This window comes from Lynx rufus, unplaced genomic scaffold (assembly GCF_022079265.1).
Source record: "Lynx rufus isolate CCGP_SWC_20201006 ecotype Redwood Valley unplaced genomic scaffold, mLynRuf1.p SCAF_14, whole genome shotgun sequence".
Lineage (NCBI taxonomy): Eukaryota > Metazoa > Chordata > Mammalia > Carnivora > Felidae > Lynx > Lynx rufus.
This window is the reverse complement of record NW_025814828.1, coordinates 41,631,330-41,775,508: the sequence shown is the minus strand read 5'-3', so window position 1 is coordinate 41,775,508 and position 144,179 is coordinate 41,631,330. Positions and strand designations below refer to the sequence as shown.

Sequence of the window (144,179 nt, the reverse complement as noted above, 5' to 3'; positions counted from 1 at the left end):
TCATGTATCCACCACCACAGACATGAATGAAGTCTAATTTATAGATTTTTAATTTTTAATTAATTGAATTTAATTAATTAATTGAATTTAATTTTTAATTTATAGATTTTTAAAAGATGTTTATTTATTTTTGAGAGAGAGAGAGAGCAAGTGCAAGGAGGGGAGGGGCAGATAGAGAGAGAGAGAAAGACAGGGAGAGAATCCCAAGTAGGCTCCACACTGTCAGTGCACAGCCTGACCCGGGGCTCAAACTTATGAATTGTGAGACCATGACCTGAGCCAAAATCAAGAGTCAGCTGCTTAACTGACTGAGGCACCCAGGCACTCCCGATTTATTGATTTTTTTTAATGGATTGTACTTTTTCATGTCATATGTAAGAAATCTTTGCTAACCCAAGATCACAAGCTCTTCTTCCATCTTCCATGTTTTCTTCTAGAAGTTTTATATTTTTATGTTTTACATTTAGGTCTATGATACACTTTTTTGTGGTAAAATATATGTAACACAAAATTCATCTTTTTTTAACTGTTGGAAATTATGTAATTATTAGATAAAATTAACAGTAGTTTACAATTACATGTCACTTTACAGTTTACAAAGTTGTTAAATATACATTCAGTTTAATACCCTGAAATAAGGAAATTCAATTCTTTTGCCCTCCCATCTCCCATCCATGAAGGACAGAGCTAAGGAAAACTTGATCAGGAAAGGTCATATAAATGCATCAATCTGTATAGCACCACAAAGAGTAAAGGAGACAAAGGCAGGGCTTTGGAAGGGGCCACAGGGACGTAAAGGAGAAGACTAGAGTGTTAAATATGAAGAAAGGCCAGGGGTTGTAGGAAAATTAGGCAACAGAAATGGCAGGGTCACGTTCACTCAGAAAAGAACAGTGCACAGCATATGTCCCACATTCTAAAATAACATGAAAAGATCATAACTGAAGAGCTGGAGTTGAACTTTGTAGTTTCACAGAACACAAGTAGATGACCACCAACCGTGGCTTATGAATGAACTCAGAACTCAGGTTCAAAATGCATCTGGCTGCAACGGAGGGCCTCCTTGGCCCTTCAGAAACTTAACAAAGGTCATCTGAGGAGCTGCAATTTTACATAGTGGTGGCATCCTGAGAGCATCAATCAAGTATTAATATCTTACAATTGTGGAAAAGGAGTTTCCAAGCGGGGCCGAGCAATATCGATGGGAAGTCGATACCTGGGCCATCTCTTGGAGATTCCAGCTGAAAGAACTGCCAAGTGTCTCTCCAGAGAAAGCACTTGCCTGGGTACGACTCAGGGCCAGGCAGGAATTCACACTATGAAACCGGGTGGAGGAAGGCAGAGAAGTAGCCCACTGAGACCACGTTCCCATTATTCTCTAACATCACTTCTCTGTAGAGATTCCTCTGAACAGGGTCCAGGCATCCCCATTCCTCTCAAGTAAGGTGCACAGCCACATCCTCAAATGTCACAAACTCTTGGTACCTGGCTGGAGGAGCGTGGCTGCCTGGTCTCCTGGGCTTGTCTCATGGGGAAGAGCAGGCACCTGGGGAACAGGTGGAGCCCCGTCGAGCTCCTGTTCTATGTCAGTGCCCTGTGCGAACTGAGGCTCTGGGGACAGACCCTCAGACTGGCTCTCCAAAGACTGAAACTGGACAATTGGTGATCCTGCTGATTCCTGGGCTATTTCCTCCATCCTTGTTCTGGAGGACAATGGTCATCACCGAAAGGAGGGGCAGGCCAAGCAGCCATCCCGTCGCAGACACCCTCACTCTAGGGGCAGCCCCTCCAAAATTCATGCTTTATCCACTTTAAAATGTACAATTTGGTAGCATTTAGTATATTCACAATGTTCAGCAACCATCACCACTATCTAGTTCCAGAATATTCCATCACCCCAAAAGGAAACCAATCCATTAAGCAGTCACCTGTCATCCCACTCTCCTACCAGCCTCTGGCAACAACTACTACTGTCTGTCTCTACAGATTTGCCTATTCTGGGTATTTCCTTTAAATGGAAACATACAGGGGCACTTGGGTGGCTCAGTTGGTTAAGTGACTGACTCTTTTTTTTTTTTCAATATATGAAGTTTATTGTCAAATTGGTTTCCATACAACACCCAGTGCTCATCCCAAAAGGTGCCCCCTCAATACCCATCACCTACCCTCCGCTCCCTCCCACCCCCCATCAACCCTCAGTTTGTTCTCAGTTTTTAACAGTCTCTTATGCTTTGGCTCTCTCCCACTCTAACCTCTTTTTTTTCCCCTTCCCCTCCCCCATGGGTTTCTGTTAAGTTTCTCAGGATCCACATAAGAGGGAAACTATATGGTATCTGTCTTTCTCTGTATGGCTTATTTCAATTAGCATCACACTCTCCAGTTCCATCCATGTGGCTACAAAGGGCCATATTTCATTCTTTCTCATTGCCACATGGTACTCCATTGTGTATATAAACCACAATTTCTTTATCCATTCATCAGTTGATGGACATTTAGGCTCTTTCCATAATTTGGCTATTGTTGAGAGTGCTGCTATAAACATTGGGGTACAAGTGCCCCTATGCATCAGTTAAGTGACTGACTCTTAATCTCAGCTCAGGTCATGATCTCACAGTTTGTGAAACTGAGCCCTGCATTGGGCTCTGTGCTGGCAGCGTGGAGCTGGCCTGGGATTCTCTCTCTCTCCCTCTCTCTCTGCCTCTCCCCTGTTTGTGCTCTCTCTCTCTTTCTCAAAATAAATAAATTAAAATAAATGGAATCATACAATATGTGGCCTTTTGCATCTGGCTACTTTCACGTAGCATAATGTTTTCAAAGTTTATGTTGCAGCATGCAACCATGCTTCATTTGTTTTTATGGCTGTGTGAATATACCACATTTTCTTTATCCACTCATCAGCTGATAGACACTTGGGTTATTTCCACCTTTCAGCTATTGTGAATAGTGCCTTTATGAATATCTGTGTACGAGTTTTTATTTGAACACATGTTTTCAACTATTTAGGATATATACCTATAAGTAGAATCAATGAATCATATGGTAATTCTATGTTTAACTTATTGAGGAACTGCCAAACTATTCTCCATGGAGGTGGTTCAATTTTACATTCCCATAAGAAATGTGTGTAAGTTCCAATTTCTTCATATCCTTGCCAACATTTCGGAGTACATAACTTCTTTCAGAAAAAGAGGAGGGGACACTTCCCAACTCATTTTATTAGGCAAGCTTTATCCAAATACTACAGTTAGAAAAAGATATGACAGAAAAAGAAATCTGAAGACCAATATCTCTCATGAACATGACACGAAAGTCTTCATTAAAATATTAGCCATATATGAATATGTAAATATATTTTATATACTTACATTTATTAAAAGATATAGAAAACATACAGGAGATTTTATAAAGGAGATCACCCCCCCCACACACACACATATTTATATATCTTACACATCACAACAATGAGGGTTCATGCCAGGAATGCAAGGGTGTTTCAACATATGAAAATCAATCATTTTAATTCACCATATTAACAGACTATGTAAGTCATGCCATATAATTATCTCAGTAGATGCAAAGAAAGCAGTTTATGAAATTAAATATTTATTTATTATAAAAGTTCAAAGCAAGCTAGGAATATAGTGGAAATTCCTTAACTTAAATAGCATCTACACAAACCCTACATCATACTGAATGGTGAAATATTGCATGCTTTCTTCCTAAGATCAGAAAAAAGGCAAGGATGCCCTCTCTGACTATTCAACATTCTGCTGCAAGTCCTAGATAGTGCTGTCAGATAAGAAAAAGAAATAAGAGGCATTCATATTAGAAAGAAAGAAAGAAAACTCTATTTCCCAACATTGTTGTCCACACAGAAATAATTTAAAAATCTACAACTAGAACTAAGGAGTTTAGTAAAGTCTCAGGATATACTGTCAATATACGAAAGTCATTTATTTCCTATATACCAGTTATGAACAATAGGAATTTGAAATTTAAAAATATAACACATACAATATCACCACCAAACACAAAAATGAACTACTTAGGTAGATACCTAACAAAATTTGTATGGGATCTGTATACTGAAAGTAAAAAAAAAATCAATGAGAGAAATCAAACATCATCTAAATAAATGGGAAGAAGGACCATACTCAAAAAATTAAGATGACAATTCTCTTCAATTTGATCTATAGATACAAGGTAATCCCAGTCATATTCCAGCAAGCCTTTGTTTTTTAGATACAAACAAACTAATTCAAAAATTAATGTGGTAAAATAAAGGAGCAAGACTACAGAATGGGAGAAGATATTTACACATGACATATCTGATAAAGGGTTAGTATCCAAAATCTATAAAAAACTTATCAAAATCAACACCCAAAAACCAAATAATCCAGTGAAGTAATGGGCAGAAGACACGAATAGACACTTTTCCACAGAAGACATCCAGATGGCAACAGACACATGAAAAGATGTTCAACATCACTCATCATCAGAGAAATATAAATCAAAGTCATAATGAGATACCACCTCACACCTGTCAGAATAGCTAAAATTAAGAACACAAGAAACAACAGGTGTTGCGAGGATGCAGAGAAAAAGGAACACTTGTGCACTGCTGGTGGGAATGCAAACTGGTGCAGCCACTGTGGAAAACAGTATGGTGGCTCCTCAAAAAACTAAAAATAGAACTACCCTATAATCCATTACTCAGCCTTGTAAAGGAATGAAATATTGCCATTTGTAATGATGTGGATGGAGCTTGAGTATATTATGCTAAGTGAAATAAGTCAGGCAGAGAAAGACAAATGTCATATGATTTCACTCATACGTGGAAGTTAAGAAACAAAACAGATGAACATGTGTGAAGGGGAAAAAACGAGAGAGAAACAAACCATAAGAGACTCTTTATGATAGAGAATAAACTGAGGGTTGATGGAGGGATGTGGGTGGGGGATGGGCTAAATGGGTGATGGGTATTAAGGAAGGCACTTGTTGAGCACGGGGTGTTGTATGTAAGTGATGAGTCACTAACTTCTACTCCTGAAAACAATATTACACTATATGTTAACTAACTAGAATTTAAATAGAAATTTGAAAAAGAAAAAAAATAAAGGGGCAAGAATAGCCAAAACAATTCTGAAAGATAAAACAAAGTTGGAATATTTGCACTACTAAATTTCACGACTCACTGTAGAGACTCAGTTATCAAAACAGTGTAGTATTGACAAAGCATAAGAAGCATAGATTGATGGAACAGAATAGAGAATGGAGAACAATATAGAGAATCCTAAAATTGGCTCACACAAATGGAATCAACTGTTTTTCTTTCCTGTCAGAGAAAAAAGTATAAATAAACAAGAACAGGGAGAAGGCTAAAGGAACCGTTTGGTACTGGGTTTGAGTCAAAAATATCAGTATAAACTCTTGTTTATTTAAAGATATACACAGCTAAAGAAATAAAGATAAATATGTATGTGTACATGGGTTAGAATATCTGTATGTATTTCCTTGCTCTTTGACACTATTAGCAGTAATACACCAGTAGCAATGAACACAACTAATACCAAGGGTTTGGTTTCTAATGCCAATTTCCAGCAAAGGAACCAGATCTCATTGGAGAAATTAGTAGCTGACTCTAGATCTGGAATAGGGAAAATTCAAGATGACCCTGGACCATCCTATAGTTCTAGTAGATAAGGAAGTGCCCTCTTCTACAATAAAAGGATGGGGGCATGTCAGAGGGATGCAGGAACCAACTTCAAAGACCTAACAATGGCCAAATATGTAACAATTTGTGCCACATATTTAAAAAATGCAGTATTGGATTATAACACAAAGAATAAAATAAATGTCCATTAATTCATATTGCTATAAACAAATAACTGAATGAATAAGTAAATAAATACAAGATGGAAAGGGCAAATCTTTCTTACAGAAGAATCTCAATTAATAAATGCAGAAGCAATGAGGAAAACAGAAAATTACTATTAGAACAAGACAGTAGTATTGCCTAAGGTAAGATCCATTGATGAATGCTAAAATTACTGGGTAAAACTTTAAGGAGAAACAGGATATTTGCATAACCTCAAAGTAATTCCCTTGTGGTGGTTTTAAAATATGGCCATAAACTCTTTGCTATCTCTCTAACCAGAAAGTGGAGCTTAATCCCCCTTCTCCTTTAATATTGAGGACTTTGACTCATTTCTAATGAAGATTATGGAAAGATGAAAAATAATAACTTTATAACAGAGAAACTTGGGAGATACCACTATAACAAAGTAACCAAGGTTAATATCACCAGTAATAAGTCATGTTGATATCATCTGTTACCTGAAACAATGCAATGAGAAGGGCACATGATCTCTGTGATATCCATCCCTCAAACATATAACCTCATCTGTTCATGATAAAACAGACAAAAACTGAGAGACAATCTACAAGATACATGACTACTCTTCAAAAGTGTCAAGCTCATGGAAGACCAAGAAATACCAAGAGGCTGTCACAGACTGGAGGAGACTAAAGAAATGTGACATCTAAAAGGAATGTGATATCCTGGATTGGATTCTGAAACAGAAAAAGCTTAGTGTACAGTAAAGGATTAACCTTGTCCAAAGAAAGGTTTGGTCCTTTGCCCTGGCTTCTAGGAGGTAACTTCTAAGCCTTTGGAGTGTCTTGTTTGATTAAGAGAATCTGTTTACCTGAAGGCTTGAGCCATGCTGGACAGTCTACACTAACAGTATAATTTATGGTAGGGGCTTTGGGCCATGTGGTATCAGCACAGTCTCTGGAGGGCTAGAGATTATATATATTTATATATACATAAAAATATATACTTGCTAAAATTAATCAAAAGAAAAAATGGAGTGGCTATTATTGTATAATTTTTTTAAACCAGGATAGAATAATTTCATAATAAAATAAATGGAAAGATATATCCTGTTCATGGACCTGAAAACTCAATATTGTTAAAATGTCAATTATTTACAAATAGATCTATAGATTCAATTCAATCTCAATCAAAACTCAAACAGGCTATTTTATAGTTTTATAGTAACCAACAAACTGATTCTAAAATTCATATGGAATTTCAAAAGACCTACAATAGTCAAAACGACTGTAGAAAAGTTAAGTTGGAGGACTTATACCAACTGACTTCAGGAAGCTACAGTAAGCAGTAATGCTATAGTAATACAGAACCTACAGCAATACCAGTAGTGGTACTGGCATTAAGATGGACAAAGAGGAGTGCCTGGGTGGCTCAGTCGATTAAACGTCCGACTTCGGCTCAGATCAGCATCTCGCGGTTTGTGAGTTCGAGCCCCGCGTCGGGCTCTGTGCTGACAGCACGGAGCCTGGAGCCTGCTTCAGATTCTGTGTCTCCTTCTCTCTCTGCCCCTCCCCAACTTGTGCTCTGTCTCTCTATGTCTCTCAAAAAATAAATAAATGTAAAAAAAAATGGACAAAGAGAAAAACAGAACTGAAGTACTTTAAGAAATAATACTGCCAACTGATTTTTTACAAAGATGACAAGGCAATTCAGTGGAGCAAGAATAACTTTTTTCAACAAATGGTTCTAGAACAATTGAACAGCCATATGCAAAACAAAATGAACTTAGGAAGGAGGGAAGATGGCGGCGTAGGAGGACACTGGGCTCACCGCGCGTCCTGCAGATCACTTAGATTCCACCTACACCTGCCTAAATAACCCAGAAAACCACCAGAGGATTAGCAGAACAGAGTCACCGGACCCAAGTGCAGACGAGAGGCCCACGGAAGAGGGTAGGAAGGGCGGCGAGGCGGTGCACGCTCCACGGACTGGCGGGAGGGAGCCGGGGCGGAGGGGCGGCTCGCCGGCCAAGCAGAGCCCCCGAGCCCAGCTTGCAAAAGCGGAGGGGCCTGACGGACTGTGTTCCGACAGCAAGCGCGACTTAGCGTCTGGGAGGTCATAAGTTAACAGCTCTGCTCGGAAAGCGGGAAGGCTGCAGGACAACGGGAGGGAGAGTTGCTGAACCCCAAGACGACAGAGCTCAGTTTGGCGGGGAACAAAGGCGCTCGCCAGCGCCATCTCCCCCGCCCATCCCCCAGCCAAAATCCCAAAGGGAACCGGTTCCGGCCAGGGAAATTGCTCGCTCCGCGCAAACACCCAACTCTCTGCTTCTGCGGAGCCAAACCTCCGGCAGCGGATCTGACTCCCACCGGCTGCCACAGGGCCCCTCCTGAAGTGGATCACCTAAGGAGAAGCGAGCTAAGCCTGCCCCCCCTGCCGCCGTGCACCTTGCCTTCCCACCCCAGCTAATACGCCAGATCCCCAGCACCACAAGCCTGGCAGTGTGCAAGTAGCCCAGACGGGCCACGCCACCCCACAGTGAATCCCGCCCCTAGGAGAGGGGAAGAGAAGGCACACACCAGTCTGACTGTGACCCCAGCGGTGGGCTGGGGGCAGACATCAGGACTGACTGCGGCCCCGCCCACCAACTCCAGTTATACACCACAGCACAGGGGAAGTGCCCTGCAGGTCCTCACCACACCAGGGACTATCCAAAATGACCAAGCGGAAGAATTCCCCTCAGAAGAATCTCCAGGAAATAACAACAGCTAATGAGCTGATCAAAAAGGATTTAAATAATATAACAGAAAGTGAATTTAGAATAATAGTCATAAAATTAATCGCTGGGCTTGAAAACAGTATACAGGACAGCAGAGAATCTCTTGCTACAGAGATCAAGGGACTAAGGAACAGTCACGAGGAGCTGAAAAACGCTTTAAATGAAATGCAAAACAAAATGCAAACCACCACGGCTCGGATGGAAGAGGTAGAGGAGAGAATAGGTGAACTAGAAGATAAAGTTATGGAAAAAGAGGAAGCTGAGAAAAAGAGAGATAAAAAAATCCAGGAGTATGAGGGGAAAATTAGAGAACTAAGTGATACACTAAAAAGAAATAATCTACGCATAATTGGTATCCCAGAGGAGGAAGAGAGAGGGAAAGGTGCTGAAGGGGTACTTGAAGAAATTATAGCTGAGAACTTCCCTGAACTGGGGAAGGAAAAAGGCATTGAAATCCAAGAGGCACAGAGAACTCCCTTCAGACGTAACTTGAATCGATCTTCTGCACGACATATCATAGTGAAACTGGCAAAATACAAGGATAAAGAGAAAATTCTGAAAGCAGCAAGGGGTAAACGTGCCCTCACATATAAAGGGAGACCTATAAGACTCGTGACTGATCTCTCTTTTGAAACTTGGCAGGCCAGAAAGAATTGGCACGAGATTTTCAGTGTGCTAGACAGAAAAAATATGCAGCCGAGAATCCTTTATCCAGCAAGTCTGTCATTTAGAATAGAAGGAGAGATAAAGGTCTTCCCAAACAAACAAAAACTGAAGGAATTTGTCACCACTAAACCAGCCCTACAAGAGATCCTAAGGGGGACCCTGTGAGACAAAGTACCAGAGACATCACTACAAGCATAAAACATACAGACATCACAATGACTCTAAACCCGTATCTTTCTATAATAACACTGAATGTAAATGGATTAAATGCGCCAACCAAAAGACATAGGGTATCAGAATGGATAAAAAAACAAGACCCATCTATTTGCTGTCTACAAGAGACTCATTTTAGACCTGAGGACACCTTTAGATTCAGAGTGAGGGGATGGAGAACTATTTGTCATGCTACTGGAAGCCAAAAGAAAGCTGGAGTAGCCATACTTATATCAGACAAACTAGACTTTAAATTAAAGGCTGTAACAAGAGATGAAGAAGGACATTATATAATAGTTACAGGGTCTATCCATCAGGAAGAGCTAACAATTATAAATGTCTATGCGCCGAATACCGGAGCCCCCAAATATATAAAACAATTACTCATAAACATAAGCAACCTTATTGAGAAGAATGTGGTAATTGCTGGGGACTTTAACACCCCACTTACAGAAATGGATAGATCATCTAGACACACGGTCAATAAAGAAACAAGGGCCCTGAATGAGACATTGGATCAGATGGACTTGACAGATATATTTAGAACTCTGCATCCCAAAGCAACAGAATATACTTTCTTCTCGAGTGCACATGGAACATTCTCCAAGATAGATCATATACTGGGTCACAAAACAGCCCTTCATAAGTTTACAAGAATTGAAATCATACCATGCATACTTTCAGACCACAATGCTATGAAGCTTGAAATCAACCACAGGAAAAAGTCTGGAAAACCTCCAAAAGCATGGAGGTTAAAGAACACCCTACTCACGAATGAGTGGGTCAACCAGGCAATTAGAGAAGAAATCAAAAAATATATGGAAACAAACGAAAATGAAAATACAACAATCCAAACGCTTTGGGACGCAGCGAAGGCAGTCCTGAGAGGAAAATACATCGCAATCCAGGCCTATCTCAAGAAACAAGAAAAATCCCAAATACAAAATCTAACAGCACACCTAAAGGAAATAGAAGCAGAACAGCAAAGGCAGCCTAAACCCAGCAGAAGAAGAGAAATAATAAAGATCAGAGCAGAAATAAACAATATAGAATCTAAAAAAACTGTAGAGCAGATCAACGAAACCAAGAGTTGGTTTTTTGAAAAAATAAACAAAATTGACAAACCTCTAGCCAGGCTTCTCAAAAAGAAAAGGGAGATGACCCAAATAGATAAAATCATGAATGAAAATGGAATTATTACAACCAATCCCTCAGAGATACAAACAATTATCAGGGAATACTATGAAAAATTATATGCCAACAAATTGGACAACCTGGAAGAAATGGACAAATTCCTGAACACCCACACTCTTCCAAAACTCAATCAGGAGGAAATAGAAAGCTTGAACAGACCCATAACCAGCGAAGAAATTGAATCGGTTATCAAAAATCTCCCAACAAATAAGAGTCCAGGACCAGATGGCTTCCCAGGGGAGTTCTACCAGACGTTTAAAGCAGAGATAATACCTATCCTTCTCAAGCTATTCCAAGAAATAGAAAGGGAAGGAAAACTTCCAGACTCATTCTATGAAGCCAGTATTACTTTGATTCCTAAACCAGACAGAGACCCAGTAAAAAAAGAGAATTACAGGCCAATATCCCTGATGAATATGGATGCCAAAATTCTCAATAAGATACTAGCAAATCGAATTCAACAGCATATAAAAAGAATTATTCACCATGATCAAGTGGGATTCATTCCTGGGATGCAGGGCTGGTTCAACATTCGCAAATCAATCAACGTGATACATCACATTAACAAAAAAAAAGAGAAGAACCATATGATCCTGTCAATCGATGCAGAAAAGGCCTTTGACAAAATCCAGCACCCTTTCTTAATAAAAACCCTTGAGAAAGTCGGGATAGAAGGAACATACTTAAAGATCATCAAAGCCATTTATGAAAAGCCCACAGCTAACATCATCCTCAACGGGGAAAAACTGAGAGCTTTTTCCCTGAGATCAGGAACACGACAGGGATGCCCACTCTCACCGCTGTTGTTTAACATAGTGCTGGAAGTTCTAGCATCAGCAATCAGACAACAAAAGGAAATCAAAGGCATCAAAATTGGCAAAGATGAAGTCAAGCTTTCGCTTTTTGCAGATGACATGATATTATACATGGAAAATCCGATAGACTCCACCAAAAGTTTGCTAGAACTGATACATGAATTCAGCAAAGTTGCAGGATACAAAATCAATGTACAGAAATCAGTTGCATTCTTATACACTAACAATGAAGCAACAGAAAGACAAATAAAGAAACTGATCCCATTCACAATTGCACCAAGAAGCATAAAATACCTAGGAATCAATCTAACCAAAGATGTAAAGGATCTGTATGCTGAAAACTATAGAAAGCTTATGAAGGTAATTGAAGAAGATTTAAAGAAATGGAAAGACATTCCCTGCTCATGGATTGGAAAAATAAATATTGTCAAAATGTCAATACTACCCAAAGCTATCTACACATTCAATGCAATCCCAATCAAAATTGCACCAGCATTCTTCTCGAAACTAGAACAAGCAATCCTAAAATTCATATGGAACCACAAAAGGCCCCGAATAGCCAAAGGAATTTTGAAGAAGAAGACCAAAGCAGGAGGCATCACAATCCCAGACTTTAGCCTCTACTACAAAGCTGTAATCATCAAGACAGCGTGGTATTGGCACAAAAACAGACACACAGACCAATGGAATAGAATAGAAACCCCAGAACTAGACCCACAAACGTATGGCCAACTCATCTTTGACAAAACAGGAAAGAACATCCAATGGAAAAAAGACAGCCTCTTTAACAAATGGTGCTGGGAGAACTGGACAGCAACATGCAGAAGGTTGAAACTAGACCACTTTCTCACACCATTTACAAAAATAAACTCAAAATGGATAAAGGACCTAAATGTGAGACAGGAAACCATCAGAACCTTAGAGGAGAAAGCAGGAAAAGACCTCTCTGACCTCAGCCGTAGCAATCTCTTCCTCGACACATCCCCAAAGGCAAGGGAATTAAAAGCAAAAGTGAATTACTGGGACCTTATGAAGATAAAAAGCTTCTGCACAGCAAAGGAAACAACCAACAAAACTAAAAGGCAACCAACGGAATGGGCAAAGATATTTGCAAATGACATATCGGACAAAATCGATCTTCTGCACGACATATCATAGTGAAACTGGCAAAATACAAGGATAAAGAGAAAATTCTGAAAGCAGCAAGGGGTAAACGTGCCCTCACATATAAAGGGAGACCTATAAGACTCGTGACTGATCTCTCTTTTGAAACTTGGCAGGCCAGAAAGAATTGGCACGAGATTTTCAGTGTGCTAGACAGAAAAAATATGCAGCCGAGAATCCTTTATCCAGCAAGTCTGTCATTTAGAATAGAAGGAGAGATAAAGGTCTTCCCAAACAAACAAAAACTGAAGGAATTTGTCACCACTAAACCAGCCCTACAAGAGATCCTAAGGGGGACCCTGTGAGACAAAGTACCAGAGACATCACTACAAGCATAAAACATACAGACATCACAATGACTCTAAACCCGTATCTTTCTATAATAACACTGAATGTAAATGGATTAAATGCGCCAACCAAAAGACATAGGGTATCAGAATGGATAAAAAAACAAGACCCATCTATTTGCTGTCTACAAGAGACTCATTTTAGACCTGAGGACACCTTTAGATTCAGAGTGAGGGGATGGAGAACTATTTGTCATGCTACTGGAAGCCAAAAGAAAGCTGGAGTAGCCATACTTATATCAGACAAACTAGACTTTAAATTAAAGGCTGTAACAAGAGATGAAGAAGGACATTATATAATAGTTACAGGGTCTATCCATCAGGAAGAGCTAACAATTATAAATGTCTATGCGCCGAATACCGGAGCCCCCAAATATATAAAACAATTACTCATAAACATAAGCAACCTTATTGAGAAGAATGTGGTAATTGCTGGGGACTTTAACACCCCACTTACAGAAATGGATAGATCATCTAGACACACGGTCAATAAAGAAACAAGGGCCCTGAATGAGACATTGGATCAGATGGACTTGACAGATATATTTAGAACTCTGCATCCCAAAGCAACAGAATATACTTTCTTCTCGAGTGCACATGGAACATTCTCCAAGATAGATCATATACTGGGTCACAAAACAGCCCTTCATAAGTTTACAAGAATTGAAATCATACCATGCATACTTTCAGACCACAATGCTATGAAGCTTGAAATCAACCACAGGAAAAAGTCTGGAAAACCTCCAAAAGCATGGAGGTTAAAGAACACCCTACTCACGAATGAGTGGGTCAACCAGGCAATTAGAGAAGAAATCAAAAAATATATGGAAACAAACGAAAATGAAAATACAACAATCCAAACGCTTTGGGACGCAGCGAAGGCAGTCCTGAGAGGAAAATACATCGCAATCCAGGCCTATCTCAAGAAACAAGAAAAATCCCAAATACAAAATCTAACAGCACACCTAAAGGAAATAGAAGCAGAACAGCAAAGGCAGCCTAAACCCAGCAGAAGAAGAGAAATAATAAAGATCAGAGCAGAAATAAACAATATAGAATCTAAAAAAACTGTAGAGCAGATCAACGAAACCAAGAGTTGGTTTTTTGAAAAAATAAACAAAATTGACAAACCTCTAGCCAGGCTTCTCAAAAAGAAAAGGGAGATGACCCAAATAGATAAAATCATGAATGAAAATGGAATTATTACAACCAATCCCTCAGAGATACAAACAATTATCAGGGAATACTATGAAAAATTATATGCCAACAAATTGGACAACCTGGAAGAAATGGACAAATTCCTGAACACCCACACTCTTCCAAAACTCAATCAGGAGGAAATAGAAAGCTTGAACAGACCCATAACCAGCGAAGAAATTGAATCGGTTATCAAAAATCTCCCAACAAATAAGAGTCCAGGACCAGATGGCTTCCCAGGGGAGTTCTACCAGACGTTTAAAGCAGAGATAATACCTATCCTTCTCAAGCTATTCCAAGAAATAGAAAGGGAAGGAAAACTTCCAGACTCATTCTATGAAGCCAGTATTACTTTGATTCCTAAACCAGACAGAGACCCAGTAAAAAAAGAGAATTACAGGCCAATATCCCTGATGAATATGGATGCCAAAATTCTCAATAAGATACTAGCAAATCGAATTCAACAGCATATAAAAAGAATTATTCACCATGATCAAGTGGGATTCATTCCTGGGATGCAGGGCTGGTTCAACATTCGCAAATCAATCAACGTGATACATCACATTAACAAAAAAAAAGAGAAGAACCATATGATCCTGTCAATCGATGCAGAAAAGGCCTTTGACAAAATCCAGCACCCTTTCTTAATAAAAACCCTTGAGAAAGTCGGGATAGAAGGAACATACTTAAAGATCATCAAAGCCATTTATGAAAAGCCCACAGCTAACATCATCCTCAACGGGGAAAAACTGAGAGCTTTTTCCCTGAGATCAGGAACACGACAGGGATGCCCACTCTCACCGCTGTTGTTTAACATAGTGCTGGAAGTTCTAGCATCAGCAATCAGACAACAAAAGGAAATCAAAGGCATCAAAATTGGCAAAGATGAAGTCAAGCTTTCGCTTTTTGCAGATGACATGATATTATACATGGAAAATCCGATAGACTCCACCAAAAGTTTGCTAGAACTGATACATGAATTCAGCAAAGTTGCAGGATACAAAATCAATGTACAGAAATCAGTTGCATTCTTATACACTAACAATGAAGCAACAGAAAGACAAATAAAGAAACTGATCCCATTCACAATTGCACCAAGAAGCATAAAATACCTAGGAATCAATCTAACCAAAGATGTAAAGGATCTGTATGCTGAAAACTATAGAAAGCTTATGAAGGTAATTGAAGAAGATTTAAAGAAATGGAAAGACATTCCCTGCTCATGGATTGGAAAAATAAATATTGTCAAAATGTCAATACTACCCAAAGCTATCTACACATTCAATGCAATCCCAATCAAAATTGCACCAGCATTCTTCTCGAAACTAGAACAAGCAATCCTAAAATTCATATGGAACCACAAAAGGCCCCGAATAGCCAAAGGAATTTTGAAGAAGAAGACCAAAGCAGGAGGCATCACAATCCCAGACTTTAGCCTCTACTACAAAGCTGTAATCATCAAGACAGCGTGGTATTGGCACAAAAACAGACACACAGACCAATGGAATAGAATAGAAACCCCAGAACTAGACCCACAAACGTATGGCCAACTCATCTTTGACAAAACAGGAAAGAACATCCAATGGAAAAAAGACAGCCTCTTTAACAAATGGTGCTGGGAGAACTGGACAGCAACATGCAGAAGGTTGAAACTAGACCACTTTCTCACACCATTTACAAAAATAAACTCAAAATGGATAAAGGACCTAAATGTGAGACAGGAAACCATCAGAACCTTAGAGGAGAAAGCAGGAAAAGACCTCTCTGACCTCAGCCGTAGCAATCTCTTCCTCGACACATCCCCAAAGGCAAGGGAATTAAAAGCAAAAGTGAATTACTGGGACCTTATGAAGATAAAAAGCTTCTGCACAGCAAAGGAAACAACCAACAAAACTAAAAGGCAACCAACGGAATGGGCAAAGATATTTGCAAATGACATATCGGACAAAGGGCTAGTATCTAAAATCTATAAAGAGCTCACCAAACTCCACACCCGAAAAACAAATAACCCAGTGAAGAAATGGGCAGAAAACATGAATAGACACTTCTCTAAAGAAGACATCCAGATGGCCAACAGGCACATGAAAAGATGTTCAGCGTCGCTCCTTATCAGGGAAATACAAATCAAAACCACACTCAGGTATCACCTCACGCCAGTCAGAGTGGCCAAAATGAACAAATCAGGAGACTATAGATGCTGGAGAGGATGTGGAGAAACGGGAACCCTCTTGCACTGTTGGTGGGAATGCAAATTGGTGCAGCCGCTCTGGAAAGCAGTGTGGAGGTTCCTCAGAAAATTAAAAATAGACCTACCCTATGACCCAGCAATAGCACTGCTAGGAATTTATCCAAGGGATACAGGAGTACTGATGCATAGGGGCACTTGTACCCCAATGTTCATAGCAGCACTCTCAACAATAGCCAAATTATGGAAAGAGCCTAAATGTCCATCAACTGATGAATGGATAAAGAAATTGTGGTATATATACACAATGGAATACTATGTGGCAATGAGAAAAAATGAAATATGGCCTTTTGTAGCAACGTGGATGGAACTGGAGAGTGTGATGCTAAGTGAAATAAGCCATACAGAGAAAGACAGATACCATATGGTTTCACTCTTATGTGGATCCTGAGAAACTTAACAGGAACCCATGGGGGAGGGGAAGGAAAAAAAAAAAAGAGGTTAGAGTGGGAGAGAGCCAAAGCATAAGAGACTGTTAAAAAACTGAGAACAAACTGAGGGTTGATGGGGGTGGGAGGGAGGGGAGGGTGGGTGATGGGTATTGAGGAGGGCACCTTTTGGGATGAGCACTGGGTGTTGTATGGAAACCAATTTGTCAATAAATTTCATATATATATAAAAAAATATATATATACCTAACAAAGGACTTATTATCTAGGATACATAAAGGACTCTTACAATTCAATAATAAGACAAACAGCCCAATTTAAAAATGGGCGAAATATTTTCAGGGAAACATCAACCAAGATGATATATAAATGACAAGCACAAGATTCTCAACAGCATTAGTTATTAGGAGAGTGTACATTAAAACCACAGTGAGATACCACTTCACTCCCACTAAAATGGCTTAAATTAATAGGAATCATCATGCCCAATGAGGACAAAGATGTGAAGCAAATGAAACACTTATATACCACTGGAATACAAGATTGGTACACCACTTTGGAAAACAGTTTAGCAGTTTCTTAAAAAGTTAAATATACACTCACCATATGACCAAACCATTCATTCCCAGATATTTATACAAGATAAATGAAAGCTATGTCCACACAAAGACTTGCACATAAATGTTCATATCAGCTTTATTGTAATTTATTTGTAATTAGAAATAACACATGTTAATCAACACATGAATGGATAAACAAATTTGGTATATCTATACAATGAAATACCACTTAGCAATAAAAAGGAATGTATATAGATACATGTAACAACACAAATAAATCACAAAATAATTACGGTAAATGCAAGAAGCCAAACGAGTGCCTATTGTATGATTCCATTTATACAAAATTGTAGAAAATGCAACTAATCTATAATGACTAAAAACAGATCAGTGGTTGCCTGTGGATGGGGAAGGGTGTGGGGAGGGACAGTTGGATGACAAGGGACATGCTTGTCATTGTAATGATGGTTTTAAAGGTGCATGTATATGTCAAAACTCATCAAATTCTATTTACCATGTGCTAATTATACCTCAATAAAGCTGTAAAATATATTTGGGGGTCAATGGAAGAAATCTGAAAATAGGCTAGATATGAAGTATCATTGAATTAGGTTGATAATGATAATCCAGTTATGTGGGAGAATGTCCTTATTTTTAGGAAATGGATGCTCAAGTATTTATGAGTGTAATGCTATGTCTATAACTTACCATCAACTTTTCAGAAAAAAATTTACATATACATTGTTGAATCTAGGTGAAAGTTATGTGTGTTCACTGTACTGTTCTTTCAGTATTTCTATATGATTGGAAATTTGAATAATTAAAATGTGGGGGAAAACCAATATTGCTATATTGTTTTATTGCCCATCCTCCTCTTCAGAGAGAGAGAGAGAGAGAGAGACACTGACACTATCGTACTGGAATGTAGGCAGATCTTTTCTGGGAATTTCTCCAGGGAGAAAGACATTTTCTATCTTTACTGTCCTGGAATATAAATAAATCTGAACACACTGGCTGTTAATATCCAGACAATAAGAAATATGAGAGATTCATGGAGATCTATCTTTGAACAGGAGGCTAGAGATAATCACTCACAACTAAAATAAATAATGATATTAAATGAATGTAGACTGGTATGAAATGGATGGAGAAGATGACAAAGACATATTATATATGCATAATTGATATCCTTGAAGAAGAAAAGAAATGGATCAGAAAAAAATTTAGGTAAATTAAAACATCACTGAAATGAAAGGCTTGAATCATGATTGAAACTGCTCTTTGTAACTAAAATTAATTCACAAAAATCAAGACCAAGGCATATGCTTCTAAAGATCATTAACTTTGAGTATATAAAAGAATCATAAGGCAGAAAGGTACAAGACAAAAAGAGAGATTAGCCTAAGACTTCTCAGTGGCATCACCCAATTTTAGAAAAGCAACACTCACTAAGTTTTCAGGAAAAGGAAGTAACTTAGCAGTCAGGGTTCAATTAGGGAGTGGATTCACTATAATTATTATGGAATAAGGAGTTTTTTAATATGAATTCGACCATGCACAATTGTGAGAGTAGCTGGGAAAGTAAAGGTATGGAAAGGGGAGATGGAAGATTAGAGAAGTCACTAAAACAGCCCTTTTGAAATGCTGGCATGGGAGGATAAGGCAGAGCTTGCAGGAAAATCTGAGAAGCCAGGCACATCCAGCTGCCACAGTGAGATTGTCAAGGGAGAACTTAAAGGGAAGTCTATGAAAAGCTGTTGCCTTTATGGGCCTCAACCAAGCATCTGGTGGTAGACCTGGGATCACTGGTGGTCAGCAGGGCTGGGAGATACAAAGAAGGATGGAATATAGAATGGAAGAGAGAGAGGAAAAATTAAAACTTTCTGGGTACCTCTGCATCTGTCCTCTACTGTATCTAATCTCAGACTTGTAGAGTAATGGTTATTCCTTCACTTTGACCTCCCAAACCTCATGCAATTTTTACTTCTGGACAATTCTAATCTGGAGCCAAATAGGACTCTTGAAAAATGCATTTCTTAGTATAACCCAGACAACAGAGCAGTACAGCCCAATGACCTAATTATTTTTCTACTGAAAAAGTTTTGTGGTGAAGTAACATTACCTGAGTTCAGAAATTCCTTCAGGTTTGCTAAGTTTTTTCCCTTTAGTTAAATTCACTTTTAAAATAACACTCATTGGGGCGCCTGGGTGGCTCAGTAGGTTAAGCGTCTGACTTCGGCTCAGGTCATGATCTCATGGTTCGTGAGTTCAAGCCCCGCGTGGGGCTCTGTGCTGACAGCTCAGAGCCTGGAGCCTGCTTCGGATTCTGTGTCTCCCTCTCTCTCTGCCCCTCCCCCGTTCATGCTCTGTCTCTCTCTGTCCCAAAAGTAAATAAACGTTGGAAAAAAAAAATTAAAAAAAAATAATAAAAGTAAACATTAAAAAAAATTTAAATAACACTCATCTAAGTTAACAATGACCTCCTTGTCACAAATTTCAAGAAGCAGTTTTCCATCCTCATATGAGTTGACCTCCAGTCTGGACAATTTCCCCGCTGAAGCACTGCTTCCATAGTGTTTCCAACACTGTCTTCTGTCAGCCCCTTCCTCACCTGGTATGTTTTTACCTCTGGCTGATCCTTCCTGTTATCCTCTATAGATGAATCCCTCTTGGCCTGGTCCTCAAACGTTGGAAGCAAAAACCTTGGTCTGAGGCCTACTTTTCCAGTTACCCAATACATTTTCTTTAGGTAACTGGATGAGACTAAGACACCACAGAGAAGCTCTCATATCCTGCCCAGGCACAGAGAATTATAGGGGGACTCGAGCAGGTACAGGAAGTGGGGTATATCTAATATTCATCAAGAACTCTCCATGCATAGTTTTAAGTGCTTCATACAGGTAAGTGCATTAACTTCTTGTTATGGGTAATCATGTCTCCCCGAAAAGATATGTCCAAGTTCTAACCCCCAGCACCTCACAATGTAAACTTGTTTGGAAAAAGTCTTTATAGAAAGCAACCAAGTTAACATTAGAGTGGGCTTAATTCAATATGACTTGTGTCCTTACAAGAAGAAGATTAGACACAGAGACAGACATGCAAAGGGAATATAATGTGAAGATACATGGGGAGAAAATGGCCATGTGATTAATGTTATCTAATGCCAAGGAATGCCCGAGGCTACCAGAAACCAGGAGACAGGAATGGAAGTTCCTTTCCTAGGGATTTCAGAGGGAACATGGCCCTGCTGACACTTTGATTTCAGACTTCTGGCCTCCATAACTGTAAGACCAAACAATTTCTGTTGTTTTAAGCCACTCAATTTGTTACAGCAGCCCTAAGAAGCTAATACACTTCTCATGTCAAATCTTTAAGATAGGTACTAGTGTGAACATCCTTTAAAGCTGAAGAAAATAGGACAAAAAGGTTAACTAACCTGCCTACGGTAACACAGCTAGTAACTAGTAGAGCCAGGATTAAAACCCTAGCAGCCAGGTTCTTGAGCCCATCTACCTAACCACTATACAAACTAACTCTTAATATTTTTAACCGCATTGTTCCTAGTAACAAAAGGTTGAAAAAAGGATGTGTGTGTGTGTGTGTGTGTGTGTGTGTCTAAATCTTCACTTGATCTTAGCCAAAAGGCTGAGAAGTGACAGGTGTATAAACCTTAATAAGAAAAAGATTGAATAAACTATTTTATATTCATCCCTATGAACTATCATGCAACCATTCAACATAGTTATTATTGGGGAATAAAGCAAGATGCAGAGACAGTTGTATGAGAAGATCCCATATTTGAAAATCAAGGAAAAAAACAATTCTTACATAGCTTCTCTCTGATTATAAGCATGGTAACATACATATGTCTATATATAATTAAGAGCACAGATTAAAACATGAAAAGTGTTCATAGTAGTTGATTAGTACTGTTTATCTGTTGGAGATGAAGAGTGGAGAAGGAAATTCAGTAAATAGTAAATGTATTAGTTACCTTTTTCTGGGTAACAAGCCACCCAAAACTTAGTGGCTTAAAACAATCAATACTTAATCCATGATTCTGTGAGTTGTCTGGGATGGGTGAGATGGATGGCAGAGTTTTTCTAGTCTGGGTCAGTGTATTATTAATCTATTAATATGTTACAAGTTACCCTAAAATTTAGCAGCTTAAAACAACAAATATTTATCTCACAGTTTCTGTGGGTCAGGAATTCAAGTGAGGCTCAGAAGGGTGCCTCTGGCTGAAGATCTTCAAAAGACTGTCATTTGGGTCTCTCATCTGAAGGCTACGCTGGGAGGATATGTTCCCAAACTCACTCACATGGGTCTCTCCATAGATCTGCCTCATGAGATGGCAACTAGCTTCCCCTAGGGTGAGCCATCTGAGTATCCAAAACAGAAGCCACATCCCTCTGTAACCCCACCTTGGAAGTAACATCCCATTACCTCAGCCTCATTCTATTTATTAGAATCAAGTCACTAAATCCAGCCCAAGCTTGAGGAGGAGATTATAAAAAGGCGTGGATACCAGGAAGTGTGGATCATGCAGGGTCAGCTCAGATGACACTGACCACAGTGGGCTTGTGGGTGGCTAGGGTTGGGTGGTTAGTATAGCTTCATTTGCATGTCTGGCAAATGAAAATCTGGTTGGCATAGGGAACTTTAACTGGGATGGGTCATCTCTGTTCCATCACTGCTCCATGAAGTCTCTCATCATCTAATAGCACAACCCTTGTCCTTAGGATTCCAAAGAGGAGCAAGAATGGGCAAACCTCAATATGCAAGCACTTATCAAACCTCTGCTTATGTCATATTTGCTAATGTCCCATTGGCCAAAGAAATGGCGATCCCAGTTTCAAGGGATAGAGAAATAGACTCTCTCTCTTGATGGGTGAAGTGGAAGAGTCACATTGAAGGGGGGGGGCATATTTTCTGCTGCTAGTGGCCAAAGGAGACCGTCCAGATTTCTGGCTTCTGCCTACGATATAGACATCTGGAAAGAGCATAGCTCCCATTCTTATAATAAGAAGAAAATATGGGTAATCTATAAAATCATAACTTTTCTTGAACTCACCAGAGAACTAAGATCATAGAGCAACCAACTAGCTTATATATAAGACAAGTGCCTCAAGGGAGACACGAAGTTGTCCCTGGATCACCTGTGGCAAAGCAAGAAGGAATATGGGCCCACCATGCCAGCAGTTGCAAGAAGTTTTAATGAAGTTCAAAGGCTGAGTGTGGGATAATATGAGAATACAGAAGCACTGAGGGCTGGAGACCTAAAGGTAGTTGGCCTTCACTTGCAAGCTCTTCCCTACAAACCTCCACTGGATCCTCACAAGAAATAATGGGGGTAGGGAAGGAGACTGGAGAAAGCCTCTCTCAGTGGTATAGGCCTGCAATGGGAAAGCTGCTGATACAGAAATGGCATGAAGCCCCAATGGGACCCTATTTCCTTAATGAACAAAAGCCTTAAGCCACTTAAAGAGAAGTGATGCAAACCCTGTTGTTCCCAGATACAGGTGCAGATCCACTGTGGCTAGAGAAAAGGGAAAAGGGAAAAGGGAAAAAAAAAAAACTTCCATTCTTGGGGGAAGGGCAGGTAATCATCCTGAGCTCAGACCATTAAAGGCATTTTACCAATGGGGAGGTGCAGGATCACTGAAAAAGCACCACCCTCAAGACCTAGGGATACAGGGCCTGCCTAAAACTAAGGTTGGTTTAGGACAACTCCTGCCCCCTACTCATCGGGTCACTACGACCCAAGTAATAACAGTAGTCTACTACTAAGGGAGAGACATGGGCATGGAGAGAGATCCTCCCTGAGATGCAGGCACACAGGAAAGGTCTAAAGGCAAGGGTGGTGCAAGAATATTGAGAAAAATGATCTGTAAAACCAATGCCTACATTAAGCCCAAGGTAATACTAGAGAAATTTGAAGTCTACGGTACAATGAAGATAACCACAGCAACAACAAAACCTAAATCCAGCCCAAATTCTGACTAGATGGACCTTCCCCCCTTCCTCTCTAATGATTTATCAAAAGAGCAGCCATGATTATTTCCAGGAATAAATATTATTTATCTCAGTTTCTACTCTCCTACATACAATATCTTACATTCAGCCAAAAATTATTAGATGCAAAACAGAATAAACAATCTGCTGTTAAGAGACAGAGCAATAAAAATAAATCTAGACTCAGCTGACCCAGTTGTTAGTACTATCAAATAGGGAATTTAAAATAACAATGATTCATATGTTAGAGAGGATGGTGGGAAGTGTGAACAACAGGTATGAACAGATGGGGAATTCCAGCAGAAAAATGAAAACTAGAAGAGTCAAATGGAAATGCTAGGAATAAAAAAGAAAACATAACTGAGATGAAGAATGCCTTTCATGGGTTCATCAGTAGACCTAACAGAAGTAGGGGTTAAACAGACCTAACAGGGAAGGGGTTAAAATTAGTGAACTTGAAGATAGGTTAATAGAAGTTATCCCAACTGAAACACAAAGCAAAATAAAGATTGTAAAGGGACACACATATAGGGATGGTAGAAATTTGTAACGTTTTTCTATCTAACACAATCTATCTTCTGGTCACTATTTATATATCACACCATGCAAAATATGTTCATCCTCATTCCAAGACCTCCAAATGTCTTATCCCAAATTATGGCATCAAATCCAGGACCTCAAGTCTTCTGTATCAGGTTCAGATGTGGCTGAAGCTCCTTGGGTGCAATTTGTTTCTTGATGCAGAGACCTGTGAGCTAAATGGTAGGTTATATGACCATCACCCCCCACACACACACATACTCAAAACACACACACACAAATGGAAAGATAGGGTAGGGACTGGAGAACTGCAATAGACACTTTCATTTAAAAGAAGGGAGGAACAAGAGGCACATATTAGTCACTGTTCCATAATAATTCTGAAATCCCACAGAGCAAATGTTGTCAGATCTCCCTGCTCCAGGGGCAGGATGTTTCTTGATTGGGTCACAGTTCTACCTGGGAACAGCTTCCCAGTCCATTTTAATATATTGTTCTTGGGTCTCCTTTCTGAGACATCCTTCTTTTTCCATAAGAAATGGCAGCTGAATAACTTTCTCTGCTTGCTTCATGTTCATAGAAGTTAGAAAAGGTAGTCCAGAGACCACTTTTCATTTTGGACTGTTTCAATTCCTTTAAGTCCAACCTGGAGGTAGTAAAACTCTATTAGAAACTTTATAGGTGTTCTATGAATCTGGTTTGTATTTACTCCATGCCCCAAATGCCACACTGACCATTCTTTTTAAGACAGGCCCCTTCTCTACTTTATCAATATGTCAGGTTACTGGACGATGTCATGAAGTTTTTAGAAGCCATCTGGTTTAGCTGAGAGAGTTTCCCAAACACCAACTTAAATATTCCACACATTTTAACAAAGGGTCTTATAGCCACACCCATGATTTGATCTCTACCCTGAGGCCACTTTTCACCTTGAGAATATTTTGATGTCCGGAGAGACTGGAGATGTGAGAAATAGTTATTTTCCAACCCAGCAAGTCCTGGCTTTTTAAATATTTCTTCTGAATTCTGCTTGCAAATGGAACAGTTATTTCCTTAGTTCATCTCTTTTTGTACCTTACCATATGCAGCTAAAAAGAAGCCAATTGATATTTCCAACATTCTGTTGGAAATCTCCTTAGCCAGATCCACAAGTTCATCTGGTATATTCTCTATCTTCTCACACAGCATGGTAACTGTTTTGTTATTCTTTTCCTTAGTAAATAACATAAGCTGCCATCTTTTTCAGCCTTTCTTAACAGTTTTACTCATTGTTTTTCCAGTCTCCACCTGCCGCCCAGGCCCAAAGCTAATGCCACATGTCTTAGGTTTTGGTACAATACCTCCGCAAGTATACACTTTTAGGTATTGCTTAGCATTTTCTGTGCAACAAACTACCAAAAACTTAGCAGCTTAAAACAAGAATCATTTTATTTATCCCCCAATTCTGGTTGGCCTGGTTAACTGGTATGGCTCTTTTGGTGTGGGCCAGTTTGGCTGGGGCTGGAGGTTGAGGAAGGCCTCACTCTCATGTCTGGCAGTTGGTCTAAGAGGCCTCATCTGTGCTGGCTCATTTCTGTTCCATGTGGCTTCTCACCCTCCAGCTGAGTACTCTTGAGTTTCTTCACAGGAAGGTCTCAGAATTCCAAAGAGCAGCAAGAGAAGATAAGCCTCAAGGCAGACTTTTCTCCAGGCCTCTTCTTGAATCTCTTTGCTAATGTATATTGGCCAAAGCAAATCACATGGCCAAGCCGAGAGTCAAGGAGTAGACAGAGTTCTACCTCTTAATAAAAGAAAAAAAGAGTAACATTGCAAAGGGGTGTGCATAAAAGGATGGGAGAGGTCTGTGGCTATTTTGCATTGTACCACAATTAAAGAAGATAAAAATAGAATGTTGTGGAAACCAGTATGAATGATAGGATTATATTTATGTGTTCATGTAAGAGTATATCTGCAGATGTGGGTATATATAAAACCATAATGACATTAAAACTGTGGATTCGCGGGAGGATTCAATAGGAAACATATTTGACAGACACAATTATATTAAATTCAAAAAAGAATTTCAATTCAATTATTCCTTCTGTTGTGCAATGTGTTCTGCCACAAACACCCTACAGAACTGAGTGTAGGTTTACACATCAAATACATTATTTTGTTGTTCTTCCTTTCACTTTGTTGCCACTTTAAATTGCCTAATATAACACAGTAAACATGACTGTCATTTACATAATTTTGCTCACTCCATCTATAAAGAATTGGGTAACAATTTGCCTTATCACACTTTCTACAGGAAGGCTTTACCTAATGCATCAAACTGACAGCATTTTCCCCAAACTGACAGGATTCGATTCTATTTTGTGAAGCCATGCAAATATGAAAAGTCCCTTTGAATCAATGCATTCTTAGAGGGTCTCTTGAATAGTTTTTCTCATCTCAGGTGCAAGAGCCTGAAAAATGCTTTTTATTATGCAGTGTATTCATGTAGGGTCTGTCTTGGATAGATTTCATAATACACATGTAGACCTGACTTCTGTGATAAGGCTTTCTCATTTTTAAGAAACAGGGTTACTTTCATGTATGAATATTGCGATGCATACTCAGAACTGATTTCTGAGTGAAGCCCTTTCCACAGTCACTGCATTTATAGGGTTTCTCTCCAGTATGAATTGTCTGGTGCTTATTGAAATTTGACCGGTCAGTGAAGGCCTTCCCACATTCGGCACACATGTAAGGTTTCTCTCCTGTGTGAATTCGCTGATGTACTTTGAGATGTGGTTTCTTGGAGAAGGATTTTTCACATTCAGGACATTTATAAGGCTTCTCTGTAGTATGAATTCTCTGATGTGTAATTAACTCTGACTTCTGGATGAAGGCCCTGCCACAGTCAGCACAAACATAGGGTTTCTCTCCAGTATGAATGGTCTGGTGTTTATTGAAATTTGACCGGTCAGTGAAGGCCTTTCCACATTCAGCACATATGTAAGACTTCTCTCCAGTATGAGATTTCTGGTGAGTATTGAGATTTGATCTGTTGGTAAAGGCCTTCCCACATTCAGTGCATATATAGGGTTTCTCTCCTGTGTGAATTCGCTTATGCATCTGGAGTTGTGACTTAGAAGGGAAAGACTTCCCACAGTCACTGCATTCATAAGGCTTCTCTCCAGTATGAATTCTTTGATGGGCAATCAAGTGTGCTTTCTGGATGAAGGCCTGCCCACATTCAGTACATATATAAGATCTCTCTCCTGTGTGAATTCGCTGATGCATCCTGAGTGTTGATTTTTGGGTAAAGGCTTTCCCACACTCACTACATTTGTGGTGTCTCTCCCCAGTATGAATTTTCTGATGCACATTGAGGGCTGAGTTCAGGGAGAAGCCTTTCCCACATTCACTGCATTCATAGAGTTTTTCTCCAGTATGAGTGGTCTGATGCCTAAGTAGAGATGACACCTGGAAAAATGATTTTCCACATTCACTGCATTTATAGGGTTTTTCTCTAGTATGAGTTTTCTTATGCATAATTAATTCTGAATTATGGATGAATGCCTTCCCACAGTCAGGACATATGTACAATTTTTCATCTCTATGAACTCTCAGATATATACTGAGTAGTGGCTTCTGTGTAAAAACATTTACACATTTGCCAAGTTCGCGAGGTTTTTCCATAGTATGGATTCTCTGGGGTGCAAAGAGGTGTGACTTCTGGGTGAAGATCTTGCCAAACTCAGTACACACATTTGTTTTCTCCCCAGCAGGAAATTTCAGATTGTGACTGAATGCTTGTTTAAGGCTGAGGACTTTTCCACACTGATTACTTTCACAGAATTGCCCTCCTGTAGGAGTATTTGCATGGCTAGTATAAGAAGAGCTCTGAGTGAAAACTTGACCACGTCCAATATTTTTATCAAAATTCTTTGTTGCAATGTTTTTACTAGGAGTATGTAAGTCTAAATTCTGCTTAAAACTCTTTCCAAGTGAGTCACGTTTATGGGGTCTTTTCTGTGAAGGAATACGATTTGGGCTTGAAGGCACAAATTTTCCACTGTCTTTATATTCAAGGTCCCACTCTGTATTCAATATTTTCTTATTGATGAAAACAGTATGACTCAGAGGTTTGCTCTGTTTTTCCTGATATCTTTTAATCTGTTCAGAATCTTGCCACAGTTCTTCTAAAATGGAATACAATGAATCATCTGTTGTATCTTCACCCTCCATTTCACTATGAAATGAAGCTTTTCCAGAAATTCTTCTTTGTGGGGTCTTAATCCCAAGCCTCCCATCTAAAAAGAGAAAGAAAAAGTAAAATTGACACAAAGAATAGATAGCAGGGTATTAAAAGGTACACATAAGCTAATCCAAATTGAACACAGGTAAACCAGTATATATGATGATGATAATGACAGTGATAACAAGAAATACACATATAGCACTTACTATGTGCCAAGTTCCTGCATGACACTTATGATGTTCCAAGCATTGTTCTGAGAAATACATACACACATTGGGGTGCCTGGGTGACTCAGTCGGTTAAGCATACGACTTCAGCTCAGGTAATGATCTTGTGGCTCCTAAGTTCAAGCCCCGCGTCAGGCTCTGTGCTGACACCTTGGATCCTGGAGCCTGCTCTCCCCCTCCGCCCCAACTCTCAAAAATAAATAAACATTAAAAATGTCAAAATTTCACATTATTGAGAATTTCAAGACAGTGGGGCGCCTGGGTGGCTCAGTCAGTTAAGCGTCAGGCTTCAGCTCAGGTCATAATCTCACAGTTTGTGGGTTCCAGTCTTGCCTCAGGCTCTTTGCTGACAGCTCAGAGCCTGGATCCTGCTTCGGATTCTGTGTCTCCCTCTCTCTCTGCCCCTCCCCCACTCACACTTTGTCTCTCTTTCTCTCTCTCAAAAGTAAACATTAAAAAAGGTAAAAAATAAAAAAAAAAAGAAACACACACACACTCACTCACTTAATCCTTTCAAAAGCCCTTTGAGGTATTTTCTGTTATTAGGTATTTCTATTATTATCTACCTATCGTACATAAGGAAAGTAAAGCTCAGAATGGTTATACGTATAATTTGCACTAAAACATAAGTTATTAAGCATTGGAGATCGGAGTTCAACATAACCAATCTAGCTCTATTTTGGTAGGAGGCTCGGATATAAAGTAGGGTGGACTGAAGTTTTAAAAGACAAAGGTTTTAAGGGAAAATAATCTGTGGATAGACTAGGTTTGGAGGAGGTGATTCAGAGTCTAAGTCCTCATTAGCTTTTGATTCTAAATCCTCACTAGTCTTGTTCCTTTTTGTTTATTAGCAACTAGACCAAATTAATGTGATCAAAAAGCCAATTTAATTTGCCAGCAGAGTAGATCATTAAAGTTCTCATCATAAGGAAAAAAAAACCTTTTTTTTTTTTTGGTATCTTATGCAATGGGTTTTAACTAAACTTATTGTGCTGATCTTCCACGATGTATTTAAGTTAGATCATGATGCAGTACACCTTAAATCTATACAGTGATGTATGTCAATCTCCATAAAATCGAGAAAAACTTACGCCTATAGGAAAAATACTGGGGGTGATAGCTATTCTGGCCTATATAAAAGAATAAGTAGATATCCACACTCCAACTCTCCATCTAGGTATAACTGTTTTGTTGGACCTAAAATCATACACATCTAACAAGAAGCATAAAATCAGAGAGAAGATCAGCTATCTGTGGTAGACTGAAAGCTGTCCACTAGAACCTATTTCAGCATTCTTTTGCAATAACAGGAAAGTAGCCAGGCATATGGCTGCCCAGTCATGATAGCATTTCTCAGCCTCCTTTGAGAAAATTGGTTTGGCCATGTGACAACGTTCTCATCAACAGAACGTGAGAGAATACGATAGCTGCCACTTTCAAGTCAGCGCACTGCGACAATAGGCATGTTTTCTCTATACCCTCTTCGGCCTTCTTGCTTTACTAAAACCTGGCCTTGGCAGCAACACAGATACAAACGTGCAGGTGGCACACACACACACACACACACACGCACGCACGCACAAACCCAAGAGATGGCCGGATTATGTAATGGAAGGAACCTGGATTCCCAAATAAACATGAGCAACAAGGTTTTCCAAAGGGCTGTGATATTAGCAACTTTATCTGAGAGAGGAATAAAATTCTTCAGTATTTAAGTCACTTTACCTTATAATCTCTTTGTTACTGCAAATAAGCTTTAATATAATTTTAAAAAATTTTTTACATTTATTTATTTATTTTTGACAAACAGAGTGAGACAAAGCGTGAGTGGGGGAGGGGCAGAGAGAGAAGGAGACACAGAATCTGAAGCAGGCTCCAGGCTCTGAGCAAGCGGTCAGCACAGAGCCTGATGCGGGGCTCGAACTCATGGACTGTGAGATCATGACCTGAGCTGAAGTCAGACGCTCAACCGACTGAGCCACCCAGGTGCCCCAGCGTTAACATAATTAATACACTATTTTCACCCAGAGTGGGAATCACAGATGTTTCCATGACCAGTATAGTGCATGAGACATATGAGATTCTTGATAATGTTAAAATGGAAAAATTATACATTATTTCCTCAGCAAGAGATTTTAGATTGTGAGAATGCTCTGAGTCATTAAGTTCAGTTTTACCCCGTTGGTCACTTTGATGCTGTATTCTGGATACATATCCCAGCCAAAAATCTCATCCTTTTATTCTTACGTCGTGTTTTTATTCTCACATGCTTGGCTTTAATGTATTCTGGAGATATTAAGCACTGGATTCCGAGTCATGGTTTTAGAAGTGGTTCTGTTTTTCACTTTAAATTATATATATATTATATATATATATATATATATATATATGTGTGTGTGTATATATTATATATATATGTGTGTATATATATATATAATTATAATATTATACATATTAATATACAGAAGAGGTTCTGCTTTTCACTTTAAATTATATATATAATTATATAATATATTATTATATTATATATTAATATAATATATATAATGAGTATAAATATAAAACTTATAAATAATTAAGTTAGTTCTAAACCCCTGCTGTATTGGACAATATTTACATCACCAGTACCAATTTTTAATGCAAAAAATCTGCAATAAAAAGCTTCCCTACACTTTTCCTGAGCCCACAGATTCAATGAACAGTACATAAATGAAGAGTCGACGGTCTAGATAAAACCTGTGGTGCAAGCTTGCATTCTATTTGCCACTCACAAAAATGCCTCAAAAAGTCCAGTTTATTCTTAAATCAAAAGACACATTTATACCTTCTTCCTCCATTTAGCCTGCTTAGCACTTAATTTCTTTTGTGCCACTGGAAAACATATTTATGCCGAGAGCTCTTCCTCTCTAGTCAGGAATAAGACAGGGATGTCCACTCTCACCATTACTATTTAACATAGTGCTGAAGTCTTAGCTTCAGCAATCAGATAACAAAAAGAAATAAAAGGTTTAAGAGACAAAACAGATGAACATAAGGGAAGGGAAACAAAAATAATATAAAAACAGGGAGGGGACAAAACAGAAGAGACTCATAAATATGGAGAACAAACTGAGGGTTACGGGAGGGGTTGTGGGAGGGGGGATGGGCTAAATGGGTAAGGGGCATTAAGGAATCTACTCCTGAAATCATTGTTGCACCATATGCTAACTAATTTGGATGTAAATTTTAAAAAATAAAAAATAAAATTAAAAAAAAAATAAAAGGTACCCAAATTGGCAAGGAAGAAGTCAAACTTCACTATTTGCAGATGACATGATACTCTGTAGAAAATCCGAAAGACTCCACCAAAATGTTGTTAGAACTAATACATGAATTCAGCAAAGTTGCAGGATATTAAATCAATGCTCAGAAATCTGTTGCATTTCTATACACCACTTATGGAACAGCAGAAAAAGAAATCAAGGAATTGATCCATTTGCAACTGCACCAAAGAACTACAAGATACCTAGGAATAAACCTAACCAAAGAGATACAAGATCTCTGAAAACTATAGAAAGCTTATGAAAGAAATTGAAGAGGACACAAAAAAATGGAAAATTATTCCACGCTCCTGGATTGGAAGAACAAACATTGTTAAAATGTCTATACTCCCTAAAGCAATCTACATATTTACTGCAATCCCTATCAAAATACCACCAGCATTTTTCAAGAGCTAGAACAAACAATCCTAAAGTTTGCATGGAACTACAAAAGACCCTGAATAGCCAAAGCAATCTTGAAAAAGAAAAGCAAAGCTGGAGACATCATGATTCCAGACTTCAAGCTATATAACAAAGCTCTAATCATCAAGACAGTATGGTACTGGTACAAAAACAGACACATAGATCAATAGAACAAAATAGAAAATCCAGAAATAGACCCACAACTATATGGTCAACTAATCTTCGACAAAGCAGGAAAGAATATCCAATATAAAGAAATACAGTCTCTTCAGCAAATGGTGTTGGGAAAACTGGACAGCAACATGCAGAAGAATGAAACTGGATCACTTTCTTATACCATATACAAAAGTAAATTCCAAATGGATGAAGGACCTAAATGTGAGAGAAAGCAAACCATCAAAACCCTAGAAGAGAACGTAGGCAGCAACCTCTTTGACCTCAGCCATAGCAACTTCTTACTAGACACATCACTGGAGGCAAGGGAAACAAAAGCAAAAATGAACTACTGGGACTTCATGAAGATAAAATCTCCTGCACAGTGAAGGAAACAATCAACAAAACTAAAAGGTAGCCTATGGAATAAGAGAAGATATTTGCAAATGACATATCTGATGAAGGGTTAGAAACCAAAATGTATAAAGAACTTCTCAAACTCAACACCCAAAAATCAAATACTCCAGTTAAGAAATAGGAAAAAGACGGGGCGCCTGGGTGGCTCAGTCGGTTAAGCGTCTGACTTCAGCTCAGATCATGATCTCACAGTCTGAGTTTGAGCCCTGTGTCGGGCTCTGTGCCGACAGCTCGGAACCTGGAGCCTGATTCTGTGTCTCCCTTTCTCTCTCTGCCCCTCCTCTGTCTCAAAAATAAATAAAAACATTAAAAAAAAGAAACAGGCAAAAGACATAAATAGACATTTTTCCAAAGAAGACATCCAAATGGCTAACAGACACATGAAAAGATGCTCAACATCAGTCATCACCAGGAAAATACAAATCAAAACCATGATGACATACCACTTGATGAGATACCTGTCAGAATGGCTAAAATTAACAACACAGGAAACAACAAGGTGTTGGCGAAGATGTGGAGAAAGCAGAACCCTCTTGCACTGCTGGTGGGAATACAAACTGGTGTAGCTGCTCTGAAAACAGTACGGAGGCTCCTCAAAAAACTAAAAGTAGAACTACCCTACAATCCAGCAGTTGCACTTCTAGGTATTTACCAAAAGGATACAAAAATACAGATTCAAAGGGGTACATGCACCGTGTTTATAACAGCATTATCAACAACAGCCAAACTATGGAGAGAGCCTAAATGTCCATTGAATGATGAATGGATAAAGAAGATATGGCATGTATACACACCACACACACACACACACACACACACACACACACACACACACACACACGAATATTACCCATCCATCAAAAAGAATGAAATCTTGCCATTTGCAATGATGTGGATGGAGCTGGAGTATATATGCTAAGCGAAATAAGTTCGGCAGAGAAAGACAAATGCCGTATGTTTTCACTCATGTGTGGAATTTAAGAAACAAAACGGATGAACACATGGGAGTGTAAAAAAAGAGGGAAACGAACAATAAGAGATTCTTAACAATAGAGAACAAACTGAGGGTTCTTGGAGGGGATGTGGGTGCAGGGATGGGCTACATGGGTGATGGGTACTAAATAGGGCACTTGTTATGATGAGCACTGGGTGTTGTGTGTAAGTGATGAATCACTGAATTCTATTCCTGAAACCAATATTGTACTGTATGTTAACTAGGATTTTTTTTTTAATTTTCAATGTTTATTTATTTTTGAGAGAGAGAGAGAGACAGAGTGTGAGTAGGGGAGGGGCAGAGAGAGAGAAGGATACACAGATTCTGAAGCAGGCTCCAGGCTCCAAGCTGTCAACACAGAGCCTGACGCAGGACTTGAACTCACAAACTGTGAGATCATGACCTGAGCCGAAGTCAGATGCTTAACCGACTGAGCCACCCAGGCGCCCCTTAACTAGGATTTAAATAAAAATTTGAAAAAAAAAATAAATTAGACAACAAAGGATAAAAGAAACATGTTTATGCTTCATTAAGCAGTTTGAACCTTTTACTTTGAACATTAATCTGATCATACTGCTAGCAAGACTTTTTCTAAATTCCAAAAGCAGACGCCTTCTGTGCGATTCATTTTGCTAATTATTTTAATAGATTTCTATTATGATAGAACATAATGCATAAGCAGTAAACCTTTTTAAAGCCTTTTTTAAATGTTTATTTACTTTTGAGAGAGAGAGAAAAAAACAGAGTGCGGGGGGGGGGGGGAGGGGCAGAGAGAGAGGGAGATATCTGAAGCAGGCTCCAGGCTCTGAACTGTCAGCACAGAGCCCGATGTGGGGCTTGAACTCACAAACAGTGAGATCATGACCTGAGCCAAAGTTGGATGCTCAGCCAATTGAGCCACCCAGGCGCCCCAAGAATAACAATCTTCCACAGACTATTTCAGAAAATAGAAAAGGGAACACTTCACAACTCATTTATGTGGCCAGCATAATCCTAATACCAAAACCCGACAACATTGAAAAAAAGGAAAACTACAACCAGAATCACTTATGAAAATGAAAATATTTAAAACAAAATATCAGTTAATATAACTCAACAATATATATTAAGGGTTATATATCATAAACAACTACTATCTATCTCAGAAATATAAGGTTAATTTAACATTCGAAAATAAATAACTCACATATTAACAAAATAAAAACAACAACTCATATGATTAATAAGATGAGGAAAAAAACATTTGACAAAATTCAACATGTAACCATGATTTTAAAAAACTCTTAAACAAGCTAGGATTTAAAAAGAACTTCTATAAGGGTACCTAGGTGGCTCAGTCCCCTGAGCGTCCAACTTCAGTTCAGGTCATGATCTCACAGTTCGTGGGTTCAAGCCCCGCATTAGGCTCTGTGCTAACAGCTCAGCGCCTGGAGCCTGCTTCAGATTCTGTGTCTCCCTCTCTTTCCGCCCCTCCCCCCCTCTTGAAAATAAATAAATGTTAATAAAAAATTTAAAAAAAGAACTCCTATAACTCGATAAAGGGCAGCTTCAAAAAACATCATACACAATGGTATGAATTTTTTATCCCTAATATCAGGAACAAGGCAAGCATGCCCACACTCACCACTTCTACTCAACATCAAATTGAAGGTCTTAGTGAAATAAGGAAAAGTAAGAAAAAGCATGAAATTGGAAAGGAAAAAGTAAAAATGTTTCTTTTTTTAAAAAAAAATGTTTATTATTTTTGAGAAAGTAAGTAGGGGAAGGGGCAGAGAGAGAGGGAGACAGAGGATCTGAAGTGGGCTCTGTGCTGACAGCAGAGAACCCGACGTGCGGCTTGAACTCACAGACCCTGAGACCATGACCTGAGCCAGAGTCAGATGCTCAACCGACTGAGCTGCCCAGGCATCCCGTAAAAGTGTTTCTAGGGGCGCCTGGGTGGCGCAGTCGGTTAAGCGTCCGACATCAGCCAGGTCACGATCTCGCGGTCCGTGGGTTCGAGCCCCGCGTCGGGCTCTGGGCTGATGGCTCGGAGCCTGGAGCCTGTTTCCGATTCTGTGTCTCCCTCTCTCTCTGCCCCTCCCCCGTTCATGCTCTGTCTCTCTCTGTCCCAAAAATAAATAAAAAACGTTGAAAAAAAAATAAATAAAAAGTGTTTCTAAAGTGATAATGATTGCTTACATGAAAAACCCCAAGGAACCTACAAGAAAACTAATAGGTGGATGTAGGAATGCCTCAGGATACAAAGTCAATGTACAAAAATCAATCATGAGCAATTTATACATACTAGCAATGAACAATCTGAAAATAAAATTTAAAAAACTGCCATTTTACAATAGTGTCAAAAAGCATCAAATACTTAGGGATAAATTTAATGAAGGATGCATAAGACTTCTACACTGACAACCATAAAACATTGCTGAAAGCAATCAAACACCCAAATAAATGCAGAAAGTATGCCATGCTCATGGATTAGAAGGCTCAATATTGTGAAGATATCATTTCTCGTAAAATTGGTCCATAGAGTCAACTCAACTCCAAATAAAATCCCAGCAGACTACCTGAGTTCAAGACTCATTATAAAAGCTACAGTAATAAAGCAAGTGTGGGTTTGCCAAAAGGACAGTATATTAACTGTATTTTCTTATTTTGTTTTTTTTAAGTTTTTAACTTTAAGTCCACTATAGTTAACGTACATGCTGTATTAGTTTCAGGTGCACAGTATACTGATTCAACAACCCTATACATTGCTTAGTGCTTATCATGAGAAGTGTACTCTTAATCTTCTTCACCTATTTTCACCCATCCCTCCTCCCCCCCCCCCCCCCCCGGTAACCATCAGTCTGTCCTCTGTAGTTGAGAGTCTGTTTCTTGGTTTGTTTCTCTTTCTCTTTTTTTCCTTTGTTCATTTATTTTATCTCTTAAATACCGCATATGAGTGAAATCATACGGTATTTGTCTTTCTCTAACTTATTTCGCTTAGTATTATATTCTCTAGATCCATCCATGTTGTTGCAAATGGCAAGATTTCATTCTTTTTTATGCCCGAATAGTATTCCAGCATGTGTGCGTGTGTGTATCATATCTTCTTTATCTTATTTTCTGTATTCTTTTTTAAAATTTATTTTTAATATTTATTTATTTTTGAGAGAGACAGACACAGAGAGAGAGAGAGAGAGAGAGAGAGAGAGAGAGAGCACAAGCGAGGGAGGAGCAAAGACAGAGGGAGACACAGAGTCCGAAGCAGGCTCCAGGCTCTGAGCTGTCAGCACAGAGCCCGATGTGGGGCTCAAACTCATGAACCGTGAGATCATGACCTGAGCCAAAGTCAGAATGCTTAACTGACTGAGCCACCCAGGCACCCCTTATTTTCTGTATTCTTGATGCTCTGCCATCTGGTGCCTTGCTGATCCTGGAGAGAATGCCTCTCCCAGTGCTAGTTCATGCCCAGAGATAGCAAATGACTTCCCTGTAAGCATAACTTTCATATGCAAACCAACCAATCCAGAGCCCATGTCCACCACTATCTCCTTTATTAAGTTCTCACAGGTTGAGCCACTATCCCGCTGCCCTAATCACCTCAGTACCAGGTACCAGGTAACTACAGACAGTCCCTACACCCCAGAAGCCCGGCTGAAATTACTCAAACTAGCCAATGGTAAACCTTCCCAGCCTGCTCACTCTGCCTTACCCATTCTTTCCCAGGAAAATAACAATAAAGGCTCTTGCTGTGCTTTCCCCTCATGACTTTGGCCTTCTGACTGACCCTGGGGCTTCCCAGTGTGGCATGTCTCCTCTTCTTGGGAACTGTGAGTTACAAACTATCTTTTCGTTTTGAAGTTTACTTATTTATTTTGAGAGAGACAAAGAGTGAGTGGGGTAGGCGCAGAGAGAAGGGGAGAGAGAGAGAATCCCAAGCAGGCTCCGTGCTGTCAGTGCACAGCCCAGTGTGGGGCTCGAACTCACGAAACCATGAGATCATGACCTGAGCAGAAACCAAGAGTTGGACGCTTAACCAACTGAGTCACCCAGGCGCCCCAAAAATGTTTGCTTTTTGACAGACACCAGTAGGAAGATAGAAGTGAAAGCCACAAATTAAAACAAAATGTTGACAATGGATATATCTGGCACAGGAGTTATAGCCAGCAAATATAAAGAACTCTGAAAACTCATTAAGGAAACAACCCAATTAAAAAAAATGGGAAAGATAGTTGAACAGACACTTCAAACAAAAATGTACAAAGGTCACTAAGCACATGAAAAAATACTTTTCATTACTCATCAGAGGAATGCAACTTAAAATCATAATGAGATGCCATTACACATCCAGGATAATAGCAAAAATGAAAGAGATTGATGGTGGCAAGGGCTGGCAAGAATGTGGAGCAACCGAAATTCTTGTGTGTTGCTGCTGGAAGTGTAAAATCACAGCCACTTTGGAAGATAGTTTGGCCATGTCTTATTTTTATTTTTATTTTATTTCATTAAAAAAGTTTAAGTTTATTTACTTTGAGAGAGAGAGAGAGAGCAAGAGCGAGAGAGCGAGCGAGTGTAGGCAGAGAGAGACGGAGAGAGAGAGAATCCCATGTAGGCTCCGCACCATCGGTGAAGAGCCCGACGTGGGCTTGAACACCCAAACCGTGAGATCACGACCTGGGCCGAAATCAAGAGTCAGATGCTTAACTAAATGAGCCACCCAGGAGCCCCTGGCCACGTCTTATAAAGGCAAGCATATACTTACACAATTATATCACCCACCAACTCCACTCCTAGGTATTTACCCAAGAGAAATGTGAACATATGGTCACACAAAGACATACCAGAATGTTCACTACAGCTTTATTCACAATAACCAAATAATAACCACCTGTCATCAACAGGTGTATAGATAAACATGGCAATCTACTCATATCAGGGAATAGTATTCAGCATTTAAAAGGAATAAGCTAAGGGCACCTGGGTGGCTCAGTGAGTTAAGTGTTGACTTCAGCTCAGGTCATGATCTCGTAGTCTGTGAGTTCGAGCCCCGTGTCGGGCTCTGCTGACAGCTCAGAGCCTGTATCCTGTTTTGGATTCTGTGTCTCCCTCGCTCTGTTCCCCTCCCCCACTCGTACTCTGTCTGTATGTCTCTCTCTCTCAAAAGTAAACATTAAAAAATAAAATAAAAGGAGTAAACTAGTTATATACTCAATAACACGGATGAATCACAAAATCATTATGCCAAACAAATGAAGCCAGACCCAAAAGGGTATATATAGTATGATTTTATTCATATGAAACCCTAATAAAGACAAATCTAATCTACAGTGACAGAAAGCAGGTCAACGGTTGCCTGGGGCTAAAGGGGTGGTACATACTAACTACTAGGGGCATAGAGGCTCATTTTTGTGTGTGTATCTTCTTTGTGTACTTGAAATGGATACATTTGATTGTATGTAAATTATACCTGAATACAGCTGACTTATTTAAAAGAAAAAATGCTAAATGACAATGATCCTAAGGTCAGAAGATGGGAGAGATGCATTGTGACGGGGAGGTGGAGAGGAGTAAGGAATATGAAAGCAATTCCTACAGAGAGAGGAGGAGGTGAGGCTGGTTGTAGATGACAGTTTATTGGTATCTTAGATGTGAGAAGATAAAACTTAGGAGAAAGAAGGCGGAGTGAGGCAACAAGCTGGTTTACAAAGAAGGCAAACTCATTAGAACCTAAAAGTATATGGGTGCCTGGGTGGCTCAGTCAGTCGAGCATCTGACTTCAGCTCAGGTCGTGATCTCGCAGTTCATGGGTTCAAGCCCCGCGTCGGGCTTTGTGCTGACAGCCCAGAGCCTGGAGCCTGCTTCAGATTCTGTGTCTTCCCCTCTCTCTGCGCCTCCCCTGCTTTCTCTCTCTCTCTCTCAAAAATAAAGGAAGATTAAAAAAATTAACAACAAAAAGAACCTGAAAGTATATGATAAGAATCTAAGACCCTGGGGGTGGGGTTTAAATAATGAAGCATAAAAATGTGATGGAAGGACAGAACATCCAAAAAAGCAAGATCTATAGGGAGGAAGCCTGGCATATGATCCAGAGCGTAGGAACTGTAGCAATTCTCCTGGACGCAAGTCAGGCCAAAAAGACAGTTGACAACAGTAAGGGAAATAAAGGGAGAGAGCAGTCTGGTACCTAAGAGGCCAATGTTATTTTTCCTTAAGCAGCTTCCAAAGTTTAGAACCTTCAAGATGGTAGAAATAATAGAATTTTAAAGGCACCAACCTCTTAGGAAAAGAAAAGTGTTTCTGTGCCCCCAGATCTGCCTGGGTTGCACTCACTCACCCGAACAGCTCTGATGTGGGGTTTTTCTCTCCAAAATCCATGGCTCCTCTCCTTGCTCCAACTTGAAGATGACTTCTGGTTTGGGAACTTCATACCCTGTTAACAGGACATGATAGAATTGGGTCCAGCTAATTGCTTTCCACTTGTTCTTTAAAAAAGTAACCACATTTCACTGGGAAAAGAGCAATAATCACAGAGGTTAATGGACTGAAGCATCTCAGACCAATCAAGGATGCCACCAGCACACACATCAGATGTCGCAGAGTTCTCAGCAGCTGAGAATGGACATACTCTCATGGAGGCTCTGTGTTTGTTTCCTAGGGCTGCTCTCACAAAGTACCAAAACCTGGGTGACTTAAAACAGCAGAACATCATTATCTCACACTTCTGGAGACTCAAGTCTGAAATCAAAGTGTTTACCAGGGCCATGCCCTCTCTCACAGATGTAAGGGAGAATCCTTCCTTGACTCTTCTAGCTTGTTCTTTGCCAGCAACGACGTTCCATTCTTTGATGTTCTTAAGCTTGTAAGTGCATCACTTCAGTTACATGGCCGTCTTCCCTCTATGTGTGTCTATTTCTATGCCCAAATTTCCCTTTTTTTTATAAGGACACCAGTCATATTAAAAATCTTTTTTAATGTTTATTTATTTTTGAGAGAGAGAGAGAGAGAGAGAGAAAGCAGGGGAGGGGCAGAGAGAGAGGGAGAAACAGAATTTGAAACAGGTTCCAGGCTCTGAGCTGTCAGCACAAAGGCCGACACAGGGCTCGAACCCAGGAACCTTGAGATCATGACCTGAGCTGAAGTCGGACGCTTAGCCAACTGAGCCACCCAGGCGCCCCAGGACACCAGTCATATTAGATTAGGGCCCACCCCAATGAACTCATTTTAACTTGATTTCTTCAGGGGTGCTTGGGTGGCTCAGTTGGTTAAGCAACCAACTCTTGATTTTGGCTCAGGTCATGATCTCACAGTCGTGAGCTCTGTCAGCGCAGAGCCTGCTTGGGATTCTCTCTGTTCCTCCCCTCTCATGCTTTCTGTCTCTCAAATAAACATTAACAAAATTTAACTTGATTACCTCTATAAAGACGCTATTTCCAAATAAGGTCACATTCTTGGGTACTGGGGGTTCAGACTTCTGCATATCCTTTTTTCAGGGGACACACAATTCAACCTATAAAAATCTGCCCTCTGACCCTCCCAAATTCATGTCCTTCCCACGTGCAAAATATACTAACCCCATCCCAATATCCCCCAAAGTCTTAATCATTCCAGCATCAAGTCTTAAGTTCAAAATCTATCAAGATATCAACTCAAAGTCTCAAATCTTATCTAAATCACCCAAATTGGTTATGAATGAGTTGGGAGTGTGAATCATCTTGGGGCAGTTTCTCTCCACACAAACCTGTGAAAGCAGACAACTTATCTGCCAAAATACCGCAGTAGGACAGGCATAGGATAGACATTCCCATTTCAAAAGGGAGAAACTGGAATGAAAAAAGGGATCACAGGTCCCAACAAAGTCCAAAGCCTAACAAGGCAAATTCCACTAGATTTTAAGTTTTGAGAGTAATTCTTTTTTTTTTTTTTAATTTTTTTTTTCGTTTATTTATTTTTGGGACAGAGAGAGACAGAGCATGAACGGGGGAGGGGCAGAGAGAGAGGGAGACACAGAATCGGAAACAGGCTCCAGGCTCTGAGCCATCAGCCCAGAGCCTGACGCGGGGCTCGAACTCACGGACCGCGAGATCGTGACCTGGCTGAAGTCGGACGCTTAACCGACTGCGCCACCCAGGCGCCCCTTGAGAGTATTCTTATTGGCTCAATATTCTATCCTCCAAGCCTACAATGGCGGTGGCCCCACTCCGTTGGCCCCAGCCCAGGAGTGGCACCATTCACTATTACCTCTCCCGGTCCATTAGCAAAATATTTGCTTCCTGTTCTTATGACCTTAAGCTCTGCTGTTCCAAAGGGAGGAATGCTTCCACTGGGAGACACAATAGTGATTCCACTGAACTGGGAGACTTATCTGCCACCTGACATTTTGGGCCCCTCACATCTCTGAATCAAAAGGCAAAGAAGGGAATTACTGTGCTGGCCTGGGTGACTGATCCTGATTACTCAGGGGAATTGGACTCCTGCCCCACAATGGAAAAGAGGAAGAAGCATGTCTGGAATACAGGAAATCCCTTGGGGGGGGGTCTCTTAGTACTACTGTGTCCTGTGATTAAAGTCAATGGAAACTACATTGACTACAACAATCCAATTCAGGCAGATCCTTCAAGGAATGAATTTTCAGGTCACCCCACTAGGTGAAGAACCACAACCCACTGAGGTGTTTGCTGAGGGCAGAGGGAACAAGGAACGGCTAGTGAAAGAAGGAATTCTACCTCAAGACTGCAACACAGACACCTTGCCTCGGTTTTCGGTGTTCTGGCCTGCCCTGAAGATTCCAGACTCAGGATTACAATATCAGCTTACCCGAATTTCCAGCCTGCAGGCCTGCCCTATACATTTCAGAATTGTCAGTCCCTGCAGTCAGGTGAGCCAGTTCCTTAAAATAAACCTCTTTCCCAGATTCTGTGTATATGTACATGTATTCATTCTCTCTGTCTCTATGTATGTGTATGTATGTATAGTGTGTGGGTGTACTCTGTATACGTATATAACCGTATCTTATTGGTTCCATTTCTCTGGAGAGCCATAATACAGATTTTGAGGGTGACTCTAGAGGAAAAGAATAGTAAGAATGAGTTTTCTGAACTGGCTATGGGGTTTCTAGAATTGGTTCCCTATTCTGATTAGATTTGAATGCGCTAACGACTCTATTTCCAGTAGTAAAGAGGGCACTAATAGTCCATGGCATGATGTGGCAAAAGAGATATGCAAAATATCACCCCTGGATACTCCTAATCAAATGCTGATGAGAGGCATCTTTCTGCAGGACCTTATATTTGATACCCTAGACATTTTTGTCAAACTTACAAGTATAAAATTGCCTGGTTGCTCTTAATTATGCTGGTCAAAATGGAGGGCCGGAAACTAAAGGATGCACTCAGGGATTTGATTTCCCAGCTCAAGCACTGCATACATGACCTGAACATTTCTATGTCTTTCCTGAAAGAAACCCCTACCTCCTGTAGCTGCAGAGTTGATATTGCTGAAAACCAAACCCAGAGTCTCATCCTGTGAATGGCTACATTACAACACAAACTGAATTCCCAACCTCACAGGGTGTCTGCTATTCAGGTGAGGGAACTGACTGAGAAGGAAGGAAACCCAAAAATTGGAATGGAAACATACGAGGACGCTGAACTTCTACATTCTGAGGAGTCTTCTTTGCCAGTAGAAGTAGCCCTTCTACCCCTCTCTGAGAAGACTAACCCTACTTTGCCCGAGGACCTTGCAATGGCCTCCTCTGAGGTACTTGCCTTGCAAGGTACTTCTGAGTTCTCCCAGGACATACCCTTATTTGCTTCTAGACCTCTAACTAGACTCAAGTCTCATCAGGGCCCAAAGAGTGAGATATAGTGTAAATTCATGAGAAGGTGCAAAAGAACTGCATTATTTGTCCAATTTACATAGACAGAAATCTGGGAAATCTGGGTAAAAATGGGTATGAAGAGTGTGGGATAATGGGGGCACCTGGGTGACTCAGTCACTTGAGCATCCGACCCTTGATTTCAGCTCAGGTCACGATCTCACAGTTTGTGGGATCAAGCCCTGCATTGGGTTCTGTGCTGACAGTGTGGAGTGTGCTTGGGATTCTCTCTCCCTTTCTCTCTCTTCCCTTTCCCCACTCTCTCTTTCTCTCTCTGTCAAAATAAATAAACTTTAAAAGAGTGCGGGATAATGGAAAGAACATAAAGTTGGATCAGGCCAGATTTAGTGGTATGTGCACACTAAACAGATTCTGAAATTAATGTTGCCACTTGGGTTAGAGAGGGCTTGAACATTTTGCTTGGTTGGCAGAAACGTGGATCAAAACATGGCCTGTACTAAATGCAGCTGAAATGGAGAACTGCTTTGGAAGAACTCTCTATACTATACAGAAAGGCATCCAAAGGCTTGGGGATACTGGGATGTTAGAGTGGGTTTATCATGTAAGACATTCTGTCCCGCACTGGGAGGATCCAGAGGACATATCTGTGACCATGGCTGTGACAAACAAATTTGGGTGGGTGTGGGGAGGGGGCAGAATCCTTGAAGATTTCTGTGATTGCTTCTTCTCTGTAGGACACACAATTATAGTGGAAGTGCTGCCACTCAATTGGGAAACCCAAATGCAATGGGCATAATTGGATCCTGGGGTGGCAGGGGCCACATGGAGGCACTGAATTGCTAAATGCAAGGTGGGCACAGCTACTGTAGTGGACAGCAGGGTCAAAGCAGTGATCAGAATAGTCTGACTTGCAGAGAGACCCATGGTGTTGGCTAGTTGATCATGATGTCTCTAGAAAATAGATGAGCAATCTACTAAATTCTTTTAAAAATGTTTTAATGTTTATTTATCTTTGAGAGAGAGAGAGAAAATCTCAAACAGGCTCTAGGCTCTGAGCTGTCAGCACAGAGCCCGATGTGGGGCTCGAACTCACGAACCGTGAGATCATGACCTGAGCTGAAGTTAGATGTTTAATCGACTGAGCCACCCAGACACCCCAGCAATCTATTAAATTCTTACTTGATCTGTATAAAGAGAAGAGTTCTAGCTCAAGTGAACAGAAGTCTAACTTGAAACAAAAAAAAACAGAGAGTCTCAGCTCCTCCATCAATTTTCAGACTTGAGCCAGTTTACAGACCCAGAAATCTCTGAATGAAGGGGAGACAGCTCCCCTGAGGAAGGACCCCCACTACACTGTCAAAATTTATACTACTAATCTTTCTCCCAGCCTTCTCTAAAGGGATTTACAGTCCCCTTGTCAGGGTGACTGTGCGTTGAGGCAAAGGACATAGTGAGGTTTTTCAGAGATCATTGGACACCAGTTCTAAATGGACACTAATTCCAGGAGACGCAGGATGTCACTGTGGCCCACTAGACAGCATAGGGGCTTATGGGAGTCAAGTGATCAATTGCGATTCAGCGCAGCTCCATCTCACAGGGGGCCCAGCAGTCCCCCAAACCCATCCTGTGTTTATCTCCCTGGTTCAGGAATGCAAAATTAGAATACAGATACGCAGCAACTGACAGAATCCCCATACTGGTTCCCTGACCTGTGCAGTGAGGACTATTACAGTGAGAAAGGACCAGTGGAAGCCACCAGAACTGCCTCTACTAGGAAAATAGTAAACCAAGGAAATATGCATTCCTGTAAGAATTGCAGAGATTAGGGCCACCATCAAGAACCTGAAGGATGCCAGGGCGGTGAGTTCCACCACATCTCTATTCAACTCACCTATTTGGCCTGTGCAGAGGACAAATAGATCTTGGAGAATGACAGTGGCTCATCATAAGCTTAACCAGGTGGTAATTCCAATAGCAGCTGCTGTACGAGACACGGGTTCACTGCTTAAGCAAATTAACGCATCCCTTCGTACCTGGTATGATAGCTATTGATCTGACAGATGTGTGGGTTGGGTTTTTTTTTTTTTTTTGGCAATACCTGTTAGTAGAGACTACTAGAAACAGTTTGCTTTCAGTTGTTACGACCAACTGTATATATACCTTTACTGTCCTACCTCAGAAATAGATCAGCCTTTCAGTCCTATGTCATAATTTAGTCTGCAGGGATCTTTTTTTTTTAAGTTTATTTATTTATTTTGAGAGAGAGAACAAGTGAGTGGGGGGAATGGGAGGGGGAGAGCAGAGAGTTGGGGAGAGAGACAGAATCCCAAGCAGGCTCTGCACCGCCAGCATGGAGCCTGATGAGGGGCTCGAACTCACAAACGGCGAGATCATGACCTAAGCTGAAACCAAGAGTCTGATGCTCAACTGACTGAGCCACCCAAGTGCCCCAGTCTGCAGGGATCTTGACTGCCTTTCCCTTCCACAAGATATCACGTTGGCCCATTGCATTTATGACATTATGCTGACTGGACCTTATGAACGAGAGGTAGTAATGACCCTTGACTTACTGGTGAGATATTTGTATGTCACAGGGTAGGACATAAATCTGACAAAAATTTAGGGGCCATCTACCTGAGGGAAAGTTCCATGCCACTGGACCCCTAGAAATCTCCAAGTGAAGAATAAGTTTTTGCATCTGGTTCTTCCTATAAGTAAAAGAGGGATAATGCCTACTGGGCCTCTACAGACTTCAGAGGCAATATATTCCTCATCTGGGTGTGCTATTCTGGCCCGTTTACTATGTGATCCAAAAAACTGCTAGTTTTGAACAAAGCCCAGAATGAAAGAAGGCTCTTTACAGATCCAGACTGCCATATAAGCTGCTCTGCCACTGGGCCATATGATCTGGCAGATCCAGTGGTGTTTGAAGTGTTCGTGGCAGATAGGGATGAAGCTTTTGGCAGGCCCTCACAGGAGAATCACAGAGCAAACCTTAGGATTCTGGAGCAAAGCCCTGCCATCCTCTGAGGATAACTGCTCTCCTATAGAGAAACAGCTTTTAGCTTCCTACTTGGTCTCAACTTACTCGCTGAATTTAAGCGTTATTAGCACGTGGAAGAAAGGACACTTAACAAGGACTCCTTCGGGGCGCCTGGGTGGCTCAGTCGGTTAAGCGTCTGACTTTGGCTCAAGTCATGATCTCCAGGTTCATGGGTTCGAGCCCCACGTCGGGCTCTGTGCTGACAGCTCAGGGCCTGGAGCCTCCTTTAGATTCTGTGCCTCCCTCTCTCTCTGCCCCTCTCCCTGCCCTCCCTCTCAAAAATAAACGAACATTTAAAAAATTTTTTAAAAAAGAACCAATGACTCCTTCAGTAATGGGCAGTGAACATGGAAGAGTCCAGTGCTGAATCCTCACCCAGTGGTGGGACACAGGAAATGTGGCCAGCAGGAGAGACCCACTCCCCACTCACAGGGGGTCCAAGTCCTTCTGATCAAGCCCCAGCCTATAGATGGTGAGAGGTCAGTAGTAACCCCTAGAGCACTGAGCCTGGGTCTTCCCGGAGTGTGCTGCTTGAGCATGCTTCCCAAGGTGGGTGGCAAACTCCATCTAAGGCTAAATAATGGCACAAACGTGACAGTCGACAAGTACTATAAGGGAGAGTTGAAAAGAACTTTGAAGCAGCAATTCAAGAGAGCCGAAAGTTGTCATGAGGTGTGACCTCAGATCAGATGTGGCAACTCCACACCCTTGACCCTGGGTGAGAGCTCTGCCCCTTCAGGCCAGGAACCAAGCAGGTGGCTTGCCCTCTGGAACTGAGGAGGTGATGGTCTGTCACATGCCATTTTCTCAGACAGTGACTTCTGGGCCTGTGGTGGTGGCAGCAGCCCTGTTGGCCTCTGACCCATCCCTGAAGTCATTCATCCCTCTTCTTGAAGGAAAACGCATGTACACAGCCAAACGGTTTTACCAGCCTACCTCAAATCTGCACAATCCCAGATAGCCTACAGCCTTCCCTCATTTTCCTGGACAGCTCATTTTTTCCTGTCTCCGTCCTCTTCAGTCTAAGCTGGCAGTATTTCTACTGACAGGGTTGACTGGATCCACAAGGCATACATCTCATCTCTTTAGCGACTGGTTGTCCACCCCTTTGGTGTTCTTTCCAGAGTCCATCTCATTTTTTTGTGATATGGATAGGCCAAACATTTTCCATATCTTCAAGTTCTGCTTCATTTTTACTAACAATTCCTCTTCAATGTCTTTCTTTCCTCCTACATTTTACTATAAGCAGCAAGGAAAGCATAGGCCATGCCTTTTAACACTACTTAGAAATTTCCTCAGCTAGGGGCGCCTGGGTGGTTGTCAGTTAAGTGTCCGACTCTTGATTTTGACTCAGGTCATGATCTCACACTTCATGAGATTCAGCCCTGCATCAGGCTCTGCGCTGACAGTGTGGAGCCTGCTTGGGATTCTCTCTCTTCCTCTCTCTCTCTCTCCTCTGCTAGCACGTGTTCTCTTGCTCTCAAAATAAATAAACATTAAAGGAAAAAAATGCCCTTAGCTAAAATTCCAAGTTTGTCACTTACAATTTCTACTTTTCACTCAACAGAACAGAATTCAGTCAAGTTCTCTGCCACCTTATAACAAGGATCTCCTTTCCTCCAGTTTCCATGCTCCTCACTCTGAGACCTCACCAAAAGCCCCTTTAACATTCCTATCAGCAATCTCTTCAAAGCAATCTAGGCCTTTTCTGTGAAGTACCTAAAACCTTTCCAGCCTCTACCCATTGCCCAATTCCAAAGCCACTTCCATGTTTTTTTCAGTATTTGTTACAGCAGCAACCCACTTCCCAAGTATAAAAATTCATGTTACTTTCCTAGGGCTGCTATGATAAAATACCACAAGCTGGACAGCTTGAAATAACAGAAATTTCCTGTCTCACAGTTCTGGAAGCCAGAAGTCCAAAATCAAGGTATCAGTAAGGCCATGCTCTTTTTGAAGTAGAACCTTCAAAACAGGAAGGAACCGTTTCATGTTGCTCTCCAACATCTTGGTGGTCTTGGGCATTTCTTGGCTTACAGATGCATCACTCTAGTGACATGGCCATCTTCTTTTCTTTATGTGTCTTCACACGGTCTTTCCTCCGTGTGTATGTGTCTCTCTGGCTAGATTTCCCTTATTTTAAGTACACGAGTCGTACCAGATTAGGACCCACCCTAATGACCTCATTTAAGCTTGATTACTTCTATAAAGGCCCTAATTCCAAAAGAGGTCATATTCTGAGGTACTGGAGGTCAGGACTTCAACATATTTTACAGGGAGGATACAATTTTATCCGTTACATGCTCCTTTGTAGATTCTTAGAATGGCTGTGCTTACCCAATGACAGCAGGTGGCTGTAGTTTTCCAGCATCACATCCTGGTACAGGCGTCTCTGTGTAGAGTCCAACTGCTGCCACTCCTCCCTGCTAAAGTCCACAGTCACATCCTCGAACGACACAGAGCCCTGTAACAACACAATCCTGCTCAGGGTGACATGGCCAGCAGTGGGTGATAGGGAGAAGATCAGTAAGAAATTATTTTATTTTATTTTATTTTAAGTGTTTATTTATTTATTTTTGAGACAGAGAGAGAGCATTCACGGGGGAGGGGCAGATAGAGAAGGAGACAGAGAATTCCAAGCAGACTCCGTGCTGTCGGCGGACAGCCCTATGTGGGGTTCGAACTCACAAGTTGTGAGATCATGACCTGATCCGAAATCAAGAGTCAGATGCTTAACTGACTGAGCCACCTAGGCACCCCAAAGAATTTTTTAAATGACTTTCACTAGAATATGCTATATGGTATGTCTATTAAATACCTAGTTATATATAATGTTGTGTAGAATACAAATATTGAATTGTAAATTTTTGCTATTCATTGGTACAACAGTCAGTCATACATTTAAAAAAATTTTAATGTCCATTTGTTTTTGAGAGAGAAAAACAGAGCACAAGCCAGGGAGGGGCAGAGAGAGAGGGAGACACAGTATCCGAAGCAGGCTCCAGGCTCTGAGCTCTCAGCACAGAGCCCCATGCGGGGCTTGAACTCACAAACCATGAGATCGTGATCTGAGCCAAAGTCAGGCACTTAACCGACTGAGCCACCCAGGTACCCCAGTCAGTCATACATTTTTAAGAATAATAGTTTTGTACAGGATTTGACCTTGATCCTATTTTGTTGTTAATTTTAATGGGAAGTTTGTGTTCTATAACTTTTAGAAGGAAGCATGTATACCTTTTTTTAATTAAATTATACATAGCTCCCTCTACTATTGCTTTAATTTATTCGTCAAAAATACAGCCAGTTTCTCTTGATGCTTTTTCGTTATTCATTTCTAACTTAATTCCACAGTGTCAGAAAATATACTCTGTATGATTTCTACATATGGTCTATCTAGGAGAATGTTTCATGTGTCCCTGGAAAAGAATATATATACAGCTGTTGATGGCTGTAGTATTCTATTAATATATACATCAAATTGGTTGAGTGTTATTGAAATTTTCTATCACCATACTCATTTGTCTTCTACTTGTTCAATCAATTATTTGTCAACTTTTTGGTAAAAACTGGCAAGGAAATGTTAATGTTTATGTGGCTAGGCAAATAACCTAGAATAGCCAAATCAGGGATTTATATGTAGTGTTAAGACTTACTATAAAGCTACAATACTTCAGACAGTGTGGTATTGATGTAAGTACAGACAGATATATCAATAGAACAGAACAGAGTCCAGAAACAGAACCATACCCATACAGACAAACTCTTTTTGACAAAGGCACCACAGTAATTCACTGGGGAAAAGGAAGGTCTTTTCAAAAATTGTGCTGGAACAACGGATGTAAGTTTTGGATGAGAAAAACAAACCTTGGCCCATACCTTATACCACATACAAAAGTTAACAATAATTTGCAGCCACTCTGGAAAACAGTGTGGAGGTTCCTCAAAAAATTAAAAATAGATCTACCCCATGACCCAGCAATAGCACTGCTAGGAATTTACCCAAGGGATACAGGAGTGCTGATGCATAGGGGCACTTGTACCCCAATGTTTATACCAGCACTTTCAACAATAGCCAAATTATGGAAAGAGCCTAAATGTCCATCAACTGATGAATGGATAAAGATGTGGTTTATATATATAATGGAATACTACTTGGCAACGAGAAAGAATGAAATCTGGCCATTTGTAGCAACGTGGATGGAACTGGAGTGTTATGCTAAGTGAAATAAGTCATACAGAGAAAGACAGATACCATATGTTTTCACTCTTATGTGGATCCTGAGAAACAACAGAAGACCATGGGGGAGGGGAAGGGAAAAAAAAAAACTTAGAGAGAGAGGGAGCCTAACCATAAGAGACTCTCTAACCATAAGAGACAAAATATTACCAAACTGAATTCAACAATACATTAAAAGAATCGTACAAAATGATCAAGTGGGATTTATTCCAGTGACATAAAGATGGTTCAACATCTGCAAATCAATAAATATGACACACCACACTAACAAAATGGATAAAAATCATATGATCATCTCAATAGATGCAAAAAAAGAATTTAACAAAGTTCAACATCCATTTATTTATTTTAATTTTTTAAAACATTTATTTATTTTTGAGAGAGAGATAGAGTGCGAGTAGGGGAGGGGCAGAAAGCAAGGGAGACACAGAATCCAAAACAGGCTCCAGGCTCCAGGCTGACAGCACAGAGCCCGCATGGGGCTGGAACCCACGAACCGTGAGATCATGACCTGAGCCAAAGTATGACACTTAACCGACTGGGCCACCCAGGCGCCCCAGTTCAACATCCATTTATGATAAAAACTCTCAACAAAGCAGGTATAGACAAGGTATCACAACACAATAAAAACCATATATGACGAGCCCACAGCTAACATCATAATCAACAGTGGGAAGCTGAAAGCTTTTCTAGGATAGAAACAAGACAAAGATGTCCATTCTTGCCACTTTTATTCAACAGAGTATTGCAACTCCTAACTAGAGCAAATAGACAAGAAAAAGAAATAAAAGGCATCCAAATCGAAAAGGAAGAAGGAAAACTATCACTATTCGCAGAGGACATCACATTATATATAGAAAACCCTAAAGACTCCACCAAAAATAAACCTGTTAGAACTAAAAAATGAATTTAATAAAGTGGCAAGGACACAAAATCAATATGCAAAAACCTGTTGTGTTTGTGTACACTAATAATAAATTACCAGAAGAAGAAATTAAGAAAACAATCCCCCAAATTTATAACTGCATCAAGAAAAATATCTACCAATAAATTTAACCAAGGTGGTGAAAGACCTATACATTGAAAATTATAACACACTGATGAAAGAAACTAAATAAGATATGTAAATAGAAAGATATTCTGTGTTCATGGGTTGGAAGAATTAATATTGTTAAAATGTCCATATTACCAAAAGCAATCTACAGATTCACTGCAATCCCTGTCAAAATTCCAATGGCATTTTTCACAGAAATAGAACAAACCTAAAGTATGTATGGAACCACAAAAGACTCTGAATAGCCAAAGCAATCTTGAGAAAGAACAAAGTTGGGGATATCATAACCCTGATTTCAAACTATTTTCCAAAGCTCTAGTAATCAAAACATTATGGTATTAGCATAAAAACTGATACTTAGATCAATAGAAAGAAGAGAGAGGCAAGAAACAAACCATCCATATATGGTCAATTAATTTACAACAAAAGAGAAAAAATATATACAATGGGTAAAGGACAACCTCTTTAATAAATGGTGCTGGGAAAACTGGACAGCTACATGCAAAAGAATGAAACTGGACCACCTTCTTACATCATACATAAACATAAACTCACATGGATTAAAGATTTAAATATGAGACCTGAAGCCATAAAACTCTTAGAGGAAAACATAGGCAGTAATTTCCTTGACATCAGTCTTAGCACCATTTCTGTAGATATGTCTCCTCAGGCAAAGGAAACAAAAGCAAACATAAACTATTAGGACTACACCAAAATAAAAAGCTTCTGCACAGCAAAGAAATGATCAACAAACCAAAAAAGCAACCTAGTAAATGAAAGAAGATATTGGCAAATGATATATCCAATAAGGGGTTAGTATCCAAAATACATACAGAACTTATACAACTCAACACCAAAAACAAAAAATCCCAAATAATCTGATTTAACAATGGGCAGAAGACCTGAATAGACATTTTTTCCAAAAAAGACATACAGATGGCCAACAGATACATGAAAAGATGCTCAACATCACTCATCAGCAGGGAAATGCAACTCAAAACCACAGTGAGAGATCACCTTACACTTGTCAGAATGACTACAATCAAAAAGAAATAATAAGTGTTGGTGAGGATGTGGAGAAACAGGAACAGTTGTGCACTGTCGGTGGGAATGTAAATTAGTTGGTACAGCCACTGTGGAAAACAGTGTGGAGGTTCCTCAAAACATTAAAAATAAAATACCATATGATCCAGCATTCCACTATTGGGTACCTACCCAAAGAAAATGAAAACACTAATTCGGAAAGATATATGCACCCCTATGTTTATTGCAGCATGACATTTACAATAGCCAAATTGTGGAAGCAACCCAAGTGTCCATCCATAGATGAACGGATAAAGAAAATGGATAAAAAATATATATACACGTGTATATATATATGAATTATATACGTGTGTGTGTGTGTGATGAAATATTACTCAGCCATAAGAAAGAATGAGATCTTGCCATTTGTGACAACATGGATGGACCTAGAGGGTATTATGCTAAGTAAAATAAGTCAGAGAAGATAAATACCGTATGATTTCACTTATATGTGGAATCTAAAAAACAAACCAAATGAAGAAACAAATGAAAAATCAGACTCTTGGGGTGCCTGGGTGACTCAGTCTGTTAGGTCTGTGAGTTCGAGCCTCACATTGGGCTCTGTGCTGACAGCTCGGAGCCTGGAGCCTGCTTCAGATTCTGTGTCCCTCTCTCTGCCCCTCCCCTGCTCATACTCTGTCTCTGTCTCTCTCAAAAATAAATAAACATTTAAAAAAAAAAAGGGAGAAAAGAAAAAGCAAACTCTTAAATACAGAGAACAAACTGGTGATTGCCAGAGGGGAGGTGGGAGGGAGGATGGGTGAAATAGGTAATGGGGATTAAAAGGTACAAACTTATAGTTATAAAATAGATAAGTCATGAGACGGAAAGTACAGCAGAGGAAATACAGTCAATGACACTGTAATAACGTATGTTGACGACATTTATTGTTCCAAGCACTAACATAAAATTGTTGAATCAAGATGTTGTACACCTAAAACCAATATGACATTTCATGTTAGTTAAATTATAATTTTAAAAAGGAAAAAAAAAACAAAACTAAAAATGCTCTAGAAGAAAACATAAGGGTATCTTTGCAACACTGGGTCAAGCAAGGATTTCTTGACATAGTGCAAAAAGCAGCAAATATAAAAGAAAATTTTGATAAATAGGAGCTTACAAAAATTAAAATTTCTGTTCAGAAAAGATTTCATTAAGAAAATGAAAAGTCAAGACATGGACTGGGAGAAAAAATTTGCAATATATATATATATATATATATACACACACACACACACACACACACACACACACACACATATACAAAACACCCACAGTAAGAATGTAGAAAGAACTTCTACAAAGTAATAACAAAAAGACACATAACCCAACTTTTTTAAATGGGAAAAAACTTAAACAGACACCAAAAAAGATACAAATGGCCAATGAAGCATATGAAAAGTTGTTCAATATCATTTGTTATGAGGAAAATGCAATTTATTTATTTTGTAAAAAATTTATTTTAATTCCAGTGCAATTAACATACAGTTAGTTTCAGGTATACACTATAGTGATTCAACAATTCTATACATCACCCAGTGCTTGTTAAGATAAGTGTACTCTCTCCTTTTTTAATGTTTTTATTTATTTTTGAGACAGAGAGAGACAGAGCATGAGCAGGGGAGGGGCAGAGAGAGAGGGAGACACAGAATCTGAAGCAGGCTCCAGGCTCTGAGCGGTCAGCACAGAGCCGGATGCGGGGCTCGAACTCACTTCGAGATCATGACCTGAGCTGAAGTTGGATGCTTAACTGACTGAGCCACCCAGGTGCCCCAAGGTAAGTATACTCTTAATCCCCATCACCTGTTTCACACATCTCCCAACCCACCTTTCCTCTGCTAACCATCTGTTTGTTCTCTATAGCTAAGAGTTTGGTTTTTGGTTTGTCTCTTTTTCTTTTGTTTGTTTTGTTTCTTAAATTCCACATATGAGTGAAATTATACAGTATTTGTCTTTCTCTAACTTGCTTATTTCACTTATCATTATACTCTCTAGATCCATCCATGTTGTTGCAAATGGTAAGATTCTTTTTTATGGCTGAGTAATATTCTATTGTGTATGTATATATACCACATCTTCCTTATTCATTCATCTATCCAATAGACACTTTGGTTGCTTCCATAATTTGGCTATTGTCACTAATGCTGCAATAAACATAAAGGTGCATAACTGTGGAAAACAGTATGGAGACTGTTCAAAAAATTAAAAATAGAATTACTATATGATTTAGTAATTGCACTACTGTATATTTACTCAAAGAATATGAGGAAAATGCAATTTAAATTACACTGAAATAGCATTGTACACTCACTAGAAAAGCTAAAATTTATAATAAACTAAAAAATTGCTGGAAGGAATGTAAACTGAATCATCACTTTGGAACCCTGTGTGGCAGTTTCTAATAAAGTTAAACATACACCCACCCTATAATCTAGTGTTTCCATTCCTCTGTAGTTACTAAAATAAAATGCAAACATATATCCTCAGAAAAATTCTACAAGAGTGTTTATAGCAGGCTTTACTCATGATAACCAAATACTAGAAGACATTCAATATGTTCATCAGCAGGTGACTGCATAAACAAAATATGGTATATTCATACAATGGAATACTCAGTGATAAAAAGGAAAGAGCTGGTGACAGATACAACCTGAATGACTCTCAAAAATATTTTATTTTATGGGTGACAGGCATTAAGGAGGGCACTTTTCGGGATGAGCACTGGATGTCATAGGCAAGAGATGAATCACTGGGCTCTACTCCTGAAACTAAGACTACACTGTACGTTAACTAACTTGAATTAAAATAACATTAAAAATATTTTATTTTTAAAAATTTTTAATGTTTATTTATTTTTGAGACAGAGAGAGACAGAGTACAAGCAGAGGAAGGGCAGAGAGAGAGGGAGACACAGAATCTGAAGCAGGCTCCAGGCTCTGAGCTGTCAGTACAGAGCCTGACATGGGGCTTGAACTCAAGAACCGTGAGATCATGACTTGAACCGAAGTTGGACACTTAATCAACTGAGCTACTGAGGTGCCCCAAATATATTTTATTTTATAAATAGAAGCCAAACACAGAACAAATGATTCTATTTATGTGACAATCAAGAACAAGCAGGGCTAATCTATAGGGATTAAAAATCTTAAAACTGGTTGCCTCGGGGGTAAGAAATTGACTAGTCAAAAGGGAACTTGCAAGGGTGATGGACACATTCTGTATTTCAGTTTGAGTGATGGTTACATATATAAATATATTGGTCAATTATATATATATATATATATATATATATATATATATATTTGTCAAAACTCACCAAACTATATATAAAATTCAATGTCTTTCAAATATAACTCAGTTTCAAAACACACACACACAAAAGTGTATGTTAGAAATATTTCTGAGGTACACTGTGGGCTCCACAGAAAAAGTAAGTCTACTCGAGTGCTTAGAGTTGGTACAGTTTATATAGGATCTTGGGGAAAAAGTAAGTGTGATGGAGACAAATGGGGGAAAGTATTTTCTAGAAAAGACAAAGGGAAAGGTATGGAAAAAGGAAAACGCATGGTGATTAATGAAAGAACGAATGGCTCTGTAAAAAAAGGAGAGAAGACTATACAATATGTCAGGCAGGTGATTATAAGAAAAAAAAAATCTAAGGAAGTACGCTAGGGTCTGATCATGAAAGTAACATGCATTCTTTTCATAACACAGGCATACCTTGTTTTACTGTGCTTCACTTTATTGCATTTTGCAGACACTGCATTTTTTACAAATGGAAGGTCTGTTGAGATCTTGCCTTGAAGCACGTCTATCAGTGCCATGTTTCCAACAGCATTTGCTCCTTTTGTGTCTTTGTGTCACATTTTGGTAATTCTCGCAATATTTCAATCTCTTTCATTATTATTTTATTTGTTATGGTGATCTCAGATCAGTGATCTTTGATGGTACTATTGCAATTGGTTTGGTAGTGCCACGAACTGCACCCACATAAGACCATGAACTTAATTGATAAATGTTGTGTGTGTTCTGACTGTTCGCTTGACCAGCCAATCCCCCCATCCCCCTCCCTCTCTTTGGGCAGGACTCCCTATTCCCTGAGACACAGCAATATTGAAATTGGACCGATTAATAACCCTACAATGGCCTCTTAAGTGTTTAAGTGAAAGGAAAAGTCACACGGCTCACTTTAGACCAAAAGCTAGAAATGATTAAGCTTAGTGAGTGAGGAAGGCATGTCAAAAGCTGAGATAAACCAAAAGCCAGGCCTCTTGAACCAGTTAGCCTAGTTCTTGAAGGAAATTAAAAGTGCTTCTTCAGTGAACACACTAATGATAAGGAAGTGGAACAACCTTCTTGCTGATATGGAGAAAGTCTGAGTGGTCTGGACAGAAGATACCAAATCAGCAAAAACATTCCCTGAAGCCAAAGCCCAATCCAAAGCAAGGCCGTAACTCTTCTCAACTCTGCGAAGGTTGAGAGAGGTGAGGAAGCCACAGAACAAAGGCTGAAGCTAGCAGAGGTTGGCTCATGAGGCTTAAGGAAAGAAGCTTTGTCCCTAACATAAAAGTGCAAGGTTGGGGCGCCTGGGTGGCTCAGTCGGTTAAGCATCCGACTTCGGCTCAGGTCATGATCTCACAGTTCATGGGTTCCAGCCCCACGTCGGGCTCTGTGATGAGAGCTCAGAGCCTGGAGCCTACTTCCGATTCTATGTCTCCCTCTCTCTCTGTCCCACCCTTGCTGGTGCTCTGTCTCTCTCTTAAAAATAAAAACATTTAAAAAATTATTTTAAAAAGTGCAAGATGAAAAAAGCAACTGCTGATGTAGAAGCTGGAGCAAGGTGTTCAGAAGATCTAGCTAAGATAATTAATGAAGGGGGCCACATTAAACAACATATTTTTAATGCAGATGAAACAGGTTTTTATTGGGAGAAGATGCCATCTAGGACTTTCATAGCTAGAAAGAAGTCAATGCCTGGTTTCAAAGCCTCAAAGGACTCTCTTGTTAGGGGCTAATTCAACTGGTAACTTTAAGCTGAAGCCAACGCTTATTTGCCATTCTGAAAATCCTAGGGCCCTTAAGAATTATGCTGAATCTACTCTGCCTGTGCTCTATAAATGGAACAACATAGTCTGGATGGCAGCACACCTGTTTACAACATGGTTTACTGAATATATTAAGCCTACTGTTGAGACCCACTGTTCAGAAAAAAAAAAAAGATTCCTTTCAAAATATTACTGCTCATTGACAATGCACCTGGTCACCCAAGAGCTCTGATGGAGATGTACAATGAGATTAATGTTGTTCTCATGCCTGCTAACATCACATTCGTTCTGCAGCCCATGGATCAAGGAGTAACTTCAACTCTCAAGTCTATTTAAGAAGCCCATTTTGTAAGACTATAGCTGCCACAGATTCCTCTGATGGATGTGGGCAAAGTAAATCGAAAACCTTCTGAAAAGGATTCACCATTCTAGATGCCATTAAGAACATTCATGATTCATGGGAAGAGGTCAAAATATCAACATTAACAGGAGTTTAGAAGAAGTTGATTCCAACCAACCATCACGGACGATTTTGGGGGGGGGGGAGTGGGGTTCAAGACTTCAGTGGAGAAGTAAGTGCAGATGTGGGGGAAATAGCAAGAGAACTAGAATTAGAAGTGGAGCCTGAAGATGGAACTGAACTGCTGCAGTCTCATGATGAACTTTACTGAATGAGGAGTTGCTTCTTATGGATGAGCAAAGAAAGTGGCTTTTTAAAAAAAAAAAATTTTTATGTTTTTATTTTATTTTTGAGAGAGAGACAGAGTGAGAGAGGGGGAGAGGCAGAGAGAGATGGAGACAGAATCTGAAGCAGGCTCCAGGCTCTGAGCTGTCAGCGCAGAGCCCGACATGGGGCTCAAACTCACAGACTGCGAGATCATGACCTGAGCTAAAGTCAGACGCCCAACCGATCGAGCCACCCAGATGCCTCTTTAATTTTTTTAATGCTTACTTTTTTAAAATTTTTTTAATGTTTTTATTCATTTTTGAGACAGAGAGAGACAGAGCATGAGCAGGGGAGAGGCAGAGAAAGAGAGGGAGACACAGGATCTGAAGCAGGCTCCAGGCTCCGAGCTGTCAGAACAGAGCCTGATGCGGGGCTCGAACTCATGGAGTGTGAGATCATGACCTGAGCCGAAGTCAGACGCTCAACCGACTGAGCCACCCAGGCGCCCCAATGTTTACTTATTTTTTGAGAGACAGAGAGAGAGAGAGAGAGAGAGAGAGAGAGAGAGAGACAGAGTACAAGTGGGGGAGGGGCAGAGAGAGAGGGAGACACAGAATCCGAAGCAGGCTCCAGGCTCCGAGCTGTCAGCACAGAGCCTGATGTGGGGCTCAAACTCACAGACTGCGAGATCATGACCTGAGCCGAAGTCAGACACTCAACTGACTGAGCCACCCAGGCGCCCCAATGTTTACTTATTTTTTGAGAGACAGAGAGAGAGAGAGAGAGAGAGAGAGAGAGAGACAGAGTACAAGTGGGGGAGGGGCAGAGAGAGAGGGAGACACAGAATCCGAAGCAGGCTCCAGGCTCCAGGCTCCAAGCTGTCAGTACAGAGCCCGACGTGGGGCTTAAACCCACAACCTGTGAGATCATGACCTGAGCCGAAGTTTAACAGACTGAGCCACCCAGGAGCCCCGAAAATGGTTTCTTTTTTTTTTTTTTTTTTTTAAGTAAGTTCTATCTCAAACATGGGGCTTGTACTCATGACTTCAAGATCAAGAGTCACATCTGCTACCTACTGAGCCATCCAGGTGCCCCAGAAGGTGAAGATGCTGTGAAGATTGTTGAAATGACAGCAAAGGATTTAGAATATTACATAAACTGAATTGATAAATCAGTGACAGGGTTTGAGAGGATTGGCTCCAATTTTGAAAGAAATGTTACTGTGGGTAAAATGCTATCAAACAGCATCACATGCCACAGAGAAATCATTTGTGAAAAGAAGAGTTAATCAATGCAGTAAACTTCACTACTGTCTTACTTTAAGAAATTGCCACAGTCACCCCGACCTTCAGCATACATCACCCTGATCAGTCAACGGCCATCGAAACTGAGGCAAGATCCTCTGCCAGCAAAAAGATTCTGACTTGCTGAAAGCTTAGGTGATGGTTAGCATTTTTTAGCAATAAAGTGTTTTTTAATTAAGGCATGGACATTTTTTTAGACAGAATCGTATTGCATACTTTATAGACTATGGTATAGTGTAAACATAACTTTTTAAAAAATGTTTATTTTTGAGAGAGAGAGAGAGAGACAAAGAGCGCATGTCAGAGAGTGGGGGAGGGGCAGAGAGAGGAGACAGAGGATCTGAAGCAGGCTCTGTGCTGACAGCAGACAGCCTGATGTGGGGCTTGAACTAATGAACCACGGGATCATGACCTGAGCCAAAAGTCGGAGGCTTAACCAACTGAGCCACCCAGGCCCCCATGTAAACATAACTTTTATATGCACAGGGAATCCAAAAAATTCATTCAATTCGCTTTATTGCAATATTCACTTTATTGCAATGGTCTGGATCCAAACCTGAGATATCTTCAAGGTATGCCTATAGATCACCACTGAAGCATTTTATATATCAGGAAATCATTTTAATACGATTATCTTTCGTGGGGCATCTGGGTGGCTCAGTTGGTTAAGTGTCCAACTCTTGGTTTCAGCTCAGGTCATGATCTCACGGTTTGGGCCCTGCACAGGGCTCTGCACTGGCAGCACAGAGCCTGCTTGGGATTCTCTCTCTCTCTCTTTCTCTTTCTGTCCCTCCCTTGCTTGTGCGCTCCCTTTCTCTCCCTCTCCCTCTCTCCCTCTCTCTCTCTCTCTCTGTCAAAATAAATAAATAAACTTAAAGAAAAAAGATATCCTCTAAAATGATTATTTTTCCTCTAAGTACTGCATTTTAAGATAAATAGTTGATTACGGAAATCTTTTCTTTGCAGAAGTTTTCGAGCTAATTGGTGCTAATAAAAGCAGAGATCTTCAGTGGGTGGAAAACCATTAGGGTCAAAGACTGAAGGAGAGACACACTGAGAGAGACAACCAGGCATTATGTGGCTGCCGGAGGGATGAATTAGCAAGCATTCACCACCACCTACGAAGTATTCTGACTAAAAAATTAAATCTGAATTGATCAAGCCTTGAGATTTGTCAGTTCAAATTAAAATGGAGATACAGGAACTGTTAAATAAACAACCACAAGAATACAACTAGCCAATTCCCAAAATGTGGGACATGGTTGAGGAAAAATAGCCCAGTTTCTTCAAGAAACAAACAGCAAGGGGGAAATGCAAAGCAGGAGAATGTCACAGATCTGTTACAGATTAAAAGAGACTTGAGAGACAACTCTCCAGGGGTCTCTCACATTTCTGCACGCCTTGCAAGCACCCTCACTGACTGCCTTTTTTCCAAGCCATCTTTTCAAACATGTTTATACAGCAAACAGCCTTATAAGATAGAGTCCCCCAACTCCAGAGCTATGGGATAGGTAATGTAAGAAATTACACTCAAGATAATTTCTCCCTCCAGGCAAAGATCAGGCAGGCTTACTGCTCATTATGAAAGATTTGGGGTCCAAAAGCTTGGGGTTCCTTTCACCTAATGGAACCCACTGCACGGGCAAGTACCATCTGGCCCTCTTCGTGTCACCCTGTGGCAATCGAGGCTTAGAGAATTGGCACAAATGTCCACACTCTGGCTCCCACTACTGTTGTGAGTATTAAAGTCCTTTGTCTCTGACTCAGGAGTCTTGTCTCTTCTGCCAGACTCCATAAAATGGTGGCAGGTAAGTTGTTATAGCTCGCAAATAGGATAAAATTTCAGACCCTTCACAGTTCTTGGAAGTTTTTGGTGATTAGGAATGGTTGCGCACAGAGATGTGGCTTTCTGGCAAAAGAAGAATGAGGGCTTCGTGGGCCTCTGGTAGGCAGAATGATGACCACCCCTCACCCCCTGCCGCTCGCCACTGCCACAAAGATGTTCACATCCTAATCCCTGGGACATGTGACTACATGATACTACATGGCAAAAGGGCGTTAAGGTTAGAGATGGAATTAAGATTGCTAATTAGCCGCCCCTAAAACAGGGAGAGTATTTGGGATTATCTGGGTGAGGCCAATGTAATCACAAGGGTCCTTAGAAACATAAGGTCAGAGTGATACAATATGAGAAGAATCCATATGCTGTTGTTGTTGGCTTTAAAGATGAAAGAAGAGGGCCACAAGCCAAGGAATGTGAGTGGCCTCCAGAAGCTGGGAAGGGCAAATGGATTCTCCTCTTGAGCCTTCAGAAAAGAGTGCAGCTTGCCTGGCACCCTGATTTTAGCTCAGTGAGAGTTATTTCTGACTTCTGAACTACAGTACTAGAAAATAACATATTTTGCTTGTCTCAAGCCACTAAAGTTGTGGCCATTTGTTACAGAAGTGATAGAAGTAATACATGGGCCAATTAAGGGGATCTGAGGGAAGCCCATGGGAACCAGAAATGAATATGTCGATGTTCACCTTATGAAGGCTCCTCTGACACATAAAACTTATATTAACTAAATCTGTATGCTCTTCTCTCATGAATCTGTCTTTTGTCAGTTTAATTTTCAGACCCAGCCAGGGACCCGAAGAAGGTCAAGGTCAAAATTTTTCCTCCCCTACACTGTCATTAAAATGACCAGTGAGTGCCCCAGATTGAAGTGGATATCCTAACTTCGGCTCAGGTCATGATCTCACGGTTCATGGGTTCGAGCCCCACATCGGGTTCTGTGCTGACAGCTCAAAGCCTAGAGCCTGCTTCGGATTCTGTGTCTCCCTCTCTCTCTGCTCTCCCCGCCCTCACTTGTGCTCTCTCTCTCTCTCTCTCTCTCTAAAATAAATAAACATTAAAAAAATTTTAAGTGGATATCCTTGAATAAAAGTTGCTACTGTCCTCATAAAGCCTGAGTTAGTCAATGGGCACAGCTGGTAAGCAATGTGGCTGTGGTTGTAGAATTGGGGCATCCCCAAAGTTGAAATAGATGGTGCCAGTCATGAAGACTTAGCCACCTTATAGAGAGCTCTGCACATCCTGAAAACATAAGATGTTCATTTGGGTGAGCTCTGAGTAGCCGCTTTATCGTTCAAACCCAAAAGTAAACATAAGGACTTGCCGGATGGCGTGCATCCGCCCTCTCACTCCATGTCTCATCCCTTTCTCTCTGTCTACCCTGAAAACAGCTGCTGTGAAGAAATGACTAGGAATGGGACAGAGGCTCCCTGTTCCCAAGAGAGACCAAAGGCCATAGACACCCCTTCGGGGATGGGAGAGCTCAGATTTTTTTTTAAGTTTACTTATTTATTTTGAGAGAGACAGAGAGAGGGAGAGAAAAAGCATGAGCGGGGAGGGGCAGAGAGAAAGGGAGAGAGAGAACCCCAAGCAGGCCCTGAGCTGTTGGCACAGAGCCTGATGCGGGGTTTAAACTCATAAACCACGAGATCATGACCTGAGCTGAAGTTGGATGCTTAAATGAATGAGCCACCCAGGCGCCCCAGAGCTCAGATTTTTTTTTTAATTTTTTTTTCAACGTTTATTTATTTTTGGGACAGAGAGAGACAGAGCATGAACGGGGGAGGGGCAGAGAGAGAGGGAGACACAGAATCGGAAACAGGCTCCAGGCTCCGAGCCATCAGCCCAGAGCCCGACGCGGGGCTCGAACTCCCGGACCGCGAGATCGTGACCTGGCTGAAGTCGGACGCTTAACCGACTGCGCCACCCAGGCGCCCCTCAGAGCTCAGATTTTTTAAGGCTCTGTTGGAGAGAGTTGCCCGAAACCAAACTATCTTATCTCAAGGGAACAAGGGGGCACCCAAATTCAACTGATGGGGTTTTGGCATGGATTAGCAAGGAAAGGAAGCTAAAGGGACTGGGGTGGGGGGGTGGCTTTAGGCCAATTCAATGTACTGTCATTGCGGCTTCCATGACTAAATGCATCACTGGTATGGTGTTTTACATGCTTGTTCTGTGAATGTTCATAAAGTCTGAAGGGGGTTCACCTGTTCAGGGACTGCCATATGAAGAGACATGGTAGTGAGGCATGCACACTGCTCCCCAACCTATCTCCCTAGCCTCTCCCACGTGGCCCAACAGAAATAACAGAGAATCCCTGGAGGACAAAGGCAAGTCATAGCCTTAAGACTAATATGTAGCAGGTACAATAAGATAAGGAACACATCAATAAAACAGCCCTATATGGCCAGTGAAAAAGACTAGCAGAGGGGTACCCGGGTGGCTCAGTCAGTTAATTAAGTGTCCAACTCTCGGTTTTGGCTCAGGTCATGATCTTGCGGTTCATGAGTTTGAGCCCCACATCCGACTCTGTGCTGACAGTGGGGGGAGCCTGCTTGGAATCCTCCTTCTCCCTCTCTCTCTGCCCCTCCCCTGCTCTCTTTCTCTCTCTCAAAATAAATAAACTTTTAAAAATAATACTAGCAGAAGCTGCAGCTCACTATGGATTTCTGCCAATGGAATTCAGCTGTCAGTCCCATGGCCCTGGCTCTTCCAGACATGGTGACTGTAACTAAATATACTGCACAGACCGATGGCATTTGGGATGCTGGGTTAGACACTGCCTTAAGTTTTCTTTTCTGTTCCAGTGGGGTTGGAAGACACTCCTCCATGGGTCTCTTGTGCTCCCATACAGCCTGCTGGGTAGGACAAGAAAGCAAGGCCCTGAACACTCGTTCCTTGGCATTTTTCAGGTTTGCGTTTGCAGCAAGCAGCCTTGAGGCCGCCTTGCAGGCTGCTAGCAAGCAGCCGATTACCCAGGCTCTGTGTTCATTTTCTGTCATGCAACTCACTGCCTGTGCAGGCAGCTGTCAAGGACAACCTGAGTCGCCCCTGGGGGGACTGCAGCTTAGGGTACCAACAGCCTGGAAGGTTAAAAACAGGGAACTTTCCCTGTAGCCCAAATAGAGACCTTTCCCCCCCCACCCCCTTCCCTTAGAGCATTTCCTTAAGAAAACTGGCATTTGTGAGGAGTCTGGGTAGCTCGGTCAGTTGGGCGGTCAGTTGGGTGTCCGACTTCAGCTCAGGTCATGATCTCACAGCTCGTGGGTTTGAGCCCCGCATCGGGCTCTGTGCTGACAGCTTAGAGCCTGGAGCCTGCTTCAGATTCTGTGTCTCCCTGTCTCTCTGCTCCTCCCCTGCTCACATTCTGTACCTCTCTCTCTCTCAAAAATAAATAAACATTTAAAAAAAACTTAAAAAAAACTGGTATTTGTAAATCTTTCCTCTGCCCCTTGGATATGTATGCAAATCTTTAAAAAGGCTAAATAAGCCTTTTGTCAGCATTACAACCCAGGGAGGTTTTTCTTAAGGGCCTGGAAGCCATCTCTTTGAATGTAAAGGACGATGGCGTCCCTATTTCCCTGTCAGGTTGGGAGCTTAGCCTAGGTGCCTGGCTCTAAACTGTACTACCTGCTTGTCACAGAGGCAGGGGAAATTTGATTTTGCCTTTCTGTGCAATGAACTAGCACAGATGGCCACTCCAATGACCAGGTGAATTTAGGATGAACTATGAAAGAATGTGGAGCAAATGGTGCTACCAAGTAATCTCCATGAGGACTGGTTACCATTTATCTTGAAAACGTGCATATAATGGACTGTATCTGCTCAGCTACAAAAGAGGGTGAGATTTCTTTCCGTTTCTGCAATCTGCCTCTGTCTCTCTTTTTAAAAAGTTTGTTTGTTTGTTTATTTATTTATTTAGAGAGGGAGAGAGAACAAGCTTGGGAGGGGCAGAGAGAGAGAGAGAGGGAGAGAGAGAGAATCCCAAGCAGACTTTGCACTGTCAGTGCAGAGCTCGATGGGAGGCCCAAACTCACGAACCATGAGATCACGACCTGAGCCGAAATCAAGAGTCAGACGCTTAACTGAATGAGCCACCCAGGCGCCCCTCTCTCTGCAATCTTTTTAGCAGATTACCCATGGGGTTGCCAGGAGATTTTGTTTTTAATTTTCCCCAACAATCTGCTGAGGATGGCATAGCCTTAAAGTTCCTGAACTAAGCAGACCAGCTGAAGGCGAACTATAACATGTCTCCCTTCTAACTCTGTGCTCTTTTCAAATAACTAGCTGGATGAATCATGCTTTTTGAATTCTAGATTTTATTCTTGAGTAAACATGCAAAATACAGGACCTAAAATCCATCAGGACCACCACCAGCTTTGATGGTGGAAAAATATGGTAAGCCACGAATGTTGCCTGCACGTGTTTTTCTAAAAGAGCTCTTGTATCTCTAGAGAACATTTGGAATGGAATCTATTTGAAATGAAAAGCCAGTATCACAGTGGCCTGAGGACAATGCCTTTGGTTTGAGTGAATTAACTTATCTGTGTTGGTTTTTAGAAGGACCTCACCCTGAGCAAATGAATTACTTGTGCTCATGGGATAAATATCATTCCAGGGAAAAAGTTAAAAGTTATTTAGAAAGAATGACAAAATGGAAGAAGAAATGAGAGCATTAAAGTCACTTTTTCTTTACTAAACTCTCCTCCTTTCTCTGCTGTCCCACTCCCTTGCTCCCCTTCTTCTGCTGGATCTCTTTATTCCTTCCCGTCTCCACTGACTCCTGGTAAGAAGGAAGCTATGATCTTTGAGACAGGCAGTTCTGTTAATTAGCAGATTTCCCTGCAAAGAGGAGCAGGGGCACAGCTTTTGGAGCCAGTAATGAGTTATTTGCCCTGTGTGAGATTTGTGTCCGATTCCATCTCATGCTTATGCTAGCTTTCACCTCCAAGAGTCCCTTCTTTTTTTTTTTAATGTTTATTTTTGAGAGCAACAGACAGAGCACGAGCAGGGGAGGGGTTTGTGAGACTGAGCCCCACATCTTGCTCTGCACTGACAGCACAAAGCCTGCTTGGGATTCTCACTTTCCCTCTCTCTCTCTGCCCCTCCCCCGCTTGCTCTCTCTCAAAAATAAATAAATAAACTTAAAAAAAAAAACCCTGACAGATCGAGGAAGTCTTGGAGGTGGGTCCTGGTGAACCACAAGTTCAATAACTTTCCCGCAGGCTAAACTATGCTTGCCTTTTCTGGTAAATACTGATGCTACTTATTCTGAAATTCCCTCAGAAATCTGTCACTTTCATCTAGTGGTAGGTCCACACAGGTTGTTGATGTTTTCTATTTGTTCCTTTTCTTCCATAGTTTCCATAAAGATAGGCCACCTGATGAAGAATATGCTTTCTTTCTCCTGTAAACCTACTGGCAAGAGACCCACTTGCAAATTTGCTGTGCAAAATAAAAGCTACCATATTCTGTACCCTGGACAGACTGCTCTGGCGCTGCCTATAGAAAAGACACCTGATTTGGTGGCTATGTGCCTTCAGAAAGAAAAGGGGTGTGGGAGAGAGCGGCAGTCTCACACTGTGCTGGAAAAATACCCCAAACTGAGACAAATCAATGCATTGCTTCGGGCCCTAGAAAATAATAATATTGGTTCAACTGAAGACAGAGAATCGATAGAAGTAGCTTTCCAAAAGGATGAGCTGTGGCCATGTATAAATCAATATTCTTTGCAGAGAGCCCAATTAGAGAGAATAAAATCGGTTATAAGAGAATTGGAAAAACCAGGGATAATTTAAAAAGGGAATTCACCCTCTAATACCCCCACACTTCCAGTAAAGAAAGAAGATAAAATTGGATGACAATGGACAATCGCTATACAGATTTGTACAAGAGTTTAGAGAAGTAAATAAATTTGTTGTTCCATTAACCCCTATAGTTCCTAACCCTGCAACTATTCTGACTTTGGTACCAGAGTCTACAAAGTGTGTTTCTGTAGTGTATCTGTGTCCTGCTTTTTTTTCTGTTCCTCTAGCTTATGAGTCTAAATTCTTGTCTGATTTTACTCATTAAGGACTCCAGTATTTATGGCAAGGGACTCTCCTACTACTTTCTCTAGCCATTCACAGGAAAGCTTAGTGAAATCTGTCCCACTGGAGGAATCTACAATTATTCAATATGTAGGTTATATGCTAGCAGCCTCTGAAACCTGAAGAACAATACAAGGCTGGGACTTTGGCTTTGTTACAATTCCTTGCTTCTCTGAGGCACAAGGCCTCCTTGGACAAATTCTAATATTGCCATGCTGAAGTAAGACATTTAGGGAATCTGTTGACAGGGGAAGGCTGTAATTTAACAGATGGAAGGTTCTATTACACTAAGACATTCGGACAACTTGAGGGACTGGTAGGGTACTATACACAGTGGATCCCAGCTTCCGCAGAGAGGACATAACCTTTAGTGGAGCACTTACATAGTGAATCTTCAGAGATTCTGATTTGGTCCCTAGAACCTGAAGAGGCTTGTGAACAACTGAAATTGGCTATAGGCTCCCCCCATCTTTGGGGATTCCAAATCTTAAAAAACCTTCCCACTTGTTTCGTGGAATTTTCACTCAAAAGATGGGGTTCGGGGTGCTGGGGGGGGCTCACTTGGTTAAGCATCCGACTTTGGCTCAGGTCATGACCCCACAGTTCGTGGGTTCAAGCCCTGCGTTGGGCTCTGTGCTAAGAGCTCAGAGCCTGGAGCCTGCCTCGGATTCTGTGTGTCTCTCTCTCTCTGCCCCTTCCCCCACTCACGCTCTGTCTCTCTCTCTCTCTCAAAAATAAATAAAACATTAAAAATAAGAAAAACCACAATGAAAAAGAATAAAATCTTGCCATTTGCAAAAAAAAATCAGATGAATATGCTTTTTGAAGTAACAAAATTTTGCAACATCTATTTTACGAAATTTTTAATAATCCAATTTTAGATGTGCATTACTTTACGAAATATATCATTTGTATAAGATATTGGCACACTCACTTCCCACTGTAGTTTTCAGTACGTTACCTATGCAATAAAATGTTATTTTTGTTTTATTATTATACGAATAAAAAGTATCATTTAAAACAAATAAGAAAAAAAAGATGGGCTAAAACTATAGACCAATGGCATATTTCTCAGTTCTGGATGCCCTGGAGTGGTAGAAGCAGCCACCACACTTAGTGAAAAGACTCAAGCCCTTACCTTGGGTCACTTGACTTATCTGCATGTCCCACATGCTATGCCAGCTATCTTCCAAGTACATAAGAGCCAGCATTTATTGGTACCCCATCTGACCATGAATAAGCATTATTATCCAGTCCTAATCTTGTGCTTGGAAGATGTAATCTCCTAAACCCTGCTGCTCTTTTACTGGATCCTGACCAAACAGATGATCATGAGTGTATAATGGTAACAGAAGACACTGGGCAGCAACCTGATTTTTCCGATATTCCTGTTCAAAATGCATATTTGATAAATATTTACCGCTGGGTCATTTACCCGGGAGGAAAAGGGCCACCTTGAGGCTTCAAACATTGTGGCGGCTGCTCAGGAAATCTTGGCAGCTTATGCTTTGCCTGAAATTAAATGAGCAGCAGCCAAGCAAATAGCAATGTTAGGGCTACAATGCTTGGCTTAGGACTTAAAGCGAGTCTATATACTGATAGTAAATATGTGTTTGGTGTCTGTTATGTAACAGGGAAAATGTGAAAAACTAGGGGGTCCTTGACTTCAATGAGAACTAAAATGTCTCGTGAAAAATTAATATCTGAGTTGTCAGTGGCTTCACAACTGCCTGCCCAGATATCAGTACTCCATTGCAGAGCACATACAGGACAGAATGACTACATTTCTAAAGGCAAGGATTTTGCTGCCCGAGCTGCGAAAGTCACTGTTAAAACGTGGCAGACTCGGCTTAGAAGCCCCACTTCTAATACAACAGGAAACCTTCCTTCTTTTTTAAAAAGATGCCTGCCAAAAGGAAATGGACAAACAGATTAAGAAAGGGGCAAAAAAGAAATTCAACTGTACCATGGGAATTACCTGACAATATAATTCTTGGTCCACGGTCTTTACCATACTTGGAGGGTATTGTTGGGTCATCAACAAAATCAGCTAAGCCAGAGAGGGATTTTAAAGCCATGAGACTCTTACTCTGCTCACAAAAAGATGAATGTACTCAAAACATATTAAAGAGATGTGCTATTTGTCAGCCGAGTTCTTTCCAGGCCATTCTCAAGGTAAGTGCCAGAGGTTTTCCCCAACCAACTTTACCAGGACCTGGTGGCAGTGGGATTTCATACACTGATGCTTGCAGAAGGTAAGAGGTTTTGTCTAGATATGGTATATATGATGTGAGGAGGGTCTGAAGTTTTCCTTTCTCCAAAACCAATGCTCAGGCGATGGTAAACATTCTTTAATAAATATAACTCCTGGGGCGCCTGGGTGGCCCAGTGGGTTAAATCTCCAACTCTAGATTTTGGCTCAGGTCATGATCTCACAGTTCTTGGGTTCAAGCCCTGTGTCAGGCTTCATGCTGACACTGTGGAGCCTGTTTGGGATTCTCTCTCTCTGTCTCTCTCTCTCTCTCTCTGCCCCTCACCCACTCACGCTATCTCTCAAAATAAAATAAATAAGCTTAAAAAAATATATAATTCCCACTTTGGGGATACTAGAGCACATGGAATCAGACAGAGGAAGTCACTTTATTTCCACTGTTGTTCAGGAATTATGCAAATTATTTCTTTTTTTAAAGTTTATTTGTTTTGAGACAGAGCGACAGAGAAAGAGAGAGAGAGAGAGGGGGAGAGAGAGAGAGAGAGAGAGATCATGAGCAGGGGAGGAGCAGAGGGAGATGGAGACACAGAATCCAAAGCGGGCTCCAGGCTCCGAGCTGCCAGCACAGAGCTGGACGTGAGGCTCAAACTCAAGAGCTGTGAGATCATGACTTGAGCCGAAGTTGGATGCTCAACCAACTGAACCACCTAGGCACCCCAGCATATTAGATTTATATGAAAACAGGACAGCTATTCCTTTGGAGGAAATGTATTTCCCACTCTGCCAAGGAGAGCAAGGCTGATGGGCTTAATGAGGGCCTTGATTCACAGAGGTTTCCCCAAATGCCTGGACCTGATCCACTGATGGTTTGGCCAAGCTGGAATCTAATGTTTTCCACTAGGCTCTGTAGCTATTCTATCTCAGCAGAACTGAGACGAGATGTGGACACTCCACTCAGAAGGCAGAAGTCAAGGCCATTCTCATGACATAGCCAATATTTCCTTTGATGTATTTTTTTCTTAAGAATTTGCTTACTTAAATTGTTTAATGTTTATTTGGTTTTGAGAGAGAAAAGGAGATCCAGAATCCAAAGCAGGTTCCAGACTCTGAGCTGTCAGCACAGTGCCTGACACGAGGCTCGAACTCATGAACCACGAGATCATGACCTGAGCCAAAGTCGGACGCTTAACCAACTGAGCCAACCAGGTGCACCCCCCTTTGGTATTTTTTGATCCTTGAGCTATTGCCAATGTCCAGCTATTCAGTCTCCCACTTGGAAGACTGTAGACTGAGAGACTGGACAGCCCTCTTTGGTATCATGGACTGTGGAAACAAATCGCAGCTTGTAACTGCAACAGTCTGGGTCACCCAGATAGATGCCTATGGTAAAGGGCCATTCTCTGATGACACTGACTAGAATAAAGCTGCTGGCTGAGCCTTCTCTGCCCAGCTTACTGGCACTGCTTTCTGCATCCATCATCATATTGGACATGGCAACACATCCATCAACACAGACTGGGCACAAATGTCAAGACTCTACCTTTCTGACGCAGAAGTTAACCATTGCATGCCAGACTTGTCACTCCTTCCCAAAGATGACCCATTCATTGTAAGGAGGAAGGACATGTTGCATGAAATATGGCCCCACCTACTCATGACAAACTGACTGTATCACACCTCAAGCCCCCTCTTAGGGCTTTCACTGGTGTTGCACCCCTGTTGACATTTTTTTCAGGTGAAAGTGTGACTGTTTCGGTCTGCTCATCTGGCTCCAGCCACACAATTGTGGCACTTAGAATTAATGTGTGTCAGATTGTCAGCTTTCTGGACTATTTGCAGCCTGAAGATGGTTCTTCTTTTATTACAAAAAAGCCACGTAACTGTGGGCTGATAGTCAAGGTATTCAATGGACATCTACACTGGCATCTGGTATTGTTGAGCACTGGAATGGCCTCCTCAAAAATGGGCCCAAAAGAACTTCAGACTCTACCGCCCCCACCTCTTCCTGGTCCATATACCCTAGCAAGGAAGTTTGATCAATGAATATGGCTGTCCCCAGAATAATCTTTCAGCCATTCCCTGGGTAATGATCAGAACAAAAGGTGTTAGGGCTTATATGGACATATTTTGACAGTTTGGGATGCTGTCTTAAAAGTTCCTGGGTATAATCCTCTTTCTTTCACCTAAGAGCAACCCCAGACTTCGCTAACCCACTGGGTGGCAGCCCAGCCAGAAGGGAGGGAGCCTGAGATTTAAATTTAATTCTGGGGGTGCCTGGGTGGCTTAGTGAGTTAAGCGCCCAACTCTTGATTTTGACTCAGGTCATGATCTCACGGTGAGATTTGAGTCCCACATCAGGCTCAGCGCTGACAGTAGGAAGCCTGCTTGGGATTCTACCTCTCCCTCTCTCTCTGCCCCTCCCTGCTTATGCATTCTCTCTCTCTCTCTGTCTCTCTCTCTCTCTCAAAATAAATAAATATACATTAAAAAGATACAATAAATTTAATTCTGGTTCAGCCACTTGAACTCTCTGGTTGGATTGACATAGTCCTAGATCATAAGGACAATTACTACTTGGTTTAGAACATTATTCACTGTGCCCCCTTACAGTGACCCACATGGGCTAAAGTGCAGAATGTAATGATCTCTGTAAATTTATAAAAACGCCCTTGCCCCTCTTGCATCTGACCCAGTCAGAGGAAAGGTCTGGGAACTAGTAGGAGATGACTTGGGGTGGGCATTTTTACAGTTACTAGCATAGGCCATAACGATTTTTTTTTTGTCAGTAGAGGGTGAGCATCAACACAGAACCTGAAGAAGAAACACCTTTGATCCCAAGAGGTCAGAAAAAGGAGGGACGTTAATGATCTTGGTCTTTCATAACTGCCCCTGGAGACTTCCTCACAAAGGAAAGTGTCTTGGTGCACCTCCCCTAAACTGTTGCAAGGGCCTTAAATTTAACGATGATCGGGTCTGCCAATACATGCAACCAGGATGTTATCACCCTTCCCCTTCATGTTGCCGAGAAGTCTATCAGAAACGGCAGGAAGGGGCCCCGGCTCCTGCATCTCACAGGCAGAACAGCTGTCAACACCTCTAAATGCCTCCTTGAACCACTTCCCTTAGCCACCAGTCAGCCATTCTGAGAGGCAGAAGAATGCCAGGTGGCTGGTGGCAGAGACATATAGGACTAGACTCCAGCCTCCAAACAGAACTGAGAATGCTTGATAATGCTGAACGTCACCTGACCCCTGGAAATAGTGACAGTTAAGAAATACCCCCACCTGTTTGTGTTCTTCCTCAAGAAATGGCTCGCCACACAATGAGAAAAAATGAAATATGGCCTTTTGTAGCAACGTGGATGGAACTGGAGAGTGTGATGCTAAGTGAAATAAGCCATACAGAGAAAGACAGATACCATATGGTTCCACTCTTATGTGGATCCTGAGAAACTTAACAGGAACCCATGGGGGAGGGGAAGGAAAAAAAAAAAAAAAGGACGTTAGAGTGGGAGAGAGCCAAAGCATAAGAGACTGTTAAAAACTGAGAACAAACTGAGGGTTGATGGGGGGTGGGAGGGAGGGGCGGGTGGGTGATGGGTATTGAGGAGGGCACCTTTTGGGATGAGCACTGGGTGTTGTATGGAAACCAATTTGTCAATAAATTTCATAAAAAAAAAAAAAAAAAGAAATGGCTCGCCACAAAGAATCATTCTTCCCATAGAACTTAGATAAGCCTGGCTATCCACTCTTCCTCATGACTCCCATAAGAGTTTCAAACACCTCCCTTATTTACCTGTGACAAGGCCAAATGCAAACCTTTCCCCTTTGGCCTGAACCTGCAGACAAGGCCAGACACTGACCCTCCAACTCCCTGTTCTTTGGCTCATGAATGATTAAGTGAGATGAGAAATTTGTCCCTCTCACTCTTAAATACAAGAGAACAAACTGAGGGTTGCTGGAGGGGTTGTGGGTAGAGGGATGGGCTAAATGGGTAAGGGGCATTAGGGAAGACACTTGTTGGGATGAGCACTGGGTGTTATACATAGGGAATGAATCACTGCAATCTACTCCTGAAATTATTACAGCATTATGTTAACTAACATGGATATAAATTAAAAAATAAATTAAAAAAAGAAAGTAAAGAAAAATAAAAGAAATTTGTCCCTCTTAAACTAAGCAGACACAGAGACAAACACTTCTTTTTCAAAAAAAAAAAACATTTCTTTTTCAGCTGATTTGAGACTTTTCCTGATTGCTAAAACAATACCACCCATAAATCTCCCCACTACAACTTGCTTACTCCCCCCTGTGAAAGTAAAAGACAAAACTGCCCTGCCCAAGCACTCCAGTTTTCAGATTTCAAGTGCTCTCTTGATTGCAATAGCCTGAATAAAATCAATCTTCTTGCTTATTCAGTTTTTGTCTTGGACAGTATGGTGCCATGACTTGAATTAGGACTGGAAAGCCCACCCCGGGAACCCCATCTTCCCCACCCAGGTACTGAGGTCCCTGCAGCACACTGTGCTCCTTCCCTGACTGGTGATTTGGGGATCCCATGATGAGTTCAACTTCTGATCTCTGTGCTTGGACACTGTCCATGGTAGTACAGTAAGGATGTGATTTTCATTCTTTGAATGCTCTTCTGGTTTTATCTTGTTGCTGGATTTTGTTCAATGTTGGTATCCACTGGAAACTCTCCATCCAGTTATCAACTCCTTCAAAAAACTCCTGCTGATTACATGCCTCGCCACTATGGCGACAATTCAATGCCTCCAAAAATTGCATATTTTGATAACTAAGGTCAACTTAGAACTCCATTGTCCCCTTTGGGGCATTTGAGATCTCCCTGAACCTGTTCATTTATGAAGTACCCTCAAATCTTAGGGCTCTAAGATCTCTTTTCACCAATGGTCAGCTTCTTTGTTTGGCACAAAGAGGCTGAAAAATGAGAAAATGCCTTCAGTCTATCCCAAACTGTATAGTCCCTTAAGGACTATCTCTCTCACCACCAGCCTACCCCTCCTGCTCTTCCTTCACCTCCTTACAACCCTTTCCTCACCAGAACCCTCCTTGTGTGCCACCCTAGTCCTTTCCCCTACTTATGATTACTCCTTATTCTGTAGATTCCTTTTATCCCACCTTTAGCCCCTACTCCCCCTCTTCTACCTTCTGTGGCTCATTATACTTCACTGCTCCCAAACACCTACCCTCACCTGGATTACTGCCATTCTCCAACTATGATGGAAGGTCAACAACCTGAGTGCCTAGCTGAACAAGGCCTGGTCTCGTTCAGCTTTACATACAATTGTTAAAGATTTTCCAGACCCCTGTAACAACAAAGAGGAATTTAGCCATCTATTCAGACTGGCCTTTGGGGCATAGTCTCCTGGGCTCCCTGGTTTATGTCAACTAATACAACTGCTAATGGGCCCCAACAATGGACCTTCAAAAAATCACAACACCTCCTCCGAGGCTAGCATGCAAGTTAAAACCATAAGGGAGAGCAAAGTACCAACCGCACTTCTCACAAAACTAGAATAAACAATCCCAAAATTCATATAGAATCACAAAAGACCCTAAATGGCCAAAGCAATCTTGAGAAAGAAGAACAAAGCTGGAGGGATCACAATCCCAGATTTCAAGATTTACTACAAAGCCTCAGTAATCAAAACAGTATGGCACTGGCACATAAATAGACACATAGAATAGTGGAACAAACTAGAGAGCCCAGAAACAAACCCATGATTATATGGCCAATTAGTTTACAGTGAAGGAGGCAAGAATATACAAGGGTCAAAAGACAGTCTCTTCAATAAACGGTGTTGGGAAAACTAAACAGGTACATGCAAAAGAATGAAACTGGACCACTTTCTGACATCATTCAGAAAAAAAAAAAAAACTCAAGATGGATTAAAGCCCTTTATAAATGTAAGACCTGAAACCATAAAAACTCTAGAAGAGAACACAGGCAATAATTTCTCTAACATCAGCTGTAGCAATATTTTTCTAGGTATGTCTCCTTAGGTAAGGGAGACAAAAACAAAAACTTTTGGGACTACACCAAAATAAAAAGCTTTTGCACAGCAAAGGAAACCATCAACAAAACATAAAGGTAACCTACTGAATGGGAGAAGGTATTCACAAATGATTTATCCAATGAGGGGTTAATATCAGAATACATACAGAACATATACAAGTCAACATCAAAAAAAAAAAAAACCCACAGAGTCCAATTAAAAACTGGGTAGAGAACCTGAATAGAAGACATACAGATGGCCAACAGACACATGAAAAGACACTCAGCATCACTAATCATCCTAGAAATGCAAACCAAAATCACAATGAGTTATCACCTTATACTTGCCAAAATGTTTAGAATCGAAAGACAAGAAATAACAGGTGTTGGCAAGGATATGAAGAAAAAAGAACCCTCACACACTACCGGTGGAAATGCAAGCTGGTGCAGCCACTGTGGAAAACTTCATGGAGGTTCCTCAAAAAATTAAAAATAGAAATACCACAGGGGCACCTGGGTGGCTCAGTCAGTTAAGAGTCTGACTTCAGCTTGAGTCATGATCTTGCAGTCCATGGGTTTGAGCCCCACATTGGGCTCTGAGTCTGGAGCCTGCTTTGGATTCTGTGTCTCCCTCTCTCTGTTTCTCCTCTCTCTGCACCCCCATTCCCCGCTTGTGCTCTCTCTCAAAAATAAACAAACATTAAACAAAAAAGAAATACCATATGATCCATTAATTCCACTACTGGGTGTTTACCCCCAAAAAACAAAAACACTAACTCGAAAAGATGTATGCACCCCTATGTTTACTGTAGCATTATTTACAATAGCCAAGATATGGAAGCAACCTAAACGTCCACTGATAAACAAATGGATAAGGAAGATGTGGTGTATAAATAAATACAAACACACACACACACACACACACACACACACACACACAGGAATATTATACAGCTATAAAAAAGATGAGATTATGCCATTTGCAACAACATGGGTGGACACAGAGGGTATTGTTATGCTAAGTGAAATAAGTCAGAGAAAGACAAATACCACATGCTTTCACTCACGTGGAATCTTAAAAAAAATGAATAAACAAGAGGCAGAATCAGATCCATAAATACAGAGAACAGATGGTTGCCAGAGGGGAGGAGAGTGAGGGGATGGGCAAAATGGGAGAAGGGGAGTAGGAGATGCAGGCTTCCAGTTATGGAATGAATAAGTCACAGGAATAAAAGGCACAGCATAGGGGATATAGTCCATAGTATTGTAATAACATTGCATGGTGACAGATGGTCGCTACACTTGTGGTGAGCTCAGCATACTGTATAGAGAAGTTGAATCACAATGTTGGGGAGAGCCTTTTGCAATCCATTCCCACCGAAGTCCCCTCAAAAATTTATTGGTCAGGGGCGCCTGGGTGGCGCAGTCGGTTAAAGCGTCCGACTTCAGCCAGGTCACGATCTCGCGGTCTGTGAGTTCGAGCCCCGCGTCGGGCTCTGGGCTGATGGCTCAGAGCCTGGAGCCTGTTTCCGATTCTGTGTCTCCTTCTCTCTCTGCCCCTCCCCCGTTCATGCTCTGTCTCTCTCTGTCCCAAAAATAAATAAACGTTGAAAAAAAAAAATTTATTGGTCAAAGATACAACACTGCACACAACAGAGAGGTGAGTTGATCTCTAACTACAGACAGATTAGAAAACATTTGAAAAAATTACTCCGCTCTCACTCTCAACCATCAAATTGCATCCACCTTGGTCGCTAACTGTTGATGGCTTACAACCAGAAATTAAAGACATTATCCAAAAACATAATGTAAACTGGCGAACTACTCTTCTCTCCTAAATATATACACTAACTAGCTCAACACCATAAGGATTCCCCTAGTCAACACAATGCAAACCCAAGACTTTTCAACTTAAATAATTAGAAGAAAACAAGCCAGGTCAATCTGCTTCACCCAAAACCTCCACATTATTTTTAAAAAGGAAAGGGGCACCAGACTTGGGATTTCTTGGCCTAAAAATACAAAAGGGAACAAGAGTCTAGGGGCACCTGTGTGGCTCAGACCGTTAAGCACCTGACTCTTATTTTGGCTCAGGTCATGATCTCGTGGTTTGGGAGTCCAATCCCGCATTGGGCTGTGCACTGACAGTGTGGAGCCTGCTTGGGATTCTCTCTCTCTCCCTCTCTCTCTGCCCTTCCTTTGCTTGCTCTCTTTCTCTCTCTCTCTCTAAAAATAAATAAACATTTTTTTTAAAAAAAGGGAACAAGTCTAAAATTCCATCTCCTCAATGGCTTTTTCTTCAAAGGGACCCTCCCACTTGTGCCCACACCTGACTCAATGTGCGAGTGGAAATAATCATCCCCAAGCCATGGACATCCCATCACCTTGCTAGTGGACGCAAGGCAACAAATTCCACTACTAACACCTCTTATTTTCCTACCACCCTCCCTCAGGATATATACACCATACCTGTGGTGGATCTGGATAACCCACCACATGACTTTCTTCCATCTAAACCTCCTTCTGTCTTACCGGGTTCTCTCAGTACCCAGCACAGGGTTCTGTTTAGCTCTACTACCCCAGTAAGCCCCCTGGGGAAAAAATAGCTCTTTCACATGAACCAGTGAGCTATCAGCCCTCTATTTGTGTCTGTATGTGTGTTTACATGTCTATGAGGAAGTAATGTATTCCTACCTCGAGGGAAAAATGAAGAGTCCTAAAATTCCACCAAATTAAATACCTTTGAACTTCTAATACTTTCAATGTGCTTACAACAAGGTATTCTTACAGAAACTAACTCAAATATTTTAAGAACTCAAGTTCAAATAACTGAGGTAAATCTTGGGCAAATGGAACTAGGTTAATATTGTTGGTTAATAAAAAACAGCCATGTCTTCTGCATTACCAGCATCAAGTGTAATACAAGCATACTTGTCTAAAATTGCAAGCAGCTTTTATTTTTAATGAAATAGAGTAAAGGAGAAAAGGAGAGAAAATATCCCAGCACATTATTTCTAAAGGGTACTGCTTCTAAAACTTTGGTTTATTATATTTGTGTGTGTGTACAGTGTGAGCATGTGTATATATACAGTCAGGATGTATATACCAGTCACCATGTAAAATGTACTTCTCCCCTTGCCTCACAGTTCAAAATGTGTGCAAAAAGGCTCAATGACCTTTTAAAAACCCTTGCTCTAAGGGTTGCTTTAACAACCCTTGCTTGTTTGAAAGCCTTTGCTCTATGCGCCAGATTGCCTTGAAGGACAAGCAAAGCAACAGATTGCAATGTCATTTTCCATTAGATAAAACATTTGCCTGAAGAATCCAGAATGTCTGATTGAAGTCTACAAAATAAGCATGAACTCAGTGGACAGAGAAAGTTCTGTCCATCAGGCAGCATTACTGGGGAGGTTCTCAGCACATCAGTGCTTCCTGGAAAATTGCCATCTTGCTTTTCATTCCAAATGACCGTTAATCACTGGATCACCGACTTCTCTGTAGTCCCCTGCAGGCTAAGTGACTATTACTTCTGTTAAGAATGGACATAGCGGAGTGCCTGGGTGGCTCAGTCAGTTGAGCATCCAACTTCAGCTCGGGTCACGACCTTACCGTTGATGAGTTCGAGCCCCGCATCAGGCTCTGTGCTGACAGCGCAGAGCCTGGAGCCTGCTTCAGATTCTGTGTCTCCCTCTCTCTCTCTGCCCCTCCCCTGCTTATGTGCTCGCTCTCTCTGAAAGATAAATAACTAAATTAAAAAAAAAAGAATGGACATGGCTAGGCAGAAGACATGAATAGACATTTTTCCAAAGAAGACATCCAGATGGCTAACAGACTCATGAAAATATGCTCAACATCACTCATCATCAGGGAAATACAAATCAAAAGTACAATGAGATACCACCTCACACCTGTCAGAATAGCTAAAATTAACAGGAAACAACAGGTCCACTGGCGAGAATGCGGAAAAAGGGGAACCCTCTCGCACTGCTGGTAGGAATGCAAACTGCTGCAGCCACTCTGGAGAACAGTATAGAGTTTCCTCAAAAAGTTAAAACTAGAACTACTCTATGATCCAGAAATCGCACTTGTATTTACCCAAAGGATACAAAAATACTGCTTTGAAGGGGTACATGCACCCCGATGTTTATAGCAGCACTGTCAACAATAGCCAAATTATGGAAAGAGCCTAAGTGTCCATTGACTGATGAATGGATAAAGAAGATGTGGTATATATATATAATGGAATATTACTTAGCCATAAAAAAAGAATGAAATATTGTCATTTGCAACAATGTGAATGGAATTAGAGAGTATAATGTTGAAATGAAATAATTAAGTCAAAGACAAACACTATATGATTTCACTCATATGTGGAATTTAAGAAACAAAACAGATGAACATGGCAGGGGGCGGGGAAGGGAGGCAAACCAGAAAACAGACTCTCAACTATAGAGAACAAAATGAGGGTTGCTGGAGGGGAGGTGGGTGGGGGGATGGGCTAAATGGGTGATGGGGATTAAGGAGGGCACTTGTTATGATGAGCACCGGGTGTTATATGTAAGTGATGAATCACTAAATTCTACACCTGAAACTACACTGTATGAAATTACACTGTATGTTAACAAACTGGAATTTAAACAAAAACTTGAAAAAGGAAAAAAAAAACAGTGGACATGGCTATAACATTAAAAAGCTGAAATCCATGAGTGATCTAAGAGCTTCCTTTCAAACGATTCCCTACATCAAAAATTGAGATTGAAAAGGAATAAACATACATTTTTATTCTGCTTGGGTAATTCTTTCTAAATTTACCCACGTTTACTGAGTGCATAAGCTAGCATCACATCTATCAGAGGTTTAAGGTTATGAAATATATAAATCTGTATTTAACCAAATTGAACCACCTTTCTGACAAACTGTATTTCAACAGTAATTATGTTTTGTAGTATGTTAGCTTAAAGATAGTTTCCAATATCTTTAGGTAACTTATTGTAACCTTGGACTTATGTTAATGGATATTCGTTAGACACCTGTATCATTTCTAGATAAGACATAAAACTGAAACATTAAGATTAATTTTAAGTTTATATACCTTTTGCAACTTATTTTTATATGGTGCAGGGAGGTTACATATATTGATTCTGTCAATGAACATATTTGGTTTTGCCACTGTGAGAAGTTGTACTACCAAGGATGTGAATGCTATGAAAAACTGTGAGATGTATATTCATAAGACCTGCTGGTTGGCTACAAAATGTTGATGCAGGCAGACAATTCACAGTTATTCACAGCCCCTGGTTTTCTCTGTGAAATAGAAGCTATTGCAGTTAAAAGTTGTAAACAGGGCGTCTGGGTGGCTCAGTCGTTAAGCATCTGACTTCGACTCAGGTCATGATCTCACAGTTCATGAGTTCGAGTCCCACATCAGGTCATCTCCTGCCCTGCATTGGGTAAGCATGAGCCCCACATCAGGTGAGCTCAAAGGTTACCCAGTAAACCTGGGAAAATTTAGAAAGAATTACCCAAGCAGAATAAAAATGTATGTTTGTTCCTGTTCAATCTCAATTTTTTGATGTAGAGTATCATTTGAAAGGAAGCTCTTAGATTACTGATGGATTTCAGCTTTTTAATGCTATAGCCATGTCCACTCTTCCTTTTTCCAAGTTTTTATTTAAATTCCAGTTCATTAACATACAGTGTAATATTAGTTTCAGGTGTAGAATTTAGTGATTCATCACTTACATATAACACCCAGTGCTCATCATAACAAGTGCCCTCCTTAATCCCCATCATCCATTTAGCCCATCCCCCCACCCACCTCCCCTCCAGCAACCCTCAGTTTGTTTTGTATAGTTGAGAGTCTGTTTTCTGGTTTGCCTCTCTTTTTTTCCCCACTTCTCTTTCTCCCTCTCTCTCTCTCTTTGCCCCATTGTGGGATTCTCTCTCTCTCTGCCCCTTGCTCACTTGTGCCCTTTCTCTCAAAAAGAAAAAAGTCATAATCAATAATATGTGAATGAGATTCTGCTAGGAGCAAGAGTGGCAGAGAGGGATAATTCTGTATGCAAGGTATGCAGGGTATGTTTCTGTTAAGGAAAAAGCAAGCAGTTTTTCCTAAAGTAAAATGACTGGTTGTTCCAGAATGAGAAAGAGGAAAACGCAGGATAAAACCTGAATGGACAACAAAAGTTGTAGAAAGTTCACAGAAAGGGAATTTTATTTGCTGTAATCAAAGTTGGCTGAGGTTTAAAAAGTTTATGTATAGGTTGTTTAAGAAGTTTTAGCATCAAATATTACACTTAAGCAAAATTAGAATTTGGGTTTGTTTCAGTCAAAATTAACCTCTGGCATTATGCATCTTTCTATATCTCTCCTTCTCTTCCATTGACCTCTAACCCAACCATCTCTCGATCCAACCCTGTAAGGTGAATTGGCCCCTCATGGTGGTCCTCTCCCCTTTACATCCCCACCGTATGAACAAAGAAGATGAAATCCCTTGTTCGATTTTCAACTGTTATACTGCACTCAAGCATGTCTCATCCTTCATCAGACCCTCAGGACCAACAATCTAATCAACCATTCCCCTCAGCACATCCTGTCTACCCTTAGTGGTCCATACTGGTATTTAAACCACCCCACACCATCAACCCCAACCTTTCAGTATATGCTAACTATACCTTATTCCCCAACATAATTAATGCTTCTCTTGAAATCTCCCAACTCCACAACTCACTTCCTCAGGATCGGGTATAAAAAAATATATAGGAGCCCTCTTCATCCCTGATAACCACCATTTTCTCCTCTACCACTTTCCGATCAGCCTTACAGACTTGGCTTAGTTCTCCCTAAAGACTCTTCTGTCCTGAGGGGCCATGCCAAGGTTAACCATAGCCATTTATTAATAATGGTTCCCAGGGGTGCCCGGGTGGCTCAGTCGGTTAAGCGTCTGACTTCGGCTCAGGTCATGATCTCACAATTCGTGAGTTCAAGCCTGGCGTCAGGCTCTGTGCTGACAGCTCGGAGCTTGGAGCCTGCTTTGGATTCTTTATCTCCCTCTCTCTCTGCCCCTCCCCCCTCACTCGCACTCTGTCTCTCTGTCTCTCTGTCTCTCTCTCTCTCAAAAATAAAGAAACATTAAAAAAAAAAGTAACAGTTCCCACAACACAAACACTGTCTGTGACCCCTATGAAACTACTTTTTTTTATAGCTGCCAGCCTACCCCTGCCTTCCTCACATGGATCTTTCCTGTGTCTTTATAATCCTTGTCTGGGACCTTCAAATGTTGAAAATTACCACTCCACCTGCTGACCACATGTCCCTTTGGAGACTTAAACAATCACTCCAAAATGAGGTGACTATGGGGTGTCCTTGAACCTCCCTGGGAAATCAGCAATTCTCTATGCACCATCTCTTTATTTAAATGTTTATTTTTGAGAAAGAGAGAGCACGCAAGCATGGGAGGGACAGAGAGAAAGGGAGACAGAGGATCTGAAGCAGGCTGTGCTGAGAGCAGAAAGCCCAACGCGGGGCTCAAACTCAGGAATGGTGAGATCATGACCTGAGCCAAATTCAGACGCTTAACTGACTGAGCCACCCAGGCGCCCCTGGGAAGCATCTCTTTATGAGAGCCACTTCACCCACCAAAGGAATTATACCACTAGAAAAAAAAATCCCTACTCAACCCTTGCCGAAGTAATAAATGATACCACTTCTACCTTAGGAGCACAGTGAGTACATTTAAACTCACTGGCCCAAGTCATTATGGAGAATGGTGTAGCTCTTGACCTCCTTCCTAGTGAGGGAGGCCTCTGTGCCACAGCCAACAACACATCTCATTGCACTTGGATACGCACCACAGGCCAAATAATCACTAAATTCAAGAAGGCTACTGTTTATAATCTTACCCCTTGCGGTTGGGAATGCATCCTTCCCAGAGTCTTAAATGCTACTATTCAGCCAGTCTTGACAAATGATTCAACAACAACAGACCTAAGAACAACTACTCCTCCAACTGACTTTGCATACAGAGGCCAAATTTGAACTGACAATTTTACCTGTGGAGACCAAATCTGGACTGAAAATCATATAGACCTGGGCATTGCTCACATCGCCTTGTTTCCAGACAAAGTTGCTTAAGGACAACCTTATGGTTATCTTGAACAAGAGGGGGTCTGACAATGTTGAATGCTGAATTCCACCTGAGCCCTGAATATAGCAACAGTTAAGAAATCATCTCACCCTTTTGTATTCTTGGAAATAACTTATGGCAAAGAATACCTTGCCCCATATACTTTAGATAAGACTTGCTGTCCACCTGTTCTCATAACCTCCATAAGACTCCTGAGTTTACCTGTGACAAAGCCAAACACAGACCTTTCTCCTTTTGTTGAATCTGCTGAAAGGCCAAACACAGACCTTCCAATTCCCCATTCTTTGTCTCATGAATGATTAACTGAGATTGGCAGTCTGTCCCACTTAAACTAGCTAGACACAGAGATAAACATTTTCTTTTCAGCTGAGACTTCCCCCAACGCAGAAACAATCCCACCTGTACATCGCCCTCCTATAACTTGTCTACTCCTCCCTATGAGAGTAAAAGGTAAAACCACCTTACTGAGACAGTCTGATCTTCAGATCTGGGGGGCTCTCCTTACTACAATAGCCTGAACAGAAATCAATCTCCTTTCTTGTTCGATTTTGTCTTTAACAGGTAAAGGCTATCGGCTGGCTGACAGGTCACATTGGAAGCAATCTCAGCCGGTGTCCCCTGACTGCTAGGGGTCCTACTTAGAAGGCTCCACCTGTTGTAAATGCCACTTTCATTCAGGAGGGACACCCTGGAACTGTACTTTATGTGTGGAAGCCAGACATTAACTTGCCTCCCCCCCTCTCAAAAAAACTCATAGTGCTTTGCATCTTAGGGGTGGTCGTAAGTGAACTGCAAGTGTTTACCGTAGAGACTGGTGGTTCAGGTAGCCCTTAAATGATTCTGGAGATCTCTCCAAAAGGAGGCTACTCTTAGTTTGCTAGGAGGAGCTTCCTAGAGGGATAAATGGCTTGGTGTTTTTTTTTTAATTTTTTAATGTTTATTTATTTTTGAGAGAGACAGAGACAGAATGTGAGTAGGTTAGGGGCAGAGATAGAGGGAGACACAGAATCCGAAGCAAGCTCCAGGCTCTGAGCTGTCAGCACAGAGCCCGACGCAGGGCTTGAACCCACGAGGTGTGAGATCATGACCTAAGCTGAAGTCGGATGCTCAACTGACTGAGCCACCCAGGTGCCCCAATGCCTTGGTATTTATGTGCACACTGAGGGAAGTTGTTCCTATAACAAGAATCATCCATAGAAAAGGTGGTTAAGAAGGGCACCTGAGTGGCTGAGTCGGTTAAGCATCTGACTTCAGCTCAGGTCATGATCTCCCAGTTCCTGAGTTCAAGTCCCGCGTTGGGCTCTGTGCTGGCAGCTCAGAGCCTGGAGCCTGCTTTGGATTCTGTGTCTCCCTCTCTCTCTCTCTGCTCCTCCCCTGCTTGTGTTCTCTCTCTCTCTCTCTCTGAAAAATAAATAAAACATCAAAAAAAATTAAAAGAAAAAGAAAAGGTGGTTAAGAAATTTGTCCTTGATTTTAGCTGAGGTGATCAATCATACTACCTTGGCCTTGGAGGGTGTTCTGGTCAGCCTCAGCTTACTGTCCGGGGTTGTCACAGATGATGAAATTGCCAAGGCAGAATCTGTGCAATTGCTAATACATGCTGTGGCACCTGGATTAGTGTCTCAGGCCAAGCAGAAAGGTTAATACAGAAACTTAAGGAGAAAAGCACCTGGCTTTGAAAGGTAAACCTTAAGGACTTATGGGGTACGTTCAGCTGATGGAGTCTAGAACCCTGGAGGTCATGGTTGAGCAAAATACTGTACAATGGCCTCATTCTGCCACTTCGGGTCCTGTTGATAATAACTTCAACTAAGTGCTGCATGAGACAACAGATTTGGCCCTAGCCTCCCTCAGTCAGATTAATCAGAGTGGCCAATGGAATAGTGTACTCATGAGAAAATTTGCAGAAGGCAAGACAATATAGAAATGAGGGGTGGACACTGTTGGGAGACAATTCTCCATGGGACTCTCACACTTCTACATGTCTTGTGGGCACAAGCACAGATTGCCCTTTTGGTCTGGACTATCACTTCAAGGATGTTCTCATTGCAAACAGCCTTGGAACATGTGTGTGCCCCGCTCCAGGGCAAAGGATAGGTTTGCTTACTACTCATTATAAAAGACTCAGGTGGGGACGCGTAAGTGGCTCAGTGGGTTAAGTGCCCAACTTTGGCTCAGGTCATGATCCCGCAGTTTGAGGGTTCGAGCCCCGCATCGGGCTCACTGCTTTTAGCTCAGAACCCGCTTTGGATCCTCTGTCCCCCTCTCTCAGCTTCTCCTCTGCTTGCGCACGCATGCACGCTCCCTTGCTCTCTCAAAAATAAACATTAAAAAAAAAAGATTTGGGTAATCTAAGTAACCCACTGTGTGTGCAAGTGTCACGTGGTCCTCTTCATGTCACCCTGTAGGAACTGGGACTTAGGGAACTGGCACAAATGCCAAGGGTATTAAGTCCTCTTTCTCTGACCCAGAAGTCTCACGTTTTCTGCCAGCATCCAGGCCACTGTGGCAGGCTTGTTTGTTAGCTTGCAAGTAGATAAAATCTCAGACCCTTCCCATTCTTGACAGAGACACAGGAACAAAATGCAATGGCACGGATGGAGCTAGGGAGTAGCACGCTAAGCGAAATAAGTCAGAGAAAGACAAATACCATATTATTTCTCTCCTATGTGGAATTTAAGAAACAAGACAAATGAGCAAAGGGGGAGAGAGAGACAGAGAGAGACAGAGAGAAATCAAGAAACAGACTCTTAACTATAGAAAACAAACTTCTGGTTACCAGAAGGGAGGTGGGGGGGCGGGGAATGGGTGAAATAAGGGATGGGGATTCAGGAGTGCACTCGTCCTGAGGAGCACCGAGTGATGAATGGAAGTGTTCGAATCACTATGTTGCACAGCTGAACCTAATATAACACTGTATGTTAACTGGAATGAAAATAAAAACTGAAAAAAAATGGAATGTGTGCACTTCATGTGGATTCTGATTTGAAGTAACCAACTTTGAAAAGACACTTGCTTCAGCTGCGTTAAAAACTGGTGTAATATTGGGGCATCTGGGTGGCTCAGTCAGTTAAGCATCTGACTTCGGCTCAGGTCATGATCTCACAGTTCGTGAGTTCCAGCCCCACGTTGGGCTCTGTGCTGGCAGCTCAGAGCCTGGAGCCTGCTTTGGATTCCGTGTTCCCCTCTCTCTCTGCCCCTCCCCTGCTCATGCTCGGTCTTTGTCTCTCTCTCTCAAAAAAAATAAACATTAAAATTTTTTTTTAATTGGTGTAATATATTGGCAGACCTCAATTAAAAAAAGTGAAAAAACAAACAAACAAGAAATAATATAGAAATGATGTCTAGAACAATTCCTGCCTGGAGAACAGGGGACAGAGAAAGAATTATGACTAGTAAATAAAGTGAGGTGGAAATGAAGACTTTAAAATCTGCTAGAGAAAAAAAGCAACAAAAACAGGGAAGACAGGAAATTCAATATACATAGAATTTGTGTCCCTAGACTGACCCAAACAAATTGAACAGACAAGCTCTCAAATAAAATTCAAGGAAAGCTTACAACAAGTAAAAGAACTCTTGAAATAGCAGTATACAAATCTTGTCATTACTCATACTGGGCAGTTAGTAGATACTGTTTCAATAATTGGAATATTAATTATATTTTTATAATAGTAACCACTGAAAGAACCAAAAAAGAATTCAACCCTCCCAAATTACTAGAAGGAACTCAAAACAAAGCAAAACAGACCATGTAGTGAAAGATATTTTAAAAAGCAGCATTAAAATTAGAAGACGTCATGGGGCGCCTGGGTGGCGCAGTCGGTTAAGCCTCCGACTTCAGCCAGGTCACGATCTCGCGGTCCGTGAGTTCGAGCCCCGCGTCGGGCTCTGGGCTGATGGCTCAGAGCCTGGAGCCTGTTTCCGATTCTGTGTCTCCCTCTCTCTCTGCCCCTCCCCCGTTCATGCTCTGTCTCTCTCTGTCGCAAAAATAAATAAACGTTGAAAAAAAAAAATTTAAAAAATTAGAAGACGTCAGGGGCACCTGGGTGGGCTCAGTCAGTAAAGCATCTGACTCTTGATTTTGGCTCAGGTCATGCTCTTATAGTTTGCAGGTGCAAGCCCTGCATTGGGCTCTACGCTCATAATGTGGAGCCTGCTTGGGATTCTCTCTCTCCCTCTCTCTCTCTCAAAAATAAACATTTTTTTAAAATTAGAAGACATATAAAACACACTGTTCATATGTTGTATAGCAAAAATGCTCTACAAAAACGACTCAGAGTGATAATGATAAAAAGGATGAGCAAATGCCAGCAGAAAGGAAGCAAGGTCTCCATTTTAATATCAATCAGAAGAGAATTCTGGGACAACAAAATTAAATAAGACAGAGGAAAACACTTTCTAAATAAAAGACTCAATCCAAAATAAAGAATTCTGGACATCATCAATGTATAAAGACGCATCCACAAAAAGGAAGCAAGGTCTCCATTTTAATATCAGTCAGAGGAGAATTCTGGAAAAGTATGAAACAAGACACAGGAAGGCAATATATAAAGATAAAGGACTCAATTCAAAATGAAGAATTCTGGATGTCATTAATCAAACCCCATTGTGTCAGTGACAATCCCTACTGTGAGTCTGGGGAAGGAACCGAAGTGTGAAATGCTCAACTTTGATACTTTTTAAAATCAAGAATGGATGTTGAATTTTATCAAATCACTTTTCTCCAATGGTATGTTAATATGGTGAATTACCTAGAGATTTCATAATATTGAACCATGTGCTCAGAAAGAAAGCATTTTTAAGGAACTGCTAGATTCCGTTTGATAATATTTCATTTATAATTGCCCCGTCACTATGCACAAGCGAGACTGATCTGTAGCGGGTGTTCCCTTGGTCAGGCTTCTGTACCAAAACATTAAACAGAAAGTATAATAGACCCTAGGGAAAGCAGGATTCTCGCAGGGATATAGAGTATGTAGGGAGAATGGAGGCTTGGAGCCCAAGAAACAAAGAGTTGAGGGCTGGGAGGTTGGGTTAACTGAGACTCCTCGGATGGGCAGAGAGGAACGGTACAATGGGGGAGGGCTATAGGGGGAGTGACACCCCCAACCCCAGTTTGAGGAACCAAGTCCCTGGCCAAAAACCCAACCAACAGGAGAGGACATTAAACATATATAGAACAGAAGGTCTTGTCTGTGAGCTTACAGGAATTACTTATCTGGTGAAACACCTTGGCTGGAAGTGGATCAGGAGTCGAGGGGAGAATTTTTGACATGACAAATGTGACTGCACGTTATATGCTTTGGGAAGGTACCAGCACAGAAGAGGAAAGGTGATGATACAGGAAAGAGAGGAGATACCTATATGGGGGGTGGGAAGGGGTTCAGTGGAGAGCTCATTTCTTTTTAACAGAAAGGAAAGTTCATGGGCACAGGGAGGGCAGATGTAAAGGCATTCAACCCTATCATTTTCCCTCTACCTGCAAGTTTTGCTTTACTGCATAAACTTAAAAATGTGCCACTTGAAGCTCACCTGTTATGGACTGGATGCTTGTGTCCCCCTAAAATTCCTATGTTGAAGCCCTGATCCCAATGACTTGGTATGCAGAGATATGGCCTTTGGAAGGTAATGAACACATGACCTTATGAGGATGGGGCCCTAATGATGGGATTAGACTGGGGCCTTTAATATGACGGCCCTTATAGGAAGAAACACCAGAGAACCTGTTGGCTCTCTGCAATTCCCGTCCGCGTGCACACAAAGAAGAGATCACGTGAAGAAAGTGAGATGATGGTTACCTACATGCCAGGTCCTCACTAGAACCCAACCCTGCTGGCATCAGAATCTCCGACTTCCAGTCCTCAGAATTGTAAGGGAAAAAATATTGTTGCTTAAGCCACCCGGTCTAAGGTATTTTATTATGACAGCTCGAGCTAAGACACCCTCTATGTCTTTTGTAAAATTGTTTTCTATTTAAAACATATTCATGTAGAAGCTCCTGGGTGGCTCAGTCAGTTAAATATCTGACTTCAGCTCAGATCATGATCCCATGGTTCACGGGTTTAAGCCCCACGTCAGCCTCTGTGCTGACAGCTCAGAGCCTGGAGCCTGCTTCGGATTCTGTGTCTCCCTCTCTCTCTGCCTCTCCCCTGCTCGCACTCTGTCTTCCTCAGTCTCTCAAAAAATAAATAAATGTTAAAAAAAATTAAAAACATATTCATGTAAAATATTTTAATGTTTGCAGATATTATTTATTTTTGCTAGCTTTTTGCTTTTTATTTTTAATTCTCTGTGGTTGTAGAATATCACCACCTACATTATAGCAAAGCTTTAGATTATTTTGCTTTGTGTGACCAAGGGTAGGTTAAAATGGCTAAGGGTAGAATTAACTACTTCTGCTAGTTTCTTTTTTTTTTTTTAACGTTTATTTATTTTTGAGAAGAGAGAGACAGAGCATGAGCGGGAGAGGAAAGAGAAAGAGGGAGACACAGAATCTGAAACAGGCTCCAGGCTCTGAGCTGTCAGCACAGAGCCCAATGTGGGGCTCGAACTCACAGACCGCGAGATCATGACCTGAGCTGAAGTTGGACGCCCAACCGACTGAGCCACCCAGGCGCCCCAACTACTTCTGCTAGTTTCAATTTTACATACTTTAAGGATAGCTATCATCAGCTTTAAGGGTGTTGATCATTTTTATATTTCTTAGCATTTAATAGTTTGAACCATTTACCTTCATCCCTTGTGATATATTTCACCTTCCATTCCCTCTGGTCTGATATTAAAAATGCAGCTCCAGGTTTCTACTGGTTCTTATTTGCCAAGTCTATCATTTTCTATTCCTTTATTTTCACATTTCCTCCATCTTTTCATTTTAAGTGTAACTAGAGTTTATAAAATAATGCTTGACCTTGGACGGTTTTTGCTTTTCTTTCCCATCCAGTCTGAGAATCTCTTTCTTTTAAGGAATGATTTTAATGCATTCATAATATGTGATTACTATAACACTAGGACTGATTTCTGCTATTTATATAGTTCTTTTCGTTTCTTTTAATCTCCTTGACAAATCAACTTTTGGGTGTTTCCCTATTTAATGCTCATTTGAAAATTACCCATTCTATTTTCATTTTTCTGCTCACTTATTCCAGCATAAGACCATAGTTATATGTATGTTTCTCTAACAAGCTCTAGCAATATCTATATCTTTATCGTAATAAGAATAACAGAGGGGCACCTAGGTGGCTCAGTCAGTTGAGCATCTGACTTTGGCTCAGGTTAGGATCTCACAGTTCATGAGTTCGAGCCCCACATCAGGGCCCAATTCAGATCCACTGTCCTCCTCTCTCTCTGCACCTCCCTGACTTACACTTTCTCTCTCTCAAAAATAAACAAACATTAAAACAAAAAAACAAAAGAATAAGAGAACCACAGTATTCTTTGTTTTTCCTTTTACCCACTCTCCAACTACCTCTTGTGTATAGAATTATAATTTCAGGTCCAATTTGTGATGATATACACTCATATATTTGCATTGTTATTTTTCCTTTAGATAATAGAAACAAAAACTGATGTCAAGAATATATTTGAAGAAAATATTAACACACTAATGGGAAATGCAAAGATTACTTGAAAAAATATAGATGACATACCTTATTCTTTAGCAGGAAATCTGAATCGTCATAAAGGGACAAATGATTCTACCTTAAAATATAAATGTAATGCAAGCTCACTGACAACAGCAAGGAGATTTGTTTTTAAATTTGGCAAGCTGATTATAAATTGTGTACAAAAATTAAAACAATCAAGAGTACAGTATATTTCTGATAAAGAAGGGTAATCAGAGACTTAGTCCTACAATCTATTAGAATAAATTATAAATATAGGGGAATTAGAATCACAAAGATTATGACTATTATTAGATCAATGGAACAGAATAAGGTCCATAAATACACCCAGAGTTACATATTAGAATATATACATATACTAATGTAGTATTGTATGTTAGTGGGGAAAATATAGGTCATTCAATAAATGGTGTTGCGACAGATCAATAGGCATCTTGAAGAAAATGAAAATGGATCTCTACCTTGGGGTGCCTGGGTGGCTCAGTTAAGCGTCTGACTTTAGTTCAGGTCATGATCTCATGGTTCGTGGGTCTGAGCCCCACACCGGGCTCTGTGCCTGGAGCCTGCTTCAGATTCTGTGTCTCCCTCTCTCTCTGCCCCTCCCCTGCTCACAGTCTGTCTCTCTCTGTCTCTCAATAATAAATAAATGTTTAAAAAAAATGGATTCCTACCTAAGGCTTTAAAACAACCACCGAAAATCTAGATAGTCAGAGAAGTAGAGGTTAAAGGTAAAAACATTAAAGTCCTGAAAAAAAAAAAACTGCTCAAGCATAGCTGAGCATTGGGGAAAGCCTTCCTAGTTATGATACAAAACTTGGAGGACATAAAAGATTCATAAACACAATTACGTAAAATACCTGGAGAAAACACCAAAATTTTCATTTAAGAGACAAATGAGGACAAATATTTGGGTCTCCTATAAAAGACAAAGAGCTACTCTCCTTAAGATACAAATAGCAACAACCTAGGGGTGCCTGGGTAGCTCAGTTGGTTAAGTGTCCAACTTTTTATTTTGGCACAGGTCATGATCTCATGGTTGTGAGATCGAGCCTGCATCAGGCTCTATCCTGACAGAAAGGAGCCTGCTTGGGATTCTCTCTCCCTCTCTCCCTGCCCATTCCCTGCTCGCATTCTTTCTCTCTCTCTGTGTCTCTCTCTGTCTCTCTCTCTCAAAACAAATAAACATTTAAAAAATGGCAACAACCTAATAGAAAAATGGGCAAAGAAAATTTAAAAACAGCACAGGAAAAATAATATAAATGGCTCTTTTAACACAGTCAAATATATTTAACTTTGGCCATACTGAGAGTAATGCAAATTAGATCCATAATGCAAATTAGATCCATACGGAGACACCATGTTTTCATCTATCTAATGTGCCCAAAAGAAAAAACAAATATGACAAGATACTGTACTCCACCGGGTATGGTAAAAACAGGCACTCTTCTGTAACTGATAGAAACCACAAGGAAGGCCAAAATGCCAGGGTGCCTGGGTGGCTTGGTCAGCTGAGTGTCCGACTCTTGACTTCAGCTCAGGTCATGATCCGAGTGTCATGGGATCAAGCCCCAAGCTGAGCTCTGTGCTGAGTGTGGAACCTAAGATTCTCTCTCTCTCTCCCCCTCTGCCCCTCTCACTCGTGCATGCTCTCTCTCTCCAAAAAAAAAAAATGAAAATGCATTATTAATTTCTTCTGAGAATTCCATTTGCAGATATTTCTCTTTAAACACACTCCCTTTTGTGTCAAGTGAAATATGTATAAGGATTTTCATTGCAGCACTGTTTGTAATAGCAAAAGATTGGACAGATCTTAAATGTCCATAAAGAGGAGACTGGTTATATTTTGATATATCCACATATTAGAGTAAGATTTCAATTCAGTCTTTAAAAAGAATATGTAACTCATTACATCTACTAACACTGAATGATCACCAAGATTTATTAAGTAGGAAAAGCAAATATTGAAAACTCAAAAATGGATATAGAGGTGTGAGTGTGTGAGTGTGTGTGTGCGTGTGTGTGCATCTGCCTTTGCAAAGGGTATATGGGAGACTGGGGTCAAAATTAGAGGGTATAGTCATACACTGTTGGTGGGAATGCAAACTGGTACAGCCACTGTGGAAAACAGTGTAAATGTTCCTCATAGAACTACCCTATGATTCAGTAATTGCACTACTGGATATTTCCCCCCAAAATACAAAAACACTAATTCAAAGGGATACAGGCACCCCTCTGTTTATAGCAGCATTATCTACAATAGCCAAATTATGGAAGCAGCCCAAGTGTCCACCCATAGATGAATGGATAAAAAAGATGTGGTATACACACACACACACACACACACACACACACACACACACACACTGGAATATTACTCAGCCATAAAAAAGAATGAAATCTTGCCATTTGCAACAACATGGATGGATCTAGAAAGTATAATGCTAAGTGAAAAAACCCAGTCAGAGAAAGGCAAATACCATATGATTTCACTTATATGTGGAATTTAAGAAACAAAACAAATGTGCACAGGAAAAAAGAAGAGAGAGAGAGACAAATCAAGAAAGAGACTCTCAACTATAGAGAACAAACCGATGGTTACCAGAGGGGAGGTGGGTGAGGGGTTGGGTTAAATAGGTGAAGAGGTTTAAAGAGTACACTTATCCTGATGATCCTGATCCTGAGTAATGTACAGAATTGCTGAATCATATATTGTACAGCTGAAACTAATATGTATATTAACGATACTGGAATTAAAGTTAAAAACTTAAAAAAAATTTTCTTTTCAAAAGATTTTATTATGAAATATACTATTCATGTAAAAATATATGAAACATAAATATTTGGCTTACTGATTATTCAAGGCAAATACCGACTAATTCTCACCCTAGTGTGGAAACAGAACAGTGCTAGTTCCTTGCCCAGAAGCGTTCCTCATGCCTCTTTCCTCTCCCCGACCCCTAACTCCCGCCAGTCAAGAAAACTACTGTCCTACCTCTGATGGTAACCACTTCCTTGATTTACTTTCTAGTTCGACAACCTCACCATACACCCCTGTACAATACAGATTTTTTTGGCCTGCCTTAAACTTTATGCAAATTGAAATAACACAAATTTGTTTGTGTCTGGCTTCTTTTACTCAGTATTATGTTCACTTTATTTAACCAGTCTACTGTTAATGGACATTTAAGCTATTTCTAGGTTCTGGCTGTTGCAAGTAATGCTACAGGAAGCATTTATACACGAGTCCTGGTACATCAGCCAAGGGTTTCTGTTGCACATTTTCCTTGGAGAATTGTTTCCTCATATGGTCTACATATGCTTGGAGGAAGAAGGCTAAAATGTCTTCCAAAGAGACTGTGCCAATTTATAGCCCCACCAGCAGCACAGAACTGCAGATATAAGCTAATGTATCAACAGCTGTATGCGCTGACACGAGCATATGAGCCACTGATATGGCTCTTTATCCACTCAACACTTGTCATTGTCAGTCTTCTTAATCTTAGCCATTCTGGTGACAGTGTAGTGGTATTACATTGTGGTTGAAATTGTGCATTTCCCTAATGACTAATGAGATTGAGCCCCTTCTCAGGTGTTTATTAGCTATTTGTGCATCTTCTTTGGTTACGTGTCTGTTCAAATAAATTCTCTGAACTACTGGGTAGTCTGCTTTTTCTTACTGTTTTGTTGTTCTTTATATATTCTTATATAAGTCCTGTCTTGTCTATTTCTTCTCCTACCCTGAGGCTTGTGATCCTCTTAATGGAAGTGATTATTGTAAAAGTCAGGGTAGTAGTTATCTTTGGGAGTAGGGAGATCCTGGAATGCTGAGTAAGGATACTTTCTAGACCTATCGTGAAAAATCACTGAGCTATACATGTGTGTTTTGTACACTTTTCTGTATATATGTAAGATGTATTTTACAATAAAAAATTTTACATATAGGCTTAAGCTATGACCCATTAACTCCACCCCTATATATATAGTTAAGAGACAGGGGTACACATGTACATGAGGAGACATGATAAAAAGTGTTCATGGCAGCATTGTTTGTAATTCATACTGTATTTCACCAAAAGACTTAAAATTAATAAAACTGATAAGTTTAGTAGGCCACCATTCATGAAATAAAAAGGATAAAGAATGTGCTCACAGATGCTTTTATTTACATAAAAAACCCTAACCATTCAGAGAAAAGTAACTAAATTGGTTAGAATATATTAGAGAGAACCAAGCTGAGAGGAGAAAGATGGTAAGAGAATTTAGACTGTACACTTTTACATTTTTAAATTTTATACAGTTTTATATTTTTTTAACTTTTGAGCCATGTGTCCATATCATTATTCAAAAAATTAAACTAAAAAAACTATTACTAATATCCTTACACTGATAAGACACTACACCCATAAAGCCTTTATAAAATTCTGAAAACAGGGGGCACCTGGGTGGCTCAGTTGGTTGAGCATCGACTCTTAATTTCAGCTAAGGTCATGATCCCAGGGTCATGGGATTGAGCCCTGTGTTGGGCTCCATGCTGAGCGTGGAATCTGCTTAAGATGCGTGCTCTCTCTCTCTCTCTCTCTCTCTCTCTCTCTCTCTCTCGCCCTCTGCCCCTCTCCCCTGCTCTTTCTCTCTCTCTTAAATTAAAAATATTCTGAAAATAAAAAGAGCTATTTGAAATAAAAATATAAGTATTAATGAGCAACACAAAAGAATACCTGGGAGATAATTTTTTTTTAAAAAAACAACTAGAAAAGAGAACAAAAGAAAAAGAAATGAAAATCAGAACAAAGAATTTTTTAAAATGGAGAACCAACAACCAAATAACCGTTTTTCTGTAAAGCTGAGAAAAATGTGTGCGTGAATAGAAAAGGACTAGACTGGAAACTAGGCTTTTAAAACTCTCCACAATTGTGGCACCTGGGTAGCTCAGTCAGTTAAGCATCCGACTTTGGCTCAGGTCATGATCTTGTGGTTTGTGGGTCAGAGCCCTGCTTTGAGCTCTGTGCTAACACCTCGGAGCCTGGAGCCTGCTTCAGATTCTGTGTCTCCCTCTCTCTGTACCTCCCCACCCCCACTCATGCTCCCTGTCTCTCAAAAATGAATAAACATTAAAAAAAAATTAACAATAAAATTCTGCACAAAAATGATTTCCAACCTAGAATTCTATAATCAGCCAAAAAGATATATTTTAGTGTCAAGGTCAAGTAAGTATATTTCCGTGGCATGTATTACTTTTTTATTTCTATAAATGTACTTATACAATTATAGATAGTAAATAATATATTCTTGCATGAAATTGTCAAACATACAAAGTTTCATAAAATCTACCTGTCATGCATCCATTCTCAGGGATAGACTGAAGAATGTACTCCCACAAAATGAGGGGGTAAATCAAGAAAGAGGAAGACACAGGACCCAGGAAACAGGAAAGAAGGCAGAGGATCCCCGGGAAAGGGGATAGGACACAAGACAGAGGTAAGAAAGATTGTTTAGGGGATGGCAAATGTATTACCAAGGTAATAGCTGCGGGTGAAGCTGAGAGCTACCTGACCAGCCTTCAGCAAGTCAACCAGCTCCAGGAGGTTGTTATGAAGATGCGTTAGTATATGTTGTGTGCATATAACACTGCTGGCACATGGTAAACATGACATGAGTGTTTATAATTATTGTCATTATGATTATTACCTAATATGTCTGAATATGCAGAGAGGAGATTTAAACAACTGTGAAGAATCTGGACTTGAATCATTGATATGTATCTAGTAAAGCAAAGAAATGACTAAACGAGAAAATTATTAATTCCAGGGAAAAGAAAGAGTTGTGCGGAAACAGTAATCACAGCATAGACACTATGTGATCCAACTCTAAATAGTCACAGTAATAAACACTTATGATGAATCTGATCAAAACAATATTTATAGGCAAACGTTTATGTTGGTGGGGGTGTATGGAAAAGCTAAATCTCCACCTTCCATAATGGAAAGTCAACAGATAATTTAAGCCAAAACTTAAAAAAAAAATTGAATCCATTGAAAAGATTAAGAATGTTTGCCTCCAGCAAGCTGGAATCTGGCAGAAACAAAGCAGGGAAGAACCATTCTAAAAGTCAATTTAGACCTGAGTGGCTCAGTCGGTTAAGGAACCGACTGGCTCAGGTTACGTTCTTGCAGTTTGTGAATTTGAGCCCGCATTGGGCTCTGTGCTGACAGCTCAGAGCCTGGAGCCTGCTTCGGATTTTGTGTCTCCCTCTCTCTCTGTCCCTCCCCCGCTCATGCTCTGTCTGTCTCTCTTTCTCTAAAATAAACAAACATTTGGGGCGCCTGGTTGGCTCAGTGGGTTAAGCTTCTGACTTTGGCTCAGGTCATGATCTCACGGGGTTCATGAGTTTGAGCTCCACCTCAGGCTCTCTGCTGCCAGCGCAGAGCCTGCTTCAGATTCTGTCTCCCTCTCTCTCTGCTCCTCCCCTACTCATGCTCATGCTCTCGCTCTCTTTCTCTCTCTCAAAAATAAACAAACATTTAAAAAAATTAAAAAAAGCTTGTTCCTGAAAGGAACAGTATTCTGGAGCCAACTGGCTGGCAGTAAAGAGGGAATCACAGTATACAAAAAACCCCATCAAACTCCAGAGGAACTTAAACTACAAAATCCAGGTCATTATAGTAACTGTACTGGGTTATAATGGGAAAAAAAAGTTAAAAACGTGTAAGTAGGGGTGCCTGGGTGGCTCAGTCAGTTAAGCATTCGACTTCAGCTCAGGTCATGATCTCATGGTTCATGAGTTAGAGCCCCACGTAGGGCCCTGTGCTGACAGCTCAGAGCCTGGAGCCTGCTTCACATTCTGTGTCCCCCTCTCTCTCTGCCCGTCTCCCACTCACACTCTCTTTCTCTCTCTCTCCCTCTCCCTCTCTCAAAAATAAACATTAAAAAACTAAGAGAAAAAATAAACATTAAAAATGAAATAAAATACGACTTACAGAACTGTTTGACACCCTTTACCACTTGTAAATAAAACAAAAAACTAATTTCAAATTACAAAGTGGCAAAAAATATTCACAAAAATATACAAGAACCATAAAGGGTCATGAAACTTAATATTAAAAAAAACTTTAAAAAAACCATAAGCTATGAAACTAGAAATCAAGTAGAAACACTCTGGAAAGAACACAAACACATGGAGGCTAAACAACATGCTACTAAGCCACAAATAGTTCAACCAAGAAATCAAAGAGGAAATCAAAAAATACATACAGACAGATGAAAATGAAAACACAATGGTCCAAAATCTTTGGGACTCAGCAAAAGCACCTCTAAGAGGGAAGTTTATAGAGATACAAGCCTACCTCAAGAAGCAAGAAAAATTTCAAGTAAACAACCTAAACTTACATCTAAAGGAGCTAGAGAAAGAAGAACAAACAAAGCCCAAAGCTAGGGAAGGAAGGAAATTTTTTTTTTTTTTTGGTCTTTATCCCATTTATTTCAGGTCTGAAATAAATGGGATAAAGACCAAAAAAAAAAAAAAAAAAACCCAATAGAAAAGATCAATGAAACCAAGAGCTGGTTCTTTGAAAAGATCAACAAAATTTATAAACCTTGAATCAGAATCATCAAGAAAAAAGAATATTCAAACAAATAAAACCAGAAAAGAAAAAGAAGAAATAACAAGCGACATCACAGAAATACAAAGGATCGTAAGAGAATATTATCAAAAATTACATTGCAACAAATTGGACAAGCAAGAAGAACTAGATACATTCCTAGAAACATATGATCTCCCAAAATTGGATCCAAAAGAAACAGAAAATTTGAACAGACTAATGATCAGCAATTAAACTGAATCAGTAATCAAAAAACACCCAACAAACAAAAGTCCAGGACCAGATGGCTTCACAGGTGAAATGTTTAAAAAAGAGTTACTACCTATTCTCAAACTATTCCAAAAAATAGAAGGGGGAAGAAAACTTCCAAGTTCATCCTACAAGGCCAGCATTTCCCTGATACCAAAACCAGACAAGGACACTACAAAAAAAGAAAAATACAGGCCAATATTTCTGATGAACATAGATGCAAAAATCCTCAACAAAATATTAGCAAATGGAATCCAACAATATATTAAAATCCTAACCCATAATCAAGTGAAATTTATTCCATATATCACATTAACAAGAGAAAAGATAAAAAATATATGATCATTTCAATAAATGCAGAAAAAGCATTTGACAAAATACAGTATTCATTCATAATAAAAACTCTCAATAAAGTGGGTTTAGAGGAAACATGCTTCAACATAATAAAGGCCATACACGAAAAACCCACAGCTAACATCACAGTTAATGGTAAGAAACTGAAAGCTTTTCCTCTAAGATCAGGAACAAGACAAGGATGTCCACTCTCACCACTTTTATTCAACATAGTACTGAAAGTCCTAACCACAGCAATCAGACAAGAAAAAAGACATAAAAGGCAGCCAAATGAGTAAAGAAGAAGTAAAATATCACTATTTGCAGATGACATGATACTCTATATAGAAAACTCTATAAAGACTTCACCAAAAAACCAGTAGAACTGAAAAATAAATTCAGTAAAGCTACAGAATACAAAATCCATATATAGAAATCTGTTGCATCTCTATATACTAATAATGAAGTAGCCAAAAAAGAAATTGAGAAAACAATCCCATTTACAATTGTACCAAAAAAGAATAAAATACCTAGGAAAAAATTTTACCAAGGAGGTAAATGATCTGTACTCTGCAAACTATAAAACATTGATGATAAAAAAAAAAAAAAAAGAAAAGAAAATAACACCACCAGGGGCGCCAGGTGGCTCAGAAGGTTAAGCATCTGACTCTTATTTTGGCTCAGGTCATGACCTCACAGTTTCATGAGTTCAAGCCCCACATCGAGTTCTGCGCTGGCAGCATGGAGCCTGCTTGGGATTCTCTCTCATCCTCTCTCTCTGCCCCTTCCCCATTCGTGTTGTCTCTGTCTCTCTCAAATAAATAAGTAAACTTAAAAAAACTGAAAAAAGAAAATGACACAAACAAAAGGAAAGATACACTCAGATCATGGTTTGGAAGAATTAATATTTTTAAAATGTCCATATTACCCAAAGTGAGCTATAGATTCAATGCAATCCCTTCAAAATAGCAACAATTTCCACAGAACTAGAATAAATATTCCTAAAATTTGTACGGAACCACAAGACACCAAATAGCCAAAGCAGCCGTGAGAAAGAACTAACCTGGAGGTTTCACAATCCTGGATTTCAAGATCTACTACAAAGCTGTAATAATCAAAATATCATAGTACTGACAGAAAACCTGACACACAGATCAGTGGAACAGGAAAGAGAGCCCAAAAATAAACCCACATGTATACGGTCAATTGGTCTATAACAAAGGGAGATAAGAATATAGAATAGGGAAAAGACTGTCTTTTTCAGTAAATGGTACTGGGAAAACTGGACAGCTACATGCAAAAGAACGAAAATGGGCCACTTTCTTACAATATATGCAAAATAAACTCAAAATGGATTGAAAACCTAAATGTAAGACCTGAAACCATAAAACTTCTAAAAGAAAACACAGGCACTAATCCATATTTATGGATATTTCTCCTGAGGCAAAAGAAACAAAAGCAAAAATAAACTACTGGGACTATACCAAAATAAAAAGGTTTTGCACAGCAAAGGAAACCATCAACAAAACAAGAAGGCAACCTAGCGAATAGGAGAGGATACTTAAAAATACATATCCAATAAGGGGTTAATATCCAAAATATATAAAGGACTTATACAATTCAACACCAAAAAGGTCCAAGTTATCTGATTCAAATCTAGGCAGAGGACCTACATAGACATCTTCCCAAAAAAGACATCCAGATGGCCAACAGGCACATGAAAAGATGCTCAACATCACTAATCATCAGGAAAGTGCAAATCAAAACCACAATGAGATGTAACCTGACACCAGTCAGAATGGCTAGAATCAAATAAGTGTCGGTGATGATGTGGAGAAAAGGGAACCTTCGTGCGCTGTTAGTGGGAATGTAAATGGGTACTACCACTTTGGAAGACAGTAATTTAATTACTCAAAAAATTAAAAATAGAATTACCCTATGATCCACTGATTCCACTACTGTGTATTTACCCAAAGACAATGAAAATACTTATTCAAAAAGATATATGCACCCCTATGTTTATTGCAGCATTATTTACAATAGTCAAGATAAGGAAGCAACCCAAGTGTCTGTCAATAGATGAATGGATAAAGAAGATGTGGTACACACACACACCATAAAGAATGGAATATTACTCAGCCATAAAAACGAATGAGGGGCGCCTGGGTGGCGCAGTCGGTTAAGCGTCCGACTTCAGCCAGGTCGCGATCTCACGGTCCGTGAGTTCGAGCCCCGCGTCGGGCTCTGGGCTGATGGCTCAGAGCCTGGAGCCTGTTTCTGATTCTGTGTCTCCCTCTCGCTCTGCCCCTCGCCCGTTCATGCTCTGTCTCTCTCTGCCCCAAAAATAAATAAACGTTGAAAAAAAAATTAAAAAATAAAAAAAATAAAAAAAAAAAATAAAAACGAATGAAATCTCGATGCACCTAGCTGGCTCAGTCAGTGGCGTGTGTGACTCTCGATCTCGGGGCTGTGGGTTTAAGCCCACACTGGGTGTAGAGATTACTTAAAAATAAAATCTTTTAAAAAAGAATGAAATCTCACCATTTATGACAACACGAATGGACCTAGAGGCTATTATGCTAAGTGAAATAAGTCAGACAGAGAAAGTCAAATACCATAGGATTTCACTTATCTGTGGAATCTTAAGAACAAAACAAAACGAACCCAAAAACCAAAACAAACAGATTCTTAAAGACAGAGAACAAACTGGTGGTTGCCAGAGAAGAGGTCAATGGGGGAATGAGCAAAATAGATAAGGGGGAGTAAGAGGTACAAACCTCTAGATATAAAATAAATAAGTCACAGGGATGAAAAGTACAGCATAGGGAATAGAGTCAGTAATACTGTAATAACATTGTATGGTGACAGATGGTGAGTACACTTACTGTGGTATTTAGTAATGTATAAAACTTTCCAATCAATATGTTGTACATCTGAAACTAATAGAATATCCTATGTTAATTATAGCTCAATTTTAAAAAGTCCATAAGCTAAGATAAATAAAACAGCAATAGACAAGAGAAGGAAATTCACACAAGGGAAAGGAATGACCAATAAAAATTCCCTCATTATGCTGCTTGATTAAAATACAAGTTGTACAAATTAAAATAATCAGATACTATCTTTCATTCTGGATGAATTCCTGCCCCTGGGCACCCTTTCCTCCTCACCTCACACGGGTTGTCACATCTCCCCACAGCCAGAGCCAGGGATGGCCCGGGAGAGCTCTGGTTGGCTGGCATGTTCCCGCTGGGCCTCAGCCCTCCAGCTCTCTTCCTGATGCTCCTCCCAAGAGCCGGAAGCCAGGTGGGGTCCGTGGACTCAAACAGAGCTGCTGGGGCCGGAAGGAAGTTTCTGCAGCCTCCGCTATGGGGTCTGGCCCACGGGCTCAACAGAGACTCCAAGAAACCTGGAAAGACAGAGTCCACATAGTCAGTCATTCAGCAGTCACCCCACGAACACTTCCTGGAGGCACCCAAGTACAGTTCCTGGCACTGGATACTGCGGGGTAGACAAAGTCCAGTCAATATCGATGCTGGTTATTCATCAAAATGGAATATGAGCAAGACCATGAGATTTAGATTAAAATTAATAAAGGCTTACATTCTAGCTCTGCCAACTTTTAGCTACGAGAGTATAAAAATGTTTCTTCATTTTCTCTCTCTCAAAAATATTTTTAAAAAATTAAAAGGGGCACCTGGGTAGCTCAGTCGGTTGAGTGTCCGACTTCGGCTCCGGTCATGATCATGCAGTTTGTGGGTTTGAGCCCCACATCGGGCTAGCCTACTGCTGTCAGCGGGGAGCCCGCTTCAGATCCTCTGTCCCCCACTCTCTGCCCCTCCTCCACTTGCACTCTCTCAAAAATAAACATGTCAAAAAATGTTTCTTCATTTTCTTTTCAAAATGAGTCAAAACTACCTCATGAGGCTGTGAAAATTAAATGCAGTGCTGTTCATAAGACACTTAGCACCAGGCTGGCCCAAGTAAAACTTTTAATTCATATTAGCAAGCATTGTGATTACACGGAATCATGGAATATGCAAAAGCAGGTACCTCCCTGAATTTGCACAACAATCCTGTCCCCTACATGTTGCCATAATCATTATTATTTCATTTTATGCACACAGAAACAGGGATTTAGTGATGTTAAGTCAAACCCAGTCTACCTGGCTTCAAAGCTCACATTCTCAACACTACAACACAGTACCTTTTGTGTGGTCGGCTTAAAATAAACATGGTTCTGTTTAACAGATGTTGAAAACATGACTGCGGTTTGGAATAAAAAAAGAGGAAAGTTTCTTAAAACAGAAGAGATATGCCATAAAGAAAATATTAATAGCCTGGGACTGTAATGTTTTAATTACTTCAAAATATTCAGAGGTAAAACAGTTTCTCCTTTTACGGGGTCTAGGGAGGAGAGGATGTCTCTGTGTCTATGTTGAGGAACAATTTTATTCTGATCAACTAATGGAAGCACTATAGATTTAGTCATTCTTGGTAGGAAAGGGAAAGTATCCTTTATAAAATGAAGAGGAACAGAAGTAAGAAAGACAACAAAAATAAGAAATGGGATAAAGAGGCAACAAGAAAGTAAATAAGGAGTAAAATAAAAGGCATGATCAAGTTGAATTTTAAATACATAAACATGTTATACCAAAGAAAGAGGGACTATGCTTTCTTTTCTTATGCGCATTAACTTTTATAAAATTCCACCAAATAGTTTGGCCAGGAAGGAAATCTGGTAGATGTTTTTATACTGGGAATTGACAGGTTACATTGCCTGATCATAGTATAAGATGTTCAATATAGGGGCACCTGGGTGGCTCAGTTGATGAAGTGTCCAACTTCAGCTCAGGTCACGATCTCGCTGTTCGTGAGTTCAAGCCCCACACCGGGCTCTGTGCTGACAGCTCAGAACCTGGAGCCTGCTATGGATTCTGTGTCTCCCTCTCTCTCTGCCCCTCCCATGTTCACGCTCTCTCTCTCTCTCTCTCTCTCTCTCAAAACTAAATAAACATTAAAAAAAATTTTTTTAAGATGTTCAATATCATTAGTCATTACAGAAATGCAAAGCAAAACCAAAATATTCTATTCATTAGGAGACTGCTTCACATCCATCAGGATGGCTAAAATAAGGGGGGGAAAAAGACAGTAGTAACAGGCATTGGTGAGATGCAAATCAATTGGATCATATATTGTCAGTGGAACTGTAAAATGGGATAGCCACCCTGAAGAACAGTTTGGCAGTTCCTCAAAATGTTACTCATAGAGTCACCATATGATCCAGCAATGCCACTCCTAGGTACCTAGCCAAGAGAAATGGAAACACACGTCTGCTCCAAAACTTATATACACAACTATTCACAGCAGTATTATTCACAGTAGCCAAAGTCTGGAAACCACATAAATGTCCATCATCTGAAAATGGATAACCAAAGTTTAGTATAGCCATACAATGGAATATCATGTGGCAATAAAAAAGAAGTATTAATACATGCTACAACATGAATAAACCATGAAATCACTATCTTACTTGAAAGAAGCCAGTCACATAAGACCACAGATTTTATGATTCCACTTATGTAAAATATTCAGAATAAGCAAATACATAGACACAGAAACTTGGTTAGTAGTTGCCTAGGCTGGGAGTGTGGGGTGGCGTGAATGGTGAATATCTGCTGACGTGTACCAGGTTTCTTTCTGGGGTATTGAAAATGCTCTAAAATTAGACTGTGATAATGATTTCACAACTCTGTGAATGTACTAAAAACCACTGAACTGTATACTTTAAATGGATGAATTTTATGTTACTGGAATATATCTAAATCTATTTTGTATATCTAAATAAATCTGATTTATTTTTTAATTTGTACTTTTTTAAATAAATCTGTTTTAAAAGAAAAGGAAGGCATTCCTAAATAATCCAGGGTAAGTGGGAAGTCAATACAGAAGCCACACAATTTTTACCAGAAGTCATGGGACACACTAAAGTCATATAGAATGAAATTTACACCTTTAAATGGTTGATTTTAATTAAAAATAAATATAACAACAAAAGAACTATGTGTTCAGCCTAAAACATTAGAATTAGAAAAAACAAAACTAGGCAAAGCCCCTTCCACCAAAAAAATAAAGTAGTTGCTAATAAAAATAAAATCTTAAATAATTCAAATAAATATAATAGGGGGTTTAAAGAAAACAAAGAGCTAGTCCTTTGAAATGACCAATGTCAGAGATAACCCCATGGCAAACCAGATAAAGGAGGATAGCTTAAAACATATAATAGGTATAGATATAGATATATAGATATAGATGTAGATATAGATGTAGATATAGATATAGATATCTTTCCCAGATAAGGCAGTGTTTCAAACTACTTATTGTGGGATATTATGCATAACTGTATAGCAACATATTTTCATATTGATGTGAAACAGGTGCTTCCCTAGCAAGGTGTAAATTAACAAAGTTAATACAGGGAAAAAACAAAAGAGAACAATAAACGTATAAGAGACCAGGAAAAAAATGACATCACACAACAAATACAAATAGTAAGACTCTGAGATGTAGAAAGGAAAGGCAGATAGCCCATGGATCTCAGGGTCTGAGGAACAACACAGTGGTGAGTTCCCTAGGTTTCCTTTTCCTCCCATATATCACAAACAGGGCACTGGAGAAGCTTATAACTCAGAACTGTCAACAGGTACAGAGACAAAAACTCTGAGAAAAGCCTACTTCCTTAATCAAAGGACCAAGAAAAGGGTGGACTAACTAAACATATCCATCCCATTCCAGCCAAATACTAACAGAATACACTTTCTCTTCAAGCACCCATGCAATATTCTCCAATACCTACCACACCCAGGGTCATTAAACAAACCTCAGTAAATTGAAATCATATAGTGTATGTTCTCTAATATCATCAAACTGGAAATCAATACAGAAAGATAACAGGAAAGTGTCTAAACACTTGGAAATCAAACAATAATTTCTTTTTTTTTTAATTTTTTTTTAACATTTATTTATTTTTGAGACAGAGAGAGACAGAGCATGAACGGGGGAGGGTCAGAGAGAGGGAGACACAGAATCTGAAACAGGCTCCAGGCTCTGAGCAGTCAGCACAGAGCCCGACGCGGGGCTCGAACCCACGGACAGTGAGATCGTGACCTGAGCCGAAGTCGGACGCTTAACCGACTGAGCCACCCAGGCACCCCAATAATTTCTATATAATCCATGGATCAATGGAAATTAAAAAGTAATGAATTGAAACTAAAAACACAACATATCATAATTTTTTGGATGCAGATAAAGCAGTGTTGAGAGGGAAATTTATAGTACTAAATGTTTATATTAGAAAAGAATTAAGATGGGGCGTGTGGGTGGCTCAGTTGGTTGGGTGTCCCACTTTGGCTCAGGTCATGATCTCATGGTTCCTGGGTTCAAGCCCCGCGTCGGGCTCTGTGCTGACAGCTCAGAGCCTGGAGCCTGTTTCAGATTCTGTGTCTCCCTCTCTCTCTGTCCCTCCCATGCTCGTGTTCTGTCTCTCTTTCTCTCAAAAATGAATAAATGTTTTAAAAAATTTTTAAAAGAAAAGAATTAAGGTCTTAAATCAATAATTTAAGCTCCCATCTCAAGAAACTAGAAAACGAACAAAGAAAACTCAAAGCAAGCCAAAGGAAGGAAGTAATAAATAAAAGAGCATAAATCAATAAATTTAAAACACTTACCAAATTGTTGAATCACTCTATAGTACACCTGAAATAAACAAAAATAGTTGAGAAAAATATATATATGTAAACACAGGAAGAAAGAAAGAAAGAAAGAAAGAAAGAAAGAAAGAAATTGAAAACAGAAAAACAATAGAGAACAATCAATGAAACCAAAAGCTGGTTCTTTGAAAAGATTGATAAAATTGGTAATCCTCTAGTAAGACTGAAAAATATAAAAAGAAGATACAAATTACCAATATCAGAACTGAAACAGAAGACATAACTACAGACGCTAAACTTTCCATTAAACGGAAAGTGAGGGAATACCATAAACAACTTAAATCCACATATATCCAACAATTTGGATGAAATAGTCCAATTCTCCACAAAACACAAACTCCCACAACTCACCCACTATTAAATAGATACTCTGAAAAAAATAATCTCAATAGTCCTATAACTACTATAGAAGTTGGAGCCATAATCAAACAGCTTCCAAAAGGAAATGTTCAAGCCCAGATGGTTTCACTGGAGAATGCTACCAAACACTTAAAGGAAAATTAGCATAACTCTACACAATCTCTTCCAGAAAATACAAAAGAATACTTCCCAACTCATTCTATGAGTTGTATATTACCATAATTCTAAAACCAGACAAAGACATAACAACAAAAAAAACCCACAAAACTATAGACCAGTATCTGTCATAAACTGAGTCTCAAAAATTCCTCAGAAAAAAAGCATTAGCTAATCAATTCCTGCAACATATAAAAAGAACTATACACCAAAACCAAGTGAGAATTATTCCTGGAATGTAAGGCTGGTTCAACATTCCAAAATAAAGAATAAAGAACCTAAAAATAGCCCCACACAAGTATGGCCAATTTATTTTTGACAAAGGCGCAAAACAAGTCAAGGAAGGAAGGCTAGTTTTCAACAAATGGTGCTTGAGTAATTGGACATCCAAACAGATGAGCTTCAATCTAAGTCTCACACTTTATACATTATTAACTCAAAAGGCATCATGGACAGCAGGAAAGAGAAATGCACCAATCACCATCACACTGGAGAGTTTCCCTCTCCTCTGTCAGTAACAGGAGAAAAAGACAACAAAGAGTGCAAATTTTGTATGACACAGTTGACAACTAAACAACTAAATATTATTTCTGATTAAAATACGGAACATTTATAAAAATTAACTATGGCCTAGACCATGAGTGTCTTCCTATTTCAAGGAGGGAGCTTCACGTAGCCACTTTTCTTACCACAGAAGACTAAGGTTAGAAATCTATTAAAAAGATAAACTTTTGGAAACTAAAAACGCACTTCTAAGTAACTGGGGCAGAAGAAAAATCAACTCTTAGGGAACACTCAGAACATAATGCACCAAACCTTGTGGGTCTTGGAGTGAAGTTCAGGATCTTAACGTTGACAGAAGAGGAAAATAATGATCGAATCATCCAACTACGGTTAGACAACCGATTCTACCACTGACCACACAGAACTCCCCAACACTCACCCTCCCTGGGGACCCATCACCTCCACATCCCTCCGACACAGTGCAAAGAGATCCTCCCGACAACTATTGAACCACTGCTGAGAACCGTAGCTGCTTCCGGTCACCAACCCTAGCACCGCCCCTTCTCAGGGTTTGGGGCGAGGAACGAAGGGGGCGTGGTTCTGCACACGCGCAAAACCACATTCGAAGCCACTGTCAGCCCAAAGTCAACGTGGGGACGTTACGGAGTCGGTGCTTTGGCGCATTCAGTGCCCCTCGCCCGTGTTAGCAAGCGGGGAAAATGGCCGCGCCCAGGTCGCGCTTCCCTGTGGGGTGCGCCATGTTGGGGGAGTGATCATTCCGTAAGGAGGGTGGGGAAGCCTCTAAACTCACAAGGCAGAGCAGTGGAGCCGTCTCACAGGTGGCGCAGAGCATGGGTGCGAACGTTATTCTGGGCGGTCTTCCTGGGGGAGGGGGTCTTTGCATCTGTACTCTGGATCTGTGCAATAATGTTCAGAGAAGTTGAAGGGCCTCTGGAAAGACGCAGACGTGCCAGTGGCTGTTCTCTCCTGGCAGATACCACAGGATGAGAAGGGGGAGAAGTCAGACTGGTTTACAGTCCCCTCCTGGAACATACCACGAAGGAAGAAGGGGAAGAAATTGGGGGTGTGCAAACCCTACTAGGATGTAGCACTGGGGGGAAAAGGGGAGAAGTCAGTGTTAGATTCCCCTCTGCTGTGCTTGTGGGGGTTGGCTGTGGGGGTCTGAATGCTCCCATTAGTCTACATTATCTCCCACTCCAGCAACCCCAGATAAAATAAAAGGTATAAAATAATATATCTTTTGATTTTTTCTTAATCTAAAGCAATGTAGTTTTAAGACAAGACCGATTCTGCCTGACTTCAGCCAGTTTGTTGACCCTAATAGTACTTCTCATATAGAAATTCTGGAGATGCCTATACCCTTCTAGGAGATGTCACTGGGCAGAAAGAGAAGAAGTCCCGTTGCCATTACCTGGGAATGCATACTTTTCCTTCAAAACCAAGTTCAGATATCTCCTCCTCCAGGGAATCCTCCTGATCGAGGTAGAAGGCCCTGTGCCCCGCTGAAGGCCTTTCTGAATCGTCAGGTGAGGAAGATGTTTTGAGAGGAACTGACACAGTCTCAGGTATGAACTTGCTGGATGCTCTCAGCCCAGTCACATCCCCTCTGGGTCTCAGTTTAACAATCTGGAATGTAAGGGTGTCCTACTCAGCCTAAGACCATCTGGGACTAATTTGTGGTCTGAAAGATCCATCAATCAATGAGGGAGACCACACGCCAGAGGAACCACGGATTATTTCACTAATCAAAGGAAAAGATAGAGTTATAGGATTCTGAAAACTGGTGAAGTTCAGATGAAATATAAATGAAAGTGTTTTGGTAACATGAAAGCAAAACAAGGCCGTATGTGAACTGCAAAGTGAACCGAGTCCTGTTTTTTTGGAAACGATAAAATTAAGATAGATGTAGAGTGTTGTGTCTAAGTACCCTTATCTCTGTTCAGGTTTGAAAATCTTGGCTGCATTTTTGGGTCTGAGTGACTTAGAGTCTCCAGCAAGAGTAGGATGTTTCATTCGTACTGATACCGTTTTGAATGGCAGTTTTTTGATAGTCTATGATTGTAGAGAAGGAAGTTTCCCGGCAACTAAGAAAGTAGTAGTCACTCAAAATAGAGCTCTGTGTGACATTACAGCTGCAGTCCTTGGGAGAAATAATGTTTCCTGTTAATTTTGCATCTGTGATTGTTCTCCCAGCCTGATGAATGGCAGGGCAGGTTTTTATAGTCTGAGATAATTTTTGCTTTTTACAGTGTTGGACTCTCTAATTATTCCAAATTCTCTTTCTACATCTATAAGCCTGGTCTGAGAGTTTATTGAATGAATAAACGAAGAAGAAATTGAATCAAGGGTAGCATGTCTGGCATGCAGACACTTCTATACAGAGCTCCAAGAATCACTGTTAATGAAAAAAGGGGGAGGCAGTGCCTGAATGGCTCATTTGGTTAAGCCTCCGACTTCAGCTCAGGTCATGATCTCATGGCTTGTAAGAAAGATAATCATATTAAAATGATTTCCTGATATATAAAACATTTCAGTGGTGATCTACAGGCATACCTTGAAGATATCTCAGGTTTGGATCCAGACCATTGCAATAAAATAAATATTGCAATAAAGTGAATCAAATGGATTTTTGGATTCCCTGTGCATATAAAAGTTGTGTTTACATGGGGGCCTGGCTGGCTCAGTCGGTTAGGCCTCCAACTTTTGGCTCAGGTCATGGTCTCGTGGTTCTTGAGTTTGAACCCCACATTGGGCTTCCTGCTGTCAGCGCATAGCCCCCTTCAGATCTTCTGCCCCCCCCGCCCCTCCCCCTGCCTTCTCTCTCTCTCTCTCTCTTTCTCTCAAAAATAAATAAACATTAAAAAAGAATCATTGTTGATGTTGTTGAACATCCTAATAGTACTACAGTTATGTTTAAAAAAATAATAGGTCATCTGTTAGACCATTTCAGAGAAGGAAAGATAGAGCCAATAAACATATGAAGAGATGTTCAAAGTCATTAGCGATCAGAGAAATACAAATCAAGACATAATGAGGTTATGTTTTACATCCATTCAATTTACAAAAATTTCATTCCGTAAATACCAAGAGGATGTGCACCCACAGGATCTTTTTGCCCTGTTGAAGGAATGTGAATCAGTGTAACAGCTTTAGAAAGTAGGCATTCCCTCCTACAGTGAATATTTACATATCTCACAATCCAACCAGTCCACTCTTAGGAATATACCCAAAAGAAACACTCTGCACAAACCTAGGATATGCATGACAATCTGTTCACAACAGCAAAACCAGGAAACAAAAATGGATGCTCATCAACAGGAGTCAAAATGAATAAACTAGAACAATGCTCAACAATATGGATGAATATTAAAGGAAAAGAGCCCTGTAATTCCCCAAAGATTATATAAAGAATAACACACTTTCACAAAATTAAAAGCTACTAGTATAAAGAACATAAATTATTTAGGATTGTGTGTAGTTGTGATAAAATCATATTAAAAAATAAAAGATTGATGAACTTGGGATTCAGGATGATATTTACCTCAGTTAAGGGGAGGCAGGGCAATGAATTGGGGGACCACATGGACAGATAGGGGTTATTGTCAAGGCCATACAATGGGTGGTAGGCACATTAAGTACTAACCTTATTATTAAAACTATTTAAATTAATTGGGAAAATTAAACTGTTAGATTAAAATCTAAATATAAAAAGAGAAAGTTGGCATGGAGAAAAGTGCTGTCCTTTCCTTGAATGGGGCAAGAAAATCTTTGGCCCCAGCCCAGAGATGCCATCCAGTGGTAGGATGAGCAGAGAGGCAGGAACTCCAGACCTTGACACTTACTGTAGCCCCTGACAGAGATGCTCTGGTTCCATTACACCTGCTCAAGTGTCTTTTCTTTAGATGTCTTTCTTTCCTGACTTACCCCACTACTCTCTAGCTCCTCACCATGCTTTTGTTTTCTTCATAGCCTTCCTTTAAAACATTTTTAATGTTTTTTTTTATTATTTTGAGACAGAGAGAGATTGAGAGAGCAAGGAGGGGAGGGGCAGAGAGAGAGGGAGAGAGAGAAGATCCCAAGTAGTTTCCCCACTGTCAGCGCAGAGCCTGATGCGGGGCTCCATCTCACAAACAGAGATCATGAGTTGGATGCTTAACTGACCCAGCCACCCAGATGCCCCTACCCTTCCTTTTTACCAGAAATGATTGTATTCATGTGCTGTTTGCTCCTTTACTTGTTCACGCTGATAATGAAGTGATTTCTGCTTCTCACATATGTGGAGTAATCAACTACTTTATTTTTGGTATCTCCACCATACATGCAGAGAGCAGTAAAACACAACCAGGTTCATCGTCTTAAAAGATTACTTATTCCCTTCAAAAGACTCTGCAAGCATCTCTGAATGACACAATTAGTTACAAAATTGACTTGGTAGGAGTAATGCAGGAAACAGTAAAAAGATGCAGAACTTAGAAGTATATATAAGACCCTATTTGTTCATCCATAAAATATTTGTTGATCGCCAGTCACTGCTCTTGATTCTTGATGTTTGGTAAAACAAAACAGGCCCTAAATTCCTAGCTTCATGAGCCCAGCATCCTAGTGGGAAAGAGGGCAATAAACATTGTTTATCAAAAGTTGATAACTGCTAAAGGGGGTGGTTGGGACATTGACATGAGTTAGAAATGTGGGAGGGAGGGAGGGGAGTTGCCACGTCAAATAGATCAGTCTCCTTTTTTTTTTTTTAAATTTCAGAGAGAGCGTGAGGAAGGGAAGAGGGGCAGAGGGAGAGAGAGAAAATATTAAGCAGGATCCACGCTTAGCATGCAGCCCTATATGGGGCTGGATCCCATGACCCTGGGATCATGACCTGAGCCAAAATGAGGAGTTGGACACTCAACTGACTGAGTCACCCAGGAGCCCCTAGAGATCGGAGTTTCCTTTTAAACTCTACAAATGACTGTCTTGAATCCTGGAGCAGGCCAGTTGTGAATCTTCCTATTTATGCCAACGTCCAGTTGAAAACAAGTAAGAATGCAAGGTCAGAATATTTTCATATCTGCAGCTAAGGACATAATGATGAGCACCTCTTTGTCCTACAGTAAATACAAAGATCAGTCTTCTGATCAGTCTTGTCTTGCACACTTTCTTTTAGTAGATGAAAAATATTTCACAACATTGTAACATATTATCTGTCTCCCACTGACAGAGATAGAACACTTCATGAAAGCATCAGGTTCAATGGCTAAGCAGGAACCCTCAGCTTACTTATTCTACACCCAGCTTTTAATTTTTATTTTATTTTTTAGGTTTTTTAAATTTTTTTAATGTTTATTTTTGAGAGAGAGAGAGAGAGAGAGAGGAAGAGAGTGCAAGCAGGGGAGGGGCAGAGAGAGAGGGAGACACAAGTTCTGAAGCAGGCTCTAGGCTCAGAGCTGTCAGCACAGAGGCTGATGCGGGGCTCAAACTCATGAACTGTGAGATCATGACCTGAGCCGAAGTCGGACGCTCAACTGACTGAGCCACCCAGGCGCCCCTTTAAGTTTTTTTTTAATTTTTAAGTAATCTCTCCAACCAATGTGGGGTTCAAACTCACAACCCTGAGATCAAGAGTTACACACTCTGCCAACTGAGCCAGCCAGGTGCCCCTACACCCAACTTTAAAAAAAAATGTTTTGTTTTATTTATTTTTGAGAGAGAGAGAGAGAGAAAGCAGGGGAGGGACAGAGGGAGAGGGAAACACAGAATCTGAAGACAGGCTCCAGGCTCTGAGCTAGCTGACAGCTCAGAGCCTGATGCAGGGCTTGAACTCACGAACCATGAGATCATGACCTGAGCCAAAGTCAGATGCTTAACCAACTGAGCCACCCAGGCACTCCCCTACACTCAGCTTTTTAATGGAAAATTTTTACATTACACAAAAGTTGAAAGAATTGTGCTATGAACATTCAAATGCCCTCCACCTGGATATAATAACTGTTACCTTTTGCCACATTTGCTTTATCTTTTTATACATACGTACATACATACAGGCCCCATCATTTAAAAATGATGTCCAGGGGAGCCTGGGTGCGTCAGCATCCGAGTCTTAGTTTGGGCTCAAGTCATGATCTCACGGTTCATAAGTTCAAGCCCCATGTCAGGGTGGAAGCTGACAGCTCAGAGCTGGGGTTTTCTCTCTCTCTCTCTCTCTCTCTCTCTCTGTCTGCCCCTCCCCCCTCTCAAATAAATAAACTTTTATAAATAAATAAATAAAAATAATGTCCAAAGAAAATTATTTAAGTCATTGAAGGTTGTATTCAGCTGATGGGCATTAGGTAACACCCTGATTGAAGCAGGATTAGGGTTTTTATAGGGGAAAGTTGAATATGTATCTTTGCAGTTTGGGCTTAGGTGATAGTTTTGTGTACTTTAAGGGAAACTCACAGTTAGAGGGTTGCTCTTGTTTTTGTTCCCCTCTCTCGATGAGAGCCACATACCAGAAGAACAGCACTTTCTGAGAATTATTTTTGTAAGCCTTGTGGCTTATCTGCTAGTCAAAGTTCATGCTGGAGGGGAAGGGATAGATAATGAAAGGAAGAAAGAAAGAGAAAGAAAGAAAGAAAGAAAGAAAGAAAGAAAGAAAGAAAGAAAGAAAGAAAGAAAAAGAAAGAAAGGGAGGAAGAAAGAAAGAGGAAGGAAAGGGAAGGGAAGGACTCTGGCATGTTTGTTTTTTAATACCTTTCTACAGTAAACTGTGGACATCATGCTCCCTAAAGGCTAAATACTCAGCATGTATCTCCTGAGGGACTGAATATACAAACAGATAATGGCTAGACCACATACAGTTGATCCTTGAACAATGGGAGTTTTAACTGCGGAGGTCCACTTACAGGCAGAATTTTTTCAATAAATACGGTATTGTAAATGTATTCTCTCTTATGATTTTCTTAATATCATTCTCTTCTCTAGCTGGCTTTATTGTAGGAATACAGTATATAATACAAAGCATGTACAAAATATGTATTAATCGACTGTGTTATTGGTAAGGCATCTAGTCAACAGTAGGCTACTAGTAGTTACATTTGGGGCAAATCAAAAGTTATTCCACTGTGTTGGGGGAAGGGAGGTAGGTGCCTCTAACTCCTGCGTTGTTAAAGGGTCAACTGTATATGACAATAGAACTCTGACCTACAAGCTCTGTAGCAACAAGCCTGGGAAGCCAAACCGCTACCCCTGCAGCAATGGGTCTAGATAGTTAGGATCTGGTCAATGACCACAAGCCTCCTTATTTTTTGCCTCCACTCTCCACTTCCGGCTCAGGTCCAACCAGAGAAAACCAAATCTGCTCCCCAAACCAATCACCCAGGATGCCCCGCTTCTAGTTAGCTTGCCTACAGCTTCCCCATGCCAATGGCTTTGCAATTAGGGCATACCTGAAGCCTTCCCTTTTCTTACTGTAAAGTTTTCCCATTCTTCTGCTTGCCTTTGAATCTCTGCCAAAAGGCAAGTGACAATGTTGAACTTCCTTGCTATAGCAAGCTTGGAATAAATGGCCTTTGCTTTTCTCTTTTGGTCTGTCTTCATTTATTTCCACAAGGCATACATGAAGTCTTTCCTTCTTTCACTATAAAACTTTCCCATGTGATAGTGGCTGACTCCCTTGCTATAGAGACCTGTGTAGTTTCTGTTCTCATTTCGGTGATCTTTGCATATTTCCACGCTCCTAAGAACAAAGACTTTTTTTTTACATAGCCACGAGCCCATTCTCATATCTAAGAAATTTAAGGTATGATTTTCAATTTAATTTAAAAATTATCATATAGTAAAATTAACTTTTTGGTGTCTAGTTCATTAATTTGAATACATGTATAGATTTGTGTAACCACCACTGCCATCAGGATACAGAAGAATTCCATCACTTCCCCCCAACTCCTTACAAACACCTCATCACGCCTAAGAAATTTAACAAGGATACAATAATATTATGTATCCCAAATTCAAATTTTTCTAATTATCCTCAAATTTCTTTCCAACTTTTTAAAATCCCAAATCCAAACAGGGTTCATGCATGACATTTGGCATTGTGCATAGCATCATGCCTCTTTAGTCTCTAATCTCTCTTTAATCTAAGAGGATTTTCCCAGCCTGTTTTGTCTGTCATGACCTTGATATTTTTGACCAGCATTTGCCAATTGTGTTGTAGATGGTTCTGCATTTCTGATTGTTTCCTCATGAATAGATTCAGGTCAAAGAGCTTGGGTAAGAAATCTGCTTGGGTGATATGTCCTTCTCAGTGAGTCATGTCTGGAAACGTGTGTCCATGCATCCTGTATTTGGTAATGCTAAGTTTAACTTCTTCATTGCAAAGAAATCTTTTTTCTTTTGTATTTAATTACTTACCTGTGGGGTGATTCTTTGGGGACACTGTGAATAATCTTTTCCCTCAATGTATTAGTTTGCTAGGGCTGCCATAACATAACACCACAAAGTGGGTAGCTTAAATAACAGAAATCCGTTTTCTCACAGTTCCAGGGGCTGGAAATCCAAGATCAAGATGTTGACAGGTTTGGTTTCTCCTGAGGCCTCTCTCCTTGGCTTGCATATGGTCCCCCTCTTGCCACATTCTCACAAGGTTGCTCCTCTGTGTACCTGGTATCTCTTGTAAATTCTAATCTCCTTTTATAAAGACACCAGTCTTGGGGCACTTGGGTGGCTCAGTTGGTTAAACGTTCCACTTCAGCTCAGGTCATGATCTCACGGTCCGTGAGTTCAAGCCCCCAAATCAGGCTCTGTGCTGTCAGCTCAAGGCCTGGAACCTGCTTCAGATTCTGTGTCTCCCTCTCTCTCTGCCCCTCCCTCACTCTCACTCTGTCTCTGTCTCTGTCTCTGTCTCTCTCTCAAAAATAAATAAACATTAAAATATAAAGACACCAGTCAGATTGGATCACCTCTTTAAAAATATTTCCAGGGGCGCCTGGGTGGCGTAGTCGGTTAAGCGTCCGACTTCAGCCAGGTCACGATCTCGCGGTCCGGGAGTTCGAGCCCCGCGTCGGGCTCTGGGCTGATGGCTCGGAGCCTGGAGCCTGTTTCCGATTCTGTGTCTCCCTCTCTCTCTGCCCCTCCCCCGTTCATGCTCTGTCTCTCTCTGTCCCAAAAATAAATAAACGTTGAAAAAAAAATTTAAAAATATTTCCAAATATGTCATATTCTTGGATACTGAGGGTTAGGGCTTCAACATACGAATTTGGGGGGAACAAAATTCAGCCCACAACACTCAGTAAGCATTCACAAAATAGTTTTATCATCCATTGATGATCTTTGCCTAAACAATGATTAACTTGGGGTTTGCAAAATGGCTGTTTTCTAATTCTTTATTTTTCTGTATTTATTAGTTGGCATTGTTCTGTAAACAGTTTCCTGGGGTGCCTCGGTGGCTCAGTTGGTTAAGCGTCTGTCTCTTGACTCAGCTCAGGTCTTGATCTCAGGGTCGTGAGTTCAAGCTCTGTTTTGGACTCCACGCTGGGTGTGGAGTCTACTTTAAAAAAAAAAAAGAGTTTTCCTTCCTCTTGCATGTTTGTTTGTTGAGAATTATTATATTCATGTGCCAGCATCATAATGTATTTACATCATAATGTGTACATAATACACAATTAGTGCTTAAGAAATATCAGTGCAATTAATGAATAATAAGTACTATCATAACATTCTACTAGAACTCCTGGACACAGTCTGTACTCATAGATTCCAGTTTCCCTCCCAAATTGCGATTTGTCATATATACTAGTCCCCTAATTTTTCTTTGTCTTGCTCTGAAACCATGTTTATTCTTACTTCTAATGTTACATCTAGATGCTTCTTGATTCTGTTGACTGGAATCATGCTGATCATTTGATTTCATTGATTTCTTTGAGTCCTACTGATGAACACTTGGATTTTCCAGTATTTTCTATTTCAAACAATGCCACAATGAACCACCTTGTACTATACCTTCCAAATGTGTATAGGTGTATTCCTAGAATAGAGTCCCAGAAATGTAGTTTCTGAGCCATAATTAAATGCATTTAGAATTTGCTGAATATTTTCATATTCACCTCCATAGGATTGTATCACTTTGACTACCCCCCAACTATAGATGAGAGTGTCCATTTTCCCACAACTTCACCAACAGAGAAAGTTGTTAAATTTTTAGATTTTTGCCAATCTGATAAGTGAGAAATGATATCCCAAGTATAGTTTTAATTTTCATTTCTCTTAGTATGAAAGTGATTGAGTATCTTTTCATATGTTTAAAATCATCTGTATTAGTTTTTCTCTTAATGATTTTTGTCCATGTTTAGTTCAATTAATATGATGATTCATACTAATATTCTTCAAAAATTTTAAACTCCCTTGTAGTCCTCCTTTAGCCTTATTTGGTTATGACATAATATTCTTTTAATGTACTGTTGGATTCTGTTTTCTAATGTTTTACTTAGGAACTTTTTTCTTTGATGTTCCTAAATTAGAATGCTCTAAATTTTTTATTTTTCTGCAGAACTTTACAAGTCAATATACACACATGTTAACATCACCACAATCAAGATAACAAATATTTCTATCACTGCCCCCCACCAAATTTCTTCATAAGTTCCTCCATCCTCACTTCCAAATAACACTGATGTGTTTTCTGTCATTAGAGATTCATGTGCATTTTCTAGGATATTATAGAAATGGAATAATATAGTGTTTCTTTTCTGTCTCTGGCTTCTTTCATCCAGCATAATTATTTTGAAATCACTCAGGTTGTTCTGTGTATCACTTACTTTTTATTGCTGCATAGTATTACATTGTATGGATCCATCACAATTAGTCTATCCATTCAACTCTTAATGGATCTCTGTATTCTTCCCAGGTTTGGGCTATTATAAATATTCATGTATAAGTCTATGTGTGGACATAGCTGTTATATATTTTGGGTATATATGTAAGAGTGGAAAGGCTGGGTCAATGGTAGGTATATGTTTACATGTTTAAGAAACTCCCAAGCTGTTTTCCAATGTACTTTTACAATTTTACATTCCCACCAGCAGTTTATGATAGTCCCAGATGGTCCTCATCCTTGCCAATGCTGGGCGAAATTGTCGTTTTAGTTTTAGCCATTTTAATGGATGTCAAGTGATATCTCATTGTGGTTCTAATTAGCATTTTCCTGCTGTCTAACGAATCTTTCTGTTTGCTTAATGACCATTTGTATATTTCCTAAGGAGAAAGCTTAGATTATTGATGTTAGTCTTTCTCCTTTTCCAATATTCAATATTCAATATTCAAGGTTACAAATTTCCCTTTAATACTAGAGGAGGCCAGAGACAGCAACCTCTTTGACATTGGCTATAGTAACTCCTTACTAGACATTTCTCCAGAGGCAAGGGAAACAAAAGCAAAAATGAACTATTGGGACTTCAAAATAAAAAGCTTCTGGGGATGCCTGGATGGGGTTCAATTGGTTAAGTGTCCAACTCTTGATTTTGGCTCTAGTCATCATGTCACAGTTCCTGAGATTGAGCCCTGCATCAGGTTCTGCACAGACAGTGAAGACCCTGTTTGGGATTCTCTCTCACTCCTCTCTCTGCCCCTCCCCTGCTCACACTCTCTCACTCTGTCAAAAAAGAAAAAGAAAAAGAAAAGATAAAAAGCTTCTGCACAGCAAAGGAAACAATCAATAAAACTAAAAGGTGACCTATGGGATGGAAGAAGATATTTGCAAAAGACATATCTGATAAAGGATTAGTATCCAAAATCTATAAAGAACTTCTCAAACTCAACACCCAAAAAAAAGAAATAATCCAGTTAAGAAATAGTAGAAGACATGGACACACATTTTTCCAAAGAAGATATCCAGATGGTTAAGAGATGCGTGAAAAGATGTTCAACATCACTCATCATCAGGGAAATACAAATCAAAACCACAATGAGATACCACTGCACCTGTCAGAATGGCTAAAATTAAGAACATAGGAAACGAGATGTTGCGTGAGGATGTGGAAAAAGGGGAACTCTCTTACATTGTTGGTGGGAATGCAAACTAGTGCGGCCAATCTGGAAAACAGTATGGAGGTTCCTCAAAAAGTTAAAAATAGAACTACCCTATGACCCAGCAATTGCACTACTAGGTATTTACCCAAAGAACACAAAAATACAGAATCAAAGGGGCACATGCACCCTGATGTTTATAGCAGCATCATCTACAATAGCCACATTATGGGAAGAGCCCAAATGTCCATCAACTGATGAAAGGATAAATACACACACACACACACACACACACACACACACACACACACACACACTAGAATATTACTTAGCCATCAAAAAGAATGAAATCTTGCCATTGCAACGATGTGGATGGAGCTAGAGTATATTATGCTAAATTAAATAAGTCAGTCAGAGAAATACAAATACCATATGATCTCACTCATATGTGGAATTTAAGAAACAAAACAGATGAACATAGAGGAAAGGAAAAAAAAGAGAGGGAGGCAAGCCAAGAAACAGACTCCAAACTATAGAGAACACACTAAGGGTTGCTGGAGGAGAAGTGGGGGGGGGGTGGCCTAAATGGGTGATGGTATTAAAGAAGGCACTTGTTGGGATGAGCACTGGGTGTTATATGTAAGTGATGAATCACTAAATTCTACTCCTGAAACCAAGATTACACTATCCGCTAACTAACTAGAATTTAAATAAAAACTTGAAACATGTAGAACAAATAAACAAAAACCCCACAAATTTCCTTTTAAACATTGCTTTCACTGTATCCCACAAATTTTCATAAGTTGTATTTTTCATTTTTGTTTCCTTCAAATATATTTTTAAGTTTATTTATTTTGAGAGCAAGACAGCATGCAAGCAGGGGAAGGGCAGAGAGAAAGAGGGAGAGAGAGAGAATTCTAAGCAGGTTCTGCACTGCCAGCACAGAGTCCAACACAGGGCTCGATCCCGTGAACTGTGAGATCATGACCTGAGCTGAAATCAAAAGTCGGACGCTCCATCTACTGAACCACTCAGACTCCCATAAATACTTTAGGATATTTTATTTTATTTTATTTTATTTTATTTTATTTTATTTAAAAAAATTTTTTTTAACGTTTATTTATTTTTGAGACAGAGAGAGACAGCATGAACGGGAGAGGGCCAGAGAGAGGGAGACACAGAATCTGAAACAGGCTCCAGGCTCTGAGCTGTCAGCACAGAGCCCGACGCGGGGCTCAAACTCACGGACCGCAAGATCATGACCTGAGCCGAAGTCGGCCGCTTAACCGACTGAGCCACCCAGGTGCCCCACTTTAGGATATTTTAAAGCTATCTTTCTATTAGCTATCTTTCTGTTTCTGGTTTTATTCCATTGTGATATAAGATCATACTTATTATTTCTATTATTTTAAACCTGTTAAGGTGTGTTTTGTGACCCAAAAAGTGGTCTATCATGGGGAATGTTTCATGTGAGCATGAGAAGAATGTGTTCTGCTGTTATTGGATGAAGTATTCTAAAACTGTCAATTAGATCCAGTTTATTGATGGTTCTGTTCAGTTCAACTATATCTTTACTGATTTTCTCCCTGTCAAATCTATCAATTACTAAAAGAGCGGTGTTGAAGTTTCCACCTATAGTAGTGGATTTGTCCATTTCTCCCTGCTGTCTGTCCATTTTTTCCTTAGGTATTTTGATGCTCTGTTGTTAGGTGCATGCACATTGATTGTTACGCCTTCTGGGAGAATTGACCCTTTTAGCACTATGTAATATCCCTCTTTATCCCTGATAAATGTCATTGTATTGAAGTCTGTTTTGTCTGAAATTAATATAGCTACTTCGTCTTCCTTTTCATTAGTGTTAGCACTTCTATTTATATATTTAAACATAGTTATACATGTTATACATGTATACATGTTACACATTTACACATGTTAAAATGGGTTTCTTATAGACAACAACATAGCTGGGTCTTGTTTTGTTTTTTGTTTTTTGTTTTTATCCACTCCAGAAGTCCCTGTATTCTAATAGGTGTCTTTAGATCATTCACATTTAAAGTGATTACTGATATACTTGGATTAATATTTACCATGATTAACTAATTAATTAATTAACGTTTGGGGCACTTGGGTGGCTCAGTCCATTGAGTGTCCGACTCTTGATTTTGGCTCAGGTCATGACCTCATGGTTCATGGAACTGAGCCTCACATTGGGCTCTGTGCTGATACAATTCTCTCTCCCTCTCTGCCTTTTCCCTGCACACACACACACACTCTCTCTCTCTTTCAAAATAAACTTAAAAAAAATTTTTAAGAAGTATTTACCATATTTTGAACTGTTTTCTATTCATTGCACTTGTTATTTTCCTTTTTAAAAATCTTTCCATAATTTTTGCCTTCTCTGCTTTTAATTGATCATTGTATATTATTCCATTTTCTCTCATCTCTTAACAAACCAATTATACTTCTTTTTAAAATTTTTAGTGGTTTCCCCTGAGTTTGCAATATACATTTACCACTAATCCAAGGCTACTTTCAATTAACACTATACTACTTCATGGGCAGTGCAGGTCTTATAGCTAAGTATTCGCAATTCCTCCCTCTTGTCCTTTATAATGTTGCTGTCATTTATTTCATTTATCTATATGTTATAATCATGTAACACATGATAACTATTATTATTTTGAATAAGTAGCTGACTATTAGATTGATTTAGAACAAGAAAAATAAAATAGTTTAACTTTGTAGGGGACAAAATCCTTTTTCCTCTACCCTCTTTTTTTAAAAAATTTTTAATGTTTATTTATTTTCGAGAGACCGAGTGTGAGGGGGGGAGGGGCATAGAGAGAGGGAGACAAAGAATCTGAAGCAGGATCCAGGCTCCGAGCTGTCAGCACAGAGCCTGATGCGGGACTCCCAAACTCATGAACCGTAAGATCAAGACCTGAGCCGAACTCGAACACTTAACCGACTGAGCCACCCAGGCGCCCCTCCTCTCCCTTCTTAAATTGTGTACCTGGGGCCCTGCTAATTAAACTGACCAAAAGAAAACCAGATTAACAGGAGAAACAGTTATGGAGCCTGCCTTTCAAAGCAGAAAGAAGTGAAGACCCCAAAGAGATAATTAGACCTGGGGAGTTATATTCCATTTTAACAAAGGGTAATTGAGTGTAGAGAAGAAATTAAATAAAGGAAAAGGAAATTTGGTCTTGGGATGGGGGAATAAATTGTGGGAAGGTGATGGGCAAATAAGGATTGTTTAGTAAGGTTTGTTATGCAGACTCAAGTTATCAGGTGAGAAAGGAGTTGTCTCCAGCATCTTTTTTCCTTTTCCTAGTATAGGAGAGGAGGACACCTTTACAAATGGAAATTTCCTTTACAGAAAAGAAATCTATGCCCTGCTTTCAAATGGAAAGCTGGAAGGCAGAGAGCTAATTGCTTTCAGCTCAAAACACTCCTTAAGCCAAATTGGTATATTTGGGGTTGGCATATCCCAGTTCCTTTCAACTTCATTGATTCCTCTCCAGCACTCTGCTTTTTTAATGTAGATCTTACTTTCAGACCTATATTATTTTCCTTCTTTGTGAAGAACTTCTTTTAATGTTTCTTGCAAGGTAGATCTGGTGATGAATTCTCTCAATGTGTGTTTGCTGGGAAAGTCTTTATTTCTCCCTCACTTTTGAAGGGTATTTTCACTGGTTATAGAATTCTAAGTTGTTGGGTGTTTTTTTCTTTTAACACTTGAAAAATTTCATTCTGTTCTCTTATTGCTTGAATGCTTTCCAAGAAAAAAGTCTGATATAATTCTTATCTTCGTTCCCCTATAGATAAGATGGCTTTCCCCGCTCTGGATTCTTTCAAGATTTTCTTTCTGCCATTGGTACTTCAGTTTGAATATCATATGCCTAGGTGTAGATTGTTTTGGTACTTATGCCATATGGTGGTCACTGAACTTGATGAATCCGTGGTTTGGTGTCTGCCATAAATTTTGTAAAATTCTCCGTTATTATTTCTTCAAATTTTCTCTGCTTCTTTCTCTCTTTCTTCTTCTGATTTTCCAACTGTGCATATGTTACACCCTTTATAATTGTCTCATAGTTCTAGGATATTCTGTGTGGGGTCTTTTATTTGATATTTTTTTCTATTTGCATTTCAGTCTGGGAAGTTTCTATTGATATTATCTTCAACCTCACTGATTCCTTCCTTTGCTATGTCCAGTCTACTTATGAGCCCATGAAAGGCATTCTTAATTTCTGTTACAATGTTTTTGATTTTTGGCATTTCCTTTCAATTCTTTCTTAGGGTTTCCACCTCTCTTCTTGCAATACCTATCTGTTGTTACATGTTGTCTGTATTTCCCATTAGAATCCTTAACATACTTATTTTAACTTTACATAGTTATTTTAAATTTCCTAGATGATAATTTCAAACTGTATGTCATATCTGTGTCTGGTTCTGATGCATGCTTTGTTTCTTTAAACTGTTTTTCTTGGGGCGCCTGGGTGGCGCAGTCGGTTAAGCGTCCGACTTCAGCCAGGTCACGATCTCGCGGTCCGGGAGTTCGAGCCCCGAGTCAGGCTCTGGGCTGATGGCTCAGAGCCTGGAGCCTGTTTCCGATTCTGTGTCTCCCTCTCTCTCTCTGCCCCTCCCCCGTTCATTCTCTGTCTCTCTCTGTCCCAAAAATAAATAAACGTTGAAAAAAAAATTAAAAAAAAAAATAAACTGTTTTTCTTGTGTTACAGTGAATACTCAGCGCCCAGGAAGAGACAAGCAACATGCACTCAGGGAATCAGGAAAGACTGTTTATTTCACACAGGTGCCAGCCCAGTGAAGTCACCTCCAAAGGCTGAGCATACTGCTCAGGTTTTACTGATCTTTTACACATATCTGCTTCCGTGTTGGGCTGGACTAGTATAGTCAAGCTTCTGTTTCCTGACCGCTGGCTGATTTGAGAAGCAAGCAATATTGCAGAAGCCAAAAGCATACAAGGGGAATATCTGGCCTCAGACATCTGGCTGGTCCTTTTTAATCTGCTTTTACCAGCTTTCCTTCTCACTTGCTTTTAGCCTGCTTTTATAAGTTTTTGTTGAAAGCTAGACATGATGTGTTGGCTATCGGAGGTGTATGGGCCTTTAGTGGGAAGTTTCATGTGAATCTTGTTGCATCCACACGACTTCTGAAACAGAATGCTTGGGCACCAGTGACAGTCACAACAAAGTTTATTACAATGAGAGGCAAGGCCAACACTCTTGATAAGAGTGCGGCCCTGAACAGCCAGGGCACAGAGTTTTTAAAGCCGATCACATCGTTTTATCATCACCTGGGAACAGAACAAAGAAAGTTTCCAGATGAGTCAGAAACAGTTGCCAGATGAGTTAGAAACAGTTGCCTAATGAGGTGTTTATTTTAGACTTTCTGCCTCTAAGTTGCAACCAGTGGATCTCCTTGACCCTGCCTCTGATGCTCTTTTCTTTGGACTTTTGTTTCCTTAATTGGTGAAGCCTAATTTACAAGAGTATGAGGCATAGTTTACAAGAGTAAAGCAAGGCTGTTATCTCTTAACCTTCAGTATCAACACAAAGCTGTTATTTTTCAAGCAATAGCACTGCTAGGAATTTACCCAAGGGATACAGGAGTACTGATGCATAGGGGCACTTGTACCCCAATGTTTATAGCAGCACTCTCAACAATAGCCAAATTATGGAAAGAGCCTAAATGTCTATCAACTGGTGAATGGATAAAGAAATTGTGGTTTATATACACAATGGAGTACTACGTGGCAATGAGAAAGAATAAAAAAAAAGAGGTTAGAGTGGAAGAGAGCCAAAGCATAAGGGACTCTTAAAAACTGAGAACAAACTGAGGGTTGATGGGGGGTGGGAGGGAGGGGAGGGTGGGTGATGGGTATTGAGGAGGGCACCTTTTGGGATGAGCACTGGGTGTTGTATGGAAACCAATTTGACAATAAACTTCATATATTGAAAAAAAATAAAAAAATAAAATTCAAAAAAAAATAAAATAAATAAAAAAAACCTCTTCACTATCAATAAAAAAAATGTAAACAAGTATGGACCTTCAGTTTATGATATGCATGTTGAAGTCTTTAGGGGTGATGTGTGCTGGTTATTGTAAAATGTATTGAAATGCATCAGAAAAAGATGAGTTGATGAGTGGAAAGAGGGTGTATAAATGAGTATGAGAGATAAATATAATAAAATGTGTTTTTATGCACACTCACTTTAAAATTCTTTCAACTTTTCTTTATGTCTGAAAAAAATGTTCACAATAAAAAGTTGGAATGAATGTGTCATACTGCATACAATTGTTTCTGATTAATTTTTTCTACATAATACTCCTCATATTGTTGGGTCTCACTGTACATTGTTCATTTTGACTCCTTTGGTGAACATCTGATTTGTTTCCAGGTTTTTATGTTGTGAACAGGCTTTCATGAATGTCCTTTTACATGTTTTCTGGGCATGTGGGCAAGAGTTTCTCTTGGGGTTACTCCTAGGAGTGGACTCGCAGTGTGGTGAGGTATTTATAGAAGGGGATGCCAAACAGTTTTCCAAAGTGGCTTCACTAATTTACCCTTCCATGAATAGTGTAAGAGATCTTGTGGGTCCACACCCTCACCAACATTAAGTCTTGCCCAGTTGCTTTATTTTTGCCAAATGAGAGGGTATATATGGGATCTCACTGTGGTCTCAATGTGCATCTCTTTGACCATTAATGATTTGCTAATTTTATTTTTTCTGTCTTAGCTTATACTTAATTCCTCTGTGGATATTTTTTTCCCTTTTCTACAATTTGGACTGAAAGCTTAAATAATCGGTTTCAGTCTTTCTCATTTACTAATAAATTTACTTTGTGATATGAATCGTTGTAAGTATATCACTTTACACATCACATGGATCTTATGTGTAGTGTTCTCATGCTTTAATAGTTCTAAATAGTTGGTAATCTGTTTTAATTTCCTCCTTAACCTAAGTATTAATTATGTGCAAGTGCTTTTTCTGTCCAGGCATTTGAGTTTTTCGTGGTCTCTTTGTCTTTATCTCCACTTTTATTGCATTGTAGTCTGTGAATATGGCCTGTGTGGTATAACTTGTTAAGATGTGTTATTTCCTTTATGGCATAGTGCAAGGAGAATTTTTTCAGAATGTTTCATTTATGTATAAAAATGTGCATTCTCTGTTGAGTACAAAATAAAGATTGAATGTTGACATACACAATATCAAGTTTTTAAGTTGTATTATTCCAATCTGTATACCTTACACATTTCATCCCTTGACCTGTCCATTTCTGTGAGAAATATAATTCTTATGCTGTAATTGAATATTTGCAAAAACTTCCCTTTTGTATCAGTTTTTGTTTTATATATTTTAAAAGCATACATGCGCGCGCGCACACACACACACATAAATGCTCATGATTGGTGCATTCTCTCAATGGCTGTATGCTTTTAAATGGAGAAATCTGTTTATTTCTCTTAAAATTCATCACTTTGAGGGGCGCCTGGGTGGCGCAGTCGGTTAAGCGTCCGACTTCAGCCAGGTCACGATCTCGCGGTCCGTGAGTTCAAGCCCTGCGTCAGGCTCTGGGCTGATGGCTCGAGCCTGGAGCCTGTTTCTGATTCTGTGTCTCCCTCTCTCTCTGCCCCTCCCCCGTTCATGCTCTGTCTCTCTCTGTCCCAAAAATAAATAAACGTTGAAAAAAAAATTCATCACTTTGAAATCTATTTTTTCTAATATTAACATTATTAGTTGTGGGGCGCCTGGGTGGCGCAGTCGGTTAAGCATCCGACTTCAGCCAGGTCACGATCTCGCGGTCCGGGAGTTCGAGCCCCGCGTCGGGCTCTGGGCTGATGGCTCAGACCCTGGAGCCTGTTTCCGGTTCTGTGTCTCCCTCTCTCTCTGCCCCTCCCCCATTCGTGCTCTGTCTCTCTCTGTCCCAAAAATAAACGTTGAAAAAAAAAATTAAAAAAAAAAAACAAACAAACAAAAAAAAAACATTATTAGTTGTGAATATTCCATCCATTTGTTGTCCTCATTAAAAAAAAAATTGGGGTGCCTGGATGGCTCAGTTGGTTAAGTGACCAAATTCGGCTCAGGTCATGATCTCACAGTTCATGAGTTCAAGCCCCCCCCCCCCCCCCCCCCCGTCAGGCTCTGTGCTGACAGCTCGGGAGCCTGGAGCCTGCTTTGGATTCTCTGTCTCCCTCTCTCTGCCCCTCCCCCACTCACACTCTGTCTCTCTCTCTCTCTCTAAACTAAATAAACATTTAAAAATTAAAAAAAAAAACTTTTCAGGAGCACCTGGATGACTCAGTTGATAGAGCATGTGACTCTTGATCTTGGGGTTGTGAGTTCAAGCCCCATGTTGGGTGTAGAGATTACTTAAAGTCTTTAAATTTTTGTTTTTAATGTTTATTTATTTTTGAGAGAGAGAGAGAGAAACAAAGCGCGAGCAGGGGAGGGGAGGAGAGAAGGAGACACAGAATCTGAAGCAGGCTCCAGGCTCAGAGCTGTCAACACAGAACCTGAGGTGGGGCTCGAACTCACGAACCCCGATATCATGACCTGAACTAAAGACAGATGCTTAACCGACTGAGCCACCCAGGCACCCCTAAAAATAAAATCTTTAAAAGAAAGACTTTTCATGATGAAATAGCATACCAAATCCCCATGTACCTGTCACTGATGTTTAACAGTTATCAACATTCTGTCTTTCTTGTTCTTCTACCCCTCACTCTTCTACTCCTCACTCGTGTCCTCCCTTGTTTGAGTATTTGAAAGCTGATACCAGACTTCATATCATTTCACCCATATACTTCAGGATGAATCTCTAGCATCTAAGGATACTTTGCTTTCATTTTTTTATTCATCTCCTCCTCCTTTTTAAAAAGTTTTTATTTAAGCAATCCCTATACCCAAAATTTGGGGCTCAAACTCATGACCCCAAGATCAAGAGTCACATGCTCTCCCAACTAAGCCAGCCAGGCATCCCCCTTCTTTTAGCATAACCATCACACATAATAAAATTGACGTTACCATTATCAACCTAACAAAATTGACATTATTGCTGTTTTTTATACATGTCTGTATGCTAGCAAGCTTCTAAAGATTCAATTTCTTCTTTTATTTGCTCACTCAACAAACTATTATCCAATCCAGGGCTGTGGGAGGGACAGAGGAGTACTTGGTCATTAGAGAGTCCAGTCCACTACTGTCCAGAATGTTGAACTGGGGTCCAAAAAGGATGTGACTGGTCTGAGGGCACAAAGATGGAGAATACCAGAGCTCAGGCCTAGGTCTTTTCAAAAAGCTTTCTCCACCTGCTGAGTCAGAAGGGCCTTCAGCTGGTGTGGCCTCTCCTACCCCAGTCAGGGAGGGCTTCCCATAAGAGATATGTGAGCTGGGTTTTGAAGAATGTGTAGCAATTCATCCTTTGAAGACATAGTTACCTCTGCACCGGAGGGTCAATGGCATCTCCGTAATTTCCATATTTGAGGTGTTAAGGGGCAGCAAACTCACTGTGGAGCAGTGTTGAAAATTTGTGGTAATTGCTTCACCTGCATAATTATTACTTAGGTTTTATTTCATAAGGAGGTATGAATAATAGAGTGACCTAGAAGATGCTTTTATTGACACATTACATTTAGATAGAGAAAACAACCATTGACATATCAATGTAAAATTTATTTTTTCTGATGCCTATTATTATTTTAGTTGAGGTGGTTTGGCTGGTGTAGGAGCTGTTTGAGATTACAGTCACCTTTAGGCCCTCACTCCCCTGCCTAAGGTGGTGGGACTAGATGCTATGAGTCAGACATTTCTCCCCTCTCCTGTGGTTATCTGGGGGGTGGGGGACTATATGCTCCTACTGCATCCCTTCTAGAACACTCTATAATATCACCCAGGGGAGGCTACTATTGTGACATTTCTCCCCTTCCCCCCAGTATTACCTCTCAGAGTCACTTAGGTTCTCACTCTGTTTTCATTAGTAATGATTCCCCTCTCCCCTGTGCTCTGTCCCTTAGGCGCCCCATAGTGTCTCCAGAAGAGCTCCAGAGCATAACTCCAAAGACTCCTGTCTCCAAGAAGTCTACTCAAAGAAGGGCTGGCCACCTCTTCCCAGGGCAGCCCCACTGTTCTACTTAGATGGAAGGCAAGTTTCTTCCACCATACGGCATGGACACCCTTCCAAGATGGCAGTCCCCACGGAGCAGCGCCACTTGCGAACAGTCATATTCTGAGCCCAACAGAACTGGGGATGGTAAGGAAACTTTCACAGACTGCTCGGTAACTGCGCCCTGTTGACTGCAGACCGTAGCTTCGCAGGTGCTTTTGAGCATGCGCACCAGACACCCGCCCAACCCATTTCTCCCTTGGACGCCGTGCTATTAAAAGTCAGAACTCAGAAGAGAAGGGGTTTTCAGGGGCATGCGGGTTAGTACTTGAGCCGGGCTGAGGTGAGTTTTCAGTAGTTACCTCTCCTGGTCTACTGTGCTGAGTTATGCAGATCATCAGTGTTGGTGATGGGGCTTGTGTGGATTCAGTGTTGGGGTCTTTTACATTGGATGCCCAGCTAATTGTTATTCAGCTTTATCTTTTTCTAATGTAAGCCTTAAGGCCTTACATTTCCATATAAGGCCCAAAAGATATATTATATGGTATTATTGTTCATTTCCAAATATTTCAAAATTTCAGTTACGATTTTTTTCATTTCACACGTGTCATTTGAAGTGCATTTCTATTTGCAATAAACAGTTAATCTGTTACTGATTTCTAACCTAGTTTCTCAGTTTGTAAGAGAATGTGAATTGTGGCATGAATGTTTCTTGAAACCTGTGGAGTCTTGCCTTTATGATAAAGTCCTTTGCATCTTCCCATAAATATTCCATTTATTGCTTTAAAAGAATATGTGTTCCCCAGTTGTTAATTCTGGTTTTCAAAACTTGTATACTCTCTCTGGTCTTTTGTCACCTACTTGCTCTGTAGAGGGCAGTGTGACAGTGATTTTGTGCATTTCGTTTTGCTTGTGTCAATTTTTGTGTATTGTTTGAAACTTATGAGGTACAGGTGTGTATATTTTTACATTAGATATTGCTAGTTGACTCTCAAAAATTTTATATACATTATATTACATACATATATATACGTATACATATACAGTATATTACATACATATATATGTATACATGTATGTACATATGTATGTATATATGTATGTATGTACATCTATGTATATATACATATATAAGTATATATGTATATATATAATATATTACATACCCAATACACGTAATATATATGTATACATACATACAGATTTATGAAATATTCATACCAGCAATGTATAAATACCCCATTTTCCCAAATCCTCTCCAGCACGGAATGCTGTTGTACTTTTCATTTTTATCATTCTGAGGGGTGAATAATTATACCTAGTTCTGTGTTACTTTTTCCACCTCTCAGTGAGGTTGAACATCTTTTCTGGTTAATTGGGCCTTAGATTCCTTCTGTGCATTCCTGTATCCTTTGTTCATTCCTCTTCTCTCCCTCCCCTGGCTTTTACATATTGAACTTTCCTGTACTCCCTCATTTGAACATCACCAGTGTTATATCTATTCCTATATGCATTAAGATCAATGCCTGGACATTTCCCTATATTTTACTGGCTGATTTATCCTTGTTTTGATTGCATTCATTGTTATTGTAAGTTTTTAATTTTTTTAACTTTTTAAAAATTAATTAATTTATTTATTTTTTGAGAGAGAGAGAACACAAGTGGGAGAGGGACAGAGAAAGGGAGAGAGAGAATCCCAAGCAGGCTCCATGTTGTCAGTGCAGAGCCTGATGCAGGGATTGAACTCACAAACTGCAAGATCATGACCTGAGCTGAAGTCATAAGCCAGACACTTAGCCAACTGAGCCACCCAGGCACCCCTAATGTAATTTTTAATATCTGCTAGTTCAAAGACCCTCTCAGTATTTCTTTACATAATTTTCTTGGCTTTTTAAATTCCATATAGAGTTTGAAATTGTTTTACCAAATTGGAAAAGAATTGGAATGCTGTTTGGCACTTCATTACTTCAATAGGGTTAACCTTGAAGCAGTGAGGTCTTTATTTTATTATATTTCTGTCCAGGGATATGGTTTGTCTCTCCATGTGCTTAAATTTTGTATCATATTCTAAAATAATAACTATTAGTTTTATTATTTTGTGTCCAGTACTATTCTTGTATTTTGTAGGATTTTTTAATGTTTATTTATTTTTGAGAGGGAGAGAGAGAGAGACAGAATGAGAGAGAGAGAGAGAAGTACAGACAGAGAGATGGAGACACAAAATCAGAAGCAGGCTCCAGGCTCTGAGCTGTCAGCACAGAGCCCAATGTGGGGCTCGAAGTCACAAGCTATGAGATCATGACCTGAGCCGAAGTTGGATGCTCAACCAACTAAGCCATGCAGGCGCCCCATATTTTGTGGGATTTTTAGGTGTTTTGTTTGTTGTCATTATTGAAGATAGAATTTTTTTTCTCTCCATATGTTTCAGTCTGCTGTACTTATTTTCTTGTATCCCACCACCTTAATGAAATTCCTTATGCTAATCTTCTGAGTATACAATGATACGACCGGCAAATGGGCTAAATGGGCGGTGGGCATTAAGGAGGTCACTTGTTGGGAGGCGCCTGGGTGGCTCAGTTGGTTAAGCGTCTGACTTCAGCTCAGGTCATGATCTCAGAGCTCATGAGTTCAAGCTGTGCTGACAGCTCAGAGCCTGGAGCCTGCTTCCGATTCTGTGTCTCCTTCTCTCTGCTCCTCCCCTGCTCATGCTCTGTCTCTGCCTCTCTCAAAAATAAAAATAAACATTAAAAAAGTTTTTAAAAAGGAGGGCACTTGTTGGGATGAGCACTGGGTGTTATATTTAAGAGATGAATCACTAAATTCTGTTCCTGAAATCATTATAACACTATATGTTAACTAACTTGGATTTAAATACGTTAAAAAATAACACACACACACACACACACACACACACACACACACACTGATTTTCTCTCCCTTCTCCATATTTAACCAGTTTATTTCAGTTTCATATTTAATTGAATTAGCTAGAGCCTTCAAAACACTGTTGCAATAGAAACAGCCCCATGTTGTCACTAGTTTTAATGGAAATGTCTTCAGCATTTTACCATTTAGTATTATGCTTCCTGGTGATTTCAAGACTATGATTTTTGCTGAATTTTCATAGTTTCCTTATAGTCTTGTTTTAATTTGAGAACTGCTGAATTGTGTCAAATGTCTTTTTTATATCTGTTGATACAATTGGGATGTTTTTCCTTTGAAATTATTGATATAGTAAATAAACTGATAAATGTACCAACAACATTAATCATCTTTGCCTTACTTGAAAACCCAATTTGGTCATGTGGTAAATTTTTCTTTTGATACTTGCTGGATTCAGATTACTAATATTTTATTTAAGATCTTAGCATCTGTAAGAGGAAATAATCTCCAGATAATTGCTTGTTTTAGACCTATATTTTTTTCTAATGTTTATTTATTTTTTGAGAAAGAGAGACACAGACAGAGACAGAGCATGGGAGGGGGAGAGAGAGAGAGATAGGAAGACACAGAATCTGAAGCAGGCTCCAGGCTCTGAGCTGTCAGCACAGTGCTGGATGCGGGGCTCAAACTCACAAGCCATGAGATCATGACCTGAGCCAAAGTTGGACGCTTAACCATCTGAGCCACCCAGGACTATATTCTTTAAGGTTAGGTTATAATGTTTCGTAAAATGATTTTGGAAGATTTCCAGGTCTTTCTGTTGTTTAAAATAGGGATTGGCAAACTTTTTCTGTAAAGAGCCAGATAGTAAATATTTTGGGTTTTGCCATTACTGCAGTGTCTATTGCACCTACTAGACTGTGCTATTGTAGCAAAAGCAGCCATAGGCACTATGTAAATGAATGGATATGGTTGTTTCCCAATAAAATTTAGTTCACAGAAATAGGATATGGACCAGGTGTGCCCTGTAGCTTATAATTTGCCAACCCCTGGTGTGGAACTGTTTATAAAGTGTAGAAACTCTCTCTCTCTCTCTCTCTCTCTCTCAAAAATAAATAAACATTTAAAAAAATCAGGGGTGCCTGGGTGGCTCAGTCAGTTGAGCGTCCGAATTTGGCTTAGGTCATGATCTCACGGTTTGTGAGTTCAAGCCCCATGTCGGGCTCTGTGCTGACAGCTCGGAGCCTGGAGCCTGCTTTGGATTCTGTGACTCCCTCACTCTTTGCCCCTCCCTTCATGCTCTGTCTCTCTCTCTCAAAAATAAATAAACATTAAAAAAATTTTAGGCGTAGAAATACTCTTTTTAAAAAAAGTAAATTTGCACTCCATATTAAGTCAGTTTCATCCTGGTGTCTTTTTTGTACTTAGTTTTTTACTTTGAAATAATTATGAATTCACAGGACATTACAAAAAATAATACAGAGAACTAGAGTTTTTTAAAATGATACACATACAAGGGGTGCCTGGGTGGCTGAGTCAGTTAAGTGTTTGACTCTTGGTTTCGGCTCAGGTCATGATCTCATGACTTTGTGGGTTTGAGCCCCACATTGCCTGGAATTCTCTCTCTTTCCCTGTCTCTTTGCCCCTCCCCTATTCTTCCTGTCTCTGTCTCTCTCAAAATAAATAAATAAATTAAAAAAAAATAAAATGATACACATACAAACTTTCTGATTTCTTTTCATGGATCACTTAGGGTTTCTTTTGTTGTTTTTTTTTTTTTGGTAAGTTTATTTGTTTATTTTGTGAAAGAGAAAGCATGAGTCAGGGAGGGGCAGAGAAAGAGGCAGAGAGGGAGAGAGAGAATCCCAAGCAGGCTCCTTGTTGTCAGTGCAGAACTTGATGCGGAACTCCAACTCATCAACCGTGAGATCATGATGTGAGCCGAAGTCAGACACTTAACTGACTGAGCCACCCAGGCACCCATGTTGTTTCTTATTTCACATTAATTTTGTAAATTTATATTTTGCCGTGGAAGCACCTGTTTCACCTTCACATTTAAGTGTTGCTATGGAGTTGCCCATGGTATTCTGCTGGAAATAATATTTAGTGGAATATCTCCTCTACTAGTAATATCCACTCACTCCTAATATGTATTTTTTTCTTTCAATTTCTTTTATCAGGTATGCTAGGAATTTATTTATGCAACTGATCATTTCAAAGGATCAGCCCTTCACTTTATTTGTACGTTACGTGTACGTATAACATACACACACATATAATGCATTTGTTTTATTTTCATTGATTATTACTAGTTGAGGGTCTTATTAACATACTTTTGTGTTTTTTCTTTTCTTTAAGTTTATTTTGTTTATTTTGAGAGAGAGAGAGAGAGAGAGAGAGAGAGAGAGCAAACAGGGGAGGGGCAGAGAGAGAGGGAGACAGAATCCCAAGCAGGCTTCACACCACCAGCACAGAGCCTGATCCCGGGCTCAAACCCATGAACCGTGCAATCATGATCTGAGCCAAAGTGAAGAATTGGATGCTTAACTGACTGAGCCACTCAGGTGCCCCTGTGTGTTTTCTAATTGCTTAGGTTGAGTACTCAGCTTCTTTATTTTGAGGTTTTCTCTTAATAGCAAAATCATGTAGGACTGGAAATTTTCTTATAAATATAGCTTTTGCTATGTCCAATACCTTTGTTTGTTTGTTTGTTTGTTTGTTTTTGAGAGAGAGAGAGAGCATGAATGGGGGAGAAGCAGAGAGAGAGGGGGACAGAGGATCCGAAGGAGGGCTTGAAGTCATGAACCACACACGATCATGACCTGAGCCGAAGCTGGACACTTAGTCAACTGAGCCACCCACGTGCCCCTGTCCAATAACTTTTGATATGAAGCATATAGCAGGACTGTGGGTGCACCTGGAGTCCAGTTTTTAGTTTTTACCTATTTATCTATTTTTAATTATTTTTGTTTTGGTAAAAACACATACCATCAACTTTGCCATCTTTACCATTTCTAAGTGTACAGTCCAATATTGTTAAGTATATTCACATTATTGTACAACCAGTTTCTAGAACTTTTTCATCTTGCAAAACTGGAACTCTATACCCATTAAACAGCAACTCCCTATTTCCCCTCCCCCTTAGTCCCTGGCAACCACCCTTTAACCTTCGGTTTGACTACTCTAGGTAGCTTATGTAAATGGTATCATATAGTAGTCTTTTGTGACTGGCTTGCCTCACTTAGCTTAATGTCTTCAAAGTTCATCCATGTTACATAGCATGTCTCAGAATTTTCTTCCTTTTTGAGGCCGAATAATATTTCATTGTGTGTATGTACTACATTTTGTTTATTCCCTCATCTCTTGATGGACACTTGGGCTGCTGTGAATATTGCTATGAGCATGGGTGTGCAAATATCTCTTTGAGATCTGGCTTTCAGTTCTTTTAGATATATACTCAGAAGTGAGGTTATTAGAGCGTTTGGTAATTCTATTTTTACATTTTTAAGGACCCGTCATACTGTTTTCCATGGTGACTGTACAATTTTATATTCCCAACAGTGCACAAAGTTTCCAATTTTTCCACATCCTTGCTGATACATCATTTTCTGGTTTTTGGATAGTAGCCATCCTAATGGGTGTGAGGTGATATCTCATGATGGTTTTGATCTGCATTTCTCTAATGATTTGTGATGTTGAGCATTTTTTCATATGCTAGTTGTCCATTTGTATGTCATCTGTGGAGAAATGTCTCTTCATTCATTCTCTTCTACCTGTGTTTTAATCAGGCCATTTGTTTTTGTGTGTGTGTGTGTGTGTGGTTTTTGAGTTGTAGTGTTTTATATATCCTGAACATTAGCCCCTAATCAGATACATGATTTGCACATATTTTTCCCATTCTGTAGGATACCTTTTTCACTCTGTTGATTGTGTCCCTTGGTGCACAGAAGTTTTTAAAATTTTGATGTAGTCCAATTAGTCTAATTTTGCTTTCTTTTTTTCCCCCCTGTGCTTTTGGTGTCATATCCAGGAATTCCCTGTCAAATCCAATGCCATGAAACTTTTTCCTTATGGCTTCTTCTAATAGTTTTATAATTTCAGGTCTTATATTTAGGCCTTTGACTTATTTTGAGTCAATTTTTGCATATGGTGTGTGTAATCCTTTATGTGTGGATGTACAGTTTCCCCAATACCATTTAGTGAAGACCCTATTCTTTTGCCATTGAATGTTTTTGGCACCTTTGTCAAAAATCATTTGGCTATGTATGCAAGGATTTATTTCTGGACTCAATTCTATTCAATTAATCTGTGTCTGTCCTGATGCCATACTGCACTGTTTTGATTACTGTAGCTTTGTAGTAAGTTTTGAAATCAGGAAGTGTAAAACCTCCAGCTGTGTTCTTTTTCAAAATTGTTTTGGCTATTTGGGATTGGGTTCCTAAATTCATTCTTCCTAGGCTCCTTTTTCTTTTAATGTTTATTCATTACTTGAGGGGGGGAGGGGCAGAGAGGGAGACACAGAATCTGATGCAGGCTCCAGGCTCTGAGCTATCAGCACAGAAACTGACGCGGGGCTCGAACCCACAGACTGTGAGACACGACCTGAGCTTAACCGATTGAGCCACCCACTCACACCAACTCTTCCTAGGCTTCTTAGCACACTAGTTCTGCCTTCATATATAATCCCTTTATGCTGATTGGATGCTTTTGACTTTGAATTTCTGTTTGATAATTATATCACCAGAGAGGCTTTTCCTGTTTCTGGACTTTCCTTGATGTATTTTTGCCCAGCTCTTTATTTTGCAATTTGTCACTATATTGTAGTCATGTTTCTTATAACTATGATTCATTGTGCTTGCTTTTTTATTCCAGTACTATCTCATTTTTGACAGAATGAATCAGCCAATTCAACTTCACATAACCATAATATACCTAATTTTATGCCTTGTTTCTTATTTTATGTTTACTAATTATGTTATTTTCTGATTTCTTATTCCTTTTCTTACTTTAATTTTGGGTTTTTTTAATGTTTATTTATTTTTGAGAGAGAGAGAGAGAGATAAACAGAGCATGAGTGCGGGAGGGGCAGAGAGCGACAGAGACACAGAATCTGAAGCAGGCTTCAGACTCCGAGCTGTCAGCACGGAACCGGACATGGGGTTCAAACCCACAGACTACAAGATCATGACCTGAGCCAAAGTCAGACGCTTAACTGACTGAGCTACCCAGGTGCCCTTCCTCTTCTTACTTTTGAAGACCTAATGTAGGTATGATCATTCACCCTCTCTCCAACCCACCTACCTTTTAAGTCAGGGAATTTTAATTTTTATATAACCTTTGAGGCTATATCTTCCCACTTCTATCAAGTTTAATTAAGTTTATGTTTTCTCTGTTAGTTGATCAAAATAAAATTATACCTATCGAGACATGCCCTCTCCTTTTAATTTTCTTCAGCAAGATGAACAGTTCTACTTGTGACATTTTCAAAGATAACTTAAAAATTTTATCACAGCCCATTCATATTTTCTAAGTGTCTGTCTAAAGATACTTAGCATTTTTATTTCACACTCCCAGCCACATTTTCTTCCTCTGTTATGATTATGCACATACTTGCATACATATGCATCCTGTTGTCTTCAAAGATCTTGTGGTGTTGGATGATTCTGTGTGTGTGTGTGTGCGTGTATTCATTGTTTTGCTCTTTTATTTGGAGATCACACATCTGATTCAATATTCCTCTAGTTAGAATACTTCCTTCAAAGTTTTCCTCAAATATGGTAAATTGATGGAACAAATTATTTCATGTCTAAAACTGCCCTTCCTGGCTGAGCACTGGGTGTTATATAGAAACCAATTTGACAATTAATTATATTTTTTAAAAATAAAAAAATAAAACTGCCCTTATTTGGCCCACACTGAGAAATGACATCTTTGGGAGGGATATAGTCTCCTTACCTTGCAGTTCTTTTCCCTCCATGGTCTATAGATGTTAAATGACTCTGGATTTCATTGTTGTAAGTAAGAAGTCTGGTGCTAGGAAGCCATGTTGGGGGGAGAATCAGTGATTCAGGACTGTTGTTTCCAGTGCATCAGAATCTCTTGTTAGGGTTTTTACAAATACAGATGCGATGCATGGGCCTACAGGTATCCTGTTACACTAATTCAGGAGCAGAACCTTCCATAAGCATGTTTAGAAGATCCTAGCTTCATTCTGATATACAGGTAGCATTCAGAACCACTGATTTCAGGCCTAATGGTACCAATGATGGAAAGTCCCGCCAGAGTTGCTTATTTGACAATAGTCAATCTGGATTTGAGGGAGCCCTTAGCAAATAATACTTGGGCATATTTTTGGAAAGTGATTGCATTTTTGTAGGAATCACTGATTGTAGGAATCAGTGATTAAGGCTTCTGCAAGATGATGATTGAAGGGCTGATGTGGACAGTGAGTGACTAAATGAGAGCCTTGGGGGTCATATTTTGAAAATACTTGGGATCAGTGATTTGGAGTCCTATGGATATTAAGACTTGTGGCCATGTGGAATCAGTTAATAGGGGCCTGGAAGGTCAGCATTTGACCTCTCCATTGGTCAGTTTTAGATACTGTAAGGATCCTTGATTGGCTGTCTGGGGAGATCAATGATTGGATTCCTGGTGGGGGTATGTTATTGGGATCTTGTGTTTGGCATTATTTGAGGGGCCTCTGAAAGCTAGGCTAATTACTTTTTGGAAAAGTAGTTTGTAATGTCTGAGTTTATGTTAAGAGCCTATGCCATGTCAATATTTGGTTAGTTTTTCAGTAGCACCCTGCATTTGACGTGGTTCAGTCAATCACTGGCAGCTTCTGCTACCAGCCAGAGGTGCCAATTATGTGGTCTCAGGAGTCTGGGGACTGTGGTGACCAATTATCAGTAGGTTAGAGTAGGCCAGGAATTGGGCACTTAATGCAATATTACGTAGTACCTGAGAGTGTGATTTTTGGAACCAATAGATGTGGGTTGAATCCTGTCATTTCATTTGCTAGCTTTGTGACCTTAATGCATAGGACTTTAAAATTTCTAAGTCTCTATTTTCTCATCTGTAAAATGGGTAGAATAATAATAGTAACAACTAATTGTCAGAGTTGTGAAAATTAAATGAGATACCTGATACGTACTTTTTAATAACAGTAATTACTAATATTTATTCAGTGCTTACCTTTAAAAGTATCATCTCATCTTAATCACCCAGTAAACAGACATATTCATCCTTGTATTGGAATCTGTATCCACAGGTAACTACTTAATACTCTCCCGGCTAAAATGTGAGTGAGCTGGGATTCAAACCTTTACTGAATTTAGTCCAAATTTTATCATCTTTCCTATATTCAACCATGGTTATTAATTAAGAGTTAGTTTTTTTCTGAACTTTTCTATTCTATAGTATCCTGCACAGTGAGTCACCCCTGGATGCCCCGGGAAGCATTTGTGGGGTGAACGTGGAGCAACTGACAACGTGGGCACTGTCTTTCCAGGGTTTCTTGGAGTCTCTGAAGAGTCCCTGGGCCACACCCCATAGTGAAGGCTGCAGGACCTACCTCCCAGCCCCAGCAGCTGGTTTGAGTCCACAGATGCCTGCCTGGCTTCAAGCTTGTGGGAAGAGCCGAGTTGTCAGTAAGAGAGCCCAAGGGCTGAGGCCCAGCAGTAACATGCCAGCTAACCTGAGCTGTCCCCAGTGGTCCCCAACCCTGGCTACAGAGGGATGTGGCCCCTCGCATGAGATAGCATGATAGGGTGAGATAGCCTCATCTCCTAGCACCAGTCACCAGGGTATGACAGATTCTAGACTCTCCTTGAGACATCTCACCATCCTCCTGTTGCATGAGCACCACGTGGTTGATGTCCCACATCCAGAGCCCTGCATGTTTTGATTTTGATTGAAAATGGGATGCAGTTGATGGAGGAAAGGTGGGATGGGGGGTGGGGGGAGTCAGTGCCACAGCCTAGGGGTGAGGGGAGGGATCTCCCTGCTGCTTCTAGACTCTGCAAGGTACCTTCTCACCTGTACCCCCTCACCTCCCCAACTCTGACTCTACAGATCTCTTATCTTTCCCCCAAAGAGTCAGGAAATACTGTCTCTGGCAAATTTCCATTTGTTCCTTTATATGTTTAGTTGCTGCTTCCATTTAATATTGGATTTAGGAGGTTTATAATAATCAATATAGGAAAATGAACAACATACAATTCATTAAGTTAGGATCAGGGAAAATACAGACAGAATGGACAAAGTCCACAACAGATCGTTAATTAGACTGTAGGTCTAATTGATCAAAATAAAATTATACACAGGGGCACCTGGGTGGCTCAGTCGGTTAAGCGGCCAACTTCAGCTCAGGTCATGATCTCACCATTTGTGAATAAACGTTGTGAATTAACTGAATAAACGTTAAAAAATTTTTTTAAACTATACACAATGCTGGATGAATTGTGGTAACATGGCTACTCAAATTATGCTGCAAATTTGTGTTCTTTGTGACAGATACAGAATGAAAGAAATACACAGTTATGTGAGTAAATTGTCTGCACCATGTGACAATTCCTCTGTGGTAAAGACTTCCTCGATTTTCAAAAAGATTTTTAATCTTCATAGTAAATTGATAGATAGGACTCTGTTCATATTTACGCTGTGACAGCCAGTATAAACTTGGACATATAGTCAGCCTAATAATAGAGAAGCAGTGTCATGCATAACAACCCATCTTGCAGATAGTACAATGTTTGCTTTGACTGTCTTCTAAAGCAGGGCTTGGAAAACTTTCTGTAAGGCTAGATAGTAAACATGTTTGGCTTTGTGGGTCATACAGTCTCTGTTACAACTACTCAACTGTACTCAACTCTGCTTTCGAAGCATGAGAGTAGCCATAGACAATATATAAAAAAACAATGAGTGTACTTCCCTACCTCTGCTCTAGAGTATTCTTCAGAAGAAGCCAAAGGCCTAGGGTCAAAGCAGATCTCAGCAAATGTATTATAACAAGCAACCCAAACCGTGTCTGAGGACACACCTTTCTGATGGTCTGATTTCATACAAAGAGAAAAAGCTAAAGTATATGTATCAATGGATGGGCTGAATGTACTTTAGTAATCCTCCGTAATTATTTTTCTTGGTCAGCCTTGTGACACTGCTTAAACCACAGATAGATCAAAGTTATAAGGAGCATTAGTCATATATCATTTTCAGTCCTGCTTTTTATTGTGGTCATTTCTTCCTTTTTCTCTAAAAACATTGTCTTTTAATTTTTGACATTACAGAACTTACCCATGTGTAGTGTATAATATTCAAGATTTCAGAAATGCAAAAAAGTATAATGAACCCCTTTATACCCATCACCCATGTATAATAATTATCAACAGTTATGAGCATATAACCAATCTTGTTTTATCAACTACTGCTAGATTGTTTGAAAGCAAATTACTGAAATGATATTTCATTCCTACTTCCTTTAGTATGTATCTCTGTTTTACAATACAATTATCATGCTTTATTTTTTTATGTTTATTTATTTTTGAGAGAGAGAGAGAGAGCATGTAGGGGCGGAGAAAGAGGGAGGCACAGAATCCAAAGCAGGCTCCAGGCTCTGAGCTGTCAGCTCAGAGCCCAACGCAGGGCTCAAACTCACAAATGGTGAGATCATGACCTGAGCTGAAGTCGGATGCTCAACTGACTGAGCCACCTAGGCGCCCCACCATTATCATAGTTTAAATATTGACAATGCTTTCTTAATATCATTTGTTACCTACTTGGTATATGAATTTCCTTAGTTGTCCCACAATTATCTTTTTTAATTGGAGTTTAAAATAATTGTGGACTCACATACAGTTGTAAGAAATAATACAGAGAGATCCTGTGTACTCTTTACCCAGTGTCTTAGTCTGTTCAGGCTGCTATAACAATACCATAGACTGGATAATTTAAACAACAAAAATTTATTTCTCATAGTTTTGGAGGCTAAGAACTTCAGGATTAAGGTGCCAGCAGTTCCAGTGTCTGGTGGCAGCCCCTTCTTGGTTTGCAGATGGTCATCTAATCAATGAATCCTCACATGGCAAAGAGAGTGACATCAAGCTCTCATATCTCTTCCTGTAAGGGCACTAAACCCATTCATGAGGGCTCCAACCTCATGACCTAATTACCTCCCAAAGTTCTTGGGGAAGTTACCTTGGGGGATAGGATTTCAACGTATGAAATTTGGGGGTGGGGAACACAGACATCCCATCCATAGCACCCAGTTTCCTCCAATGGTAACATCTTGCTAAACTATGATATGACATCACAACCA

At 40.2% G+C, this 144,179-nt stretch overlaps 1 protein-coding gene, 1 long non-coding RNA gene and 1 pseudogene across 3 annotated transcripts; 1 reads left to right on the top strand and 2 right to left on the bottom strand.

The window, feature by feature from the left end:
- Positions 1-1,155: 1,155 nt before the first annotated feature.
- LOC124509185 (zinc finger protein 205-like) lies at positions 1,156-1,696 on the bottom strand (annotated as a pseudogene).
- A 21,464-nt stretch (positions 1,697-23,160) lies between these two features.
- On the bottom strand, positions 23,161-109,339 carry ZNF81 (zinc finger protein 81). 2 transcript variants are annotated; one of them, XM_047076157.1, is made up of 6 exons: positions 109,278-109,339; positions 107,777-107,804; positions 103,220-103,458; positions 48,896-49,022; positions 40,015-40,110; positions 23,161-28,240 (listed from the first exon to the last, which is right to left on the bottom strand). In XM_047076157.1, the coding sequence occupies exons 3-6, from the start codon at positions 103,289-103,291 to the stop codon at positions 26,532-26,534; spliced, it is 2,004 nt and encodes a 667-aa protein (XP_046932113.1). In that variant the 5' UTR covers positions 103,292-103,458; positions 107,777-107,804; positions 109,278-109,339; the 3' UTR covers positions 23,161-26,531. The 2 variants fall into 2 exon arrangements, with proteins under 2 accessions (XP_046932113.1, XP_046932114.1); XM_047076158.1 differs by lacking the exon at positions 109,278-109,339 and adding an exon at positions 109,151-109,240.
- Positions 109,340-109,662: 323 nt separating this feature from the next.
- On the top strand, positions 109,663-126,211 carry LOC124509702 (uncharacterized). Its single transcript, XR_006961485.1, has 3 exons — positions 109,663-109,693; positions 110,324-110,424; positions 125,590-126,211. It is a non-coding gene; the product is annotated as an uncharacterized LOC124509702 (long non-coding RNA).
- Positions 126,212-144,179: the final 17,968 nt, after the last annotated feature.

What these genes read in the sequence shown, in the direction of transcription:
- ZNF81 (XM_047076157.1), bottom strand. Translation starts at nt 103,291, where the DNA reads ATGCCAGCCAACCAGAGCTCTCCCGGGCCATCCCTGGCTCTGGCTGTG. An exon ending in GATGTGACAACCCGTGTGAG is followed by an intron (nt 49,023 to 103,219) that starts GTGAGGAGGAAA and finishes GTGTTGTTACAG; the next exon opens with GGCTCTGTGTCGTTCGAGGA. An exon ending in CCCACATCAGAGCTGTTCGG is followed by an intron (nt 28,241 to 40,014) that starts GTGAGTGAGTGC and finishes TTCTCTTTTTAG; the next exon opens with ATGGGAGGCTTGGGATTAAG.